Source organism: Salvelinus namaycush, chromosome 16 (genome assembly GCF_016432855.1).
Source record: "Salvelinus namaycush isolate Seneca chromosome 16, SaNama_1.0, whole genome shotgun sequence".
NCBI lineage: Eukaryota > Metazoa > Chordata > Actinopteri > Salmoniformes > Salmonidae > Salvelinus > Salvelinus namaycush.
Window position 1 is genome coordinate 16,796,881 of NC_052322.1, and position 127,807 is coordinate 16,924,687.

A 127,807-nucleotide genomic window follows, 5' to 3' on the forward strand; every position below is an offset into this window, starting at 1 on the left:
TTTCGAACACACAACCTTTGGGTCGCTAGATGTTCACATTATTTGACCCATCCACCCTGATCAACTACCCTACTTTTGTTTTTGCCTTAAGTAACCTTCTCTAATATGTAACCATACCAAACATAACATATCACACTAATTTGAGTGTCCCGGATGTACTTTTACTATGTTACGTCTAGTCTGTGATACCAGGCTATAAGCACAAGCAATCACGTTGTGGAGGAGGAAGAGGGAGAGGAGAGGAGCAGTGAGCGGTGCCAGACACAGGGGATTTATTTATCTTAGCCCAGGGAGGGAGCAATACCGGAGGGGAGTGAAACCAGAGGGGAGACCCGGAGCGGAGGGATGAGCCGACCTGAGAAAAACAAGCAGCCCACTGGTCCTAATGAGAGGCTTTTCATTACTACACACACAGACAGAGACAGAGGTAGTGGCATGGCGTGGGAGGAAGGGGGAGGGGGGGGGAGAAACAAGGGGAGGAGGTCTTTAGTATCCATATGAAGGTGTTGCCGGGTAAACTCATCTGTTGCGGTTCTTTTGAAGGGGGTTAGACTGAGGGAGGGATGGGAGAACGGGGGAACGAGGATGCACAGTTCATATTAAATTGTTGCCGAGTGAACTCATCTGTTGCGTTCCATTTGCCAGAGCTTCAGAATAAATGTGATGCAATTATTCTGTCCCTAGAATACCTGGGGGCATAAATGATAAATTAAGCCTTAGCCTACACACTCGTACACACACACTGTCCCCAACCGTAAGCCACATGTGGGCATACACTCATACATATACACACACATAATACACATACACACAAACTTGGCCAAGATCAGACATACACTCACATTTAGACATGCACATACACACTAACCTCCACACACACACACACACACACACACACACACACACACACACACACACACACACACACACACACACACACACACACACACACACACACACACACACACACACACACACACACACACACACACACACACACTCTTGAGAGACAGTACAAGACAGAACAACAAGAATCAGCCGTACGGACAGAGACAAGTCTCGTTTATCTTCTGTCTATGCCGGGCGGCTGTGTGTCCGTTTGCCTGGGTGCAGTGCTGCATGCGTTACGTGGCGTGAGTCTCCTTAGATGATCACGTTGCTGAGATACAGTGCTGAGAGACAGAGGATGCAGCTGGGAGCATGAGTCCTGACGGAGAGGAGCATGACATGTTCTGTCAGAAAGCTGTGACCCTAATTGTTGACCTCTGCCTCCAGAACCACCAGTTATTGGACCAGGACACCTGCCAGGACTTCTTGTTTCTGTTGTCCAACCAGAACTCGGACTACAAGGACCCAGGTAAGAACATTTAGAACATATTAATAGAACATTACGCATGTTCTATTATAGTGTCTATATTCCAGAATATTCCAGGCACTATGTTTCTCCACTGTGTGAGTTGGTGACTGTAATTGGTTTTCCCTGCTGTCACTACTTTTTGTTTCTGAAACAGTGAGCTCATATTTGTGACATTAGCGCTGAATGTGCCTTTCTTGAGGTAACAACTTGTATATACAGTACAGTATGATTGGGACTTCGATTTAATTACATTTTATATGTAGATGCAAGTTTCCAGAACTAATGTATTTTTTTGAAGAAAGAAATCACACATGCACGTGCACACGTTCGTGCTCACATTCGGTTTTACTTATTTTTACTTATTTTTTTACCACCCAGTCGATGGTTGCTTGGGTAGGGGTCAGGCTGTGCCTTGGACCCATCTAAGGAGTTTGTGTGACCGCAGGGCAGAGCAACCATAAGTATACAAAAATAAACTCAGAGTGACTTTTTAGTTTGTCTGGGTGAACAGAGCTCCTATAACACTAACAAATCAGCCTTTAGCTGACTAATGACTAAGCCTTTAGCTGATGCTGTCCTGATCACTCAACCTTAATATTAGCATTATAACAGTTGTGCACCCACAACTCCCTGCCGCTGAAATTAATAATATTCAGTGGTGTAAAGTACTTAAGTAAAAATACTTTAAAGTACTACTTAAGTAGGTATTTTTTTATATCTGTGCATTACTTTACTATTCATATTTTCGACAACTTTTACTTCACTATATTCCTAAAGAAAATAATATATTTTTTACTCCATACATTTTCCCTTACACCCAAAAGTACTCGTTACATTTTGAATGCTTAACGGCACAGGAAAATGGTCCAAAAGAAAACATCCCTTGTCATCTCTACTGCCTCTGATCTGGCGGACTCACTAAACACAAATGCTTTATTTGTAAATTATGTCTGAGTGTTGGAGTGTACCCCAGGCTATCCATGAATTTAAAAAACAAGAAAATGGTGCCTTCTGGTTGGCTTAATATAAGTAATAAGAAATTATTTAAGGCCTCCTGAGTGGCGCAGTGGTCGAAGGCACTGCATCGCAGTTGCTAGCTGTGCCACTAGAGATCCTGGTTTGAGTCCAGGCTCTGTCGCAGCTGACCATCACCGAGAGACCCATGGGTTGGCACACAATTGGCCCAGCGTCATCTGGGTTAGGGGAGGGTTTGGCCGGCAGGGATGTCTTTGTCCCATCGCGCTCTAGCGACTCCTGTGGTGGGCCGGGCGCATGCACGCTCACACGATCGCCAGGTGTATGGTGTTTCCTCCGACACATTGGTGTGGCTGGCTTCCGGGTTAAGCGGGCATTGTGTCATGAAGCAGTGCGGCTTAATTGGGTTGGGTTGTGTTTCGGAGGACACATGGTTCTCGACCTTTGCTTCTCCCGAATCCGTATGGGAGTTGCAGCGATGAGACAAGACTGTAACTACCAATTGGATACCATGAAATTGGGGAGAAAAATGGGTAAAAGTAATTTTAAAAAATATATATATTTTGACTTATACTTTTGATGCTTAAGTATATTTTAGTGATTACATATACTTTTGATACTTAAGTATATTTAAAACCAAATACTTGTAGAATTTTACTCAAGTAGAATTTTACTGGGTGACTCACTTTTACTTGAGTCATTTTCTATTAAGATATCTTTAATTTTACTCAAGTATGACAATTGAGTACTTTTTCCACCACTGACAATATTGATGCTTGGATGGAAATATGTAATAAAAGGACTCATGAGAATCTAGACACACTTTACTTTAGTGAAGAATCTCGCTCAATGCTATTAGTACATTTACTGCAACAAAGTTAACGCAATGTATGAGAGGTACTTTCAAAAGTTCTCAAATGTCCCACTGTGATCCGTTATAGGAGTCATCCCAATCATTAATTATATCATGTGCACACTGTCTATTTTTTCCGTTGACATTTATCATTTATCTGAGGGCCTATCATAATGAAAAAGATTACTCATCCTACATTACAGTCATCTGCATATTATTGGGTATTGAAATGGCTAGGAAGAGTTCTGCTCATACAATTAACATAAGTGTGCAAATATTAGCTTTTGATGACATAACCTGTAGGCCCATATATTGCAATCTATTCCAGAGATTTATAGAACAACATAGCCATTTATATAACAGTTCATATAGCAAGTGTACTGATTTAGTATTCATATATTTGACCATTATTTTGTATTCATGATTATAAAAGATCTTGATATATACAGTACGGATATGTCTATATGAATGGAATACGATGTTAACATTTAAATGGTTTTGTAAATGCTTATGCATAGATCAATACATCAGTGAAACATAGAGCTACATACAGTATAAGACATGATTGAAGAGCCAGCCAAATAATTTGGACTGTAGGCAGGTACACAACAAATGTCATTCAGCTATGTTTCTGCTAAGATGAGTCCCCCGGGGGTATGCGTCACACCATTCCTGACAAAATCCTGTGTCACTCCGCATTATCCTCAGCGAGGGAATCGAACATACTTCACCGTGCCATGGGCGTCCGCCACTAAGCTGTGGGGGCATTAAATGCCATTGCATGTTATTCACTCATCACTGCCAATCTCTTCTGCCACATGAAGGCTAAACTGAAGGCGTTTGTCTTTCTTATTGTGTGGGAGAGATGTAGAGGGGAGATATAGACAGAACTCAGATCAGGCGAAAGCCTGGCACTTGCTACCTGGGACTGTGTTGGGCAACTGTAGGATACTGTTTACTGTATATTCACATACCAAAGGAGAGGCGACTTAGAACGGTTTATTATAAGACATCCACTTTGTATGAGAGGCTATATGTCAAATCAAATGTATTTGTCACATGCGCCGAATACAGCAACTGTAGACTGTTTACTGTGAAATGCTTAAGGTGGCAAGGAAAAGTAGGTGAACCCTTTGGAATTACCTGGATTTCTGCATAAATTGGTAATCAATTTGATCTGATCTTCATCTAAGTCACAGTGTGCTTAAACTAATAACACACCAATTATTGCATTTTTCTTGTCTATATTGAAAACGTCATTTAAACAAATCTCGGTATGCGATTTGGAGTGGGTCCAGTTTTTCTGTGATGATGGTGTTGATGTGAGCCATGACCAGCCTTTCCAAGCATTTCATGGCAACAGATGTGAGTTCTTGAGCATGTGGACTATGGTTGTCTGCTTGAAAAATGTGGGTATTTTAGACTGGTCAGGGAGAAGTTGAAAATGCAATTGAAGATACTTGCTAGCTGGTCAGTTCATGCTCTGAGTACGCGTCCTGGTAATCTCTGGCCCTGCGGCCTTGTGAATGTTAACCTGTTTAATGGTGTTACTCACATCGGTTATGGAGAGCGTGATCACACAATCGTCCGGAACAGCTGATGCTCTCATGCATGGTTCAGTGTTGCTTGCCTCAAAGCAAGCATAGAAGGCATTTAGCTTACCTGGTAGGCTCGTGTCACTGGCCAGCCCGTGGCTGGGTTTCCCTTTGTAATCCGTGATAGTTTGCAAGCCCTGCCACGTCCGACGAGCGTCAGAGCTGGTGTAGTAGGATTCGATCTTAGTCATGTATTGGCGCTTTGCCTGTTTTATGGTTTGTCAGAGGGCGTGTCTGGATTTGTGTCCCACCCCTTGAAAGTGGCAGCTCTAGCCTTTAGCTCAGTGCAAATGTTACCTGTAATCCATGGCTTCTGGTTAGGATATGAATTTACGGTCACTGTGGGCACTGCGACGTCGATGCACTTATTAATGAAGCCGGTGACTGATGTGGTAAACTCCTCAATGACATCGGATGAATGCCGGAACATATTCCAAGCTGTGCTAACGCAACAGTCCTGTAGCTTAGCGGACGCTTCATCGGACTTCTTCCGTATTGAGCGCATCATTGGTACCTCCTGTTTGTGTTTTTGCTTGTAAGCATGAATTAAGAGAATGGAGTTATGGTCAGATTTTCCAAATGGAGGGCGAGGGAGAGTAGAGGTGACAGAGTTGTTTCGCCTCTAATTGCACAGGAGACAAGCTGGTAGAAATTAGGTAAAACAGATTTCAGTTTCCCTGCTAGAAGCGCCGCAACTGGGTGAGCATATTCTTGTTTGCATCAGTTTGTGGTGATAAATAGACAGCTACGAAAAATATAGATGAAAACTCTTGGTAAATAATGTGGTCTACAGCTTATCATGAGGTATTCTAACTCAGGCAAGCAGAACTTCGAGACTTCCTTAATATTAGAGATTGCGCAACAACTGTTGTTGACAAATAGACAAATAGAGATTTTGTGTCACTGGCCGACACGATACACTATAATGTCAAAGTGGAATTATGGTTTAGAAATTTTTACAAATGAATTACAAATAAAAAGCTGAAATGTCAATACTTATTCAAGCCCTTTTTTATGGCAAGCCTAAATAAGTTCAGTAGTAAAAATGTGCTTAACAAGCCACATAATAAGTTGCATGGACTCAGTCTGTGTGCAATAATAGTCTTTAACATGATTTATGAAAGACTACCTCATCTCTGTACCTCACACTTACAGATAATTGTAAGGTCCCTCAGGCGAGCAGTGAATTTCAAACACAGATTCAACCAATTCAAGACCAGGGAGGTTTTCTAATGCCTCGCAAAAGAAAGGCACCTATTGATAGATGGGTACAAATTTAAAAAAGCAGACACTGAATAACCCTTTGAACATGGTGAAGTTATTATTAATTACATTTTGGATGGTGTATCAATACACCCAGTCCCTACAAAGATACAGGCATCCTTCAGTTGCCAGAGAGGAAGGAAACCGCTCAGGGCTTTCACCATGAGGCCAATGGTGACATTCAACAGTTACAGAGTTTAATGGCTGTAATATGAGAAAACTGAGGATGGATCGACAATATTGTAGTTAATCTATAATATTAACCTAAATGACAGAGTGAAAAGAAGGAAGCCTGTACAGAATAACATATTCCTAAACATGCATCCTGTTTGCAAAAGGGACTAAAATAAAACTGCAAGAAAAACTCTTGAATAAAAATCATTATGTTTGGGGCAAATACAACACATCACTGAGTACCACTTCATATTTTCAAACATGGTGGTGGCTTCATCATGTTATGGGTATGCTTGTCATCAGCAAGGACTTGGAGTTTTCTTTAGGATAAAAATAAACGGAATAGGGATCAGCACAGGCAAAGCCCTAAAGGAACACCTGGTTCAGTCTGCTTTCCAACAGACACTGGGAGACAAATTCTCTTTTCAGCAGGACATTAACCTAAAACAGCTTGACATTAGAGTATTTTCTGTGGATTGTTGATAAAAAAATGACAAATACATTTTAATCCCACTTTGTAACACAACATTTGGAAAAGTCAAGGGGCGTGAATACTCTATGTCACGGCCATCGTTAAAGGAAGACCAAGGTGCAGCGTGGTAAGCGTACATTTTCCTTTTTATTTCAAAATGTCGCCAACAAAACAAACAAAAAACAACCGTGAAGCTTACAGGGCATTAGTGCCACAAACAAAGTTAACTACCCACAACCAAAGGAGGGAAAAGGGCTACCTAAGTATGGTTCCCAATCAGAGACAACGATAGACAGCTGTCCCTGATTGAGAACCATACCCGGCCAAAACATAGAACCACAAAATCATAGAAAACAAAACATAGAATGCCCACCCCAAATCACACCCTGACCAAACCAAATAGAGACATAAAAAAGGTCAGGGCGTGACATTCTGAAGGCACTGTACATACATTGAATGGTATACCTTGAGAGAGATGGCTTGAATGGGTTTATATAAGACATCCACTTAGTGTTAGAGGCTATCCTCCTCACCTTCTAGAACATGCTTTGAGGATAATTTGTAGTGGCAGAAGATTTAATCAGAAATGTAGTGACATGTACCCTCTAGAGCACATATGTCAGAGTCAAGGCCCGCGGGCCACATCCGGCCCGCGAGAAGGTTTTTTACGGCCCCTGGGATGATCTTGATTTATTATTAGAACCGGCCCGCAGACCGCAGCAAGCCGGCAGCCCGCAGATCTTTTACACGCACCAATACTACATTTCCCACAATGCAACGGTGACGCACCGAGCAGTAGGCTGCTTCATTTCAATATTTATTGGCACAGCAGTCGTCAGCATCACAGTAAAATTAACTTTCAGATACCCATCAAAAATGGCAAAACGGAAGGTGGACACTGAGAACCGGGGGTTTCAAACAAGGTGGGAGTCGGAGTATATGTTCACGGAGGTAGCTGGAAAACCTGTGTGTCTTCTGTGTGGAGAAAGTGTGGCGGTACTGAAAGAGTATAATCTGAGACGACATTATGAAACGAAACACGCGGACAAAAACAAGAATATGGACATGGAACAAAGGCTACAAAAGGCAGAGGAATCTCGACAGGCTCTGTTCAAAAAAGCCAAATCACAAGGCCAGGCTGCTGTCAAGGCCAGTTTTATTTTGGCAGAAGAGATCGCTAAATCAGCCCGGCCATTTACGGAGGGGGATTTCATCAAAAACTGCATGATTAAAGTTTGTGACGAAGTTTGCCCAGAAAAAAGGCAACTCTTTTTAAATGTGAGTCTGAGCAGAAACACCATTGCCGAGAGAGTAGACCAGTTGTCCATCAATCTAAAAGAGCAGCTTGTGAAAAAGGGAAAAGATTTCATTGCATATTCCTTGGCTGTGGATGAGAGCACCGACATTTCTGACATTGCCCAGTTGTCAATTTTCATCCGCGGAGTGGACTCCAGCCTAAGCGTGACAGAGGAGTTTTTGGCTTTACGTCCTATGCATGGCACAACTACGGGGCATGATTTGTATGAAGAGGTGTCAAGATGTGTAAATGAGATGGAGCTGCCTTGGGAAAAACTCGTGGGTTTGACAACCGACGGAGCACCTGCGATGTGTGGACACAGGAGCGGACTGGTGGCGAAGATACGGGAAAAGATGCAAGAGGAAAACGCGACAGGTGAGCTGACAGCTTATCATTGTATCATACACCAGGAAGCGTTGTGCGGTAAAGCCTTGAAAATGGAGCATGTAATGAGCATCATCACGCGCACAGTTAACTTTATCAGAGCCAAAGGTTTGAATCACCGCCAGTTCAAGGCATTTCTGACGGAGTTAGAAACGGAGCATGGTGATTTGCCTTATCACACAGAGGTGCGATGGCTAAGCCAGGGAAAGGTGCTTCAAAGATGTTTCGAGCTTCGTGAGGAGATTTGTCTGTTCTTGGACAGCAAAGGGAAAGACACAACACAACTCCGAGACGAAATGTTTCTGTGTGAAATGGCTTTTCTGTGTGACATTACGAGTCATCTGAATGCAATGAACTTGCAGCTGCAGGGTCGGGATCATGTCATCTCTGATATGTACAGTACAGTGAAGGCATTTAAAACCAAACTGACTCTGTGGGAGACGCAGATGCGGAAAGAAAATTTGAGCCACTTTCCCAGCTGCCAGACCATGAAAGAGAAGCTCTCTACCAGTGCGTTCCCGAGCGCACAGTTGGCTGATAAAATAGGTATGCTTGCCGCTGACTTTCGACGCCGATTTGCTGACTTTGAAGCACAAAAAAGCAGGTTGGAACTGCTCGGTAACCCATTTGCTGTTGACGTGGAAAGCTCACCACCAAACCTCCAAATGGAGTTGATTGACCTCCAATGCAATGATGCACTGAGGGCAAAATATGCGGCAGTGGGTGCTGCGGAGTTCGCCCGTTTCCTCCCCGACACAATGCCCCAGCTGCGCATCCAGGCTGCTCAAACGTTGTCTATGTTTGGCAGCACATACCTGTGTGAACAACTGTTTTCTTTGATGAACCTGAACAAAACATCACACAGAAGTCGACTTACTGCTGAACACCTCCACTCAATTCTGAGGATTTCCTCAGCTCAGAGCCTTACCCCGAACATTGATGAACTTGTGGAAAAGATGGGACACCACCAAGTATCACCCTCAACCTCAAACAAGTGAACATTACTGTGCAATCACATATTTAGAGTTTTTACTCAGTTCAAGTTTAAAAGTTAAAGTTTAATATTTGTTTTCACTGCATGTTACTTCTCCTTAAACAAAGTGTTGTTTTTGATTAATAGATTTTTGCACTTTATTTTATTGTATTTCAATCCAATTATATTTTAAAAATATTTCAGTTGAGTGGATGATAGAAAATTGCTATTATTGTTTTTTTCTTTGAAGTAAATTTAGCCCACTTTTGCTAAAATAGAAAATATAGGCTACTGATGGTGCCTTGAATACCGGTTTCTTTCATTTAATGTTCATGTTATGGGGATTTTTATATAAAGGAAATTTGTCTTTTGTGTCTGTTGAAAATTAAAGATTACTGACAGAGCCATAAGAAAATATTGCTTTATTTATCTGATCATATTGGAATATATTTGTTAGGTTTTCAGTAGGTTCAATTAGGTTCACTAGACTATATGCGTCATTTAAAAATTTTTCAATGAACATTCGAACAGTCCGGCCCTCGGCTTGTAGCTAAATTTTTTATTTGGCCCTCCGTCCATTTGACTTTGACACCCCTGCTCTAGAGCCATCATTGTCGTGTAGAAACTCTTTATAGTTCCAATGTCTTAAAAATGTTTGACAGTGACATGAGGATTGAAGCTGTTCAGTGAAAGGAAAATGCCAATGGGAGGTCTTGATTCAAGTCATTATTGTTATTTGTCACTCCCAGGGAATGTATTTTAAAATATCCTTATTGTGTTGTGTTTACCTTTTTGCTGCTGCCTTTGGAGAGATAGGAGGGTATGAAAAAGCTAATGCATTTTTCTGCTGCTTTTCATGGTGGTGATTGAAGTCATTTTCTTCTTTTGACAAAGCTAAAGAACTATGGCTTTGAAAACAAACAATCATATATCTTCAACTGTCAGACGGCAGACGCACAGCAGCAGTGGTAATGTACAGGCAGGGGAATTTCCCAGAGACCACTGTGGTTCTCGTGTAGGTTTTAATGTTTGTCTTTCCTCATTTATTCAAATGCTGTTAGGAGAAATTTCGAAAGGATTAGAAATCTATGTGCATTCCTTACAGAACAGGGTCTTGGTATTGTTTTAGAATATTGATCTTCGTGTATGGTATTGATGAGGATAATTTGTTGAAATTGAGTTTGGTTGTATTCCTACGAAAATGGTCATATAGAGGAACACACCTGCTGCTTCTTATGAAAAAGAAGACAACGCTGTTTAATAAGATGAATGAGAGAACAGAAAACCATCTCAGACAGATACTACTGAGATAACATTAGATTTCCCAGTTGACAACTTCCTGAACTGACATTTATTCAGTTGATGATACAGGCTAGAAATGATGCAGAATGATACAGACTAGAAAGTGTGTCACTCAAGCTGTGGCGCATTGGTCAATGAGACTAGTAGCGAGATTTTCCCATTCACTTGTGGAGCCTCGCATACACACACACACACGAAATGTTTGACTGATTTCACGTTGCATTCACGTTATTTGACAAGTCAACCAAATGTAAATCAAAACACGACGTTGAACTGACGTCTGTGCACAGTGGGTCAGGCTTATTACATATGCAGGTCTCATTACTAGGCACAGCTTCAGGTGGATGGGCTTGACAAGGCTGATGTGATCACATCATACAGTATCTCACACGCCTCTGTCATTGATAGATTGTATTACCTTTATCACTTGTGCCATTTTTACAAGTATGTGGTACATTTTCACAACTCTAAGCTCAAAAATCTAAACAGATCATCAAAATGGCTCGTGTCAAAACTCTAAGCACATTTTCAATTGACTGTACAACAAACAAATTCACAGTCACTTGTTCACTGCACCAATCAAATCACTCTTTCAATTTGGATACAACTATCTGCTTTTCAAAATGCAATATTCACTTTATGATTTGTTAACAATACATTTAACTATCAATTCATTAAAATGTGTATGTGTGCCATTCAGATGGTGAAAAGGGCAAGACAATTTAAGTGCCTTTGAACAGGGTATGGTAGTAGGTGACAGGCCAGGCGTAGGGGTTTGTGTCAAAGATTGCAACGTTGCTGAGTTTTTCACTCTCAACAGTTTCAAGAATGGTCCACCACGCAAAGGACATCCAGCAAACTTGACACAACTGTGGAAAGTACTGTATGAAAATTTGTTTACCATAGACTATTCTTTGTATTCAGCACTTCAAAAAGAACAGTTTTGAAATGTGTATATTGTATTTTTTGCTTTTGGATTAAATGTTTGTTTAGTCATTTAACTGTGAACCTATCATTAGCTGTTGTATTGGTGACTAAATTAAATGTTCATGGTATTTCACAGAAAACTCAGATGAATGCACAATCAAAGGTTCTGAACCTAAGATGGGGGCATAACAAATGTTATCAGTTTAGACTTTTGTACTTAGAGTTTTGAAAATATATCACTTACATCTGAAATGTGTGCCAAAGTGATTGAAAAAAAACTGTACCCAGGACCTGGCTGGTGCATGGCAGAGGAGATTGGCATCACTCGGTTTGCATCCCAAATGACACCCTATTCCCTATGTAGTGCACTACTTTTGACCAGGACCCTATGAGTTCTGGTCAAAAGTAGTGCAATATATAGGGAATAGGGTGCAATTTGGGACGTAACCCAGATCATTTATTTATGATGGTCTGGTCGCTCCTCAGTCATCTATTGGCAGGCCAGGAACGGATGACGCATTGCAGGTGAAATCCAAAACAACAAGACAAGAAGATCAAACTGTGGAGATTACTGTAGAACACCCCAGAAGAACTACCCTTCAATCATTTATATTCATACACTCACACTGACTCTGTGTTTTACAGAGACAACATTTCACAGTGAGTACACAAACACAAAAAAAACCTTTGGAAAGCAGTCCATTTCACTGTGTGAGACAACATAGTGATTGATGCCTATGTCTCATTATTACGACATGAGCACTGCTGTGGTAGATCTTCCGACAAATACAGAGTCTGATCGGTGACAACATCACGGGTGGATTGCAATGAAGACGATGAACTTCGCATGGAGCACTGTGTTAGCGCTAGTTTTCTTAAAAAACTTCTTAAGGCTAGGCGTCCCGCTAGAGGGACAACTTCTGGTGAAACTGGAGGGCACACAATTCTAATAAATAATCATAAAAATGGATATTAAACATTTAGGTACATACAAGTGTTTTCTATCGGTTGAAAGCTTAAATTCTTGTTAATCTAACTGCACTGTCCGATTTACAGTAGGCTTTACAGTGAAACCATGCCATGCGATTGTTTGAGGACGGCGCCCCACATCAAAATATTTTTCCACCGGCACAGGTTTCATAAATAGCGATTAAATATTCACTTACGTTTTTGAAAATCTTCCTCTGATTTGTCATCCAAAGGGTCCCAGCTACAACATGTAGTGTCGTTTTGTTTTTTTAGTTTAGTTTAGTTTATTAGACCATTTAAAAAAACAAGCACACATAAAGCCATACATGCACATGAATAAAATCATTGAGGATAACACACAATAAAGTTTGGGACTCATTTCCATTGTGGTCCTCTTGAGACAAGATTGCTAGACAAGATCAAACACAGTATGGCAGTGAAATAATAAAACAAAAACATTGAAGAAGAACATCTATCTCATCATTCCAGTTACATCATAGGGGTTATTCATATGGGCACAGAGGACATCAACATATTTTTACTTTATTTTTAAAGCTGTCCAGAGAGGACATTGTTTTTATAGGCAGAGGCAACTCATTCCATTCTGAGGCTCCAGTATACAAGAAAGTACCTTTCCCAGCATTACTCCTGAACCTGTATATACACACATCAGCAACACCTGATCTGGTGCTGTGATTGTGTGCATCCCTAACACGAGGAAAGTAATCACTTAGATATCTGGGCGCAGGACCATAAATACTCCTGTACATAAGTTTAGATAAGCCCCCAAACCAGGAAGTACTAGCATAGTCAAAATGGCATTGAATGAGGGCAGTAGCTAGCACTTTCATGGAGTCCTTATCAAGCAGCTTGGACTTTCTAGACAAAAATGTAGTCCTGGCATTAACCCTCCCTAGCACCTTATTGGCCATGCTCACACCTCCAAAGCTTCCATCAAGGATACATCCCAAGTAGCTAACAGAGGTTTTAGTAGTCAGCACCTCACCCCCTAACTCCACTCTGATTTCAGACGACCTACACAATTTAGGTCTGGATCCCAAAATAATTGCTTCAGATTTCCCTAAATGCAGAGATAGCTTATTATCTCCAAGCCATTTTCTAATGTTAGTAAGCTCTGTGCTAAGTATGCTCTCCAACATAGTTTTACTTTTGTGAGACACCAGAAGTGTAGAGTCATCCGCATAAAGAAAAAGACGGCAAGAACAAGCATCTTTCATATCGTTTATATAACAGCAAAGGCCCAAGCACGCTCCCCTGTGGAACGCCACAACTCATTGGTTTTGCATGATACAGTGAACCATTAACCTCTACTACTTGCTCCCTTCCTGATAAATAGGACTTTACGCAGCCTAGAGGGATACTGCTTAACCCCAGTGCCTCCAGTTTGGAGATTAGGAGACAGTGGTTAACTGTATCAAAGGCCTTCTGTAGGTCAAGCAGTACCATTCCACACAGATTTCCCTCATCAATCTCTTTCCTTAAATACAATCTTTCTTTATATCCCAAAAGGTCTGTTTAGTTGGCGCCATCGATTTGAGTAATCCACCCGTTCAACATGCCACGATAGGAATCCGAAAATCTACCCCTAAACTTTGTTTCAACAAGTCAAAATATATTTCTATTTAATCCTCAGATACCCTAAAATGTAATCAAACTATAATATTTAATACGGAAAGAAGTATGTTCAATAGGAAAGTGATATTAACAGGTGCGCGTTGTCTTTTCTTTGGATTTTCTCCTGCCACATCTATTGTGTTATAGTCTCCTACAGTATTTTAACATTTCTACAAACGTCAGGGTGCTTTCTTTCCAATGGTACCAATTATATGCATATCCTGGCTTCAGGGCCTGAGCAACAGGCAGTTTACTTTGGGCACGTAAGTCAAGCAGAAATTGAGAAAAAAGGACCCTAGCCTGTAGAAGTTTTTTAATTAAAGCGATACTAACAGGAGATCGTAATGGCACCAGAGAGGATGGCTGCCGTTTTATTGGCTCTTAACCAAACGTGCTATTCTGTTTGTTTTTTCACATTGTTTGTAACTTATTTTGTACATAACCTTGCTGCTACTGTCTCTTATGACTTAAAAGAGCTTCTGGACATCAGAACAGCGATTACTCACCTTGAATTGGATGAATACTTTTTTTTTCATAAGTCGGACGAGAGGGATTTACTCCAGACACACAAACTCATCCCTGTAATTTGCAGGAGAAAGAGATGGAGGTTTCGCGGAAGGAGATCAGGGTGCCACTGACGAGTGGCTAATCCGCCTTTGCCATCAATTGTCCTATTGGCCAACATACAATCGCTGGATAATAAATTGGACGAACTAAAAGCATGTATATCCTACCAACGGGACATTAAAAATGAATATCTTATGTTTCACCGAGTCGTGGCTGAACGACGACATGAATAACATACAGCTGACAGGTTATACACTGTATCGCCAGGATAGAACAGCAGCCTCTGGTAAGAGAAGGGGTGGCGGTCTATGTATATTTGTAAACAGCTGGTGCAGAAAATCTAATATTAAGGAAGACCGTTTTCCTGTTTGCCATAAGCGAACATGAAAACGCTCATCCAGAGGCGGCGCTCCTAGTGGCCGGGGACAAAACAGTACAGTACTGTTTTGCTAGCACAAACTGGAATATGTTCCGGGATTCTTCCGAGGTCATTGAGTAGACCACATCAGTCACTGACTTCATAAGTGCGTCGACGACGTTGTCCCCAAAGTGACTGTACTTACATACCCCAACCAGAAGCCATGGATTACAGGCAACATCCACACTGAGCTAAAGGGTAGAGCTGCCACTTTCAAGGAGCGGGATTCTAACTCGGAAGTTTATAAGAAATCCCGCTATGCCCTCTGACGAACCATCAAACAGGCAAAGTATCAATACATGACTAAGATCAAATCGTACTAGACCGGCTCCGACGGATGTGGCAGGGCTTGCAAACTATTACAGACTACAAAGGGAAGCACAGACAAGAGCTGTCCAGTGACAGGAGCCTAACAGACAAGCTAAATTACTTCTATGCTCGTTTCGAGGCAAGTAACACTGAAACATGCATGAAAGCATCAGCTGTTCTGGATGACTGCGTGATCACGCTCTCCGCAGCCGATGTGAGTAAGACCTTTAAACAGGTCAACATTCACAAGGCTGCAGGGCCAGACGGATTACCAGAACGTGTACTCGGGAGCATGCGCTGACCAACTGGCAAGCATCTTCACTGACATTATATTTTCAACCTCTGTCTTGTTAAAAGCAGACCACCATAGTCCCTGTGCCCAAGAACACTAAGGTAACCTGCCTAAATGACTACCGACCCGTAACACTCTTGTCTGTAGCCATGGAGTGCTTTGAAAGGCTGGTCATGGCTCACATCAACACCATTATCCCAGAAACCCTAGACCCACTATAATTTGCATACCGCCCCAACAGATCCACAGACGATGCTATCTCTATTGCACTCCACACTGCCCTTTCACACCTGGACAAAAGGAACACCTATGTGAGAATGCTATTCATTGACTACAGCTCAGTGTTCAACACCACAGTGCCCTCAAAGCTCATCACTAAGCTAAGGACCATGGGACTAAAAATCTCCCTTTGCAACTGGATCCTGGAATTCTTGATGGGCCGCCCCAAGGTGGTAAGGGTAGGCAACAACACATCCGCCACGCTGATCCTCAACATGGGGCTGGTTGAGAGAATGTCAAGAGTGTGCAAAGCTGTCAAGTCAAAGGGTGGCTACTTAGAATCTCAAATATAAATTATATTTGGATTTGTTAAACACTTCTGGTTACAACATGTTCCATATGTGTTATTTCATAGTTTTGATGTCTTCACTATTAATCTACAATGTAGAACATTGTAAAAATAAATAAAAACCTGGAATGAGTAGGTGTGTCCAAACTTTTGACTGGTACTGTAAATAGCATGAGCGCAGCATTTTTCCCCCAACTTGAATCAATGAGCCCAATCAGTCCTCCATGACAACAAAATCAGAAACAACAGAGTAGGGCTGGCTAATAAATCCTTTGTTTTGAAGTTATGCTAAGGTAAACAAATTGGCTAATCTATACTTCCATATTTCCAAGTCCTATTCTTGAAGATCAAGGTATAACATTTATTGGAATGACAGATTCTGATAGACATTGGTTTTTAATGTAAAGATATAATTTAATCATATCATTATATGTAGTAGAAAGCAATGGGTTAGAAGAAGCCTACATAACCAACCCATAAAGTAAAATATAACATCCATATATGGCCAGCTATGTAAACTTTAACATTGATTTATCCTACAATAGCTGTCGTTCAATTGGTAATTGGTCTTCTAATGCCTCTTAAGGGGAAAGTAATTTAAAATTAACTGAATGTAATCAGATTACATTACTGAGTTTGGGTAATCCAAAAATTACGTTACTGATTGCAACTTTGGACTGTCGCGGATTACATCTAGAAAGCAACCTACCCAACCCTGCTTACCAGAAATTCAACTTTCCTTTTAATCACGTGAGCCCTTCCTGTTGCATATCTTAAATGCTTCATCAGAAACAACAGTTCATTGGGCTGTATTATCTCTTGATGCAGAAAAAGCTTTATAAAGATTGGACATACAGCATCTCTGGCCTGTTTTAGAACATATGGGAATTGGCTCCAATTTCAATAATTTGATTAAAATGATATATGCCAATCCTTCAGCCATAGTTCTAACAGGCAATGACTGCTCCGCTCTGTTCAGAATCACTAGAAGCAACAGACAATGCAATCCAATTTTTCCTTTGCTATTTTTATTATCCATGGCACCCAAGGTAGTAACACTAATTTCCTTAAAATCTATTGATCACTTCACCTCATTATATGCAGACTATATTTTAGTAAATCTAGACAATGTATCTCAATCGCTTCCGAAGTTTATAAATCAATTCAAATACGTCTCAAGTTATAAAATGGATCTAACCAAATCAGCTTTACTGCCTCAAGACCCTGATGGAGGATTCCATCTCTACTTATGGAATCCCAATCGTTTCCCATTTTAAATACTTGGGATTAGATATATTTCCTTCTTTAGATAAAACCATTGGCAAAACCTTTAACAGAAAGCTCAAATCAATTCAATCCGGTCTCGTTAGATGGAATAATATCCCAGTTGCTTTAACAGGCAGAATATCTATAGTCAAAATGAATATATTGCCACAGCTGAATTTCTGTTGTTCAATACTTCCCATGGCTATTGGGATAAAATTCATAGTGCGGTTTCAAAATGAATATGGCAAGGTACATTTTTTTTTAAACAATGTAACTTGGAATCAAAATAGCATGCCCATACTCCAATATTTCTCAATAATGCTTTGCTATCCAGAGGGCGGCCTTTTAATTCCCCCGATGGTCCAAATGTGGAATCTGTACCCTTGCCGATATCATATAATGATTTGAGAACATTCCAAGATTTGAAAGATACATACAAAACGGATACAAAGCCCTCCATCACCCCCCCCCCCCCCCCCCCCCCCCCAACAAATCAGACTATGCCTCCATCTTACTTCTAACATTCAAGCAGGAAGTACACCTGGTAAGATCTGTTCAACGCTGGTCTGACCAATGAGAACTTATGCTACAAAACACCTTTGATCACATGGACTGGGAAATAATTGACAATAATGTCAATGTGTATACAGACTCAGTCACAGGGTTCATCAGGAAATGCACAGGGGATGTCCCAACAATGACTATTCACACATATCCCAACCAGAAACCTTGGGTAACTAGCAACATCAGCACAAAACTGAGAGCGTGGACCAACGCATTTTCAGTGCCTGTGTAACCGGTATGAAATGGCTAGCTAGTTAGAGGGGTGCGCGCTAATATCGTCTCAAACGGTGACATCACTCACTCTGAGACCTTGAAGTAGTTGTTTCCCTTGCACTGCAAGGGCCGCGGCTTTTGTGGAGCGATGGATAACGGTGCTTCGAGGGTTACTGTTGTCGATGTGTGCAGAGGGTCCCTGGTTTGAGACCAGGTAGGAGCGAGGAGCGGGACGGAAGGAACACTTACATTGATGCTGTTGACCCGGATCACTGGTTGCTGCGGAAAAGGAGGAGGTCAAAAGGGGGGTGAGTGAAATGGTTAGCGGGGTGCGTGCTAATAGTGTTTCAATTGGTGATGTCACTCACTCAGACCTTGAAGTAGTTGTTTCCCTTGCTCTGCAAGGGACACAGCTTTTGTGGAGCGATGGGTAACGATGCTTCGTGGGAGGCAGTTGTTGATGTGTGCAGAGGGTCCCTGGTTCGAGGCGAGGAGAGAGACGGAAGCAATGCTGTTACACTTTCAGAAAGTATTATACCCCTTGACTTATTCCACATTTTGGGGTGTTACAGCCTGAATTCTCAAATCTACACACTGGAATTGTGATACAGTGAATTATAAGTGAAATAATCTGTCTATAAACAGTTGTTGGATAAATTACTTGTGTCATGCACGAAGTAGATGTCCTAACCGACTTGCCAAAACAATAGTTTGTTAACAATACATTTGTGGAGTGGTTGAAGAAATAGTGACTCCAACCTAAGTGTATGTAAACTCCTGACTTCAACTGTAAGTCAAAACTGTAACCAGGCTGCTCAGGAACAGTCAATGTTGTCTTGTTAAGCAACTCCACTATATATTTGGCCTTGTTTTATGTTATTGTCCAGGTGATTTTGTCTGTGCTTAGCTCTATTCCATTTATTTTTATCCCTAGTCCTTGTTGATGACAAGCATACCCATAACACGATGCAGCCACCACCATGCTTGAAAATATGAAGAGTGGTACTCAGCGACGTGTTGTGTTGGATTTGCCCCAAACATAATGCTTTTCATTCAGGACATAAAGTTAATTTCTTTTCCACATTTTTAGCAGTTTTACTTTAGTGCCTTATTGCGAACAAGAATATTTGGAATATTTGTATTCTAAACAGCTTTCCTTGTTAGGTTAGTATTGTGGTGTAACTACAATGTTGTTGATCCAGCCTCAGTTTTCTCCGATCACAGCTATTAAACTCTGCCATTAAACTCTGTAACTGTTTTAAAGTCAGCGGTGGCCTCATGGTGAAATCCATGAGCGGTATTCTTCCTTTCCGGCAACTGAGTTAGGAAGGACGCCTTCATTAAGTTTGCCTATGACATGACGGACCTGATCGGCGACGAGACAGCCTACAGGAGGTTAGAGCCCTGACGGAGTTGTTCCAAGAGAATAGCCACTGTCAACGTCAGCAAAACTAAGGAGATGATAGTGGACTACAGGGGGAGCACATCCTTATTGTTATCGACAGGGCTGCAGTGGAGAGGGTCAAAAGCTTCAAGTTCCTTGACAGATGACCTGACATGGTCCAATTACACCACCATGGAGAAGAAGGTGCCACAGTGCCTCTACAACCTCAGGCAGCTGAAGAAATTCGGCATGGGCCCTCCGGTCATCAAGAAATTCTACAGCTGCACTATCGAGAGCATCTTGAGCGGCTGCATCACTGTCTGGTACAGCAGCTGCACCGCCCTCATACATGTGTGCGCATGGCCCAATACATCACTGGGAGGGAGCTCCCTGCCCTCCAGGACATCTACTCCAAATCGTTAAGCACTCCAGTCACCTGAGCCACAGACTGCTCACTCTGTTACCATCTGGCAAGCGGTATCAGAGCATCAGGTCTCGGACCAACAGGCTCCGAGACAGCTAGTACCACCAAGCCATCAGACTGCTGAACAGCTAATCCCAGCTGTCACCCTGCACCTTAGAGATTATTTGCAATGACTACCCACACATCCAACCCTTACACACAAACCTATACACAAACAGATGTGCACTCAAACACACACACACACACACATACGCTCACAGCCAACACTGCTGCCCTATTAGACAGTATATTATTTATTCCAATGCGTGACCAAGTCACTACCTACTTTATATTTGTGAATATAATGTAAATACAGTCCATTATTTCTATCCATACTGTCTCTTATTACTTCTATTACTTGTTATTTTTTTGACCTGACTCCGTTTATTGTTATTGACTGAATTACTGCACTGTTGAGGGAGCTAGCACAAAAGCATTTCACTGCACCTTTTATACCTGCTGTAAACTGTATGTGACAAATAGATTTATTTGATTTTAAGAATTATATGACCTGTATAGAAATACATGCATGTCTGTATCTCAACTAGAAGAATTGCATTATCTCCTCAATTTTCTCATTTACAACTCACATCAGTGCTTTGAGCCCAACTCATTTACCCAGAGATGTAGATTAGTCACCGCCTATGCTGCCGACAACGCCACTGAGAGAGGTTGGGATTGTTGATTTGGCTCCAAGCAGACAGAGTTTGCATCTCAAATGCCACCCTATTCACTTTATAAAACACTGACCAGTTCCCAAATAGTGCACTATATAGGGAATGGGGTCCCATTTGGGACACCAACAGTTATTCTATTCTGTTTCCCCATCATAAGGACTGCTCTATGCAGCCTGTCATGCTGAAAGCTATAGCTCCAGCTAACCCTCTGGGGGTAAAACTCCTGCAATGCTCACTGAGTTGATGTAGAAACACTTACAACCAGACGTGGGCCCCCACTTCATCAACCACATTGATGTGCGACATTAGACACTTGATTGTCTTAAAATGTTGATGTATCCAATCAACTTGGATTTGATCTTGGACTAGGCAACATTTGTGAGACTTAGTAGAGTAGATGCCTTAGCCAAATCTAGCCTCTTAGTATGTTGGTGAATCTTGAGGATGCTATAGCCAAATGTAGCCCATTCTTCTTACTTTGGTTTTGCTTGCAGTGAGGTGGTATGGTGTTATGGCTGTGGGCAGAGGGAAGTAAGAGAGCTGTTATTTACATGCACTACATTAGAGCCCTGAGGGTAATACAGTTGTATGGCAGTATAATGAAGAGGAGGTTAACATTGTCAACACCTTATTCGCTAATTGGATGAATACGTTGTATGCGTGAAAAACGTCATTAGTTACAAAATATCACAGCTTTTTCAGGGGCAAGCCAAGGGTATTGTAACGGCAGATTTCCTCCTCTTCGTCTGAAGAGGAGGTGTAGCAGGGATCGGACCAAAACGCAGCGTGGTAAGTGTCCATGTTTTAATAGAAACAACTGAACATGACACAATACAAAATAACAAAGAGAATCTAACCGAAACCAGTCCCGTGTGGCACAAACACTGACACAGGAAACAAACACCCACAAACCAGCAGTGAAAACAGGCTACCTAAATATGGTTCCCAATCAAAGAAAATGAATGACAGCTGCCTCTGATTGAGAACCATATCAGGCCAAACTAGAAAACCCCACATAGAAACAGACAACATAGATAATACCCACCCAACTCACGCCCTGACCAACAAAATAAAGACAAAACAAAGTAAATAAGGTCAGAAACGTGACAGGTATAATGTATTACATGTTGCTGGATGGTCAGTGTTGTCTATTGTTTAAGCTTTGCAGTAGAGCGCATCATGTGTTATCATCTAACATTACGGAGTGGAACTGAAAAGCAGATTAAGCATGCTTTAATTTTTTTAGCATGTTTGATAAATACTTACAAATTCTATGCAATATATATACACGTATATTACTCTTACTCAAGATATGTAATGTTCGTGCTCATTACTTTGTTGTAGGGTAAGTTCATAGAAACTGGGTTACTCAGCACACCTTCTGCATCTGTTGCCATTGGCCCTTTAATTTCCTGGAATCTTTCCTGGTTCCAATTCTGTGTTTTCCCTTATAGTCCCATTAACTGTCCCCTGAGGAAATGCTACTCCAAAAAAGTGTGTGTGTGTATTTGTGCGTGCAAAGAAGCACGTTTCTGTTTATGAGTGAGCCAGAGCATTTGAAGGGGTGGTGTTACGTTAAAGCTAATGACAATATGTTTGTCTCACTTGCACAAAGACAAAACAGAGGGGCAAATTAAGGTTTGTTGTGACATTTCATTTCTTGATTGTATTAGAACTCTGTGCAAACCGGCTACAGCATGAAGTGATGTTACCCAAGCTGACAGGAATTGATGGAATGACCTTCTAGCTTGTTAAACTCCTGATAACCTCTCCATGGGACACTGAGAAATACGTGGAAAGAGACAGTTATGCCTCTATGATGAATTTGTCACTTATGTTCTACCTACAAAACACTGAGGTTGCATGGCCACAGGAGATTTGCGAAGCATACTGAAGGAAAGGTAACTAGGGAAACAATGCATAAAGTAATGGTATTGGCTACATACATCCGGATCTTGGATTGTCATTTAGCTGTGTTGATCTTGGCTCATTTTACGTAAATGCTGGAATTATGAAAATGTGTTACCCCGTTCATTGGCTATGCCATTTATAGTAATTTTGTTTGCATATTTAACAGTCCAAAACATAAATGTAAAAATCACAGAATTGCACTTCACATTATCAGCTTCCAGAAAATATGAAAAACCAGTTAAACCAATTACGAGCTGTCAATAATGACCTGGGCTCAGTGTAGGAAATTCCTTCATGTTAATATATCACAAATGGCAATTCATTTTCAGGCAGATGATTGTCTTCTCCACAAGGTAATCTGCAATGAGGTGTGTAATTAAGAACATGATGAGGACGGTGCTAAGCGCCATCATTTGAGTGTTTTTAGTTGACTAAACAAATGGAAAACTGATGATGCTCTCAAACCCTTCAGATTATGACAAATACATTGGAAGAGGATAGTAATTAACTGCTGCACTGAATAGTTTACGAGTTCAACTTTAGATTCTCAGAATGTTTCTAGTACTCGGATGTTCCTGTAACAGATTCAAGTTGAGAATATTCTAGCAACGCTCAAAAGCCCAGGAGCATATTGAATTAGTCAGGAAATGAAGTGAAACATAATGCGTGACAAAAAATTATTCAAATCAAGCTTAAAAATGTCTCCTTTAATGTTAATATCCGTTTAGTGTGAACCCCTTTTAACTTCACCCAACACAGGATTTAATGTTCTCCAGCACACATGGGACCCACCCTTGGCCCTGCTCTAGTCTGCTAACCCCTCTAACGGACTCTACTGCTATGGGACAAAATAGGGAGGGGGAAAAGACAGACAACATATAGAAAGGGGGTGACAGTAACCAGGCCTCTCTCCCACAGAGGGGAGAGGGAGCTGCTGGATGGTTGACCGTTCACACCCGGTCGTAAATTAAAAGAGAGGGAGACTCTCTCGCTCTTTAGTATCAACCAAAGGAATGCCTTTCTCTAGAGAGGCTTCTGCCCGCCCAAAACGCTAACGTCCATAAAGTGAATAGAACAATATCTCTAATGGGAAAATGTAGAAAACTAATGTAATAAAGGTTTTTATTTTGTGATGTTATTAAAAACTGTAGGGACTAAATAGTGTAACTTGGAAAGGATACCCCCTTAATCTGTCAAGTTTTCATCCAATGTGCTTTGCATACAATGTGATTTTTTTTTAGTGTTTTTGTTGAGATAGGAATGTGATTTTAGGAGTCAGGAGAGAACTTCTAATCATATCCTTTGCACATTAAGTAGCCATGCCCAAAGTGAGGTCAGAAGAGCGTGTCAGAGGGACAGAGCCATCTCCTTTGGCCAGAGTGCATAAAAGCTTTAGTAACAAAATTAACATTAGACCAGGAAACGTGAAGCAAGAACTACATGTTTTAAATGGTTGAAACGCTGAACCTCAACATGAGGTGAAGAAATAAACTCACCTTCCTTTAGACCAGAGAGAGGAAGAGCTGCAGCTCATGTCTATCATGGTCCGAATCCTGAATAACACCACAAGGAGGAAGAGGCGAGAAGCTCACCTCAGACAATCACTGGGACAGCTGATGAGATGTCAGATATCAAGAAAATATTATCTAAACGACTATCCTACTATGCTCATCACCAATGGGAATCATTGAGGCACAAATGAGAAATTGCAATTAATGTGAGAACAGTCCTGAAAAGTATCCACGATAAGTGTCCTTTCTTTCTCTTCCCCAACCCTTTTCATTAGTTTGGTAATAGCCACAATATTTTGTCAGTCTACTAGGGACCTTTCTTCTCATGTATTATGTGTGTATGTTATCCTGTTCTCATTTTAGTTGGCTCGTCAATAAATAATTACACCAATTGGTGTGGTACTAAATAATGCTTAAGGCTGAGGTTTTTGCAGATCCAAGGTTACGAGCGTTCAGAATGAGTATTTGATAAGAGGTAATGATTAATAAGATAACTGTTTATCGATGTTATAGGTAAAGACCTTAGTTTTATTCGGGGGAGGTAACTCTAAACGACTTCTTCCGTGGTGCCCCAAATCCTAATGATTTAATTGTTACATGATCATTTAATCATGCAACAATTAAACAGTTAGTGGATTAAATAAATAGTCATCAGAAAGTGGGGATAGGCTCTCAATTTCTAGGGCCCAACGATGCCCCACAAAATAAAAGTCTGTATGGTGATATCCAGATCCGCACGGCTCCCTGTCCTGGAACTCGAACGGTCTGAGACTCTGCTTGGCTACGTCACCGATGGCCTCGCCTCAATCAATAGTGGCTTCAATAGTGGCTTTAGTGCCATCAATAGTGGCTTTCAGTACTGTGGAAAAAGATAGCCCAGAGAGAGAAGAGTAGTGTAAGGGGAACACAGGAAAAATCCCATCCCTTACTTGGTGGAGCTAAAGATCCTAGATCTGCACTGTACCAATGCCTCTCTCGGTCCTCTGCTCTTGGATCACCTCTCAACTCCACAGCCCCAGTTCGTCAACAGCGCAGCCACCCACTTTCTCACTTGAATTCACCAGGAAGACTTCTCGTCCCGCAGACACTGGTCCAGTGCAATCACAGCAAACACCCAAGACATGGACACTTGCATATGGGACCGATCCACAAAAAGAGACATTATCCACTCAACTCCCAGCCCCGAACAACACAAAACACAGGGCTTTTAAAGGAAATTACAGCCAATCCCCAGCTACCTGTCTGATTAGCTAACTCGCTGCTGGTGCGTCTGATCACACCAGCCCTGCCACCCACTTCTCCACATAACTACCAATCCATCTCGTGACATTATCATACAACCAAGTTGGACCAAACTGAAAAATAAACTTCTGCTTTCTGTTAACTGTTATTATGTTTTGTGCCTGGTTTGTTAATGCAGTTAAGCCTCCAAATGTGTTAATGTTAACACATTACAGTAATAAATAACACAATATATGAGAACAATATTTTTTGTGAACAAATTTTGGCGTTATAATAACGTTGGTAGCAACATGGAAAGTCATTGTGGAAATCAGTTGCATCTAAAGTCAAAATCCACAATGCAATGCTCTCTCTGTAGGCTGGCTGGCTAGCTAGCTAGGATTGTCTGACATTCTGCTGGGTGGGGCGTTATATGTTCCTTCATTCATTGGATTCCTATCTCCTTTCTATAATATTTCTGGTAATGGCACCATGTAATGCACGCTGGACTAAAGAGGCAGACAAATAGGAAAAATGTGCTAGACCCTCAGTTAAATTACACATTTTTCGAGGTAGGAATATCACAAAAATATGATCAATGGCTCATTCGAGAGAAGACATCCTCCCGAGTTATGACATCGGTCAGTATTGAAATCGGATAGATTTACAGTATGATAGACGTTTTTGTGATCTAAAAGTCACATTCCTATTAACTTCCAGTGTAGTGAGAGCGATTTTATCACAGTGCTAGGTCATACCGGTCGGATTTCTGCCTGCTTGAACTCCAATAACTCAGATACATGTGAAAATATGAAATGACTCAGGGAATCAATAGAACATCACTCAGAGATGCACAAAAACAATATAACATTCAAAATGGGTGAACCGTTCCTGTAATACCAAAACGACACCATTTTTCCCCAAACGAAGAGCAGTTTAGAAGCAGAGATGTTCAGTGTTTCCTCGTAATTTGCCCTTATAATGGTATTGCTGATTGAATTCAGTTTCAAGTGGCCCTCCTCTTCCCAATTTAGGTCAACAGCCGGAAATACAAATCACGCTCATCACAACAACAGGGGACTAAAACGAACAGACAATGCATGATTATGAATCTGTCGCAGTGTATACGACACAGAAAGGGTGTCCATGCAATCTGGTGTGTGGTCTATAGGGTTAGAGTGAGGTTGCTCAGTGGGTTCAGTGCTAGAGACGTCCTTAGCATTCAGAGCAGATAGAGGGAACGATGGGTCATCATGGGAGCACAGCAGTGAAAGCACCCTGCCAGATAAAGAACTTCTGGATATGAAAACTGCAATAAATGTGGTGAAGAAGTCAATGGAACGCAGTGAGGAATAGAAGAAAGACGCCGGATAGTTGCACATTCAAATTCTAATCTAACCAAGTGGAAATATGTCAAATCAGTCACTATTGATGTATAATAAGAGGCCCACAATGTGGTTACTAAAGTCAGTTGTTGATATATTTGGCTGTTTTCACTGGATAACATTTAGAAGTTGTCCTTTATCCGGTTTAGAAGAATTGACTGCTAAATGCTAACTCCCGTTTGTATAAACTGGTAGCATAGCTAGCATAGAGAAATCTGTGGCGGTAGTCAAGGTCTTTTTAAACTGTAATGCAGTTGATTGGTGACGATGGCATGAACATGTGTTGGACATCCATACAGCATTATACTCTGATTTTAACCTCAACATAGTGTGAAATACACATATAAACAACAGCCTAAATGTAAGCTAATTTTGCCTGTGGGGCAATGAGGAGATTCGTGATCTTTCACCACGGCATCATTCCCCCACGTGTTTCCATGGCATTTCCATTGTTTTGGTTGAGTTCCATTGACCTATTTTCCACATCTATTTAGCTTATCCAGTTTTTTGCTGTTGTCTGGTTTCATGGTCAATAAAGACATGAGATGACAATGTATTTATGTTGTTCCATTGTATCCCATTTTTTTGTTGGTTTCATGGTCAATTAAGACACGGCAAATTGAACAATTGAAATGTATTGATCTACTGCTTAAATCTTTTAACGACAACTGCTCTGCACTAATATATCCCCAAAATATTGTAGTCCTATTTATTTAGACAGGATGTTTTTATCAAACAGGGCTCACATGCATTGAAATAAACAAACACTGCAACAAGGTAGAATATCCTTATATTGGTCTTTTTATTTTTTGCTTTCTATGAATAAAGCCCCTTGGTAGAGAAGATGAGTCATGTTAATGTCAGGGACCGCAGCACTGCTGTAGTCACAATGTCACATATAATCTACACTGTCCGCTTCAGTGGTTTCCCTGGTAATTCATATCACAGATTACTTTCAACTGTGAGCAACACTGAATTAATTGCAGATTTGTTTGCTCGTACTACAATATTGGCTGGTGTGATACATATCACAGGGCCATTACAGCTTTCACTGATTACATTTGGAATGAATAGACCCCCCCCCCCCCGTCTATTGTCAATTGGTGTGTTTCTGAAAGTCACAGTTTGTTCCAAACACTGTTTAGAGATAAGCATTGGTTAGATACTGTAGCTCTAAATCCCCTGAAAGGAAAGGACTGTAGACATTAAAGCCACCCCCATCCTCCATTGTGTCTGAACTCCCTCTTATCATGCCCTTTTTTCGCTAATCTCTGCACCGCCTCAGCACTCAGTCCGTTTTTTACTTGCGTCTGTCCTCTACCTTCTTCTCTCCTCTCCCAAGTTAACACACTGGTCTGGCTTTGTCAACAGATCGGAAGGATTTTGAAGGAGGCTATATTAAATCTCTCGAAAGGCGTCTTTGAATAACTGAGTGGAATTCGATTTTGATTTCGATTCGTATTCTCAGAGAGCAGTTCCAAGAAGGACACATCTCAACCCTGGGCTGAGCTTTCCCTTTGAACCTCTGTTCTTTAGATTCCCGTGGTGGGGTTTCAGGTACAGAGTGATCCGCAAGCCGTTCATGCCTAAGATGACAGAGGCTGTTGATGTATGGTTCAGTAGAAAGATGAATGGTGTGGAGCTATATGCTTAGTGAGGCCTGACCCGGAGATGTGCCCGTAGTTCTACTATGTATTCAGGGCAGAGCGCCTTCCCTCTACTTGGATTGGCAGGCCCCATGCTTCCTCCATGATCAACTGACAGGTACTATGTTGAATCTCTAGCTACAGACACAATGAAAGAGGCAATTAAATCCATGCACAGGGGCAGATCATGAATCAGGAAGCACACCACTAGCACATGGCACACCCCCTCTACAAGGCAGGGATACGTAACTGTCCCTATGAGTCATTTCAAGTTGATAGGAAGTACGCTTGGAGAATGAATTATAATACCTGCCACTAAGTGAGACATTGTTAATAGGATGGCATGTCGTCAAGTTTAGTCATGGATTGGATTCAGCCAGTGAATTTGCTTCATACGGTATATGACAGTGTAAAGGGTTCAATATTAAACCCTTTTGTAGTCTATATAGAACCCTTTGGCTGTATACCTATGGTCAAAATGTAAGAACCATTTTCGGTAAAAGATTCTATATAGCCTACGAGGGTTCTACAGGTAACTGCCAAAATAAAGGCAACGCCAACATAAAGTGTCTTAATAGGGCGTTGGGCCACCACGAGCCAGAACAGCTTCAATGTGCCTGGAACTCTATTGGAGGGAAGCGACACCATTCTTCCAAGAGAAATTCCATAATTTGATAATTTGTTGATGATGGTGGAAAACGTTTTCTCAAGGATTGCTCCAGAATCTCCCATAAGTGTTCAATTCGGTTGAGATCTGGTGACTGAGACACACACAAACACATACCCTTTAACCCATAAGAGTCAAAGCCCTGTCTAAGCCGGGGGGTTCTATTAAGCAATATGGAATTGTTTTAAGAAAGTCATACCAAGGGTCATTTTACTATTTGATTTTGAATTTTAAGACCCCTTGAAGTATCAAAAAAACATTTTTTTTTTTTTTTTGATGAAACATTTTATTTGGCCTTACTGCTATTAGCCCATACAAATGACAGACGCATTGAATAACATATTCACGACATGGAACAACAGATAGTCCCAAATACATTTCAAAAGGAAGTTTGTCCTAAAATGTCTCTCCTATATCTGAGCGATATGAGAAAGGTCATGTTTATATTTATTTAACCCCATATTTTTGCCATTAAATAGTCTCCATATATACTTCCATTCACTTTTTTAACTTGTACCAAGGGCCTTCGGACGAGTCTTGTGAGGCGTCCTAGAGCAAAACAACCAACATGTACGTGTTTGTGAAAGTCTCACCTTTGCTCAGAGGGGTCATATTAGTTTGGACGCTACAGATAGAAGTTGGAAGTTCAGAAGACAGAAGTTCAGACGAGTCTCCTGACACTTGTGGAGGTCTTAAAGCAAAATGGAGAACACCATTGTGTTCGTGAGAGTCTCATCTTTCCATAATATTTTCTAGGCCAAAATGTTTGGACGCTACAGACGATTTTGTGAGAAGACCGATTTTCAGGGTCCGACAAACACTGCTCTAGCTCTGCCACCTCTCACCACAGATGCGGAAATGTGACATAGGCGAATGTGGTGGATTGAAATGCATTCAATGCAAAAATGGACATCTCTAGTTTAAACTGATGGATTTTTATGGTGATTTTTTTTATTATTCTAAATTATTTTAAACCTATGCTCATTTCAGACCCCTCTTTCAAAGTGGACATTTTTATACACTAAGCATGGTGGGATGTTAAGTGCTTTTAATTAACCTGCTTCCAAAAGACTTTGTATCCCTTATTTACTCAAGTGTTTCCTTTATTTTGTCATTTACCTGTATATAGAACCTTATAAAGTGCCATATATGAAGCAAGCGATAGAACCCTTTTTGGTTCTATATAGAACCTTTTTCTCTAAGAGTGTACTAAACCTACAATATTCTAGAATATTCTATTTTTGGACTGAGGGTTGAGGCTCTGACTCAGCTTTGTCATTGACCTATCACTTCAAATGCACAGTTGTGCCTTTACTGCCCTGTCAAGTGTCAGTCCAGCTGTTGTCAGCTCACTGTCATAAGGTCCCTGCCCTTTTGGACTTCTCTGTCATGAATAGTTTATGTAATACAATAAATAGCACATTTGACTCCATATAAATGTAATACAGTATAACATATTTCTCAGATGCTCTGTGAATTGACCTGTCTATTTTCCATTAGAGGTGCATTTTCATTACATTTTAAACATGTTTGGTGCTGCTGTAAGTAGAAAGGCAAGGACAATGTCCGTTTTTACATCTAGTAGAACAACATTTATTTGTTGTGCAGCATCCTTCAAAATTCCAAGGCCTGTGTCTCCAGTAGCCACTGCTTCTAAGAGTTGGCAATGTTGATAATGTAATCTTGTGTATTAATCAGTGTACTAGGCATTGGTGTTGGTGGACATACTGTACAGCAGACCTAAGATGGTAAATTAAACTTGCAGTTTTTCTAATCTCGGCTCTGACACCACTGAGTAATGTTCACCATAATGGTTATTACCCTGTAGTAATGTATAGTGTGTGTGTGTGTGTGTGTGTGTGTGTGTGTGTGTGTGTGTGTGTGTGTGTGTGTGTGTGTGTGTGTGTGTGTGTGTGTGTGTGTGTGTGTGTGTGTGTGTGTGTGTGTGTGTGTGTGTGTGTGTGTGTGTGTACGGCAGAGACTCCTCCAAGCAGGCCATGCAATAGTAGTTGTATTTGGCGTATCGTATATGACACTAGGTCCATTTTAATCTAAACTTTAACTCATACGTCTCCATAGGGAGACTCCACTGCAATGCTAGCAGTTAATGTAAGCAGCTAAGGGATGTTCCTCTTATCTGCTCCTGCAGTACAAAACCCTCTTCTAAGGGTCCCAGTTTGAGCACCTGCCACCGTACCATGAAATAATGCATCTGTAGATCTGATAAATCTGTGTATTTTCCAGTGTGTAGTTGGGTATTTAATTGATTTCAGGCTGCCTTCACTGTGGCTGCTGGCTGCTGGTAAGGGTGTTTCTCTCTGTGCAGAGTCGACTGCATCAAGGCTGCTCAAGGCTAAACTGATGCCAGTGGTGTAGTGAAGGGTATACATCTACAGTGGGCATTGCGTATACTCCCTTCTTAATCCCCAGGATGCGTATCCTAAGTAGTGTAGTGGAGGTATACACCGTATCAATTAATAAGGCTGATGGAACAGATCAGAATGTTTATGTTAAGACGTTCATGAACTGTTAGTTGTTCACATTTTAAGTGCAGCAATGTGCACGCGGTGGTAGGTCCAAGCATAAATGTGCACCGAACATGCAAGCGGTTTCATGGACAGAGATGGAAATATCCATTAGGAATTTAGAATGAGGGTAGATCTAAAGATTCAACAACTATCATGGGTATCTGTCACGACTTCCGCCGAGGTCGGTCCCTCTCCTTGTTCTGGTGGCGTTCGGCGGTCGACGTCACCGGTCTTCTAGCCATCGCCGATCCACCTTTCATTTTCCATTTGTTTTGTCTTGTTTTCCCGCACACCTGGTTTGCATTCTCTCATTACTCGTCTTGCATATAACCCTCTGTTTCCCCCCATGACTGTGTGCGGAATTGTTATATGTAAATGTATGCGTACTCCAGGCTGGTTTGCGCCAGGTTATTGTAACCCATGTGTGTTTAGTTTTCTTAGTACTGTGTTCTGTTCGCCTCAATAAAGGGCTCCGTTTGCTACCCATTTCTGCTCTCCTGCGCCTGACTTCCCTGCAGCCAGTTACGCACACCTTTACAATTTCTCATGTGACTAGGATCATGCCGTTGGCTGCTAGACAGTGAAAAGAAGTTTAATGCATCTGAGGAAGTCTTAATAAAATAATTGCGTCTACATTTCTATGGTGGGATTTTGTCTATAGGCTACTTTGAAGCAATGTAAGACATGCCTCATAATATCAAGTAAAATGTTCAGGTTTCAAACAATTAAGAAACAGGAAAACTATAGCGATGCTAATTACAGGCCTAACCATCTCCTTGTAGATGGAAAGCCTTTCCCAAAAACCTTCTCATTTAAATGTTAACTAGCTGTGCCTGGCAGAATGATATCATGATAATTTTTTTTACTGTCAAAAAAAGTGTGACTTTCAGAGCGAAAGCCTCTGATACCTGGGAATTTCTGACTCAGTTAACAGCCTCATTTATCTGTTTCAATAGTAGGCCTACTATTAGCTTACTGCAAAGTACAGCTTGGGTTGGCCTGACTGTGAAAGACCAATATGGGATTTATCCTTTTAGATCATTCAGCGTGTATGTCACTGTTTCTCATTTAATTTTTCACAAGGGGCACATTTCCTTTGCCGGGCGGGCCGTTGGGGAAATGTTTGGCAAAATTAGAGTATACCCACTTCTTCAGGCACCACTACACCAATGACTGGTGCTAAGCTCGTCAGAGAGAGGGGGAGGTTAGGAGGTATTGCTATCTCTCTCTCGCTCTCTCGCTCTCTCGCTCTCTGTGCTGCAATATCTTCTAATCTCAGACAGAGCTATAGCTGCAGACTGAGGCAAAATGTTTCTCAAGCGCATTCAATCGATAAAATAAAACAAACCTTTGGAGAATCTGTTATCTGGGCATCTATTCAAAAAGATGTTTGATATTCATAAGAGAACGTCTCCTTTATTGATATTCATTCCGTCTAAACTTCTGTGTGTCTTCCTCCTCCTTTTGTTACGCATATATTCTGGGCACAACATACAGAGTACTATTTACAGAGTATGTTATGTTATGTTTTGTCACCCACAATTTACAAATCCACATATATTCTCCACACACATACAGTTGTACACTTCATTTCATCACTCTGTTGTCGCAGAGAATTTACCTGCATAGCAGGACATGCTAATTGTACTGTATTCAAGGTTAACAAGGCTTCTAAAGTTTGTAATTTCCAATTTAAAATGTCCGATTTGATTTAGCCTAACAAAAAAATTATCAAACCCTACAAAAAAGTCCTGTAAAACCCTTGGCATACAATTTCCACACCTCTGCGGAAATTGAATTAACACAATCAAAAAATCCCTATCAAAATCTATTTATTTAAAATTAGAGACATCAGTTTTTTTCACCGCTGTAGCGGTGTTTGTCAACCCATGTGACATCCCGAAAATCGGTCTTCTCAGAAAAAGTCTGTAGTTTCCGAACGGTTTGGCCTACAAACTATTATGAACACGCCCACAAGCCTATAGGATGCCCACAAGCCTTACGAGACTCGTCTGAAGGTCCCTGCTACCAGTTTATTCGACAGTACATTCGGAAAATTATTCTGAACCCTTGACATTTTCCACATTTTGTTACGTTACAGTCTTATTCTTTTTTTCTTGTATTTTATCCCCCTTTTTCTCCCAAATTACGATCTTGTCTCATCGCTGCAACTCCCCAACAGGCTCAGGAGAGGCGAAGGTCAAGTCATGCGTCCTTCGAAACATGACACGCCAAGCCGCACTCCTTAACACCCGCCCGCTTTACCCGGAAGCCAGCTGCACGATGTGTCGGAGAAAACACAGTTCAACTCAGTTAGTCTGCAGGCGCCCGGGCCCCCACAAAGGAGTTGCTAGAGCGCGGTGACCCATGGAATGCCCCCCGGCCAAACCCTCCCCTAACCTGGACGACACTGGGCCAATTGTGTGCCGCCCTATGGGACTCCGGGTCACGGGCGGTTGTGATACAGCCTGGGATCGAACCAGGGTCTGCAGTGCCTTAGACCGCTGGGCCACTCGGGAGGCCCGTTACAGCCTTATTCTAAAATGGATTCAATGAAAGAACATCCTCATCAATCTACACACAATAATCCATAATATTTGCAAATGTATTACAAATAAAAACAGAAATACCTTATTTACATAATTATTCAGAGCCTTTGCTATGAGACTTGAAATTGAGCTCAGGTGCATCCTGTTTCTATTGATCATCCTTGAGATGTTTCTATAACTTGATTGGAGTCCACCTGTGGTAAATTCAATTCATTGGACATGAGTTGCAGCACTGAAGGTCCCCAAGAACACAGTGGCCTCCATCATTCTTATATGGAAGTAGTTTGGAACCACCAATACTCTTTCTAGAGCTGGATGCCCGGTCAAACTGAGCAATCTGGGGAGAAGGGCCTTGGTCAGGGAGGTGACCAAGAACCCGAAGGCACATGACAATGCTCTTAGAGTTTGCCAATAGGCACCTATATTAATCTGAACCTAGAGGAAAGTCTTTGTCCACAGGCCTGGAGCGAAGCTGAAGTAATTCCGCTACCCAAGATTGGTAAAGCGGCCTTTACTGGTTCTAACAGCAGACCTATAAGCTTGCTGCCAGCTCTTAGCAAACTTTTGGAAAAAATTGTGTTTGACCAAATACAATGCTATTTCTCTGTAAACAAATTAACAACAGACTTTCAGCATGCTTATAGAGAAGGGCACTCAACATGTACTGCACTGACACACATGACTGATGATTGGTTGAAAGAAATTGATAATAAGAAGATTGTGGGAGCTGTACTGTTAGATTTCAGTGCAGCCTTTGATATTATTGACCATAACCTGTTGTTGAAAAAACTTAAGTGCTATGGCTTTTCAACCTCTGCTATATCGTGGATTCAGAGCTATCTATCTTAGAACTCAAAGGGTTTTCTTTAATACAAGCATCTCTAATGTCAAACATGTGAAGTGTGGTGTACCACAGGGTAGCTCTCTAGGCCCTCTACTCTTTTCTATTTTTACCAATGACCTGCCACTGGCATTAAACAAAGCATGCGTGTCCATGTATGCTGATGATTCAACCATATACGCATCAGCAACCACAGCTAATGAAGTCACTGAAACCCTTAACAAAGAGTTGCAGTCTGTTTTGGAATGGAACATCTCTAAAACTAAGAACATTGTATTTGGTACAAATCATTCCTTAAGTGCTAAACCTCAGCTGAATCTGGTAATGAATGGTGTGGCTGTTGAACAAGTTAAGGAGATTAAATTACAAGGCATTACCTTAGAGTATGAACTGTCATGGTCAAAACATATAGATTCAATGGTTGCAAAGATGGGGAGAGGTCTAGCCATAATAGAGATGCTCTGCTTTTTTGACACTACACTACAAAAAGCAAGTTCCGCAGGCTCTGGTTTTGTCTAATTTTGATTATTGTCCAGTCGTGTGGTCCAGTGCTGCAAGGAAAGACCTAGTTAAGCTGCAGCTGGCCCAGAACAGAGTGGCACGTTTTGCTCTTAATTCTAATCAGAGGTCTGATATAATACTCTGCATGCCAGTCTCTCTTGGCTAAGAGAGACTGGCAATCCCCGGTTTAGACAGGGCTTGGACTCCAGAGGGTTAATTATAAACCACTAAATAAATCCTGTTGCTGTAGGGTTATTTTCCTGCTGTGGGGAACTGGTCAAATTAAGATTGTACACCTGTACACACCACTATGTGAAAGCAAACTGAAGTGGCTTGGGGGGGGGGGGGGGTTGATCACAACAGGAATTAGGTTATTTGTGAAGCGAGTGACTATAACTGCTCTGGACTGAATGAGGAGGGATCTGCCCCTAGACATTTTCTACGGTACAATATCCTGCTGACTGGCTTGCTCTCGCCTCGCAGTGCCATAGAAACGGGGTTCCTGAGTGCAGTGGAAGCTCATTCTGTCTAGGAGCTAGCGAGGGAGGGGATCGAGAGGAGAGAGAGAGAGTGAGAGAGAGAGAGGGACTGAGTGAGTAAAGAAGAGAGAGTGAAAGAGAGAGGGAACAGGGAAACATAGTGAGAGAGCCAGTCACCGGTGAGTACCATGCAAGCTGTCACTTTATATTGGATGAGTTGGTGAAAATCCTTTGCTTTGAGCTCTTTCTTTCTTTTGATCTTTGATTTCTCCAGGTGGTTTTCTCTGATGGTATGGCTGTGTGAGAAACAGGTTGTCAGTTTTTGGGGGATGAGAGGAGAGAGAGAGAGCCTAGCCCTGTCTTGTCTGTGTGATGCTTTGGTCTTCGAGGTAAGCGGATGGACGGTACACCTCTGGCTTTTGTTTGCTGATTGGCTCAAGTTCATTATTGTTGCATAATTAAATTGTGTATGCATGTGGCACAGTGTGTGTGTGTGCGTGTGTGTGTGTGTGCGTGTGTGTGCATGTATGTGTGTTTGCCTCTTCAAAGAGGGGGCTATCCTCTGATCCTTTTAAGCGGGGACAGACTGCTCTCTTCTTATTTGTTGATTATGTTTTGCCACTATTTAAATCTAACCAGTGTCAAATCAGTGTCTTCTCGGCTGTGAAACAAGTCTGACTTTCTCTTTCTAATAGTGTCTATTTCTCTTCTGTATCATTTATGAAGCACTGTGTAAATATTTGATAAGAATGATTTTCTACTGCCACAGTTTTTGGCCGCATCTTTTTTCACACCTTAGCTTCAACCTAGGGTAAATTTGCCAAAATCTGACTTATTTTCTGTCTCTTGTATCTATGTAACTTTGTATATCTCTTGTATTTACTGTATTTTGATCTATATACAGTAACTGCAGAGTCAATATCTCTTGTGTTTTCTAATGTATCTCTTGTGCATCCATAACTACGTAGTCAATGGTCCTGTACAATAGTACTGTAGCAGGGGCACATGTTTAGCTGCATAGCAGGAAATGTACAGCAGAGAGTCAGGTTAGTCACAGGTGTCTGCTATTGTTTCCTCCCATCTGGTAGTTAACCCATGTTCTCTGTGGACACATGAGCCGTGCATGGGTTTCATTATCAAGCCTCAGCAGACGGATCAGGGCTCTGTCACATTGATTAACGCTCCCGGTCTGCTGCCAAGCTAATGTGAGAGACGGACCAGGGTGTCCTTTGCTTGCTTTCATCTGTAGCTAGCACATGTACAACACGGATCGGACAGAACATCATTATGTAGTTCACTGTGTATTAGGATATAGAAGTTAGTGGGGTAAAGTACTTATAACTATACTGAACAAAAATAGGTTAGGTTAGAGTCATTAAAACTCGTTTTTCAACCACTCCACAAATTTCTTGTTAACAAACTATAGTTTTGGCAAGTCGGTTAGAACATCTACTTTGTGCATGACACAAGTAATTTTTCCAACAATTGTTTACAGACAGGCTATTTCACTTATAATTCACTGTATCACAATTCCGGTGGGTCAGAAGTTTACATACAGTAAGTTGACTGTGCCTTTAAACAGCTTGGAAAATTCCAGAAAATGATGTCATGGCTTTAGAAGCTTCTGATAGGCTAATTGACATAATTTGAGTCAATTGGAGGTGTACCTGTGGATGTATTTCAAAGCCTACCTTCAAAATCAGTGCCTCTTTGCTTGACATCATGGGAAAATCAAAAGAAATCAGCCAAGACCTCAGAAAGAAAATTGTAGACCTCCACAAGTCTGGTTCATTCTTGGAAGAAATTTCCAAACGCCTGAAGGTACCACGTTCATCTGTACAAACAATAGTACGCAAGTATAAACACCATTGGACCACGCAGCCGTCATACCGCTCAGGAAGGAGACGCCTTCTGTCTCCTAGAGATGAACATAGTTTAGTGTGAAAAGTGCAAATCAATCCCAGAACAACAGCAAAGGATGCTGGAGGAAACAGGTACAAAAGTATCTATATCCACAGTAAAACGTGCCCTATATCGACATAACCTGAAAGGCCGCTCAGCAAGGAAGAAGCCACTGCTCCAAAACCGCCATAAAAAAAGCCAGACTACGGTTTGCACCTGCACATGGGGACAAAGATCGTACTTTTTGGAGAAATGTCCTCTGGTCTGATGAAACAAAAAATAGAACTGTTTGGCCATAATGACCGTCGTTATGTTTGGAGGAAAAAGGGGGAGGCTTGCAAGCCAAAGAACACCATCCCAAACGTGAAGCACGGGGGTGGCAGCATCATGTTGTGGGGGTGCTTTACTGCAGGAGGGACTGGTGCTCTTCACAAAATAGATGGCATCATGAGGGAGGAAAATTATGTGGATATATTGAAGCAACATCTCAAGATATCAGTCAGGAAGTTTCAAGCTTTGTCGCAAATGGGTCTTCCAAATGGACAATGACCCCAAGCATACTTACAAAGTGGTGGCAAAATGGCTTAAGGACAACAAAGTCAAGGTATTGGAGTGGCCATCACAAAGCCCTGACCTCAATCTTATAGAAAATTTGTGGGCAGAACTTAAAAAGCATGTGCGAGCAAGGAGGCCTACAAATCTGACTCAGTTACACCAGCTCTGTCCGGAGGAATGGGCCAAAATTCACCCAACTTATTGTGGGAAGCTTGTGGAGGGCTACCCAAACCGTTTGACCCAAGTTAAACAATTTAAAGGCAATGCTACCAAAAACGTATTGAGTGTATGCAAACTTCTGACCCACTGGGACTGTAATGAAATAAATAAAAGCTGAAATAAATCATTCCTTCTACCATTATTCTGACATTTCACATTCTTAAAATAAAGTGGTGATCCTAACTAACCTAAAACAGGGATTTTTTACTAGGATTAAATGTCAGGAATTGTGAAAAACTGAGTTTAAATTTATTTGGCTAAGGTGTATGTAAACTTCCAACTTCAACTGTAAAAGATCCCAGAAATGTTCGATATGCACAAAAGCTTATTTTTTTCAAATTTTGTGCACACATTTGTTTACATCCCTATTAGTGAGCATTTCTCCATTGCCAATATATTCCATCCACCTTAGAGGAGTGGCATATCAAGAAGCTGATTAAACAGCATGATCATTGCATGCTTCTACACCTGCATTACTAGCTGTTTGGGGTTTTAGGCTGGGTTTCTGTACAGCACTTCGAGATATTAGCTGATGTACGAAGGGCTATATAAAATAAACTTGATTGATTGCACAGGTACACCTTGTGCTGGGGACAATAAAATGCCACTCTAAAATATGCAGTTTTGTCCAACAACACAATGTCGCAGATGTCTCACGTTTTGAGGGTGCGTGCTATTGGTATGCTGACTGCAGGAATGTCCACCAGAGCTGTTGCCAGATAATTTAATTTACATTTCTCTACCATAAGCTGCCTCCAACGTAATTTTATAGAATATGGCAATACATCCAACCGTCCTCACAACCGCAGACCACGTGCAACCATGCCAGCTCAGGACCTCCACATCCGGCTTCTTCACCAGCGGGATCGTCTGAGACCAGCCACCTAGACAGCTGATGAAACTGAAAATGATTTCTGTCTGTAATAAAGCCCTTTTGTGGGGAAAAGCTAATTCTGATTGGCTGGGCCTGGCTCCCCAGTGGGTGGGCCTTGCTCCCAAGTGTGTGGGCCTATGCCCTCCCCTGCGCCCCTGCCCAGTCATGTGAAATCCAGACATGGGCCTAATTTATCTATTTCAATATATTGATTCCTTACATGAACTGTAACTCAGTAAAATCATTGAAATAGTTATTTTAAATAAAAATGTTGGTTCAAAATAAAAACTGATATGAATTGCATTGGTATTTATAGGGATAGGATCTCTTGTTGGCAGTGGATTGTGTCTATAAAGGCTTTTTCTGCCAACCTCAAATTGCTTTAGATTGTTTGTGGATGGCTGGGCATTCAGTGAAGAATGATGATTGCATCTCTGTGGTAGGCATTGGTCCCCCATAGAGATAAGACTGTTTTATCTCTGGGTCCTCCACGTACCTTCACCTGTTCCTACGGTGCTGTTCCAGGCTGCCCGTCACTCTGTTCTCAGCGGAGTACAGCAGTAGGAGGGAGCCTAAACTAAATAAATCCTTTCCTGCCTTATCAGTTTTCCTTTGAGTCCTGCCAAAGACAGGACCCTGGTGGCATACGAGGCGGTCAAGAGGCTGGCGTCGTGTGTGCAGGCAGGCAGCAGCCGTGACATGATTGTGGTTGATTAGAATGACCGCAGGGGTCTTTCTCTCCTTTTTCTGAGGAAGAAAACAGAGGGGTGGATGGTCTTTTTTCTTCATGCTGCACATTTTACAACTTCTTGTTAAAATGTCACTTGCCAAGGGTTGCCTGTAAAAAGCCCCAGTGAGGCAGCTCAATGTGTGACTAGTGATGCACAATGGAGCAATAAACGTCACTGAGTAATGTGTGAGATGCTTGTGGTACGGTTTTCCACAGTTTCCAATGGCCTTTTGGAGATACAATCTGTGGATGCAGCGCTGACGCTGTCAAACATGCCCTTCTGGATGATACATGATGAAAGGCTAGATGGTGATGGTAGCCATTCCTCTAGTTCATTTTCACCTTTAATGCATCATGATGACGTTGCCCTCTGACTCCGACCACTGTGGCCTGTCATTGGTTCAGAGACTCATAATGATGATGCATCAACATCATCTCCGTATGCTGGCTGGAAGTTGTGTTTCATGGCAGAAGACCAAGGTCAGATTACATCAAGGCCATTGTAACAGATGTCATCGTTTACTCTCTTGCGTTGTGTAATAAAGAAAGGAATGCCTGCCAGTGGCCCCAGTTGGTCCCACCACATTAGATGTGCAATGCTTGATGTTGTTGATGGCTGTAGATAACATTACCGCTTGCATAGAATTTTCAGACTGGGATTTGCAATAATCAATGACAAAATTAAAAAAAATATGACAAAATACAACATGTGTAAGTACCTCATAATAGATAGTGACAGCACATTAGATGTGCAAAGCTCGATTTTGTTGATGGCTCGACTGCATGAATCTGTAACTCTGTATTAGCAGGGAGCTAAATAAATTTAGAGACCATTACATTTAGAGCATGCTAGCTAACTTGTTCATACAGCAATAACATATAATAAAAATAATAATAACACAAAAGCACACCACAGGAAGCCCCCAATATCTAACAGGTACCATACACATATACATCAGGAAATGTACATAGTGTACACGTTGTAAACAGAATATAGTATTTCAGACTGGGAAGAATTAGCATTCGCAATCTCCCTCTATCTGCAAGCGTAGCCAATGACAGTACAGTTATTGAACCAACCATTTGGAATACATAAACACTGAAAACATATTTCTGCAGTGGGAAGTGGAAACATAACCAACCCTTTTACACCGTCATAGAAAACAATATTTAACAGCAGTTTGGAGTAGTGGCTACTGACTAGGGAATGGCTTATTCAAAGACGTTGTGTGTTTTTCAACACAGGGTTTCAATGGACTGAAAAATGGATGTAAGCTGTGAAGGAGGAACATGAAGGTTGTCAAGCGTCAGAATCCCAAACTGACCATGACTGGTCCTGTTGAATACATTTAGAATGAACATGAAACACTCTTGATCAAAATGAATAAGTAGACTACTCGTCTCATTTTAAACTCTGCAGTGGACCTATATGTGGTGTGGGAGGTTGAAACCTAAAGAGATAGTGAGAGGAAGCAGAAAGCCCATGACCTGAACTTTGAGTAGCCTCGCCCACACCCGTTGATTGAATTGGTGTCAATCATCGCAACACTATACTGAGAGCATTTGAACAAGTCTAGTGCACCACATGCTCTCGTCTTAATGCATCCTCATGCTGTCATTTGCAACATCCCCCTGTGAGGATGTCCCTTTATCAGTGTTGTGCCTGTGCGACTTCGGGGTCCTTGTCACGCTGGCATAAAGGGTCGGGAGACAGGTGCAGGAATGCGTAATGTTTTTTTTATTATACCAAAATGACCGCGTGCCGTGTAAAAGCATGGGGACAAAGACCAAACAGACACTGAACAAAACACAGGGTTGAAAGGGCACACTTATACTAGTACTAATCACTGGGAATAGGGGACAGGTGTGCGTAATGAAAGTTCCGGAGGGATTCGTGGCTGTACCCCAACACGCTGCACCAGCAGTGCAATGACACCGGCCTCGGGGATGATCACAGGAACGCAGTCGATCAGGACCCGATGCAGCTGCCGAAGTTGCGTAGTTGTCGGAAGGGCCAGTAGCAGTGGAGTAGGACGGACCGGTTGTGGCGGCATCGGGCATCGGACGGGCCAGTTGTAGCTGCTGAAGTTGCGTCTTCGGAAGGACTCCTTGTGGCGATGTCGGATGACCCAGTTGCAGCTGCGCCGGACGGACCAGTCGCAGTGTCGTCGGACGGCTATTCCCGCTGTCTCCCTTAATGGTCCATTATTCTGTCACGTATGAAGAGATTCGGGAGACAGGTGCAAGAATGCGTAATAGTTTTTTTTATTAGTCCCAAATTACGGCGTGTCGTGTAAAGGCACGGGAACGAAGACCAAAATAACACGTAACAAAATACAGGGTAGAATACCAAAACAAAGAGCGAGGAGTACTTCAAATAAATAACACACGCGCACAGTGATTAACTCACGGGATGAGACGCGTAATCATCTGCTGAATCCACAATGGCACGAAAGCCAAAACACGCAGCACACGCAACACGCAACACGCAACACGCACCAACGGACATTGTAACAATAATCAACAGAACACCGGTAAACCAAGGGCACACTTATACAATTACTAATCACTGGGAATAGGGACCAGGTGTGCGTAATGAATGTTCCGGAGGGATCCGTAACAGTCGTCTTAAACTCCATTAAATGTTAATTTAGCTTAGCGCTTTAATAAACAATCAAGATGTGTTAATTATTTTCTTGACGCACGGATCCCTTTAGCGGGATCATTTTCGTAAACAACCGCTGAATTGCAGAGCGCCAAATTCAAAAGAAATTGCTAAAAATATTTATATTCATGAAATCACAAGTGCAATATAGCAAAACACAGCTTAGCTTGTTGTTAATCCACCTGTTGTGTCAGATTTTGAAAATATGCTTTACAGCGAAAGCAATCCAAGCGTTTGTGTGAGTTTATCGATCACTAGACAAAACATTAAGAACACCTAGCAGCAATGTACTGTATATTGGTCACGAAAGCCAGAAAAGCAATAAAATGAATCGCTTACCTTTGATGATCTTCGGATGTTTGCACTCACGAGACTCCCAGTTACACAATAAATGTTCCTTTTGTTCGATAAAGATTATTTTTATATCAAAAAACCTCCATTTGTTTGGCGCGTTATGTTCAGTATTCCACAGCCTTAGGCAGGTCATCAAGGCTTGACGAAAATTCCAAAAAGTATCCGTAAAGTTTGTAGAAACATGTCAAAAGTTTTTAATAATCAATCCTCAGGTTGTTTTTAACATCAATAATCGATAATATTTCAACACTGGAGAGAAAGAAAATGTCGAGCAACCAGTGTCGAGCGCATGAACTAATGTAAGGACATCCGTCTATCCACTGAAGCGTTTTGATAAATCTCGCTCATTTTTCAGAATAAAAGCTTGAAACTATGTCTAAATACTGTTCACACACGCCATTGGAAAAAGAATCTGGTTGATATCCCTTTAAATGGACGAAAGGCAGGCAATGGAACAGTGATTTTTCAAAATAAGAGTCACTTCCGGGTTGGATTTCCTCAGGTTTTCGCCTGCAAAATCAGTTCTGTTATACTCACAGACAATATTTTGACAGTTTTGGAAACTTTAGAGTGTTTTCTATCCTACTCTGTCAATTATATGCATATTCTAGTATCTGGACCTGAGAAATAGGCAGCTTACATTGGGAACGTTATTTTTCCAAACATAAAAATTCTGCCCCTAGCTTCAAGAGGTTTTACCTACTAATAGGAAGCAAGACTTATCTCCATTTTTATTATATTCATCCACATATCTTTTCATACCCAATCAAAGGCAATAAGAACCCATCTGCCTTTCCACTCTATGTACCAGCACTCATATCTTTATATGTGACAACTGGTAGTTAGTGATTATTCATTGCTGAGAAATGGCTTGTTTTTTGGGCAATAAAGCATTTTGTGGGAATTAAGATCTATTTAGATGGAAAATGGGCTTAATCTATTTTTATAGCAGCTCGAATGAGACCTGACAGTTTTATTGTGATACCTTTGGAAATTAAAACCTATGAAGTGGCATGGCACAGCGTTGGGCTGGGCTGCTGCAACCTGGTCTCAGAACAAAGGCTTTTATGTTTTGCTAGAATGTGTGCCACTCCATTTAGTATGATATGCTACTTTACTTTAGATTACATTACATTGTCCAACCAATGTTATAGTGGTCACATTTGACACGTTTAGGATGATATATTACGTTCAACTGCTTTAGTATGATATGCTACATTAGGTTAGGGTTTAAGGTTAGGATTAAGGTTAATGTTAGGAGTTAGGTTAAAAGGTTAAAGGGTTTTAAGGTTAAGGTTAGCGGAAGGGTTAGTTAACATACTAAGTAGTTGCAAAGTAGCTAAAAAGTAGTAAGTAGTTACGGTTTAGCTAAAGTTTTCTGTGATGAGATTTGAACATGAAACCTTTGGGTTGCTAGACGTTTGCATTGTATGCCCACCCATCCATCCAACCTGACCAATCATCCTCCTTTCGTTTTTGCCTTAAGTAACCTACTGTCCATACCAAACGTAACATACAGTATCATACTAATTTGAGTGTCCCGGATTTACATTTACTAGGTCTAGTCAATGTAATGTAGCCTAACGTAAAGTAACATATCATGCTAAATGGAGTGGCATGAGTGAGTGAGTGAGTGAGTGGTTAAAACTTCTTATGGCTGCAATCCCGGTAACGGGGTGATATGACAACAGCCAGTGAAAGTGCAGGGCTCCAAATTCAAAAAACAGAAATCTCATAATTAAAATTCCTCAGACATACATGTGTCTTATACCATTTTAAAGGTAATCTTGTTGTTAATCCCACCAAAGTGTCCGATTTCAAATATGCTTTTCAGCAAAAGCACCACAAACGATTATGTTAGGTCACACCAAACCACAATAAGCACAGCCATTTTTCCAGCGAAAGATAGCAGTCACAAAAAGCAGAAATAGAGATAAAATTAATCACTAACCTTTGATGATCTTCATCAGATGACACTCATAGGACTTCATGTTACACAATACATGTATGTTTTGTTTGATAAAGTTCATATTTATATAAAAAGATCTGAGTTTACATTGGCGCGTTACATTCACTAGTTCCAAAAACATCAAGTGATTTTGCATAGCCACATCGTTTCAACAGAAATACTCATCAAAAATGTGGATGATAATACAAGTTATACACATGGAATTATAGATATACCTCTCCTTAATGCAACCGCTGTGTCAGATTTCAAAAAAACTTTACGGAAAAAGCAAAGCATGCAATAATCTGAGATGGAGCTCAGAACAATAGCCAAATTAGCCGCCATGTTGGAGTCAACAGAAACCAGAAATTACATGATAAATATTCCCTTACCTTTTACCTTACCACTCCCAGGAATCCTAGTTCCACAATAAATCGTTGTTTTGTTCGATAATGTCCATTACTTATGTCCAAGTAGCTACTTTTGCTTGCATGTGTAGTACACGTGTCCAAACGCTCGCGCAGATGCAGGCAAACGTCGGACGAAAACTTCAAAAAGTGATATTACAAGTCGAATAAACTGGTCAAACTAAGTAGATAATCAATCTTCAGGATGTTGTTATCATATATATCCAATAACGTTCCAACTGGAGCATTCCTTCTGTCTGTAGAAGTTATGGAACGCAAGGCGATATCATGAGGAATGCGCGTGACCAGGAACTGGCAATCTGCCAGACCAGTGACTCATTCCCCTCTCATCCGGCCCCACAACACAGTATAAACTTCATTCAACGTTCTACCGACTATTGACATCTAGTTGAAGGCGTAGGAAGTGCAAACAGATCCATATATTACAGGGAATTGAATAGGCGATGAGTTTAACATCGACCAGCCTCAGAATTTCCACTTCCTGTTTGGATTTTTTTCTCAGGTTTTTGCCTGCCATATGAGTCCTGTTATACTCACAGACATAATTCAAATAGTTTTAGAAACTTCAGAGTGTTTTCTATCCAAATACTAATAATAATATGCATATATTATTAACTGGGACTGAGGAGCAGGCTGTTTACTCTGGGCACCTTTCATCCAAGCTACTCAATACTGCCCTTGCAGCCATAAGAAGTTAACATGAGGGGCTGGGTTTCAACGAGGCTAAGTCATGATACTCCAATACTGTATAATCAGTTATGATCTTCTCATATGTTGAAGTTATGCAGAGTGTGTCAGGAGTTAACATTTCCTCACAGAGGATTTAAGCAATTGTATAAAATGCATAGAAATAGAATGACTAGAACATGGCATCATTGACTTGAATGGGGACGCCCATTTTATTCATTCTATTTCTATGCTTTTAATCCTATCCGATTTCCGAAATCCGATCAGATAACTTTTAAGAAACTGGGCCTTGGAGATAAAAGTAAGGAATAAAAGCAGGGTTGGCATGCCGATTGGCACAGGCCCCCTCATTTTCTTTCCATTTGTACACTGAAAATGCACAAGATAGCCTATTATTTATAATACACATCATTATTTCAAAAACAACATATTTGCGCATCTGAATAAAAGGCATTATGAATTTAATATGAAGTAGACATGACCAGAGGGTTATCATTGTCAGTTTATTGTCCTCCTGAAAGCAGGGCGTGGAATTTACATGTACACATTTTATGTCATTTAGCAGACACTCTTATCCAGACTTATTTACAGGAGCAATTAGAGTTAAGTGCCTTTGTCACGTTCCTGACCTGTTTTCTGTTGTTTGTATGTGTTTAGTTGGTCAGGGCGTGAGTTGGGGTGGGTAGTCTATGTTATGTGTTTTCTATGTTGGGTTAATGTGTGGCCTGGTATGGTTCTCAATTAGAGGCAGGTGTTTGACGTTTCCTCTGATTGAGAACCATATTAAGGTAGGTTGTTCTCACTGTTTGTTTGTGGGTGATTGTTCCTGTGTCAGTGTTGGTGCTACACGGGACTGTGACGGTTAGTGTTTTTGTCAGTTTGTATAGTGTGTTGTTTTTTGTTTAATTAAATTCATTATGTCTAATAACCACGCTGCACATTGGTCCTCTGATCCTTCCCGCCTCTCCTCGTCTGAGGAGGAGGACGAAGTAGACTGCCGTTACAGAATCACCCACCAAACCCGGATCAAGCAGCGTGAGAACGGGCAGCAGCGACAGCAGCAGCGGTACCAGGAGGAATGGTCATGGGAGCAAATATTGAACGGAGAAGGACCCTGGGCTAAGGTTGGAGAATATCGCCGCTCTCGGGAAGAGATGGAGGCAGCTAAAGCCCAGGAGCGGTGGTATGAGGAGGCAGCACGGAAGCGTGGCTGGAAGCCCGTGAAGAAACCCCCAAAATTTCTTGGGGGGGGGCTAAAGGGTAGTGTGGCGAAGGTAGGTAGGAAACCTGCGCCCACTTCCCATGCTTACCGTGGAGAGCGGGAGTACGGGCAGACACCGTGTTATGCGGAAGAGCGCACGGTGTCTCCTGTACGGGTGCATAGCCCGGTGCGGGTTATTCCACCTCCCCGCACTGGGCGGGCTAGAGTGAGCATTGAGCAAAGTGCAATGAAGCCGGCTCTACATATCTGGCCTCCAGTACGTCTCCTCGGGCCGGTGTACATGGCACCAGCCTTACGCATGGTGTCCCCGGTTCGCCAACACAGCCCAGTGCGGGTTATTCCACCTCCCCGCACTGGACGGGCTACGGGGAGCATGCAACCAGGTAAGGTTGGGCAGGCTCAGTGCTCAAGGGAGCCAGTACGCCTGCACGGTCCGGTATATCCGGCGCTACCTTCCCGCCCCAGCCCAGTACCACCAGTGCCTACACCACGCACCAGGCTTCCAGTGCGTCTCCAGAGCCCTGTTCCTCCTCCACGCACTCTCCCTGTGGTGCGTGTCTCCAGCCCAGTACCTCCAGTTCCGGCATCATGCACCAAGCCTCCTGTGCGTCTCCAGAGCCCTGTACGCACTGTTCCTTCCCCCCGCACTCGCCCTGAGGTGCGTGCCCTCAGCCCGGTACCACCAGTGCCGGTACCACGCATCAGGCCTATAGTGCGCTTTGAGAATTCAGTGTGCCCTGTTCCTGCTTCCCGCACTAGCCTTGAGGTGCGTGTCTCCAGTCCGGTACCACCAGTTCCGGCACCACGCACCAGGCCTACTGTGCGCCTCAGCAGGTCAGAGTCGGCCGTCTGCCCAACGCCGCCTGCACTGCTCGTCTGCCCAGCACCGTCTGTACTGTCTGCCTGCCCAGCGCCGTCTGAGCCATCTGCCTGCCCAGCGCCGTCTGAGCCATCCGTCTGCCCAGCGCCGTCTGAGTCATCCGTCTGCCCAGCGCCGTCTGAGCCATCCGTCTGCCCAGCGCCGTCTGAGCCATCTGTCTGCCCAGCGCCGTCTGAGCCATCCGTCTGCCCAGCGCCGTCTGAGCCATCCGTCTGCCCAGCGCCATCTGAGCCATCCGTCTGCCACGAGCCATTAGAGCCGCCCGTCTGTCCCGAGCCATTAGAGCCGTCCGTCAGTCAGGAGCCGCTAGAGCCGTCCGTCAGTCAGGAGCTGCCAGAGCCGCCAGCCAGTCAGGAGCTGCCAGAGCCGCCAGCCAGTCAGGAGCTGCCAGAGCCGCCAGCCAGTCAGGAGCTGCCAGAGCCGCCAGACAGTCATGAGCTGCCCTCCAGTCATGAGCTGCCCTACAGTCATGAGCTGCCCTCCAGTCATGAGCTGCCCTCCAGTCATGAGCTGCCCTCCAGTCATGAGCTGCCCTCCAGTCATGAGCTGCCCTCCAGTCATGAGCTGCCACCCAGTCCGGAGCTGCCACCCAGTCCGGAGCTGCCACTCAGTCCGGAGCTGCCATTAGTCCAGAGTTGTCCCTCTGTCCTAAGCTACCTCTCTGTCCGGAGCGATTTCTCTGTCCTAAGCTACCTCTCTGTCCGGAGCCATTTCTCTGTCCTGAGCTACCTCTCTGTCCTAAGCTACCTCTCTGTCCGGAGCCATTTCTCTGTCCTGAGCTACCTCTCTGTCCTGAGCTACCTCTCTGTCCTGAGCTACCTCTCTGTCCTGAGCTACCTCTCTGTTCTGAGCTACCTCTCTGTCCTGAGCTACCTCTCTGTTCTGAGCTACCTCTCTGTCCTGAGCTACCTCCCGGTCCTGAGTTGTCTCCTCTATTTAGGAGGGGCCTTGGTGAAGGTTCCTGGACCATGGTCGGGGGCGAGGGTCGCCACTCAAAGGACGCTAAGGAGGGGGACTAAGACAGTGGTGGAGTGGTGTCCTCGTCCACCGCCGGAGCCGCCACCGCGGACAGATGCCCACCCAGACCCTCCCCTTGAGTTTTAGGGGTGCGCCCGGAGTTCGCACCTTGAGGGGGGGGTTCTGTCACGTTCCTGACCTGTTTTCTGTTGTTTGTATGTGTTTAGTTGGTCAGGGCGTGAGTTGGGGTGGGTAGTCTATGTTATGTGTTTTCTATGTTGGGTTAATGTGTGGCCTGGTATGGTTCTCAATTAGAGGCAGGTGTTTGACGTTTCCTCTGATTGAGAACCATATTAAGGTAGGTTGTTCTCACTGTTTGTTTGTGGGTGATTGTTCCTGTGTCAGTGTTGGTGCTACACGGGACTGTGACGGTTAGTGTTTTTGTCAGTTTGTATAGTGTGTTGTTTTTTGTTTAATTAAATTCATTATGTCTAATAACCACGCTGCACATTGGTCCTCTGATCCTTCCCGCCTCTCCTCGTCTGAGGAGGAGGACGAAGTAGACTGCCGTTACAGAATCACCCACCAAACCCGGATCAAGCAGCGTGAGAACGGGCAGCAGCGACAGCAGCAGCGGTACCAGGAGGAATGGTCATGGGAGCAAATATTGAACGGAGAAGGACCCTGGGCTAAGGTTGGAGAATATCGCCGCTCTCGGGAAGAGATGGAGGCAGCTAAAGCCCAGGAGCGGTGGTATGAGGAGGCAGCACGGAAGCGTGGCTGGAAGCCCGTGAAGAAACCCCCAAAATTTCTTGGGGGGGGGGGCTAAAGGGTAGTGTGGCGAAGGTAGGTAGGAAACCTGCGCCCACTTCCCATGCTTACCGTGGAGAGCGGGAGTACGGGCAGACACCGTGTTATGCGGAAGAGCGCACGGTGTCTCCTGTACGGGTGCATAGCCCGGTGCGGGTTATTCCACCTCCCCGCACTGGGCGGGCTAGAGTGAGCATTGAGCAAAGTGCAATGAAGCCGGCTCTACATATCTGGCCTCCAGTACGTCTCCTCGGGCCGGTGTACATGACACCAGCCTTACGCATGGTGTCCCCGGTTCGCCAACACAGCCCAGTGCGGGTTATTCCACCTCCCCGCACTGGACGGGCTACGGGGAGCATGCAACCAGGTAAGGTTGGGCAGGCTCAGTGCTCAAGGGAGCCAGTACGCCTGCACGGTCCGGTATATCCGGCGCTACCTTCCCGCCCCAGCCCAGTACCACCAGTGCCTACACCACGCACCAGGCTTCCAGTGCGTCTCCAGAGCCCTGTTCCTCCTCCACGCACTCTCCCTGTGGTGCGTGTCTCCAGCCCAGTACCTCCAGTTCCGGCATCATGCACCAAGCCTCCTGTGCGTCTCCAGAGCCCTGTACGCACTGTTCCTTCCCCCCGCACTCGCCCTGAGGTGCGTGCCCTCAGCCCGGTACCACCAGTGCCGGTACCACGCATCAGGCCTATAGTGCGCTTTGAGAATTCAGTGTGCCCTGTTCCTGCTTCCCGCACTAGCCTTGAGGTGCGTGTCTCCAGTCCGGTACCACCAGTTCCGGCACCACGCACCAGGCCTACTGTGCGCCTCAGCAGGTCAGAGTCGGCCGTCTGCCCAACGCCGCCTGCACTGCTCGTCTGCCCAGCACCGTCTGTACTGTCTGCCTGCCCAGCGCCGTCTGAGCCATCTGCCTGCCCAGCGCCGTCTGAGCCATCCGTCTGCCCAGCGCCGTCTGAGTCATCCGTCTGCCCAGCGCCGTCTGAGCCATCCGTCTGCCCAGCGCCGTCTGAGCCATCTGTCTGCCCAGCGCCGTCTGAGCCATCCGTCTGCCCAGCGCCGTCTGAGCCATCCGTCTGCCCAGCGCCATCTGAGCCATCCGTCTGCCACGAGCCATTAGAGCCGCCCGTCTGTCCCGAGCCATTAGAGCCGTCCGTCAGTCAGGAGCCGCTAGAGCCGTCCGTCAGTCAGGAGCTGCCAGAGCCGCCAGCCAGTCAGGAGCTGCCAGAGCCGCCAGCCAGTCAGGAGCTGCCAGAGCCGCCAGCCAGTCAGGAGCTGCCAGAGCCGCCAGCCAGTCAGGAGCTGCCAGAGCCGCCAGACAGTCATGAGCTGCCCTCCAGTCATGAGCTGCCCTACAGTCATGAGCTGCCCTCCAGTCATGAGCTGCCCTCCAGTCATGAGCTGCCCTCCAGTCATGAGCTGCCCTCCAGTCATGAGCTGCCCTCCAGTCATGAGCTGCCACCCAGTCCGGAGCTGCCACCCAGTCCGGAGCTGCCACTCAGTCCGGAGCTGCCATTAGTCCAGAGTTGTCCCTCTGTCCTAAGCTACCTCTCTGTCCGGAGCGATTTCTCTGTCCTAAGCTACCTCTCTGTCCGGAGCCATTTCTCTGTCCTGAGCTACCTCTCTGTCCTGAGCTACCTCTCTGTCCTGAGCTACCTCTCTGTCCTGAGCTACCTCTCTGTCCTGAGCTACCTCTCTGTCCTGAGCTACCTCTCTGTCCTGAGCTACCTCTCTGTTCTGAGCTACCTCTCTGTCCTGAGCTACCTCTCTGTTCTGAGCTACCTCTCTGTCCTGAGCTACCTCCCGGTCCTGAGTTGTCTCCTCTATTTAGGAGGGGCCTTGGTGAAGGTTCCTGGACCATGGTCGGGGGCGAGGGTCGCCACTCAAAGGACGCTAAGGAGGGGGACTAAGACAGTGGTGGAGTGGTGTCCTCGTCCACCGCCGGAGCCGCCACCGCGGACAGATGCCCACCCAGACCCTCCCCTTGAGTTTTAGGGGTGCGCCCGGAGTTCGCACCTTGAGGGGGGGGTTCTGTCACGTTCCTGACCTGTTTTCTGTTGTTTGTATGTGTTTAGTTGGTCAGGGCGTGAGTTGGGGTGGGTAGTCTATGTTATGTGTTTTCTATGTTGGGTTAATGTGTGGCCTGGTATGGTTCTCAATTAGAGGCAGGTGTTTGACGTTTCCTCTGATTGAGAACCATATTAAGGTAGGTTGTTCTCACTGTTTGTTTGTGGGTGATTGTTCCTGTGTCAGTGTTGGTGCTACACGGGACTGTGACGGTTAGTGTTTTTGTCAGTTTGTATAGTGTCTTGTTTTTTGTTTAATTAAATTCATTATGTCTAATTACCACGCTGCACATTGGTCCTCTGATCCTTCTCGCCTCTCCTCGTCTGAGGAGGAGGACGAAGTAGACTGCCGTTACAGCCTTGCTCAAGGACACATCAACACATTTTTCCCCTTGTCGGCTCGGGGAATCGAACCAGCTGTCCCAACGTTCTAACTGCTATAATATACCTGCCGCCCTATACATGTATTATAATACATATAATACACCATTCATTTCTATTGGGCGCAACATCATCTGAAACACAGCTAAAACAAACTGCAAATGCATTCAGCAAGTTTGCGTGCTAGGAATATGGGACCAAATACTACACTTTTGACTACTTTAATACGAGACTGGCCTCAGAGCCATACGAAACATATTCCACGTATTTCTGAGCACCTCCAAGACGTATAATATCTTCTAATAGAAATTAAAGAAGGGAGGATTGTCGGGGAGGATGGGTGGGCATAATCCGCGACCGTCTAGCAATCCAAAGGATGCATGTTGTAACGTCCTGACCAGAGTTCTTATGTGTTTTGCTTGTTTAGTGTTGGTCAGGACGTGAGCTGGGTGGGAATTCTATGTTGTGTGTCTAGTTCGTCTGTTTCTGTGTTCAGCCTAATATGGTTCTCAATCAGAGACAGCTGTCAATCGTTGTCCCTGATTGAGAATCATATATAGGTGGCTTGTTTTGTGTTGGGGATTGTGGGTGGTTGTTTCCTGTGTCAGTGTTTGTGCCACACAGGACTGTGACGGTTAGTTTGTTTGTTATTTTGTATCGTGTCTATGTCTAACGTTAGTAGCTTGTGTATTGCACTTTCGTTTGTAGCTTCACGGTCGTTTGTTGTTTTGTATTAGTTTGTCAGTATCTTGTCTTTGTGTTTATTAAATTCATGGAAAATTACCACGCTGCACATTGGTCCTCCGATCCTTCTCTCCTCTCCTCGTCCGAGGAGGAGGAAGAGCTAGACTGCCGTTACAGAACCACCCACCTAACTCGGACCAAGCAGCGTGAGTACGAGCAGCAGCGGCCCACTACACAGGAATCCTGGACATGGGAGGAAATTCTGGAGGGTAAAGGACACTGGGCTCACATTGGAGAATATCGCCGCTCTCGGGAAGAGATGGAGGCAGCTAAAGCCCAGGAGCGGTGGTATGAGGAGGCAGCACGTAAGCGAGGCTGGAAACCCGAGAGGAAATCCCCAAAAATTCTTGGGGGGGGGGGGGGCTACAAGGGTAGTGTGGCGAAGTCAGGTAGGAGACCTGCGCCCACTTCCCATGCTTACCGTGGAGAGCGGGAGTACGGGCAGACACCGTGTTATGCGGAAGAGCGCACGGTGTCTCCTGTACGTGTGCATAGCCCGGTGCGGGTTATTCCACCTCCCCGCACTGGGCGGGCTAGATTGAGCATTGAGCCAAGTGCCATGAAGCCGGCTCAACATATCTGGCCTCCAGTACGTCTCCTCGGGCCGGTGTACATGGCACCAGCCTTACGTATGGTGTCCCCGGTTCGCCAACACAGCCCAGTGCGGGTTATTCCACCTCCCCGCACTGGACGGGCTACGGGGAGCATTCAACCAGGTAAGGTTGGGCAGGCTCGGTGCTCAAGGGAGCCAGTACGCCTGCACGGTCCGGTATATCCGGCGCCACTTTCCCGCCCCAGCCCAGTACCACCAGTGCCTACACCACGCACCAGGCTTCTAGTGCGTCTCCAGAGCCCTGTTCCTCCTCCACGCACTCTCCCTGTGGTGCGTGTCTCCAGCCCAGTGCCTCTAGTTCCGGCACCACGCATCAAGCCTCCTGTGCGTCTCCAGAGCCCTGTACGCACTGTTCCTTCTCCCCGCACTAGCCTTGAGGTGCGTGCCCTCAGTCCGGTACCACCAGTTCCGGCACCACGCACCAGGCCTACTGTGTGCCTCAGCAGGTCAGAGTCGGCCGTCTGCCCAACGCCGCCTGCACTGCTCGTCTGCTCAACGCCGCCTGCACTGCTCGTCTGCCCAGCACCGTCTAAGCCATCTGTCTGCCCAGCGCCATCTGAGCCATCCGTCTGCCCAGCGCCGTCTGAGCCATCCGTCTGCCCAGCGCCATCTGAGCCATCCGTCTGCCCAGCGCCGTCTGAGCCATCCGTCTGCCCAGCGCCGTCTGAGCCATCCGTCTGCCCAGCGCCGTCTGAGCCATCCGTCTGCCCAGCGCCGTCTGAGCCATCCGTCTGCCCAGCGCCGTCTGAGCCATCTGTCTGCCCAGCGCCATTAGAGCCATCCGTCTGCCACGAGCCATTAGAGCCGCCCGTCTGTCCCGAGCCATTAGAGCCGTCCGTCAGTCAGGAGCCGCTAGAGCCGTCCGTCAGTCAGGAGCTGCCAGAGCTGCCAGCCAGTCAGGAGCTGCCAGAGCCGCCAGCCAGTCAAGAGCTGCCAGAGCCGCCAGCCAGTCAGGAGCTGCCAGAGCCGCCAGCCAGTCAGGAGCTGCCAGAGCCGCCAGCCAGTCAGGAGCTGCCAGAGCTGCCCTCCAGTCATGAGCTGCCTTCCAGTCATGAGCTGCCCTACAGTCATGAGCTGCCCTACAGTCATGAGCTGCCCTACAGTCATGAGCTGCCCTACAGTCATGAGCTGCCCTCCAGTCATGAGCTGCCCTCCAGTCATGAGCTGCCCTCCAGTCATGAGCTGCCCTCCAGTCATGAGCTGCCACTCAGTCATGAGCTGCCACTCAGTCATGAGCTGCCACTCAGTCATGAGCTGCCATTCAGTCCGGAGCTGCCATTCAGTCCGGAGCTGCCATTCAGTCCGGAGCTGCCATTCAGTCCGGAGCTGCCTCTCTGTCCGGAGTTGCCCCTCTGTCCTGAGCTACCTCTCTGTCCTGAGCTACCTCTCTGTCCTGAGCTACCTCTCTGTCCTGAGCTACCTCTCTGTCCTGAGCTACCTCTCTGTCCTGAGCTACCTCTCTGTCCTGAGCTACCTCCTAAATCATGTGGGGGCCTTGGGGAGGATTCTTAGGCCAAGGTCGTGGGCGAGGGTCGCCACTCAAAGGACGCTAAGGAGGGGGACAAAGACAGTGGTGGAGTGGTGTCCTCGTCCACCGCCGGAGCCGCCACCGCGGACAGATGCCCACCCAGACCCTCCCCTTGAGTTTTAGGGGTGCGTTCGGAGTCCGCACCTCAGGGGGGGGGGGGGTACTGTAACGTCCTGACCAGAGTTCTTATGTGTTTTGCTTGTTTAGTGTTGGTCAGGACGCGAGCTGGGTGGGAATTCTATGTTGTGTGTCTAGTTCGTCTGTTTCTGTGTTCAGCCTAATATGGTTCTCAATCAGAGACAGCTGTCAATCGTTGTCCCTGATTGAGAATCATATATAGGTGGCTTGTTTTGTGTTGGGAATTGTGGGTGGTTGTTTCCTGTGTCAGTGTTTGTGCCACACAGGACTGTGACGGTTAGTTCGTTTGTTATTTTGTATCGTGTCTATGTCTAACGTTAGTAGCTTGTGTATTGCACTTTCGTTTGTAGCTTCACGGTCGTTTGTTGTTTTGTATTAGTTTGTCAGTATCTTGTCTTTGTGTTTATTAAATTCATGGAAAATTACCACGCTGCACATTGGTCCTCCGATCCTTCTCTCCTCTCCTCGTCCGAGGAGGAGGAAGAGCTAGACTGCCGTTACACATGTTCAAGTCGAATGGGGAACAACTGTAGCATTTTAGCTAACCCCTCCCTTAACCCTTATTTTAAATTTAACCCAATTAATCTAAGCTTCTACGTACTGTAAGTTCACAGAACCTTTGTCATTTAAGTTCTCCTAACCTTTAACGTAAATTATCCTAACCTTTGTTGTTAGTTCGCTTTACCATCAACGTAAATTCTCACCGTAATTGTCCTTTGTTGTTACCACGCAACAAGCAACCTGGTCTCAGAGAAAGACATACTGAGTGTACAAAATATTAGGGTCACCTTCCTAATATTGACCTGCACCCCCTTTTGTCCTCAGAACAGCCTCAATTCGTTGGGGCATGGACTCTACAAGGTGTCGAAAGCGTTCCGCAAGGATGCTGGCCCATGTTGAATCCAATGCTTCCCACAGTTGGGTCAAGTTGACTGGAAGTTCTTTGGGAGATGGACCATTCTTGATACACATGGGAAACTGTTGAGCATGAAAAACCCAACCACGTTGAATTTCTTGATACACTCAAACCGGTTTTCCTGGCACCTACTACCATTCCTCGTTCAAAGGCCTTTATCCTTTCTCCTCCCCTTCATCTACACTGATTGAAGTGGATTTAACAGTTGACATCAATAAGGGATCATAGCTTTCACCTGGATTCACCTTGTCAGTCTATATCATGGAACGTGTTCTTAATGTTTTGTACACTCAGTGTATGTTCTCAATTTAAAATGATACTAGTAGACATTCATATGATATTGTACAACCGCTATTCCATTCATTAAGTAACCTAATGTAACGTAACATATCATACTAAATGGAGTGTCACAGATTTAAGTACAGAATAATATGAATTGCCCTGAGACAACGTTGTTAATCCACATAAGAGAATTTGTCCAAATACTTAGGACTAGATATATGAAGAGCTGTCGTTTCTAAACATTAAAACAGATATGCATGAAAATACCCTAAAATAAAAAGTGACATTCTGTACTGTCGCCTTATTTGAAACGTTTGATCTCAAATCCAAAATGCTGGTGTATAGAGCCTAATTAAAAGTTTCAGCTTCACTGTCCAAATAAATACATAGGGGAGTGTATTTAGGGCAGTCCACTCGGTGACAGGGTTGAGCACAGGGCAGGGCTGAAGGCTGTACGCAAGACAGGAAGCAGAGAGCCAGGAGGCAGGCAGGGGAGACGGCAGGGGGAAAGTCAACAGACTGCAAGGGCTGGTCAGGCGTTAAGGCTTGTAAGGGCTTGGCCTAGTGCTTCCAGAGAGGCTGAGTGGATGGTCCAAGGTCTGAGCTGGGCAGGTATGGAGTGTTCTCTGCTAGCTGGAGATGGGAAGAGTAGGGTGGTTGCTTTCAGCAGTGGAGAAATAAAAGAAGAATAAAAGAAATAGGAATATGGAATAAAAAAGAAGCCTAGTGCTGGCAGGAAGGATTGTCCAAGGTCAGGCTTATCTGGTAGCTGGAGACTGAGTAGAGTAAGGTGTAAGGGAAACATTGCACTGTAAACAAGCTTGTATCTTTTAAATACAAAACATTCATTCATGGAATGACTTCAGTGCCTTCCTCTCTGTGTGAACCTGTGAGAGAGAGCTGGGGCCTCATTCATCAAAGGTGCACCAGTTTTCACGCAAAGGTTGGTATTTATACTTTTTTAACTTGACGGGAAAGTGTGCGTATTTCTACGCACTTTTAAAACCACACGTACACACAACTTTTAGTGGTTGATCAATTGTATTGCAAATATTATTATTTTGGGGGGAAATGGAGGTGTTTGATCCACAGGAATTCTAATAATGCTAGGATAATACAAACATTAAAACATAGGCCTAATGATAAAACAGATGCATTTGCCATTTGGTAAGAAGATCGCACAGCAGCATGTAGCCTAATAAAAGTAACTGCCACAATAATGGAAACACTTGAGTAAATTAACGATACAAAGTATATTGAAAGTAGGTACTTCCACACACGTGTGGGTGCTGAGTTTATTAAGCAATTAATTAATTTAATCTCAGAGCCTATACCAAGGCAGGACATTTTCCCACCAGAGAAATGTTCAAATTGACTTGTTGCGGATAAAGGCTGCATGTGACGACGTAGTGCACAAACAAAACACTTGATAAATACAAGTTAAATGGGTATCCGTCACGTTTTGAACTTCACTGATGGTTTTCTCACATGAAATATTTGGAGTTATATAGCGAGTGTGCCCGCTCTGGTATAGGCACATGCGCTCTAGCCAACAGCTCGCAAATACAGTGTGGGTATAGCCTACATGATGCAGACATGCATCGATGATCACGTCACCAGAATAAGGCCCTTGATATTTATTGGAAAGGAGCATCAAGCTTATCACCTTGCACTTTCACCACCATGTGAAATTCATCACTAATTTCATCTGTAGCCTAATAAACTGCATGGTTTCCCGAGTCGTGGTGTGAGGAACACACAACATGTCATTTAATTCGATATGATGGTTATTACATCAATATCTGGCCTGTCATTTAAATGTTTTATCCAACATGTACTTCACTCGCTTAGAAAGGTTGGACGGAGACCTGGTTATAGAAACCAAATAATGTATTGATGAACAAAATAGTCTGTGTGGAGGAAACGGAATGGGATAATGAAAAGGAAATGTGATGATGGCCTGGAGATGGGGGGTGTGAGAATGTGGGTCTGGGCAGGTGTGATGTAGTTGATTGTTTTAAAAAATCGTACAAAAAAAGGAAAGGATTATGAGACATCCTGCCTCACAGTAACTCACTGGGTTGTGGTGAGGTGTACCGTGATGTATTTGTCAGGGGTGCATACTGGCGGCAGAGAAGTCAGACGCAGGAGAGCAAAACTGTGTTTCCAACGGCTCAGTTTAATCATCAAAACCCACCCGATACAGAACAATGAAATAAATGGGTACATAACCCGACGCACACCAGAACATACCGTGCACAAGCACTGACAACAAACAATTACGGACAAGGACATGGGGGGGAACAGAGGGTTAAATACACAACATGTAATTGATGGAATTGGAACCAGGTGTGATGGAAGACAAGACAAAACCAATGGAAAATGAAAAGTGGATCGGCGATGGCTAGAAGGTCGGTGACGTCGACCACGGAACACCGCCCGAACAAGGAGAGGGACCGACTTTGGCAGAAGTTGTGACAGTATTGATGTACTGGAGTTCTTTAAATAAGTGTCCCTGATCGTGTGTGTTTGGCAGTCATTTTAGCCACCCTTATTAAATTAATGGAGATCATGACATTTTTGTAAACTTTTTTCAAAGATGGGTGAAGCTATTATATTTCTGTGTGATTGGAGCGTAACGTATTTAGTCTCAGAGCACATACCAAGGCAGGAGAAACACAATCATCTACTGATAAACAAAATATTTAACAACAATTCATGTTTTACATAGACGTGTGGGCTGTAGCATTTACTTTTAAGTGGTTTGAATAGTCAATCAATATTGCAGAATACGCTGCCAGTGTTTGGCACTCGCTATAGGAGGCATGCATTTTTTTGTCACGGCCCAGTTCCAACTTCTCCAAATCATACAGCAAATGAGGGCGTTTTTGCTACCATAGAAGGTGGGCATTTTCCAAGTGAGGTTGTAACGCTCGTTCATGACCACATAAAAATAGTAAGGCTCTGATTTATCAATGAAAACATGTGTATATGTTGCGCGCGACAGTTTAATAAATTGCAATAATTTGTTGCTCACGCAAATCCTATAATCTCCACATATGCCAGAATTTAGTGAGAAATGTACACATAGTTGATTAATGAGGCCCCTGGAGAGGAGCTGGAGAATCCTGGCAGCCGGTTAAGAGGGCCTGGCTGGCACACCAAAAGCTGTTTGTCAGAGATAGAGGCTCCTGGTCAGCAGGCAGACTAATTGCCTGATAGGACCAGGGGCCTCATTTATCAATCGTGCGTAAATCTCACAAAATTGTTGGGGTCCTTTGTAACGGAGTTGGTAGAGCAAGGTGCTTGTAATGCCACGGTAGAGGGTTTGATTCCCAGGATCCCCCATACATAAAATGTATGCACGTATTACTATACGTCGCTTTGGATAAAAGTGTCTGCTAAATGGCATATATTGTGTACGTGGAGAATCTAGGATTTGCGTGGGCAACTATACTATACTATACTATATACTATATATATTTGTGTGCTCATGAACGAGCATTACAACTCTGCCTGCAAAACACCCTCCATTCACCTTTTATGGTAACAACCAAAACGCCCTCATTTGCTGAATGATTTGGAGATGTTGGTAGTGGGCCTTGAACATTTCTAAAATAAAATTTGATCAAATCAAATGTATTGATAAAGCCCTTTCTACATCAGCAGATGTCACAAAGTGCTATACAGAAACACATCCTAAAATCCAAAACAGCAAGCAATGCAGATGTAGAAGCACGGTGGCTAGGAAAAACTCCCTAGAAAGGCAGGAACATAGGAAGAAATCTAGAGAGGAACCAGGCTCTGAGGGGTGGCCAGTCCGCTTCTGGCTGTGCCGGGTGGAGATTGTAAGAGTACATGGCCATTAAGGCCAGATTATTCTTCAATATGTTAAAACATTCATAGATGACCAGCAGGGGCAAATAATAATCACAGTGGTTGTAGAGGGTGCAACAGGTCAGTACCTCAGGAGTAAGTGTCAGTTGGCATTTTATAGCTGAGCATTCAGAGGTCGAGACAGCAGGTGCGGTAGAGAGAGAGAGAGAGAGAGAGAGAGAGTCGAAAACAGCAGGTCCGGGACAAGGTAGCACATCCGATGAACAGGTCAGGGTTCCATAGCCACAAGCAGAACAGTTGAAACTGGAGCAGCAGCACAGCCAGGTGGACTGGGGACATTTTGTTATGTTACAGCCTTCTTCTAAAATGTATTAAATTCGTTTTTTTCCCTCCTCAATCTACAAGATTTGACCCGTAAGGACAAAGCGAAAACAGATTCTAGACATATTTTAGACAAATGTATTACAAATAAAAAACAGAAATACCTTATTTACATAAGTATTCAGACCCTTTGCTATGACACTCGAAATTGAGCTCAGGTGCGTTCTGTTCCCATTGATCAGCCTTGAGATGTTTCTACAACTTAATTGGTTGGAGTCCACCTGTGATAAACTCTATTAATTTGACATGATTTGGAAAGGCACACACCTGTCTACATAAGGTCCCACAGTTGACAGTGCATGTCAGAGCAAAAACCAAGCAATGAGGTTCAAGGAATTGTCTGTAGAGCTGTTGTTGTTTTTCAGAGGCAGGGACTGGGAGACTAGTCAGGATCGAGGGAAAGATGAACGGAGCAAAGTACAGAGAGATACTTGATGAAAACCTGCTCCAGAGTGCTCAGGACCTCAGACTGATGCAAAGGTTCACCTTCCAACAAGACAACGACCGTAAGCACACAACCAAGACAGCACAGGATTGGCTTCGGGACAAGTCTCTGAATGTCCTTGAGTGGCACAGCCAGAGCCCGGAGTTGAACCCGATCGAACATCTCTGGAGGGACCTGAAAATATCTGTGCAGCAAATTTCTCCATCCAACCTAACAGAGCTTGATAGAATCTGCAGAGAATAATGGGAGAAACTCCCCAAATACAGGTGTGCCAGGCTTGTAGCATCATACCCAAGAAGACTCGAGGCTGTAATCACTGCCAAAGGTGTTTCACCAAAGTACTGAGTAAAGGGTCTGAATACTTATGTAAATGTGTATACATTTGCAAAAAATTCTAAAAACCTGTTTTTGCTTTGTCATTATGGGGTATTGTGTGTAGATTGATGAGGGGAAAAAATAATTTAATCTATTTCAGAATAAGGCTGTAACGTAACAAATGTGGAAAAAGACAAGGGTTCTGAATACTTTCCAAATGCACTGTATGTACCGCAGGACCAAATCGGAGAGATAGTTAGGAGCAAGCCCATGTAATGCTTTGTAGGTTAGAAGTAAGACCTTTAAATCATCCCTAGCCTTAACCGGAAGCCACTGTAGAGAATTTGCTGCCATCAACTTCCTTATGTCTAAAACACAGGCTTCCAGGGTAGGCAATTTTTGGGCTTCACCATGTTTCATCGAAATGTACAGCTGTGTGTCGTCCGCATAGCAGTGAAAGTTGACTTTGTGTTTCCGAACGACATCACCAAGGAACCTAGAAGAACACCGAAACGTACAATTGATTTGACAGAGGACAAACCATCCACAGAGACGAACTGATATCTTTCCGACAGATAAGATGTAAACCAGGCAAGAAGTTGTCCGTGTAGAGCAATTAGGGTTTCCAATCTCTCCAAAACAATGTGGTGATCGGTGGTGTCAAAAGTGGCACTGAGGTCTAGGAGCACGAGGACAGATGCAGAGCCTTGGTCTGGCGCCATTAAAAGGTAATTCACCACCTTCATGAGCACAGTCTCAGTACTATGATGGGGTCTAAAACCAGACTGAAGCATTTCGTATACATTATTTGTCTTCAGGAAGGCAGTGAGTTGCAGTGAGTTGCTGTACAACTGTACATTTTTGAGAGGAACTTGGTCAAGGTTTGGCTTTTTCAAGAGAGGCTTTATTACTGCCACTTTCAGTGAGTTTGGTACACATCTGGAGGATAGTGAGCCGTTTATTATGTTCAACATAGGAGGGCCAAGCACAGGAAGTAGCTTTTTCAGTAGTTTAGTTGGAATAGGGTCCAGTATGCAGCTGGAAGGTTTAAAGGCCATGATTATTTTCGTGAATGTGTCAAGAGATACATGATAAAGCTGGTTTAGCTGGTTTTGCGACAGTATAAAAAATACATTTGGGATTGTTCCTTTTCTCCACAATTAGGTTGGAAAAATAGGCTGATCGAGCAGCAGTGATGTCTCTTCGATACTGCACGGTACTTTCTTTCCAATCTAGTCAGAAGACTTCCAGTTTGGTGAAGCGCCATTTCCGTTCCAATTTTCTGGAAGCTTGCTTCAGGGCTCGGGTATTTTCTGCATACCAGGGAGTTAATTTCTTGTGACAAATGTTTTTTGTTTTTGGGGGTGCGACTGCATCTAGGGTATTATGCAAGGTTACATTTAGATCCTCAGTTAGGTGGTTAACAGATTTTTGTACTCCGACGTCCTTGGGTAGGTGGAGGGAGTCTGGGAAAGGGAATCTAGGAATCTTTGGGTTGTCCGAGAATTTATAGCATGGCTTTTGATAATCCTTGGTTTGGAGTCTGAGCAGATTATTTGTTGCAATTGCAAACATAGTAAGATGGTGGTCCGATAGTCCAGGATTATGCGAAAAAATCCACATTTTTATTCCAAGGGACAAAACTAGATCTAGTGTATGACTGTGGCAATGCGTAGGTCTGGAGAAATGTTGGACAAAACTCACTGAGTCGATGATGGCTCCAAAAGCCTTACGGAGTGGGTCTGTGGACTTTTCTATGTGAATACTGAAGTCACCAAAATGTGAATATTATCTGCCATGACTACAAGGTCCAATAGGAATTCAGGGAACTCAGAGAGGAACGCTGTATACGGCCCAGGAGGCCTATAAACAGTAGCTATAAAAAGTGATTGAGTAGGCTGCATAGATTTCATGACTAGAAGCATAAAAGACGAAAATACAGTAAAAGAAAAAGATTATAGAAATGTTTTGTCCTAAATGTTAGCAGCACCTCCGCCTTTGCGGGATGTGTGGGGGATGTGCTCACTAGTGTAACCAGGAGGAGAGGCCTCATTTAACACAATAAATTCATCAGGCTTGGGCCATGTTTTAGTCAGGCCAATCACATCAAGGTTATGATCAGTGATTAGTTAATTGACTATGACTGCCTTGGAAGTGAGGGATCTAACAAACCTCTTCAGGATTGGTGGGTCCCCCTCAGGATGGTTGAGCTAACATAGGCTAATGCGATTAGCATGAGGTTGTAAGTAACAAGAACATTTCCCAGGACATAGACATATCTGATTTTGGCTCTTCTTGTTCTTGTTAATCTACAGTAACTGCACTGTCCAATTTACAATACCTACAGTTGAAGTCGGAAGTTTACATACACCTTAGCCAAATACATTTAAACTCAGTTTCACAATTCCTGACATTTAATCCTAGTAAAAAGTCCCTGTTTTAGATCAGTTAGGATCACCACTTTATTTTAAGAATTTGAAATGTCAAAATAATAGTAGAGAGAATGATTTATTTCAGCTTTTATTTCTTTCACCACATTCCCAGTGGGTCAGAAGTTTACATACACTCAATAAGTATTTGGTAGTATTGCTTTTAAATTGTTTAACTTGGGTCAAACGTTTCGGGTAGCCTTCCACAAGCTTCCCACAATAAGTTGGGTGAAGTTTGGCCCATTCCTCCTGACAGAGCTGGTGTAAGTGAGTTAAGTTTGAAGGCCTCCTTGCTCACACACGCTTTTTCAGTTCTGCCCACAAATGTTCTATAGGACTGAGGCCAGGGCTTTGTGATGGCCACTCCAATACCTTGACTTTGTTGTCCTTAAGCCATTTTGCCACAACTTGGAAGTATGCTTGGGGTCATTGTCCATTTGAAAGACCCATTTGCGACCAAAGCTTTAACGTCCTGACTGATGTCTTGAGATGTTGCTTCAATATATCCAAATCATTTTCCTCCTTCATGATGCCATCTATTTTGTGAAGAGCACCAGTCCCTCCTGCAGCAAAGCACACCCACAACATGATGCTGCCACCCCCATGCTTCACGTTTGGGATGGTGTTCTTTGACTTGCAAGCCTCCCCTTTTTCCTCCAAACATAACAATGGTCATTATGGCCAAACAGTTCTATTTTTGTTTCGTCAGACCAGAGGACATTTCTCCAAAAAGTACGATCTTTGTCCCCATGTGCAGTTGCAAACCGTAGTCTGGCTTTTTTATGGTGGTTTTGGAGTAGTGGCTTCTTCCTTGCTGAGCGGCCTTTCAGGTTATTTCAATATAGGACTAGTTTTACTGTGGATATAGATACTTTTGTACATATTTCCTCCAGCATCTTCACACGGGCCTTTGCTGTGGCTCTGGGATTGATTTGCACTTTCGCACCAAAGTACGTTCATCTCTAGGAGACAATACATGTCTCCTTCCTGAGCGGTATGACGGCTGCGTGGTCCCATGATGTTTTTACATGCGTACTATTGTTTGTACAGATGAACGTGGTACCTTCAGGCGTTTGGAAATTGCTCCCAAGGAAGAACAAGACTTGTGGAGGTTTACACTTTTCTTTCTGAGGTCTTGGCTGATTTCTTTTGATTCTCCCATGATGTCAAGCAAAGAGGCACTGAGTTTGAAGGTAGGCCTTGAAATACATCCACAGGTACACCTCCAATTGACTCAAATGATGTCAATTAGCCTATCAGAAGCTTCTAAAGCCATGACATCATTTTCTGGAATTTTCCAAGCTGTTTAAAGGCACAGTCAACTTACTGTATGTAAACTTCTGACCCACCGGAATTGTGATACAGTGAATTATAAGTGAAATAGCCTGTCTGTAAACAATTGTTGGAAAAATTACTTGTGTCATGCACAAAGTAGATGTCCTAACCGACTTGCCAAAACTATAGTTTATTAACAAGTAATTTGTGGAGTGGTTGAAAAACTAGTTTTAATGACTTCAACCTAAGTGTATGTAAACTTCCGACTTCAACTGTATTACAGTGAAAGAATACCATGCTATTGTTTTAGGAGAGGAGAGTGGAATGATACATTTTTAGCCAGTTAGATTTTGTTCCTGAACTACAGGCAGTTAGATTTGGGTATGTCATTTTAGGGTCGAAAATTGAAAAAAAGTGTCCGATCCTTAAGAGGTTTTTAGCCTTTATCTCTTTCAGTAATGCCAGGAATGGAAGAGGTCTTTATTCCAGTGAGGTGGCTAAGGCGAACACCACCATGTTTAGTTTTGCCCAACATAGATCGAGGCACAGACAAGGTCTCAATGGGGATAGCTGAGCAGGCTGGCTACTGGTGGCACAGACGCTGTTTCATGCTTTCCTACACTTAAATTGCCCTTGACTAATGATTGCATCTGAAGCTGGGCTTCCAACTCGGCTATCCTCACCATGAGGCGATAGTTCTCCTGTGTATTATGAGTACAGCGACTGCAATTAGATGGCATAGCGTTAATGTTACTACTTTTTGTTGTTGAGGTCCTGTAAAATCATGTTCAGCCAGATAAAGTGTCCGAGGTGAAAACGTTGAATGAAAATAGTAGAGCGCGGAAAAACCTATGATTTTGGTAAATGTGTTTAAATGCAGAGTTTTGATGAAACGGTTATTAAAAGTAAACAGACAGCAGAGCAGCACGGAGACAACGTGGTGTGGGCAGAATGTTTTTTTTAATTAACATTTATTGTGAGGGACTTTGTCTTACATTTCCTTTCCATAATCCCATCCCATTTTCTCCACACAAAATCAGGGATACTGCTACTATGGATTCCATCTAGCTCCAACCCTAAATAACAGCATTATCTAATAGTAGACCTCACCCCAGCACAGTGTGAGAATGTTACTGTGAGGGTGTAATATATTCTTTCCCATAATCCATTCCCATTTACTCCTCACACCTCTAGCAGGCAGGCAGATTTACTGGACATACACGCACACCTCTGGCAGGCAGGCAGGCAAGCAGATATGTTGGAGCCTAACCCTCGTCTTCCTTGCATGCTGTGGAGCTTAAGGATTTAGGGATGCAGAGGATTAGAGGATTTCAGATTGCGGCGGGGAAGAGAGAACAAAAAAAAGAGAAAGCCATGAAATGCAGCTATCTAAAAACGGCTCAGGGGCTGCAGCATCTAGATCAGAACCCATTATTTCACCCCCTGAGGGAGAGAAGAAAGAGAAGCCACCATTAAGAGCCCATTGTTGCATGCCTGGGAGGGCGTGCTTTAGAATACTTAGAAGTAAAGGAGATAACAGGGACATGGGAACCCTGCCTTTAATCTTCTTGTAGTTTCCTGGGTATACTACTCTTCAATTATACTAGTATACTATACAAATGCTGTGATATTTTTATCATGTTGTACTGTGTCTTAAGATATTTGCATTTCTTGTGAACATTGAAATTGTGTGAAAACCAGATTCCCCACTGGAAAATACAGAATTTTAAATTACAAGTCTTTCAAAGCCAATTTCACTTGGGGAGTTTGGAAATGCCACAGTTGCACATCTAAATAGTACATTTTAACAGTAATATTAGGGTTTCACAGCTGTCTGATACTTGTCTAAACTTCAAAGCAATGAAATGGTTGGAATCATATCCCAACATAAGAGCCATCCTACTGGGCACACACTGGTTGAATCAATGTTGTTTCCATGTCATTTCAAATCAAATCAAATTGTATTAGTCACATCCCCCGAATACAACTGAACAAAATACAACAAAATATGGATAAGAATAAGAAATAAAAGTAGCAAGTAATTAAAGTGCAGCCATAAAATAACAATAGAGAGACTTAATACAGGGGGGTACCTGTACAGAGTCAATGTGCGGGGGCACCGGTTAGTTGAGGTAATATGTAGGTAGAGTTTTTAAAGTGACTATGCATAGCTGACAACAGCAGAGAGTAGGCCATTTGGTTAGGTGTTCAGGAGTCTTATGGCTTGGTGGTAGAAGCTGTTTAGAAGCCTCTTGGACCTAGACTTGGCACGCCGGTACCGCTTGCCGTGCGGTAGCAGAGAGAACGGTCTTTGACTAGGGTGGCTGGAGTCTTTGACAATTTGTAGGATCCTTCCTCTGACACCGCCTGGTATAGAGGTCCTGGATGGCAGGAAGCTTGGCCCCAGTGATGTACTGGGCCGTTCACACTACCCTCTGTTGTGCCTTGCGGTCGGAGGCCGAGCAGTTACCATACCAGGCAGTGATGCAACCAGTCAGGAAGCTCTCGATGGTGCAGCTGTAGAACCTTTTGAGGATCTGAGAACCCATGCCAAATCTTTTCAGTCTTCTGAGGGGGAATAGATTTTGTCGTGCATTCTTCACAATGAGATTACATTGAAACAACATGGAATAGACGTTAAATTGACGTCTGTGCTAGTGGTGCACTGGTCAGCTGTTTGTTCATCCGCACCCAACCGCAATTACTAATAACCCATCCGCAACGGTATGTGATAAAGTGAAAATCTTTAGCAGATACTTTTTCTAAACCTGAAAAGGGACAACTTCTAAATGTTATTCAGCGAAAAAAGGCAAATATCCAAATCGGATCTTAGTAACCACATTGTGGGCCTGTACGTCAATCATGATGGATTTGACAAATATCCACTTTGTTACATCAGATTTGTTGAATGTGCAACAATCAAGCATCCTTCTGTCCCCCACGGTCTGCATTCCATTGACCTCTTTACCACATCCCCATTACCTTCCCGATGTCTTTCCAGGAGTTCAAACTCATTTTCGTGTCTTTTGAAATCCAGACACAAGGTTTCATAAAGGTGTTTTTTGTTCTTGTTCTGATAGCCTTTTGTTAAAGTTATCCATGTTTGTTGTCAAGGAAGTTGTTAAGGAAGTGAGTTTGTGTTTAAACAGGATGTACTGCCCCCCTACCGTCAACCAATCATGTCAATGTGGAGCTATGCAGATTCCTCTGCAATGTTACAAACTTCGGGCGGTGCTCGGCATCGCTGGGATACTCCGGACTGCTAGTATAGACAATGTGCTGTAGGCTACAGCTAGAGACTGCTGAACAATGTTTTAACGGGGTGCAGGATATTGTTTTTGCCTGATGTAGATTGCTTCTGCTTGTAATTTCTAGGCTATTTGTCAGTCAACTTGTCTATAATTAGATAGGCCTACGTACAGCTTATCTTCTGTTGTTATACTGTACAATGCCCAAGAACAGAGTTTCTGTTTTGGTTTTAGCCCTAGCACTACACAGCTGATTTAAATAATCAAAGCTTGATGATGAGTTGGTTATTTGAATCAGCTGTGTAGTGTTAGTGCAAAAAACAAAACATGCAACATGTAAAGTGTTGGTCCCATGTTTCATGAGCTGAAATAAAAGATCCCAGAAATCTTCAGATGCAAAAAGCACATTTCTCTTGAATTTTGGGCACAAATTTGTTTATATCCCTGTTAGTAAGCATTTCTCCTTTGCCAAGATAATCCATCCACCTGATAAGTGTGGCATACCAAGAAGCTGATTAAACAGCATGATCATTACACAGGTGCACCTTGTGCTGGAGACAATAAAAGGCCACTCTAAAATGTGCAGTTTTGTCACACAACACAATGCAACAAATGTCTCAAGTTTTGAGGGAGCATGCAATTGGCATGCTGACTGCAGGAATGTCCACCAGAACTGTTGCCAGAGAATGTTATGTTAATTTATCCACCATAAGCCGCCTCCAATGTAATTTTATAGGCCTGCATACTCACCAGACATGTCACCCATTGAGCAAGTTTGGGTTTCTCTGGATCAATGTGTACGACAGCGTGTTCCAGTTCCCGAAAATATCCAGCAACTTTGCACAGCCATTGAAGAGGAGTGGGACAAGATTCCACAGGCCACAACCAACAGTCGAATCAACTCTATGTAAAGGAGATGTGTCGCGCTGCATGAGACAAATTGTGGTCACACCAGGTTACTGGCTGGTTTTCTGATCTACTCCCCTAACTTTTTTTAATGGTATCTGTGACCAACAGATGCATATCTGTATTCCCAGTCATGGAAAATCCATAGATTAGGGCCTAATTTATTTATTTAAATTTACCGATTTCCTAATATGAACTGTAACTCAGTAAAATCTTTGAAATGGTTGCATGTTGCATTCATATTTTTGTTCAGTGTAAACTGACATTGGTAAAGTTTTCTCTGTCATCTCTGCTTCTTTCGCAGAGAAAATATGTCAAGGTACCGGGGATAAAATGCAATAAAGGAAAAAAGGGAAATATTTTCTTGTAACGGCGTTCCTCCTCCTCTTCATCCGAAGAGGAGGAGCAGGGATTGAACCAAACTGCAGCGTTGTGAAATGACATATTTATTCAAACAAGACGAAAAACGAACTATACTTGATAATAAACAAAATAACAAAACGAATGTAGACAAACCTGAACATACGAACTTACATAAAACACGAAGAACGCACAACAGGAAAAATGACTACATAAAACGATGAACGAACGAAACAGTCCCGTATGGTGCAACAAACACTGACACAGGAAACAACCACCCACCACAAACAGTGTGAAAACACCTACCTTAATATGACTCTCAATCAGAGGAAATGAAAACCACCTGCCTCTAATTGAGAGCCATATTAGGTACCCATTAACCAACATAGAAACAGAAAACATAGACTGCCCACCCAAACTCACGTCCTGACCAACTAACACATACAAAAACTAACAGAAAACAGGTCAGGAACGTGACATTTCTCTGCAAAATTTCAAAATGACATCAGTTTGACTGGTTGTAAGGAAATACAAAGCTGTGCAAACTACCCAACATGTTTCTGATAAGATTTCTGTTCGGCTTGGATGTATATTTTATGTGTTTGAAATACTATCAGCTTTTAATATGCTGGTAAAGACAGCACCTCCACAGATGGTATCTAACTGGGCATTAGCATTCTCTCAAGATGCTGAAAGAAATCATTCATATTTCTCCACTCCTGTTCCAGAGTCAAAAGTTTGCCTACATTTGGTGTAGGCCTATCATTTCACTACAAGAAATGCTTAATTCTGCAGGAGTTAATATTAATACTGTGAGAGGTTATAGACTTACAATCAGTGTCTAGATTTCAGTTTCCATTTAGCCCACCTGAACAGTAGGCTACAGTTCGCCTGGCGCGTCATAAGCCTATTTGAAGTACCCATCTTGTGACTGTCGAATTTGTATAGCGCCTCATGATCATCACACATGACATAGCCGGCACTGCTATCATCCTCTTTCACCACTTCACCAAATCTTTCCCAAACATTAGGCTACTTTTCTGTCCCTCTCCACTCTTTATTTTCAACTACATTTTTTCTCTTACTGAATTAAACTCCATAGTCCTTTTTGCCTCTTTGGATCAACATGAACCTTTTCTGCCCTGAAAGCATTTGGGGATTGGCGTGTAGGCTATTTGGCGCGCTTGGTGCACTTACAGTTAGGCCCTAAGATTTAGGCTTATGCACCAATGCCAGATTGCCTAAAACAATTAAAGAAAATCCTCAGTGTAGCCTATAGATATAAATTGCCCAAGAATTATATATTTATGGATTTGTTAAGGTATTGTTTTTCTCTTTATTCAACCCGCCCGCCACCCACCCATCCTTCATCCACGCAATATTTCATGAAGGGTTATGAGTCATCCCGTGCATCACTAGTCTGTGCCTAGTGGGATGTCTAGGAGATGTGATATTATAGCACAACTGAATTCCCCTGTCTTTGATAGCAGCGTGACTCTGAGCCACTCTCCATTGCTGTGGCTCCCCTCTCCTTCACAGGGAAATATCAGCTGTCTTGGCGATGTGTTGTTGGAGGGAGAGCCTTGAGTTGTAATTGAGGGGCACAGGGCAGGGATAGCACCGCTGCTCCCACCTTCCTCAGAGATTTCCCTTTCCAGAAAATGAGCGAAGCAATACACGCCAAAGATTTTAATTCATTTGATCACCACGGATACTTAAGGATCTTGAAAGATTTAAATCCAAAAGGTTGACCTTGGCTTATCATTAAACACTCTCCCTGTTGCATTGTGGTCTGCAACATGTGTAATACAAGTTCTAATGCATCATTACTAATGCAATACAACTCATGTTGTGCACTGCAAGCAGTGTATTTGGTATCTCTTGCATCGTGTCGTTAGGTCTTTGCAAAGATGGACTGGACAGTGTTGTTTTTGCTGGAGAGCTGAGTCGATTCATAACAGCCAGGAGAGAGAGTGCATACATCTGTCTAATGACTAGGTTTCTATGGAAACCAGGTTATATTTTGAAGGCACTTGAGGTGAAAAACCCCAGGGCTTCCGTTTTCTCTTTGACTCTGCTTCAAAACAATGCTTAATTAAATTAGTGGGCCATTCTGAAAGGCTGCATATGCTCCAGCCAAGGCCTAGCTTGGTAGCACTTTATATTGGCTGAGGTCTCAGCCAGCCCTTTTTATCTTCCATTATCCTTATATTGAAATAGGCTACTTTACAGTAGAGCTTTTTACTGGGCCTACTGGCGCCAGCGTTGAGCTTGATGTTGATATAAATGTATGTTGGAGCTTCAGAGCTTTCAAGACAAAACAATACAAATACATTTAAATTATGAATCCTTTTTTTCAATTATAAGTCCAGAAACATAACATATTCTTTCACGTGGTCTTTTGATACAAGGCCTTTGTAGGCTCAAACACATGGATTGATGTTGTGGAAATATAAGGGTTGAATCACAGCTACAGTGGCTTGCGAAATTATTCACCCCCCTTGGCATTTTTCCTATTTTGTTGCCTTGCAACCTGGAATTAAAATAGATTTTTTGGGGGTTTGTATCATTTGATTTACACAACATGCCTACCACTTTGTTGATGCAAAATATTTTTTATTGTGAAACAAACAAGAAATAAGACAAAAAATCTGAAAACTTGAGCATGCATAACTATTCACCGCCCCAAAGTCAATACTTTGTAGAGCCACCTTTTGCAGCAATTACAATTGCAAGTCTCTTGGTGTATGTCTCTACAAGCTTGGCACATCTAGCCACTAGGATTTTTCCCATTCTTCACGGAAAAACTGCTCCAGCTCCTTCAAGTTGGATGGGTTCCGCTGGTGTACCGCAATCTTTAAGTCATACCACAGATTCTCAATTGGATTGAGGTCTGGGCTTTGACTAGGCCATTCCAAGACATTTAAATGTTTCCCCTTAAATCACTTGAGTGTTGCTTTAGCAGTATGCTTAGGGTCATTGTCCCGCTGGAAGGTGAACATCTGTCCCAGTCTCAAATCTCTGGAAGACTGAAACAGGTTTCCTCAAGAATTTCCCTGAATTTAGCGCCATCCATCATTCCTTTAATTCTGATCAGTTTCCCAGTCCCTGCCGATGAAAAACAAACAGGAAAACGCTATGTCTGGCGCAAACCCAACACCTCTCATCACCCCAAGAACACCATCCCCACAGTAAAGCATGGTGGTGGCAGCATCATGCTGTGGGGATGGTGTTCTCGGGGTGATGAGAGGTGTTGGGTTTGCGCCAGACATAGCGTTTTCCTTGATGGCCAAAAAGCTCAATTTTAGTCTCATCTGACCAGAGTATCTTCTTCCATATGTTTGGGGAGTCTCCGACATGCCTTTTGGCAAACACCAAACGTGTTTGCTTATTTTTTTCTTTAAGCAATGGCTTTTTTCTGACCACTCTTCCGTAAAGCCCAGCTCTGTGGAGTGTACGGCTTGAAGTGGTCCTATGGACAGATACTCCAATCTCCGCTGTGGAGCTTTGCAGCTCCTTCAGGGTTATCTTTGGTCTCTTTGTTGCCTCTCTGATTAATGCCCTCCTTGCCTGGTCTGTGAGTGTTGGTGGGTGGCCCTCTCTTGGCAGGTTTGTTGTGTTGACATATTTTTTCAATTTTGTAATAATGGATTTAATGGTGCTCCATGGGATGTTCAAAGTTTCAGATATTTTTTTTTAACCCAACCCTGATCTGTACTTCTCCACAACTTTGTTCCTGACCTGTTTGGAGAGCTCCTTGGTCTTCATGGTGTCGCTTGCTTGGTGGTGCTCCTTGCTTAGTGGTGTTGCAGACTCTGGGGCCTTTCAGAACAGGTGTATATATACTGAGATCATGTGACAGATCATGTGACACTTAGATTGAACACAGATGGACTTTATTTAACTAGTTATGTGACTTCTGAAGGTAATTGGTTGCAAAATATCTTATTTAGGGGCTTCATAGCAAAGGGGGTGAATACATATGCACACACCACTTTTCAGTTTTTTTTAAAACAACTTATTTTTTTCATTTCACTTTACTAATTTGGACTATTTTGTGTATGTCCATTACATGAAATCCAAATAAAAATCAATTTAAATTACAGGTTGTAATGCAACAAAATAGGAAAAACGCCAAGGGGATGAACACTTTTGCAAGTGTTCATTTGCAAGTGTTTACTGCACTAGCTGTCATTAGCATTTACTGTGGTTGAACCTTTCTCATTTACATCATGGTGTAATGTAATGAATCAAAAAATATTGGCCCAGGGAGAGCCAATAATGCAAGACACCATATTGATGTTTAAACCATTGGGAGTACTCCAGCTGGCTTAGAGATAAAGCACAGATGCTATGTCTGTGCTATTAAAATAGCAGTAGTCAATCATCTATCACTGCATCATACCTCAATATTTTCTTCCTCACCTTTCTAAATCCACACCTGAAGGAGTATCGATTGAGTAGCCTAAGCTGACTGGTTCTGTCATGAGAAGGCGTCCTGAACAATTCCTTTTGATTGATTGTAAAGCTGATCCGTCTTGGGGGGATGTGATCATCAATAGCGTTTTAAATCCTGAGGTCAGTCCATTCCCACGCTGTCTGTCTATCTATCTGTCTGTCTGTCTCAGTGTGGTTGGGCCCAGCACCCCACTTGGAGTAACGGCCTCACACTGTTCTGCTTCATTACCCTATACTATTTGTCTGTCGGTTTGGGAAGGAACACACACCCTTGCACCATGACCAATACTCTGTGTACCTCCCAAAATGGCACCCTAATCCCTATATAGTGTACTACTTTTGACCAGAGTCCATAGGTCTGGTTAAAAGTATGGCACTGTATTGGGAATAGGATGCCATTTGGGATGCAGCCCCTGCCTGTATGTCTGTTTGTCACCACCAGTCTGTCTGTCTGTCTGTCTGGGAAGGAACACAAAAGACTGCACCGTGATCAGCCCCCAGTGGGCTTTGGCCTCGCTGCCCAGTATCTACAGCTGCAGCACTGTCTAGTGTGTACATTACATCACACAGAGAGAAAATAGAACTTCACTGCCCACTGTCTAGAGCTGTGGGCGTACATCACTGTCTCTAGTGTGGACACCACTATATGTAGAGCAAATAGAGCTCTGATAACTGTATGTCAACGATCTAATGTGCGGAAGTGTCTTGTGACAGACTGTCAGTGCACGTAATATTTGGTTCCGTGTTCCGATGATTCAATGTCCGGTTATGCTGTCATATTGGGAAATAAATATGTGCGTAGGATAATTAAACGGATACTAACAAGTGTTAGCGCAATGACTGGAAGACTGAAGTATCCCTTTAACAACCAATTGGTAATGTGTTTAATGTTATCGGTGGTTACATATCTTGGGAAAATTCTTCTCAGCCATCGTAGACCATTTCAGCGACATAAAATATCCATTCTATGCTCCCTTCAGATAGTCTACATAAACCATCAATCTACTGTATCTTCTCATTTTTCATCACAGCAAATGAAAAATGTGCCAGTGATAGGTTGGTCAACACTGTCCTTTGTGCAGAACTGTGAGGAATGGTAGTTGACAAGGAGAAGTCATGGCCGGGGATAATGTTGAAATCCCCTAGGAGCAGAGGCACAAATCCCCCAGTCTTGGAAATCTAGTCTCCATCTTGGATAAGCCTAAAGTGCTCCGTACTGGACACACAATTTATAAAATTATTTGATGGATAGTTCTGAACATGAGAGTTTTCATCTGAGTAAAAATGTACCGTTTTTTATCTGTGGACATTTGAAAGTTATAACTGCACTCGAAACCATAAGACATGCATGAAGATATCTAATAATTATAATACAAGATCAGGTAAAGTGTGAAAGGATTCTGAAAGGATCAAATGTAGAAAAAGAAGAATCCATGCTGATATTCCATCCATGTTTCATTTGAACCACTTGCAAATCTTCCTGTCTAAATATTATGTCATAGGCTATAATGTAACTGTTGAACGAACAAATATCCTGCAGTAAAAATGTTTAACATATGCTCATATTTGTCCATTAAACTGAGAAACAGTTGAGCCAGCTGAATTTCTAAAAGGAACTAATTGAATCTGCCTCGGAGCAGGTCGTCTTATCTATCTAACAGTTGGGAATTATGTTGAGATTGGAGTCAGAATACACTTAGAAAGCCCCAAGATGCTCAGGGACTGTTCAGTGTGAATTATTGCAGACAATTCAGAGTAATCAAGACTGCAGCAGCAAAGAACGAATGCTGCAGCAAAACCGAAGAAATAAAAGTCAATTTTCCACTGTGGAAGTATGGAAACGTTGGCAAGTATCAGGTGGAGAAAAATAATTACATTGCATCAAGAATATATTTACTGAATAACACTGGGCCAAGCCAACAATGTGGTGTTTTTTCTATGCCTTCTCAATTCATATTAATGTTTGCTTGGTGCTGCCTGTCAGCATTTTCGTTGGCTCTCCAGGTCTTTGGATCCCATTTGTTCTTCCAGAAAGCATATTCATAATATTGAAATGTAAATGACTTGGGTTGTTCCAAGCACACCCCACCCCCGTCTCGTCTTAACACCCACACACGTACAGATAGGCTAGAAACACACCCCATTCATTGATGCAACTATCTCTGCGGCAGTTATCCCAAGAGTCTTTGTTGCTATTGAAATAGATGATATGCCTATTTATAATTTATCAGAGTTAACTGTAATTACTTTTTAACTCAGTTGCAACAAAGTGTGTGCTACTGCGATAACAACTGTGTGTGTGTGTGTGTGTGTGTGTGTGTGTGTGTGTGTGTGTGTGTGTGTGTGTGTGTGTGTGTGTGTGTGTGTGTGTGTGTGTGTGTGTGTGTGTGTGTGTGTGTTACTTATCTTTTTACTGCTTTAAAGTTGTAATCCTTAATGGGGGAACTGCCACATCTGTTTGGGATATTACAACAACAAAGAAGTTACTGCAAACAACCAACACTGTTTTTTCCCTCGGACATCATTGCACACGTGATAGAACAACAAAATACGTACTGCAATTTTTTGGACCACACTGCTCGACGCACCTCACCTCTGTTTCGTTCACGGAACAAAAACAATAAGAAAGGTGCTGGGGTGAACAGTGGCGCTTTACTCCCTCGTGCAGAGTCCATTTCTAAGGATGAGCGTTTATGTATTTATCACACACATCCATACAGCAATGAAGACAAATGTATAATATGATCATCAATCTTCCGAAAACAGGTTGGATAGTAAACATTTGGCTGACTTACCGCCAGTATTTCATTGCCACTGATACAGCAATACCAATCTATGGTGTTAACGTGATGCTGCACCCACTGTGCCATACTAATCTACTGTTCCATATTTTGTGTTTCAATCTAATTGATTCTGATTTTCTTCTCACTGTCTCCTCCATCTGTTTGTCCATATTGTGTGATCCTGCGTTTGGTCCCTGCGGATCTGCTCCAGATGTCACTTTTGGCCTCCTCCTCAGCGTGTTTGTGGTGTGCGGACTTGTCCTGTTGACTCTTTGTGCCTTCGCCTCCTGGAAGCTGTGCTGGGTGCCTTACTGGCAGAACAAGGCAGCAGCAGCCCTTTCCTCCAGCTCTGCAGCCCTGACCCCGGCCTGCGGTCCCCCAGACGACTGCCCCCCCTTCCACCTCCACATCCACCCTCCTCAGCCCCAGCACCAGTTCCTCCCAAGCCCCAACCAGCAGAAGTCACCGGTCACCATGGCAACGGAGAAAGTGAAGGACCCGATGGGTTCCGTGGGTTTCCTGGAGGCTGCTGTGAAGATAAGCCACACGTCACCTGATATCCCAGCGGAGGTGCAGCTCTCAATGAGGGAACACTTTATGAGGCGTACTCAACGCATGCAGCGGCAGGCCACTGAGCCTGCTTCCTCCTCCAGGTTAGCACACACCCGCGCCATCGACATGAATACATAAACACACAAACACACGCACACACAGAGGCGTGGTCAGAAAACTAAAAGGCTCAGTTAGTTAGCAGAAATATCGATAGTCAGTTCTAAAGAATCACAGGAATTGGCAACCCTCATAGGAACCTGACAGTACAGGCCAAATATCCACATAATGGCAACAAAGATAGAAAATGTACTTTTAATCTACCTGAATCCACTTGAGTATTCCACAGCCGCACACACATACACACGCGCACGCACACACACACACACACACACACACACACACACACACACACACACACACACACACACACACACACACACACACACACACACACACACACACACACACACACACACACACACACACACACACACACACATATGCACACACTAACATAGACACACAAATACATACAGAAAACTGAATGGGTCTGGTAGTCAGCAGAAATATCAATCGTCAGTTATAAAGAATCCTCATAGGGACCTCACAAATCTCATAAGAACTGCACAAAGAAAGTTAGTCATTCATTTTTTATCTGAATCCAATTTGTTATTCCGCAGCCATTTAAAAATACAGTTTCTGCATGATTATCACAGTGCAAAAAGGCAATTAAGTTTCCTTTTGTTTTGGTCCTCCCAAGCCCATATACTTTCTGCCTGTGAGCCATTTGGTGCTGTTAATTTAAAATATGGTAATTAATATATCCAGATCACTTCATGAGAAGTAATGGAATACACTTAAAAGCGTGGGGGGAAACACCAGTAAAACAATCCCACAGCTATTATTCCACATAGCCACAACTCCAACGGGGGGTCTGATTATTGGATGTATCTCAAATTGTTTTTCAATGACATAATCTTTATGTTCTGTTGTCTTGAAAGACCCCATACCCGTATTGAATAACAGACCCTAAGATGAGGACTATTTGTACTACTGAGTAAAATAAATTGAATCGAGGACCATACGGTTCTAGGTTGCAGAAACACTATTAAGATTCAAAAACCACTTGGAATTGAATTCACCTGCTGGGCAATCAAGCACAATTCTTCAAACACTGACTTCTCCAGGCATCATAATGAAGCTGTTTATATTTCCCCCTCTCTCTCCTCTGTCTCTGCCTTTGTATACACTGCCCTTTGCTACTACCGATTGCATGGTTTTATAAGGTTCTCGTATTTTTCCCCCCTCTCTCTCCTCCGTCTCTGCAGACACAGCTCATTCAAAAGGCACCTGCCCAGACAGATGCAGTCGATCAGCCTGGACCTTGGCAATGACTACTTGGACGAGGACGAGCAGCCCACCAGCATCGGACGCATCAAACCCGAGCTCTACAGACAGAAGACCCTGGACACTGACGAGTCCGCCAAGAACAGCAACGCCAAGAACTGTGGGAAGATCAACTTCTCCTTGAAGTACGATTATGAAAATGAGGCCCTCCTGGTCAACATCCTCAAAGCCTTCGACCTGCCCGCCAAGGACCTGTGCGGCAGCTCAGACCCCTACGTCAAAATCTATCTTCTCCCTGATCGCAAGAAGTTCCAGACGCGCGTCCACCGGAAGACGCTCAACCCCACGTTCGACGAGTCCTTCCAGTTCCCCGTGCCTTATGATGAGCTGGCTGTTAGGAAGCTCCACATGAGTGTGTTTGACTTTGACAGGTTCTCCAGACATGATATGATCGGGGAGGTGGTGGTGGATAACCTCGTTGAGACGTCAGACCTCTCCAGAGAGACGGACATTTGGAGGGACATTCAGTACACCACAACTGTAAGAACATATGTCTGTTAATCTCTCACTTAAAGCAGAGTTGACATAGTCTGGTCCCAGATCTGTTTGTGCTGTCTTGCCAACTCCTATGGCCATTGTTTGGCATGACAAAGCCCATAGGAGTTGGCAAGAGAGCACAAACAGATCTGGGACCAGCCTAGAGTTAACATTGTTTACATGTGTAACCAGTTAGAATAATAACCTCATTCAAATCATTATGCCCCCCAGAAAAAAATATGCATTTTTTTTCAGTGTGTCATAAATACTTTTCTAAAGTAAGATGTTATTCTCATCATATGAAATGACAGTAGTTATAAGCTAAAGGCATAACAAGTACTTGTAATCATTACAAAGGTCATGAAACTGTCTGGGCAAAAAAAAATGTGATCCTTCCAACGACATACTGAAGTGGTCATTAATTTTTATACTAATCTATTTTTGATGGTGTCCTGAGGATGTCTTGTTGTGCTAAGTGCAGTAGTGCACTATGTTGTTGGCGTCCGTTTGGAATCTATTTGATGCTTCTCTTCACTGGAAGGCACTTCAGTCAGAGTATTATCTGTGGCCCGTATTGTTGAACTTCAGCTGCCTTTGGAGGCACCGCTCAATAATCTAGTAGTTATTGCTAAAGTGGCAGAAAGCAGTTGCCTCGTTGCTCAGCACACACATTTTATTGAACAAGGAATGACTCACTGCCAAAACTCCCTAGCTCACCATCTTGTAGGCAATTGCAAAGTTAAGTACGCAGTATGCAGACAAGGGGGGTTCTAAATGTCTCATGAATTGTTTCATTAAGGATGCAGTAGATTAAACAATATGGGGTTTAGGAGCATGTACCTGTAACATGAGCTTGAGCCTTGGGCTGGATGAAAGTACTGCATCAATGGGCTGGATCAAGGGAATGCATCAATAATACCAACCCACAGGCATTAGGAAGATAAAGAGTCTAGAGGGGGCGGGCTGGGAGAAGGACGGAGAGAAAGAATTATTGACATCAGGCAGTGTTTGATCCATACAAACTGTTTTGGGAGGGTTTGCTTACTAATCATTGGCCGGTTAGAGGGTGATTAATCAATATCTGTAATACATAATAGAAATGTGTAGGTAGGCCCACTGTTTCCACTGCTTCATCCTGTGGTGATATAGTGCTAAATGATAGTGGCTGACTAGAAACTCAGAGGAATTGAAGGGGTGTGGTTGTATTGCTTCAGAACTCAAAAAACGATCTCACCTGAGACATATCTTAAATTTGAACACTAATCCTGGCTCAAACCCCGATTTTTGCATTTTCCCAAATAACATTGACACTTGCAGCCCATGCCTTCAGCCACACCCAACCACCGCTTTAATCCTTGCCCTTTGGCTACAACGCTGCACTAATACCCTGAAAAGTAATACTTTTTTACTGAGAGGAGGCATTAATAACAGGTCATATTGCCTTCAGACGGAGAGGGCAAAGGGGCAATGCCTAAACTAACTGATTTGAAAACATTACTGCAGTCTCCACATTGTTCCTTAGCTTCGTTTCCTGTAACCCACTGTAACTTTCTATGTTGTATGTCTTTAGATGCGTAATTCCACAGAAGGGCCATAGAGTGCCCATTTGTCACTGTCCTGCTGATTTTTCATTATAACTTCTTGAGCGTGAGCCTGATAGTCAGTTCTGTGTGCGATGGCAGGTTTCACACAAATACAGCTCTTGAGGGATATTGGAATGACTTTGGCTTTACAATCCATTTCCATCCTAGTGTTTTTGCCCGTGCGTCAGTGGGGCCTGAAGGAATCCTTCCAGTGCTGTGTGTGTGTAACTTAAATTTTTTTCTGTTTGTTCCCACAGGAGAGCGTGGACCTGGGAGAGATCATGTTCTCACTATGCTACCTTCCCACTGCTGGACGACTCACTCTCACCGTCATCAAGTGCAGGAACCTCAAGGCCATGGATATCACGGGATACTCAGGTAGGTATGCGTGCGCGCATGTGTGTGTGTGTGTGTGTGTGTGTGTGTGTGCGTGTGTGTGTGTCCATGTCTACGTGCATATGTGTGACTCATTGTTTGTCGTAATGACTCAAAGTAGAAATACACCCTACCCTGACTGTTACATATGAAATTATAGATACAGTCACATAAAATGTCAAATTAAAACAGCAAACTAAGGGAAGTCCTCTCTACTGCTTCTAGTTCTGTGGGAATCTATTAATATTCATCAGTGGCAATATGAAGATGTCATCTCCAGCAGCTTATTTCTATGAGGTTTCAGGCGGTGTTCATTGTTATGTACGTTTGCATCCCAAATGGCAGCCTATTCTCTATATACTGTAGAGGGCTCTGGGCAAAAGTAGTGCACGATGTAGGGAATGGGGTGCCATTTGGGACACAGACTAAAAGTCTGCTGTTCCATATTCCATTTATATTATCAATAACCAGATACCATTACAGGAAATATGTTTGCTTTGGAATTAAAGTGACATTCACTGTGAGTTAAATGTCACGAATCGGGTTGTATTCATTCAACCCAAAATAAGACATGTTATTATTTACCTCTCATCTTTATTTACATTTTACAAGTTATACATCCCTCCTCAGAGGATTTACATGTCTCCCAGTTGTTGCTGAATTGAACTGGATCTGTGTGCAGTAAACCATGGCTAATCAACGGTACCCTGAAGCATATTTGGTTGCAAAGCCAGCCCTCCTTATATTTTGTTTATGAATCGAGGGCAGCTTACATCTGACTATTATACTGGTATAATGTATCATAGGAGCTGACAGATGAAGATTGAAATCAGTATTCACCACAACACTGTTTCACTTTATCCCGTTAAAGCACTCTGTCAAATGCCTTCACTTCCTCCGCTTTCAACACTTGAGGTGTTGACTCATCAATGTAATGTAATTTAATGTAGAGCGAATTATTCCAGACATTTTCAAGGATGTTATTGCTATATTTAGGTTTAAGTAGAGCAGGAGTGGAATACACAATACACATGGGAAATACATATGGGAAATGAAATTGATCGCCGCAGCTGCTGTATCAAAACTGATGTGTTTGAGTTAAGGTGAGGTCACTGTAGATCTACACTATCTCTATCGAAAAATCACACTAACAGAGACTAACATCCAAGCATTGAAAGACAAACTTGTCATCTCATTCTCTCAGGATGTCTCTCGTGACAAACTGTTTGCAGGAAATTTGATTCGAGGTTCGAGGATTAATCTCAAGATAATGTAGCTATAGAATATAGAATTTAGATTCGTTATAAGCACCTCATACCTTTCCTTTCTCTCACTGGCAGATCCCTACGTCAAAGTGTCTCTCGTCTGTGACGGGAGGCGTTTGAAAAAGAAGAAGACAACAATCAAGAAGAACACTCTGAACCCCACGTACAACGAGGCCATCATCTTCGACATCCCCCCAGACAGCATGGACCACGTCAGCCTGCACATCTCAGTCATGGACTATGACTTGTACGTACAGTTTCAAATATATATATTGGCACCTACAGTTGAAGTCGGAAGTTTAGATACACCTTAGCCAAATATAAAATATTAAATATTAAACTCAGTTTTTCACAATTCCTGACATTTAGTCCTTGTAAGAATTCCCTGTCAGTTAGGATCACCACTTTATTTTAAGAATGTGAAATGTCCGAATAAAGTAGAGAGAATGATTTATTTCAGCTTTTATTTCTTTCATCACATTCCCAGTGGGTCAGAAGTTTAAATACACTCAATTAGTATTTGGTAGCATTGCCTTTAAATTGTTTAACTTGGGTCAAACGTTTCGGGTAGCCTTCCACAAGCTTCCCACAATAAGTTGGGTGAATTTTGGCCCATTCCTCCTGACAGAGCTGGTGTAAGTGAGTTAAGTTTGAAGGCCTCCATGCTCACACACGCTTTTTCAGTTCTGCCCACAAATGTTCTATAGGACTGAGGTCAGGGCTTTGTGATGGCCACTCCAATACCTTGACTTTGTTGTCCTTAAGCCATTTTGCCACAACTTGGAAGTATGCTTGGGGTCATTGTCCATTTGGAAGACCCATTTGCGACCAAAGCTTTAACTTCCTGACTGATGTCTTGAGATGTTGCTTCAATATATCCAAATCATTTTCCTCCTTCATGATGCCATCTATTTTGTGAAGAGCACCAGTCCCTCCTGCAGCAAAGCACCCCCACAACATGATGCTGCCACCCCTGTGCTTCACGTTTGGGATGGTGTTCTTTGACTTGCAAGCCTCCCCCTTTTTCCTCCAAACATAACGATGGTCATTATGGCCAGACAGTTCTATTTTTTGTTTCGTCAGACCAGAGGACATTTCTCCAAAAAGTACGATCTTTGTCCCCATGTGCAGTTGCAAACCGTAGTCTGGCTTTTTATGGTGGTTTTGGAGCAGTGGCTTCTTCCTTGCTGAGCGGCCTTTCAGGTTATTTCGATATAGGACTAGTTTTACTGTGGATATATATACTTTTGTACATATTTCCTCCAGCATCTTCACACGGGCCTTTGCTGTGGCTCTGGGATTGATTTGCACTTTCGCACCAAAGTACGTTCATCTCTAGGAGACAATACATGTCTCCTTCCTGAGCGGTATGACGGCTGCGTGGTCCCATGATGTTTTTACATGCGTACTATTGTTTGTACAGATGAACGTGGTACCTTCAGGCATTTGGAAATTGCTCCCAAGGATGAACCAGACTTGTGGAGGTCTACAATTATTTTCTGAGGTCTTAGCTGATTTCTATTTTGTTTTCCCATGATGTCAAGCAAAGAGGCACTGAGTTTGAAGGTAGGCCTTGAAATACATCCACAGGTACACCTCCAATTGACTCAAATGGTGTCATTTAGCCTATCAGAAGCTTCTAAAGCCATGACATAATTTTCTGGAATTTTCAAAGGTGTTTAAAGGCACAGTCAACTTAGTGTATGTAAACTTCTGACCCACTGGAATTGTGATACAGTGAATTATAAGTGAAATAATCTGTCTGTAAACAATTGTTGGAAAAATTACTTGTGTCATGCACAAAGTAGATGTCCTAACCGACTTGCCAAAACTATAGTTTGTTAACAAGAAATGTGTGGAGTGGCTGAAAAACTAGTTTTAATGACTCCAACCTAAGTGTATGTAAACTTCCGACTTCAACTGTAAATACAAATCTGCCGTGCACACTTTCCAGCCACTTGGTGGGAGTCTGTCAAGAGAGACTATGTTTGATTGAACTCAGTTTTACGTCTGCTGAAACATTGTCAAAACATTTAACTCAGATGCTTCTCTCAGAGGACTATTCTGTATCTTTGCAGTTTGCACGATACGCCTCCTCGAATAGAGCACTCTGCGTGTTGTCTATTTTTTTTAAACAAACTGGACAACAAAGAGAAAGAAAAGGTCAGGAGTCAGGACATTCACTTTGCTGGCTGAAGGGATGCTCTGAGGGTAGTCTTTATCAACAAACATGGCTGGTTAAATGGGTGCAGGTGTGCTAGTTTATTAACACACGTGTGTGTTGCTAACTGGCAAACCGAGTCTACTGTGGTTATCAAATTGTCCTTGTTTTGTTTACTAGTCAGTCCCTTCGATCTCGGATTATATTGTGGGTGTAGGGATTATGATGAGGGAGAACAAACATCCCCATTGGTCTGAGCCAATCCAGAGAGGAGTTTGTTGGTGCCATTATCGTTTGTAGTTGTTGAGCACAAACCCTTTCTTCATCGCATTTACATTTCAGACATAATCTCTCAAAGAGATATGGAAATGTCTCCTTTTAACCACCCAGATGACTCAGCTCTATTCACATGAATTACAAACGCGACATGATCACCTCACCTCTCCCTTTCACTTCTTGCAACTGTTTCCTCTGATAACAACATGTATGTAATACGAGTTGGAGATGCCAAATTAGTTTATTTAAGGTGAATTCCACGATTTTACATTGGTGGGTTTACAGAATATAATTTTTTCTCCATTTACACTGCTGCATGTAATACAAATTCAGCTATAGAATCAACCCTGCATTTTGTAATGTAGTGTGTCTGAAGAGCAGGATTAGCTGTAATGTTGTGTTGACGTTGTGTGATTTTGTGTGTGTTGTCTGGCCCCTGCAGGGTTGGTCACAATGAGATCATTGGTGTGAACCGTGTGGGGTGCAGTGCTGAGGGGCTTGGCAAGGGCCACTGGAACGAGATGCTGGCGTACCCACGCAAGCCCATTGCACACTGGCACCCCCTACTGGAGGCCAAGAAATCAGAGAAAGAGGTTAGTTCATACAGCACGTTGCAGCGTGTGAGGAATAATGTGTAGACTATATTTACTATACGTACTATATTGTATATAGTTAAAATTATTGTTTTTTTCAACGATCACATGTAGGATAAAATCAATGTCCGCTATTGTAACAGTGTAATATCTATGTTCTAAATGAAGTGTGTGTGTGTGTGTGTGTGTGTGTGTGTGTGTGTGTGTGTGTGTGTGTGTGTGTGTGTGTGTGTGTGTGTGTGTGTGTGTGTGTGTGTGTGTGTGTGTGTGTGTGTGTGTGTGTGTGTGTGTGTGTGTGTGTGTGTGTTTCTGTGTCTGTCTGTGTGTGTCTGTCTGTGTACTGCAGTGGAAAACGCGGACGGCCAGTTTTGACAGCCAGGGCTCCTGCCCCTCCCCCAGGCGTCCTGCTAGCCCCTGAGCAGAACCACATGTGACCCTAGCGGAATGGCCCAGGTTTGGTTTGGGTCTCTTCTATCTCTCCTACTGATCCTACTTCCTGTCTGTTCTGTCTGCCTGAGCCTAAGGAGAAACATAACCCCACTGAGACTCTCTCTCAGTCTTCACTTTCCCTCAAGTGTAGCCATAGAGTGCTCCCAGTCCTAAGACCAGATCCTGGATCAGCATCGTCAGTTATTTGTGAAAGTAACGTTGTTTAAAAAAAATCAACATTAGAATTACTGATCTGGAGTCAGACCTAGTACTTGGGAGGCTTTGGTTTTTATCCTGAGCTGATCTTCTCAAGTGAGTCCCCAAAGGGGAAGATTGTTGTCTGAGTGGAACAGCAGACTGCCGTTTTCCAGTTTATCTATCTTTGGGTTGAGGCTAATGGAATGTGATCACTGCGCTCTCACAGGGACTTGGTCTAAACACACTGAAGTTTCTGCTCAGCACTGCAGAGCTCTTTGATGAGAGGCTCCACATGGAAATCACACTTTGAATGCAGTTGAAGTTTCCCAGCGAGACAGAGAAAGAGAACTGAAGGATATGGGGTAAGATAGGAACTGAAGGACAGTGGACGGAACTAAGGAATATCTAAAGCCGTCTGCCCTTACTTTCTCCTTTTGTGCGGCAGTAACAAAAAAACATTGTGACACAATCAAATGTGTAGTTCTTTCACCAAACATTAACTGTCATAGTAACCAATCCAAACAAGGCAACAAACTCATTTGAAAATAGTAGCTATGTTGTATATCTTCTCGACATAAACCATTACATTTTCAGGAGTAATGAACAGAACTGGGTGGTTTTAACCAGTCAAATAGTGTTCATCGAGTTTATAGCAGTTCATTGAATCAACAAATATGATCAGCACATAATACGAGCACCTTGCAACAATGTTGGAGCATAGCACTTCCTGAGTGTCTTTCTATGGAACAACAAAGAGTTAAATAGCACACAGACTCCGAACCACCCTTACCTCTCTCTTTGTTTTCTCCTAGTTAGTCTTGGTTCTCTTACCTCTTCCATCGAAGTGTATTCTCATTACTCCTGTTCCCATAGTTTCCCTCTCTCAGCTGAACGTACTGCACTTCTTCAGCACCTTCTTATCGTGTTCTGTTCTCTGGGGTTTGTTTGAACTGTACAGCACAGTCCTATATCTGCTAATGTAAAGTTTGTATTTCCCACCAGAATACAAATTAGGTATAGAACTAGTATTGTTGTGTTTTGGGAGTTTTCCTTATCCTGCAGCGTCCAGACCTCTTCTCCAGAATAGAAGAATTTGACCCTCGGTGGACCAATAATCAACTATTCATTTCATATTTTCTTGTCTATCATAAGCCAGAGGTACACTGGAGCAATTTGTAATGGGGTGACTTTCAATCTGCTCTTTATACACGGATTAGTTTATTGAATATTGTTGAGGAGTTTGATCTAAATCCAAACATATGATTTGCATTATTGAACATTATTCAACGAAATCCAAAAAGTCAGCGTTTACGGTAAGGGTAGGCAGTCATGTAGCTACTTCTTCTACTGTTTTTCTAACGGTTGTACTGCTGGATATTGGACAGATATACAGTACCAGTCAAAAGTTTGGACACACATACTCATTCAAGGGTTTTTCTTTATATTTTACTATTTTCGACATTGTAGAATAATAGTGAAGACATCAAAACTATGAAATAACACATATGGAATCATGTAGTAACCAAAAAGGTGTTAACAAATCACTGTTTGCCTTGATGACAGTTATTGCACAGTCTTGGCATTCTCTCAACCAGCTTCATGTGGAATGCTTTTCCAAAAGTATTGAGGGAGTTCCCACATATGCTGAGCACTTGTTAGCTGCTTTTTCTTCACTCTGCAGTCCAACTCAGTCCAAGAAATCTCAATTGGGTTGAGGTTGGTTGATTGTGGAGGCCAGGTCATCTGATGCAGCACTCCATCACTCTCCTTCATGGTCAAATAGCCCTTACACAACCTGGAGGTGTGTTTTGGGTCATTGTCCTGTTGAAAAACAAATATATGCGGATATCATCTGTTCACCTACTCTGCGTCTCACAAAGACACGGCGGATGGAACCAAAAATCTCTCAAATTTAGACTCATCAGACCGAAGGACAGATTTCTACCAGTCTAATATCCATTGCTGGTGTTTCTTGGCCCAAGCAAGTCTCTTCTTCTTATTGGTGTCCTTTAGTAGTGTTTTTTTTGTTGCAGCAATTCGACCATGAAGGCCTGATTCACACAGTCTCCTCTGAACAGTTGATGTTGAGATGTGTCTGTTACTTGAACTCTGTGAAGCATTTATTTGGGCTGCAAACTGAGGTGCAGTTAACTCTGATGAATTTATCCTCTGCAGCAAAGGTAACTTTAGGTCTATGGCGGTCCTCACGAGAGCCAGTTTCATCATAGCGCTTGATGGTTTTTGCGACAGACCTTCATGTCTTAAAGTAATGATGGACTGTTGTTTCTCTTTGCTTATTTGAGATGTTCTTGCCATGATATGGACTTAGTCTTTTACCAGATAGGGTTATCTTCTGTATACCACCCCTACCTTGTCACAGCACAACTGATTGACTCAAACGCATTAAGAAGGAAAGAAATTCCACAAATTAACTTTTAACAAGGCACACCTGTTAATTGAAATGCATTCCAGGTGACTACCACATGAAGCTGGTTGAGAGAATACCAATAGTGTGCAAAGCTATCATCAAGGCAAAGGGTGGATTTCTTGAACACTTTTTTGGTTACTACATGATTCCATATGTGTTATTTCATAGTTTTGATGTCTTTACTATTATTCTGCAATGTAGAAAATAGTAAAAATAAAGAAAAACCCTAGAATGAGTAGGTGTGTCCAAACTTTTGACTGTATAAAAAGGTAAAAAATAATATTGGTTTGATTATAATGGTTATTTAGTATATTTCTACATTGTGGTACTATGAGTACAATCTAATAATTGATGTCATCTCAATAACTTAATGTGTATCAAACAGACAAAAGAAAACAACCCGATTGGTGTATAGTTTTTTGGTGCCAAACGTGTTTGTAGCAAAGGGAGACTATAATTTGTTCTGTCACAAAAATGATTAAAGTAATGTCAGTCATTGAAATTCCCAACCCACCCATTCGGAAAATGTCTGGATAAAAGCGTCTGCTAAATGGCATTTGTTATACATTATTAACTCATGTTTTCTTTCCAGTGAGACTCATTATATTCTGCGCTATGTAGTAAATGTATTGTTTCAATTATTAGAGAAAATACAGCAGGGATTACAAATAGTTTTTGATAATAACTTGTGCAACCAAACATGGGCTACCAATTTATTTATTTATTTTCCATCAATGTAATTGTCTGCATCATTTCCAATCCACCATATATATTTTTTTGTAGATATATATAAATATATATTTAAAAAATATATATTTTCCTTTATTATTTTCCCTAACCCTACCACCTCTCCCCTAATTGGAGTAAACTAATGGACAACAACACTGAGGCTTCTACTTCCAGCTTATACTGTACATACGATATACATTTTATGAACACAGTATATTTTACAATAGCTTTCTTTTGTTTTTAGTCCCATTCTTCAGATACCCTCAACCCCTCCCATCTAGCTCTGAAGACCATCCAGTTTTGATTTCTATTTGCCATATATTTTTAACTGTGCAGTTTCAATAAAGTTCTGAACCTAAATACATTTTACGGACACAGTATATTGGACATGAGTTATCTTGTTATTTTTAGTCCCACCCTTCAGCTCCACTCAACCCCTCCCATCTATCTCTGAACATCTATTTGCCATATATTTTTCATAGTTTCTACAGATTGTAAATTAAAGATACCAATTTGATTAGAAGGGTTCTTGTTTGACCCAGTTGGGTTATGTAAGATGTAATAGAAATCAGGAATCTTCCTTAATGTTATTTTATGTTGACCATGACAGTGTTTTGATTATTTTACTAATTGACAAGCACATGTTTGAAAGCACATACAGAAACAGGTTGGTATAGTGGGTATCAGGAAGTGGGTGTTGTTTACAGAATGTAAGGAGCGGTTTTAAGAGGCACCTTCTCTAATTTAAGCTCTTGAGTGCCCTAAACCAAAGCCTCTACATTAATGTATCCTGTCAACACAACTTTGGCACTGTGGTTATGTAGAAGTAGTTGTTTGAATTCTTTCTCCATGCATTCTATCTACATAACTTTGGAATTGAGATTTTGTAGAAGTAGGTGTTTGAACTCTTTCTCCATGCATTCTATCTACACAATTTTGGCACTGAGATTTGGTAGTAGTAGTTGTTTTTTAAACCAGGAGGTTATAGTGACTTAATGATAGTACTGGAATGGCCATCCAGATGACAATGTGGCTTCCGCCTGACTACAGCTATGCAGCAAAAGCATGTTTGAAGATGGTATAAATCAAACAGAGAGGATGCAGAAGAAGCATGGTGAAAGTGAACAAATGTACTTAACATATACACATTAGATCACTGTTTTAGCCATTTCCTTCCTCTAGAGAGAGCAGGCGTTTACCTCATTTCGTCTGGGAGACAGACAAAACAGACAGACAGAGATACAGACAGATAGTGTGGGGGAAACTAGCCTAGCGATAGTCGCAGGCCAATGTCTTGCAGTGAGTCAGTGACCTTTCTCTAATTAGCAGTTGGTAGGTCTATGAGACACAATACAATGAGTCACTTGATGGATTCCCTAAACACCATTATTGTGTCTTTCTTCACAATAGGATTGTTCAGGTTTCCTCACATACTATATTTACTGGTTACAATCCTGATAAGATCCTTCCTTCCATTACTGGTAGACTCCTCATATCTGACTCACTCCAGTTTGTTAAAAAAAGTATGGTTTTATGTTTTTTCACATATATACAGTAGGTATACACTTGTTGATTACATTTCTGATTACATATTTGACTCCAAGTTTGTTTCTATTTGACAAAAATGTATGAAATAACTGACTGTAGTTTTATTCTTCCTCTGTTTCAGTGGTGTGTTTAATAATGATGATGATCTTCTGTTCTGACAATATGGACTAGTGTGTTTGTTTCCATAGTATGTAATAATATCATGTTATATAAATTTTGCCTCAGTTGATGTACTGTTTTAAAGACCTTTGTCTGTTATTATTGTTGTTGTGTTTCTCAATATGATCTTGTATCCTTTCCATTTGTCATGGAGAGCACTGACTTTCCAATTTTTTATTGAAGATTTGTACTTGTAATATAACTGTTTTGACAACTGTTCTTGTAATTGAAGCCTGCTAGGGTTTATTTATTTTTGTTTCCTTTTAAATCCTGAATTGTTAATGACTCATAATATGAGTGTGTAATAAATTGAACAAAAACGAATTATCTGTTGCGTATTTACATTTTATTTAATTTCAATTTATTTTGCAAGAACGAAAGACAGAAGTTATGAATTATGGTGGTGCAAAGTTACATTTAAAGATTGTTTAAATCTTGTTTGGGGTCACTTGGAAATATCCTTGTTTTTGTCCATTAAAATAACATCAAATTGATCAGAAATACAGTATAGACATTGTTAATGTTGTAAATGACTATTGTAGCTGAAAACGGCTGATTTTTTATGGAATATCTACATAGGCGTACAGAGGCCCATTATCACCAACCATCACTCCTGTGTTCCAATGACACGTTGTTAGCTAATCCAAGTTCATCATTTTAAAAGGCTAATTGATCATTAGTAAACCCTTTTGCAATTATGTTAGCACAACTGAAAACTGTTGTCCTAATTAAAGAAGCAATAAAACTGGCCTTTAGACTAGTTGAGTATCTGGAGCATCAGCATTTCTGGGTTCGATTACAGGCTCAAAATGGCCAGAAACAAAGACCTTTCTTCTGAAACTCGTCAGTCTATTCTTGTGATGATAAATGAAGGCTATTCCATGCGTGAAATTGCCAAGATACTGAAGATCTTGTACAACGCTGTTACTACTCCCTTCACAGAACAGCGCAAACTGGCTCTAACCAGAATAGAAAGAGGAGTGTGAGGCCCCTGTGCACAACTGAGCAAGAGGACAAGTACATTTGAGTGTCTAGTTTGAGAAACAGATGCCTCACAAGTCCACAAATGGCAGCTTCATTAAATAGCATCCGCAAAACACCAGTGTCAACGTCAGCAGTGAAGAGGCGACTCTGGGATGCTGGCCTTCTAGGCAGAGTTTCCCTGTCCAGTGTCTGTGTTCTTTTGCCCATCTTAATCTTTACTTTTTATTGGCCAGTCTGAGATATTACTTTTTCTTTGCAACTCTGCCTAGAAGGCCAGCATCCCGGAGTCGCCTCTTCACTGTTGACGTTGAGACTGGTGTTTTGCGGGTACTATTTAATGAAGCTGCCAGTTTACAGCTGTGCTAACATAATTGCAAAAGGGTTTTCTAACTTGGATTAGCTAACACAACGTGACATTGGAACACAGGAGTGATGGTTGTGGATAATGGGCCTCTGTACGCCTATGTAGATATTCCATAAAAAATCTGCCGTTTCCAGCTACAATAGTCATTTACAACATTAACAATGTCTACACTGTATTTCTGATCAATTTGATGTTATTGTAATGGACAAAAAATTTGCTTTTCTTTCCAAAACAAGGACATTTCTAAGTGACCCCAAACTTTTGAACGGTAGTGTATGATGAATTATGGTGGCACACGTAATATTTGTTTTGTATTTATGTAAGATTTCTCCTCTGTAAAGTTTTTGTGACATTATATTTTTCTCTGATTGTGCAGATGAACTTAGAATTTAGCCGGAGACTGTCAATTTCACGACTACTTATGTCAAAGTGAACAACAAAGGGAGGATGAATGAAATTGGATGAACTAAAACAAGTGGAATGCAAATAGCCAAATTAAATCTTGAGGAGAGCTGGGGCATACATTCCATCAAGGCATTCAATTATACACAGTTTCTGATCTCTGCCCTGAATAAATCCAGTTGTTGCAGACATATTACGATTCCAATCTAATTCAGAGCTCCATTCAACATAAACTTTATATCAAACTGGGGTAGCAATATGTTTGATGACGGGCACCTACAGTACAGTAATTCAATGCATTATTTCAAGTAAAAAATACAGAGGTACATTTTCCTGTAGAGACAATGTATACAGTATGGACAGTGGGGTGAGTGGTATCAAAAAACAAATATATGTCTCCAGTGATAGTCTTCATATTAGAATGTTTTCCGGCCATTTCTCTGACTAAAATGTTATTTGACTAAAATGCCCACTAGTCCATCCACTTAAACCATTAGCTTCCTCTTCATGGAGAGTTTGTAAAGGATCAGGTAGCCGTCGTCCCAGGCATAGATCTGTTTCTCCTGAGGGTTGTACTTAAGGCTGGCGTGGACTCCATACCTCCTGGGGAAATACAGTAGCGGAGCCTCCTCATTGGTCACCATATCGTTTACGTCAAACACACACTGAACACGAGAGCGACTAGGCTCCCTAGTGTTGTAGACCACATAGACCGTCCCACAGACCACGAAGGCTGCCTCCGCGTTCTCCTGGGGACACTGTGTATCCCACATCTGCTCGATATCCAGGCTGTCTGGGTCCATCTTAGCCAGGTTGATGGACTCACTCTCCCTGGTGGTGTAAAGGGCCCAGAGGCCTTCCTCATCGGCAGCCAGGTCCACAGCAGTCTCTGGGTTGAGGCTGTAGACGGGTCTATGGTCTGCCACCTCCACTGGGAACACAGCACTGTCTGTCAATGTGCCATTCGCCAGGTCATACTTAATCACCTGGAGCTCGCCGGCCCCCTCCGTCACGTAGTAGGCATAACCGTTATAGACGGCACCTCCGGTGCCACTCCACAGAGAGGGCAGTCTTATAGGCCTGCTGTGGGCCACTCCTGGGGAGGATGAGAAGTCGAGAACAGAGCTGAACTGGTACACGGTGTCCTCTGCCGTGCCGTTGAAGACATAGACCTTAGAGGTCCTGGCATCTTTAGTCCACATGCCCTTGGGGCTGCTCATCCTCTTCAGGATTTTCATGGCTCTGATGCTGGAGATGATGTCTATACAATCTGTTGATAGAGAAATGGAGATGGTATCGTGAAAAGCCGTTTTCATGAGTGGTCTTAATAACATTGTCAGATGTAATGAAAAATCTGGTAATTATGAAGACGTTTGTGGACAGTATACTGTATAAAATGACAACAGATAATTATTATAACATATAAAATATTACTATTATAAATGTTAATGGTCTATTGTAGTTTTTAAAATCAAAGATGAGTTCCGGCTGATCAGCCTGGTCTCATAGCCTAGACGTAACATAGTAATTGTAAATCCGGGACACTCAAATTAGTATGATATGTTACGTTTAGTATGGTTACATAGGAAAGATGTTTACTTATAATGCAAATGTCTATCAGCCCAAAGGTTGCAAGTTTGAATCTCATCCTGGAAATTTTAGCAACTTTTCAACTGCTTACTACTTTTTAGCTACTTCGCAAGTACTTAGAATATTAGCCAACCCTTCCCCTAACCCTAACCCTAACTTTAACCCTTTAACATAATTCCTAAACTTAACCCTAATCTTAACTTGAACCCATAACCCTAACCCCTAGCCTAGCTAACATTAGCCATCCTGCTAACATTAGCCACCTAGCTAGAATTCGTCAAATATCATGCATTTTGCAAATTCGTAACATGCGGTATTGTACGTTTTGCAAATTCGTAACATATAATACAAATTGTAATTCGTAACGTATCATTGTCAGATGTGATGGACATCCACAGATGAATACATACCATACGAAACATTACATATCATACTAAATGGAGTGTCTCGGATTTACTTACAGAATACTACTAAATGCTCTGAGACCAGGTTGGTTGGCATCCAGGTATCCAGTTCACATTTCCTTCTTGTGTTGCGTTAGCATGCCTCTGCTGTGTCCTTGCCCACCTGAAACATGTTTTGATGTCTACTTCAACATGCAGGGCACATAATGTACCCCGCAGGCTGCAGCAGGCTATTTCAATGCAGTCCAAATTAAAATGAACTCAACACAATCAAAGGGAAGTGGAAGAAACAGCTACATTGTGCTTTGGAAAATGGGAAAGATGAGTGACACACAGATATGCTGAAGTATAGCAAAGTGGTCTTTTCTTCCAAGAGCCTTTTGCTTATAAAAAGTAAATTTTAGCTCTCAAGACAACAGAGAGACTTCCTCTCAATCAGGATAGAGTGTGTCTAAATCATTGACAATGGGGGGGTGCTGTTCCGTATGCATGGAACACTCCTTGTGTAACAGTATAACTTTAGTACGTCCCCTCGCCCCGACCCGGGCGCGAACCAGGGACCCTCTGCACACATCAACAACGGTCGCCCACGAAGCATCGTTACCCATCGCGCCACAAAGGCCACGGCCCTTGCAGAGCAAGGTGCAACACTACTTCTAGGTTTCAGAGCAAGTGACGTAACTGATTGAAACGCTAGTAGCGCGTACCCGCTAACTAGCTAGCCATTTCACATCCGTTACACTTGAATATGGACTTTCAAAGTATTGCCACTGACCTGAGGTCAGCATCTGGTTCCCCCTTCAGGTAGAGTAAGAGCTCCTGGTAAACACTTTACATTAATGGTATAACTGTTTATTTGAGATTTATACACAAATAATTAACAGTTTATAAACTACTTCTAAACCTTTTATAAACCTTTTTTTATGTTAATGTGTTACCGAAACCCCTGATCACTGAGGAGGGTTATGCAGATGTTGAAATTCTTAGTGAGACGTCTGTTTGCTCTGTGTTTTACATGAGGTTATACAGTTGACTAAATGAACCTACTGTCTGTGAAATAGAACTTTGAATTGCAACATTATTTGTACCAACCCGCTGTGAGTCACGTTGTAGGTAGTAAAGCCAGACTACCCGTGTCCATGAAGTACAAATAGGAGACTGGTTCCCCCCCTGAAATAAATGACTCAAAGCCAACTAGCGATAAATCTATAGGAAAATAAAATTAATGACTAGCCTACCCACTGATTAAAAATGTAGCACTAAATTGCAAAAAAAAATAACTTGAAACAAATCTTTGTTTCCTGCCTCTTTTCCTGTGGAATGGGTTTTCAGGGGAGGACACCAACTGCCAAGAGTGGTAAAGAGCTTACTGTAAGCCTAAAAATACTGTAACCATGCTCCATAAGCCAACAGGTCTCCCTTAGCCAAGTCTCTTTCAGGCAGGGAAATGAAGGCACTAGATCAAAGGCAGTCATCCTGTACAGGACGTCAGAGTTCTACGCCTCACGCTCCCCCCAACTCCCCATACACTGCTCCTCTCTCTACTCACCCAAGACTCTGGAGTACCCATCTTCCTCTCCCCCTTTCTTCCTCTCCTTCACCCGCTCCTTCACCTCCAGGTCCACATCCACCATTCTGTCTGCCTGGTTCACACAGGGCCTAGCGGGGTTTTGGGTTTCGATGTAGTCCATCTCTCTCTCGACGCGGTCCACTCGTACCCCTGTCCCCTCCAGGTCTTGTCGCAGGGTACCGTGGTCCTGGTTTAGTCCCTTTATAAACTCAGCAGTCTGCTTCTTGAAGTGCCGCAGCTCTGTGTTGTAGCGGTTCGACTGCTCGTGCCATATGAGCATACGATCCTGGGGGAGCATAATGTGTTATCGAGGACGTTGATTTGGTGTGTGGCCGATGATTGAGGATTACTGTAATGTTGGGTGAATGTAATTGTCCTAGTATCAGACTCTAGTTCGTTCCAATCGCACAGGTCTTAGGCACAAGGACAACACTATGGACAGAGTTCTGAGAAAACTGTATCAGGTGTTGGTGTTTGAACGTGTGTCAAACCAGGGTCATCGTGATCATTTATCGTGGCAGCACCCATCACCCATCACCCATCAGCACCCATCAACATCAATTCCACCATCAAAACCTCACAAGAAGAAACAAGTGTGTTGTTTATCCTCACAATGTTGTTCAGTGATCTGGTTCAGTGACAGTGAACCACAGAGGTTGACTCATACTAAGATTGACAAAAGGTCAAATAGCGGGTGCTTATATATACGTAGCTTATACTGTGTATTTATATATATATATAAGTGTGTAACCTGGACAAGTGTGTGGAAAGGAGACACCCTCGTAAACTGTGGTTACGCCAATGGATCATGTCATCGAGAGAGGTTGAGAATGAAAAGGAATAACAACTGATTATTTCTCCTCTGTCTAAGACCCACAGTTTAATTTTCTCTCTTTTACTTGAGTGAGTCCTTGGTTGAATTGGAATAAAAATACTAAACGAAAATAACTTTCTGAATTGACTTATTCTAATTAGTAAGAGTCGAGCCAGCGGCACCATGGGAGGGATATTTTTTAAAAGATCAAAAGAACAGGAGGGAGCAGGAAGATTTGAATGATAAACCAATTATTCATTTCAGTCAAGTAAATGTTATTTGTATTCTCACACTATTTCCAACATTTTTGGGGTGCTATATTCGAAAATGCCTCGAAAGAGGAAACTGATGACATGGTCATAATGAATGGATAGATTGGTGCATATAAATGACTGCATTCTGGACTCTTGATTACTGTAGCTAATAATACTGTAGGATCTAAAACAGACAGAACGGAGCTGCATTCCACTACTTGGACACCTCATCACACTCAACATATACTGTAAGCAAACTTGGCATAATCAGTATAGAATAGCTGCAATATAGGAGGAGTAGAATACACTCCCACAAACCTGGCATATTATATTTGACTAAATGAATATTGTACAGTGCCTCAGACAGCATTTTCATTTGGCCAAGAGAAATTGCAAGGCACACTTGTTCTTGCTTATTCTAAAGAATATGATTTTGCCATTATCGTTTTTTTGTCAGTAAGTGCTGTAAATGTTCCTATTGTTTTCATTATCAATGTGTTGTTATCTTTGCGCCTCATGAAGAGTTTCACACTGCTTGGTGTGTATTCTGAGAAGGGAAAAGAGAATAGGAGAAGTACTCAGGCATAGATACGACAGCTCACGGCCACTGATATTCTCTAAGGGCCTTAGCCAGAGAAGTTGATGAGTCGAACAGAGATTGTATTAATTGGATTGCTTTAGTCAACACATAAAAATATAGAAATAAATAGAAACCTTGCAGGCAGACACTGAGCGCGAACTAAAGTTTTGCAGAATGTCAGAGATAAAGCCTGACACATGGCCTTGATTTTCTGTCCTTGATTTCACAGTAACTGCTGTTTGCTGTTCTTTCAGAAGGATGTTGTCTCACTAGCATTCAAAAAGAAAACTTGATTCACCATAGTTGCATCATTGATTTGATTCTTGTTCCTTGCCTATAACTTTTCCTACACCACTTTAGGTGGAGTTGTGCGATGTAAAACGGTTGTTTAGGAGTTTGTCTCTTACCTCAATGGCAAGGAATCTGTTCTCCAGATAATCCATGAGACCCTGGTAGTAATACTGACCGTTGGTGAGGACTAGGACTAAGGAGAGGAGGAAGGGGACAGCCGTTGTCATGGTTGATAGATCCAAGGGACAGTCTGGGCGTCCTGTACGTAAGTCCAGGTAGCAGAAATACTTCCTCCTGTCTGGTCCGGTCTCCTTGTGGTCTACTTATGGTTGGTTTCCTACAGAGTGTGAGTGTGAGTGAATAACTGTGTGTTGAAGTGTGTGTGTGTGTGTGTGTGTCCCTGTATGTGGGAGAGTGTGTGTGTGGAGGTGAGAGAGAGAGAGAGAGAGAGAGAGAGAGAGAGAGAGAGAGAGAGAGAAGGGCCAGGTTCTTGGGTTTCAAACTCTTTGGCTCGCTCACGTAGCTGGAATGTTTTCACGAACTCCCAGGGAGGAGCCTTGTCCTCTAGCCCCTTTCTGTCCTCAAAAAGTGAATGCACTGTTGTACTGGACACTGAGCAACACTGTGTATGTGTGTGTACATGTGCGTGTGTACGCGAGTGTGTACGTGCGTGAGTGTGTACGTATGTGGGTGGGTGCGCCCGTGCATGACTGTTGACCGAGAGATAGACAGTTGTTTATGGATTTGCAGCTGGAGTACAACCAAATCCCTTTCACGTAGTCTCAGAGTATATAGTATATATTCTGTCTTTGTCTTTGTCTATGTTTTAGCTCACAATCTCAATCACTTCCACAACTTCTCTTTAAACATTCCTTTGCAAAAGAAAATCCTGCCAATGTAACGATGTTCGTCTGAGGAAGGAGTAAACCAAAGCGCAGCGTGGTACGTGTTCATGATGTTTATTATCACCTGAACACTGAAACAAAAACAAAAGTGGAACAAAACGCAACAGTTCTGTCAGGTACTCATACAAAACAGAAAACAACTACCCACAAACCATAGGTGGGAAAAGGCTACCTAAGTATGGTTCTCAATCAGAGACAACGATAGACAGCTGCCTCTGATTGAGAACCACACCCGGCCAAACACACAGAAAAAGAAAACATAGAACACACAACATAGAATGCCCACCCCAACTCACGCCCTGACCAAACCAAAAATAGAGACATAAAAAGGATCTCTAAGGTCAGGGCGTGACAGTACCCCCCCCCCCCCCCCAAAGGTGCGGACTCCGGCCGCAAAACTTAAAGCTATAGGGGAGGGTCTGGGTGGGCATCTATCCGCGGTGGCGGCTCTGGCGCGGGACGTGGACCCCGCTCCACCTTAGGCTTGGCCCACTTAGGTGGCGCCTCTGGCAGCTCCGGACAGGAGGGCGACTCTGGCAGCTCCGGACAGCAGGGCGACTCTGGCAGCTCCGGACAGGAGGGCGACTCTGGCAGCTCCGGACAGCAGGGCGACTCTGGCAGCTCCGGACAGGAGGGCGACTCTGGCAGCTCCGGACAGGAGGGCGACTCCGGCAGCTCCGGGCTGGAGGGCAACTCCGACAGCTCCGGGCTGGAGGGCGACTCCGGCGGCTCCGGACAGGAGGGAGACTCTGGCGGCTCCGGACAGGAGGGAGACTCTGGAGGCTCCGGACAGGAGGGAGACTCTGGAGGCTCCGGACTGGGGATCGTCGCTGGAGGCTCCGAACTGGGGATCGTCGCTGGAGGCTCCGTACTGGGGATCGATGCTGGAGGCTCCGGACTGGGGATCGTCGCTGGTGGCTCCGGACTGGGGATCGTCGCTGGAGGCTCCGGACTGAAGGGCGTCACTGGAGTGGAGAGACACACAGGAGGCTTCGTGCCATGGATAATCACTGGAGGCTTCTTGCCATGGATCATCACTGGAGGCTTCGTGCCATGGATCATCACTGGAGGCTTCTTGCCATGGATCATCACTGGAGGCTTCTTGCCATGGATCATCACTGGAGGTGTATTGCCATGGATCATCACTGGAGGCTTCGTGCCATGGATCATCACTGGAGGCTTCGTGCCATGGATCATCACTGGAGGCTTCTTACCATGGATCATCACTGGAGGCTTCGTGCCATGGATCATCACTGGAGGCTTCTTGCCATGGATCATCACTGGAGGCTTCGTGCCATGGATCATCACTGGAGGCTTCTTGCCATGGATCATCACTGGAGGCTTCGTGCCATGGATCACCACTGGAGGCTTCTTGCCATGGATCACGACTTGAGTGGAGAGACACACAGGAGGCCTGGCTCTGGGAGAAGGCACAGGATACACCAGGCTGGGGAGACATGCAGGAGGGTTAGGGCTTAGCACAGGCACAGGACTCACCAGGCTGGGGAGACATGCAGGAGGCCTCTTCCTTGGCTGAGGCACCGGATACACTGGGCCGTGGAGGCGCACTGGCGGTCTCGAGCGCAGAGCTAGCACAACTCGTCCTGGCTGGATACCCCTTGTAGACCGGCAAGTGCGGGGAGCTGGAACAGGCCGCACTGGGCTGTGCTGGCGAACTGGGGACACCGTGCGTAGGGCTGGTGCAGGATAACCTGGGCCGAGGAGACGCACTGGAGGCCAGATGCGCTGAGCCGGCACCATCCCCGGCACATCCCTGAACCCTCTGCTCCTCCATACCACACTGCTTGGTCCGTTGGTGGTGGGTAGTTCTGTAACGATCTTCTTCGTCTGATGAAGAGTAGTCAGGATCGGACCAATACGCAACAGTTCTGTCAGGTACTCATACAAAACAGAAAACAACTACCCACAAACCACAGGTGGGAAAAGGCTACCTAAGTATGGTTCTCAATCAGAGACAACGATAGACAGCTGCCTCTGATTGAGAACCACACCCGGCCAAACACACAGAAAAAGAAAACATAGAACACACAACATAGAATGCCCACCCCAACTCACGCCCTGACCAAACCAAAAATAGAGACATAAAAATGATCTCTAAGGTCAGGGAGTGACAGCCAAACTCTATGGTCAAAGGTCATGAAGCAATACTTGACTGTGGTGTACATCATCCAATCTAATACATTTCAAACACAGATACAGTAAATGCTTCACATGCAAATCTTTATAAATCCAAGGTATTTCATCATCCTCATCATATTCAAAAGCAATATTCCAAACCTGTGTTAATAATGTGCTTATCTCTATAGATCCTTAAATAACAGCAGGGAGTCTAAAGATAAGCCCACTGCAAACCAGGACACAGGAAAATTAAATAAAACACTTGTTATTTCAAAGCTTAAACAAAATGTAATTCACTTACAGTATATCGCCATCATACGAAGCCTCAACTCTGGTGGGCCCACACATGCTGGCTTATGAAATCAAATCAAATGTTATTTGTCACATGAACCGAATACAACAGGTCAGAACCTTACAGTGAAATGCTTACTTACAAGCCCTTAATTTAACCGACAAAATAAGTGTTAAGAAAGTATTTACTAAATATACTGAAGTAAACAATAAATAAATAAAAATAGTAACAAGGCTATATACAGGGGGTACCGGTACAGAGTCAATGTGCGGGGGCACCGGTTAGTCGAGGTAACTGAGGTAATATGTACATGTAGGTAGAGGTAAAGTGACTATGCATAGATAATAAACAGAGAGTAGCAGCAGTGTAAAAATGGGGCAGGGGGTGGTCAATGCAAATAGTCCGGGTAGCCATTTGGTTAGCTGTTCAGGAGTCTAATGGCTTGGGGGAAGAAGCTCTTAAGAAGACTTTTGGACCTAGACTTGATGCTCCGGTACCGCTTGCCATGCGGTAGCAGAGAGAACAGGCTATGACTAGGGTGGCTGGAGTCTTTGACAATTTTTAGGGCCTTCCTCTGTCACCGCCTGGTATAGAGGTCCTGGATGGCAGGAAGCTTATCCCCAGTGATGTACTGGACCGTACACACTACCCTCTGTAGTGCCTGGAGGTCAGAGGCCGAGCAGTTGCCATACCAGGCAGTAATGCAACCAGTTAGGATGCTCTCGATGGTGCAGTTATAGAACTTTTTGAGGATCTGAGGACCCATGCCAAATCTTTTCAGCCTCCTGAGGGGGCGTTGTCGTGCCCTGTTCATGACTGTCTTGGTGTGTTTGGACCAAGACAGCTGGTTGGTGATGTGAACACCAAGGAACTTGAAGCTCTCAACCTGCTCCACTACAGCCCTGTCGATGAGAATGGGGGCGTGCTCGGCCCTCCTTTTCCTGTAGTCCACAATCATCTCATTTGTCTTGATCACATTGAGGGAGAGGTTGTTATCCTCGCACCACAAGGCCATGTCTCTGACCTCCTCCCTATAGGCTGTCTCGTTGTTGTCGGTGATCAGGCCTACCACTGTTGTGTCGTTGGCAAACTTACTGATGGTGTTGGAGTTGTGCTTGGCCATGCAGTCATGGGTGACAAGGGAGTACAGAAGGGGACTGAGCACACACCCCTGCGGGGCCCTCGTTGTTGAGGATCAGCGTGGCATATGTGTTGTTACCTACCCTTACCACCTGGTGGTGGCCCGTCAGAAAGTCCAGGATCCAGTTGCAGAGGGAGGTGTTTAGTCCCAGGGTCCTTAGCTTAGTGATGAGCTTTGAGGGCACTATGGTGTTGAACGCTGAGCTGTAGTCAATGAATAGCATTCTCACGTAGGTGTTCCTTTTGTCCAGGTGGGAAAGGGCAGTGTGGAGTGCAATAGATATTGCATCATCTGTGGATCTGTTGGAGCGGTCTAGGGTTTCTGGGATAATGGTGTTGATGTGAGCCATGACCAACCTTTCAAAGCACTTCATGTCTACATACGTGAGTGCTACGGGTCGGTAGTCATTTAGGCAGGTTACCTTGGTATTCTTGGGCACAAGGACTATGGTGGTCTGCTTGAAACATGTTGGTATTACAGACTCGGTCAGGGACAGGTTGAAAATGTCAGTGAAGACACTTGCCAGTTGGTCAGCGCATGCTCGGAATACACGTCCTGGTAATCCATCTGGCCCTGCAGCCTTGTGAATGTTAACCTGTTTAAAGGTCTTACTCACATCAGCTACGGAGAGCGTGATCACACAGTCGTACGGAACAGCTGGTGCTCTCATGCTTGCTTCAGTGTTGCTTGCCTCAAAGCGCGTATATGAGTCATTTAGCTCATCTGGTAGGCTTGTGTCACTGGGCAGCTCACGGCTGTGCTTCACTTTGTGGCCCGTAATAGTTTGCAAGCCCTGCCACATCCGACGAGCGTCGGAACCGGTGTAGTAGGATTTAATCTTAGTCCTGTATTGACACTTTGCCTGTTTGATGGTTCGTCTGAGGGCATAGCGGGATTTCTTAAAAGAGTCCAGGTTACAGCTCTACCCTTTAGCTCAGTGCGGATGTTGCATGTAATCCATGGCTTCTGGTTGGGTTATGTACGTACAGTCACTGTGGGAACGACGTCATCGATGCACTTATTGATGAAGCCAGTGACTGGTGTGGTGTACTCCTCAATGCCATCGGAAGAATTAGGAAAATATTCCAGTCTGTGCTAGCAAAACAGTTCTGTAGTTTAGCATCTGTATCATCTGACCACTTCCATATTTTGTGAGTCACTGGTACTTCCTGCATTAGTTTTTGCTTGTAAGCAGGAAGCAGGAGGATAGAGTTATGGTCAGATTTGCCAAATGGAGGACGAGGGAGAGCTTTGTACGCGTCTCTCTGTGTGGAGTAAAGGTGGTCTAGAGTTTTTTTCCCTCTGGTTGCACATGTAACATGCTGAAATGAGGTAAAAACGGATTTAAGTTTCCCTGTATTAAAGTCCCCGGCCACTATGAGCACCGCCTCTGGATGAGCATTTTCTTGTTTGCTTATGGCCTTATACAGCTCGTTGAGGGCGGTCTTAGTGCCAGCATCGGTTTGTGGTGGTAAATAGATGAAAACTCTCTTGGTAAATAGTGTGGTCTAAAGCTTATCATGAGATACTCTCTCAAATGAGCAAAACGTAGAGACTTAATATTAGATTTCGTGCACCAGCTTTTATTTACAAATATACACAGACCGCCACCCCTTGTCTTACTGGAGGCAGTTGTTCTATCTTGCAGATGCACGGAATGTTGACAGCATATTGTTCCCTTCCACACCGTTAATGAGATTACCCAACACCTCTCTCCCACTTAAAGGTGATTACATTGCTCTGATTTTAGAGAGACGAGCAGGTACAATACACTTTGAGTCACTGGTCACATGCTGTATTTCATCGCACAGATAAGTATGGAGGGATAAGTACATATCAGGCCTCAATGGAGCAGGGATGGAGTGTGGATGGATGGACAGATGGAAGGGTGGAGAGATGGAGGGATAAAGAGATGCATGTGTAACATGAGCCAACTTTGTGATAATTTTGTGGTAATTTTCTCAAGCAGGAGTGACCCCTTCTGGAAACATCTGGATATAGCTATGAGGCACACCTGAATGTACCTGCATAGAATGTTGTATTTATGTCTTCAATCCCAGTTGCATATCACATGCAGCTCTCCCCCAAGCTACCTTTAACACTGCTAACAACTACATCTAACAGACCCTCTATACCAGCCCAACCTGGTCTCAGAGCATTTCATATTATTCTGTAAGTAAATCCAAGACACTCCATTTTGTTTGATATGTTACATCTCGTATGGTACTGTATGTATCAGTGGCCGTTGGTGCCGTTTAAGATGAGGGAGGATGATAAAAAGATGTGTGAGCATGGCCTTATTTCTATTATAGCATATTGGATGACTGTCACTCATATTCCATTCACCCAGCTCAATGTAACATTGATAGGTTTAGGCTACTACGTGATACGGCAATTTTCCCTGTACCCATCATGAGGTTGCTAGAACCTAGCCTATGAATGAAAGTTTACAACGCAAGTGCACCTGTTGAGAGAATTTTGAGTAATCAAGGTGACAGACAGTTACACATTCAATACTGCCTTGCACACGGTTGCCTGCATCTAGCTAATCTAGGGTGTAATCATTCCTGTCCTCCGGCTACATCATGGTGCTACCCTACAGAGTGCTGCTAAGACTACTGTAGACCATTGCAAAACATAGTGTTTTAATCTATTACTTGGTGCATGTGAATATATTTTGTATAGTTGTATCTAAAAAGGAAAACTTTTTTCATGTTTCACTATTTTTATTTTAATGAAATTCACTGAGGAGGATGGTCCGTCCCTTCCTCCTCTGAGCAGCCTCCACTGGTATGTATTAATTTGTGGATGTAAATCACTCATTTTGTATGATATGTTACGATTTTACAATCCGTATTAGGAAAGGGGGATACCTAGTCAGTTGTACAACTGAATGCATTCAACTGTAATGTGTCCAACCCCTCTGTAAATCTCAATTTGCAATACGCATGATATGTCATGAATTCTAGCTAGGCTAGGGGTTAGGGTTAAGATTAGGGTTAAATTTAGGATTTAGGTTAAAAGTTTAAGGTTAAGGTTAGTTAAAGGGTTAAGTTTAGGGTTAGGGGAAGTGTTAGTTAAAGGGTTAACCCTTTAACTAACACTTCCCCTAACACTTCCCCTAACCTTAACCCTTTAACTAACACTTCCCCTAACCCTAACCTTAACCCTTTAACTAACACTTCCCCTAACCTTAACCCTTTAACTAACACTTCTCCTAACCCTAACCTTAACCCTTTAACTAACACTTCCAGCTATCAGGAAGTGTTAAGGTTAGGGTTAGGGGAAGTGTTAGTTAAAGGGTTAAGTTTAGGGTTAGGGTTAGGGTTAGCTAACATGCCGAGTAGTTGCAAAGTAGCTAGAAAGTAGTAAGTAGTTGAAAAGTTGCTAATTAGCTCAAATGCTAAAGTTGTCCATGATGAGATTTGAACGCGTTATATGCCCACCCATCCACCCTGACCAACTACCTTACTTTCATTGTTGCCTTAAGTAACCATCTGTCTTATGTACCATACCAAATGTAACTTATCATACTCATTAGAGTGTCCCAGATTTACGTTTACTATGTTACTTCTAGGGTAGCCCACTGTTATTTGAGGACACACATCTGGCTGATTGTCTGGCTAGTTTACACACTGTGTCTGAAATGGCACCCTATTCACTATATACTGTATACACAGTAGTATTACTTTACTTGAGGGTGGCAGGTAGCCTAGCGGTTAGATTGAGACACCCCCACTCTCTCTGAGGGTGTCTCAGTGGGAATTGGGATGTGCAAAAAACCCATTGAAACACATGAAACAGGACAAATATAAGCATCCACCAAATTATTATTATAAACTTGCGTACCAAATAGGGAACAGGGTCCTATTTTGGATGCATCCACTGTGTTTATCCCCCTGGGTTGTATGTGGCTCTGTTTAATTATAGCATATGATTGATGTGAATCATTCGATTGTAATATCGTTTTTGTGTGTGTGTGTGTGTGTGTGTGTGTGTGTGTGTGTGTGTGTGTGTGTGTGTGTGTGTGTGTGTGTGTGTGTGTGTGTGTGTGTGTGTGTGTGTGTGTGTGTGTGTATCTGTGTGTCTGTGTGTGTGTCTGGGGTCTATTTTGATATTTTATTCATAATCTGCATAGTTGAGTCATTGATTGGTTTGATGTGATCATAGGGCAACCATTAATAATTCATTAGAGTCTGTTTAGTAGAGGCATATTACAAGAACCTATTACCCCCTGGCTGGGTGCAGATGTGTGCTGAATACAGGAGATTTAGTACCAGCTGAGAAGTGGTTTGTATACCCAAGTGCTTCAGTATATTCTGATCTGGATTGTTTGCCCCTTCTGTGCATGAATGGGTTCTACTAAGGGGACATGACTGGCCCTAACCCTAGTTAGCGCGCACCACCGCTAACTAGATAGCCATTTCACATCGGTTACACTAGCTCCATGTCCACACCCCGTCTGATAACCCTACCCATAACCCTTACCCTAGCTCCATGTCCACACACCGTCTGATAACCCTACCCATAACCCTTACCCTAGCTCCATGTCCACACCCCGTCTGATAACCCTACCCATAACCCTTACCCTAGCTCCATGTCCACACACCGTCTGATAACCCTACCCATAACCCTTACCCTAGCTCCATGTCCACACACCGTCTGATAACCCTACCCATAACCCTTACCCTAGCTCCATGTCCACACCCCGTCTGATAACCCTACCCATAACCCTTACCCTAGCTCCATGTCCACACCCCGTCTGATAACCCTACCCATAACTCTTACCCTAGCTCCATGTCCACACACCGTCTGATAACCCTACCCATAACCCTTACCCTAGCTCCATGTCCACACCCCGTCTGATAACCCTACCCATAACCCTTACCCTAGCTCCATGTCCACACCCCGTCTGATAACCCTACCCATAACCCTTACCCTAGCTCCATGTCCACACACCGTCTGATAACCCTACCCATAACCTTTACCCTAGCTCCATGTCCACACCCCATCTGATAACCCTACCCATAACCTTTACCCTAGCTCCATGTCCACACCCCGTCTGATAACCCTACCCATAACCCTTACCCTAGCTCCATGTCCACACCCCGTCTGATAACCCTACCCATAACCCTTACCCTAGCTCCATGTCCACACCCCGTCTGATAACCCTACCCATAATCCTTACCCTAGCTCCATGTCCACACCCCATCTGATAACCCTACCCATAACCCTTACCCTAGCTCCATGTCCACACACCGTCTGATAACCCTACCCATAACCCTTACCCTAGCTCCATGTCCACACACCGTCTGATAACCCTACCCATAACCTTTACCCTAGCTCCATGTCCACACCCCATCTGATAACCCTACCCATAACCTTTACCCTAGCTCCATGTCCACAGCCCATCTGATAACCCTACCCATAACCTTTACCCTAGCTCCATGTCCACACCCCATCTGATAACCCTACCCATAACCTTTACCCTAGCTCCATGTCCACACCCCATCTGATAACCCTACCCATAACCTTTACCCTAGCTCCATGTCCACACCCCATCTGATAACCCTACCCATAACCTTTACCCTAGCTCCATGTCCACACCCCATCTGATAACCCTACCCATAACCTTTACCCTAGCTCCATGTCCACACCCCATCTGATAACCCTACCCATAACCTTTACCCTAGCTCCATGTCCACACCCCGTCTGATAACCCTACCCATAACCTTTACCCTAGCTCCATGTCCACACCCCATCTGATAACCCCAGCCATAACCCTAACTTTATGTCCACATCCCTATATAACCCTATCCATAACCCTAACCTTAGCCTTAGCCATAACCCTAACCCTAGCCATCTCCCCGTGCATGAATGTGGTAGATTAGATTTATCTCCATGCACCTTACACTGCTCTCCACTAGATGACAGTAAAGGTTTGACTGAGTATTGGTTGACCTGATGTGTGACAAGGCAAGAAGACAGGACTTCAGTGTCACGTTCTGACCTTAGTTCCCTTTGTATGTCTTTATTTAGTTTGGTCAGGGCGTGAGTTGGGGTGGGCATTCTATGTTGTTTTTCTATGTTTTGTTCTAGTCGTTATATTTCTATGTGTTTGGCCTAGTATGGTTCTCAATCAGAGGCAGGTGTCGTTCGTTGTCTCTGATTGAGAATCATACTTAGGTAGCCTGTTTTCCCACTATGGGTTGTGGGTAGTTATTTTCTGTTTAGTGTTTTTGTTGGCACCTTACAGAACTGTTCGTTTGTCGGTTTGTTGTTTTTGTTCAGTATTCATTCTTTATTAAATTATTAGGAATACGTACCACGCTGCACTTTGGTCCTCTTCTCCTTCCACCAACGACAACCGTTACATTCAGTGTAAAAATAATCTGGTGTTTTGGCTGTTGAACAATAATTGTTCTAATCAGATGAAATAGAAAGATTAAAGTTGGAGTTTAAGAAATGCTCTGTGATTGGGTAGACCTATGTCTTCAGACCGCGTTTGCAGCCTTGACTGTAACCATACCAAAAGTCACAAAATGTTTTGTTATATACACCATTTCCTTCTACTACCCCAACTACGATCACTTGCGCACCATATTGAATAAGCTACTGTTAAGAGTAGGCATACTATTGGAGAATAACAAGAGAATGTGTGTGCATTATTTATTTTTTACCTTTATTTAACTAGTCAATTAAGAACAAATTCTTATTTACAATGACGGCCTACACCGGCCAACGCTGGGCCAATTGTGCACCGCTCTATGGGACTCCCAATCACAGCCGGTTGTGATACAGCCTGGATTCAAACCAGGGCGTCTGTAGCGACACCTCTAGCACTGAGATGCAGTGCCTTAGAAAGCTGCGCCACTCAGGAGCCAGGTATGAGAGAGAGTTATATACAATTGGTCATGTGTATGCATGTTGATCGATGCACTTACCCTCGCACAAGGCCCTAGGAGCCACTAATAAAAAGACAACCCTCTCTCCCACAACACAACCAAAACCAAACACAACACACTGACAAACATTAAGGAAACATTCTTTATTGGCCTTACATATTGATTGAGTGGATCAGAAAACACGACCACCTAGTGCCAGGTCGTATAATATAGCAGGCCGTTACGAGGAGCAGCCGTAAATCCTTTGGACTCTTGTAAATAGCTTTAATACACCCAAGGCGCCAAATCACTTGACCTGCGTTAGCCCCGCAGTTTGGGAGCTTTCTGGCTGACTGAGTGCTCTGGAGCCAGCCCCTCTCCTCCCATTCTCTGGCTGTCAGTCCAGGTAATAGTCAAGGCCTTATTAGTAACATGCTCTCTCTGGGCTTATTTTCCCTGGCTCCAACCTCAGGGGCACTCGTGCATTTAATCAGTCACTGAGAGGCAAGGAGAGAGGCAAGGCGGCTGCTTCTCTGACCCCTGGTGCCCCTGTCTCTCGCTCTCTCGCTCTCTCTCTCTCTGAGTCTCTCTCTCTTTCCCTCACTCTGTATCTCCAGTCTGGCCTCAGAGCCATACTAAACATACTTTACGTATTTTGTGGGTTTTGGGTCACGTCGGGGACAACTGTAGAATTTTAGCTAACCCAATTCCCCTAACTGGCTATGTAAATGATCCTAACCTTTGTCTTTAGTTCATCTTATCACCAACGTAATTCTCCTTTGTTGTTACGATGCATATTTTGCTGGGTGGCCTATGCCCATATTAGAAATGCTGGTATGTCTATTTTGTGTATATTTTTCCAAATGGTAAAAGAAAACCAGTCTAAACATTCACCTTCGTTTTGGTGTTACTACTACTGTGAGCCATTGCATGTGCTTAGCTTGCTGAGCCGTTGAAGCCTATAAGACTAAGAGGCTGTGGACAGGACAGCTGCTCAGAGCAGAGGGGAAAAACACTGACAAAGCAGCATTTATCCACGACGCGCGCCGAGTGCTGCGCACGGATCCAGCAACAGCAGCTTGACCACTGGAAATAAAGACACAGTATGTGAGAATATCCAAGGAAATGCCGTCAGAGCCAGTTGTCCCGAGACAGGAGCACACAGCTGTTAGCCATACCCTCTCTCTCGCTCTCTCTCGCTCCCACTTTCTCTCTCTCTCTCCCTGTCTCTCGTTCTCTCTCTCTCTCTCTCTCTCTCTCTCTCTCTCTCTCTCTCTCTCTCTCTCTCTCTCTCTCTCTCTCTCTCTCTCTCTCTCTCTCTCTCTCTCTCTCTCTCTCTCACTCTCTAACTCTATGCTCTACTGTACTGCATGTTACAGCCTTTGGCATGGCTGGGAATCAAAAACAACATCAGTATCAAAGCCAACTGTGTCTGTTGAACCTCACAGATGTTTTCTAGGGTAATTCATATTAGGGGGAAGCAGAGTGGTGTGAATTACTGTACAAGAAGCATTTACAGTCAGTCTAAACAGCTGTAAACTACACTGAATTGCTACATGATAGGTTTACTACAAGTGCATGGGCAAGATGAATAGATGTAACAGAGGTGATTCTGTAAATCAAACTCATATGACTAGTAACCTTACCTGACACCTGAAGTGTGTTAGTGCTCCAAGATAATGCCTAGGCTTTAACTCAGCAGGCTAACACAGTCTTGTGATGCGCAGGAGACCTTGGCCACATAGACATTGACCTTAATGAAGTTATCACATCAATACGGTTTTGTGATGCATCTATGTGATGCATCTATGTGCAACACAATGCAGCTTTAAATGAGAGTGTTCCCAGGTCTCCCTCTCACCCTCTTACAAGTCTACTTGACATGTTTCAGCATTGTTCTTGTTGCTGTTTCTCCCCTGGGAGCTGAGTGAGTGGGGAAACATGAGCAGGGGGCGGACCTAGCTGTCCATACCATTATATCACACAAAGCACTCATTACAGGAGAACTCCCATCTCCTCCTATACCAGCAGAACATGTCACCTCACGTTCCCCTCCGCCTGTTCCAAGCATCTCACCGCAGCTCGTCCCCACAGCGCTCATCCTCAGGACCTCCTTGGCACGGCTCTCTGTTCCTTACTATGATTCACCTGAGTGAAATGCCTCAAACTCTGATTAATGACGGCTTTATGGGTGCCAGGTAGGTTGTGAAATTAACAGGGTTGTATATTTATGGGCAAGGCTGCCTCTTCCTGTAAGCAGAATGAGACGTGCAGAAAGGTCTTGAGAGGTCCAAATCCTGAGAGAGGTTAGTCTTGCTTGCCAGACTGCATGTTCTCAATGTCTTTCTCCTGAGCTACGGCTGGGCCTAGGTAGGAATCTCTTATCTGAACACCAGTGTCACAACAACAGCATCCCTGTAGACTGGTCTGGAGTAGAAGACGCGGGGAGAGAGAGACTTGTCAGCAGCTGCTTTAGCCTGTTGGACGGTGTGGAATACCTCTGTCATAGCCTACCTAATGGTAATTGCCAGGAGCGCTAAGAGCCCAGTGTCTTGTCTGTCTTGTCTGTTTATAGGGGACAGATCATCTCTATAGGGGACACATCATCCTTAAAGGGGACACATATTTATAGGGGACACATCATCTCTATAGGGGACACATCATCCTTAAAGGGGACACATATTTATAGGGGACACATCATCTCAACGATGGGTGTGATTGTGGAGAGACAGACAGAAGCTTGGTTTCTCCTGCTAGGGTTCAGACTGCTTTAGCATATGGGAGCTACGTAGATCAGAGTGCTGCAAACTAAGTGAGCAAAAAAGAGAGAGAGAGAGAGACTGGGAAAGAGAGAGAGAGTCAGGGAGAAAGAGAGAGAGAGAAAGTGTTAGGGAGAGATGCCGCCCGCCCGCCACAGCCAGTCAGACTGTCTGGCTGCACAAGGATCTCCAGCACTCAGCGTCATATGATTCCCGGGTCAAAGGTTATCCCTACTGATGAATATCGGTCTGAAGCCAGTCTCTTGCTCCTCGCACACAAAAGAAAGGGAGTTGTTTTCACTCCCAGGGTCTGGAAAGTTTATTTCAGGAATTCATTCTGCCAGCATGAGACTGTAAACCTGTCTGAAGCCAGGAGAGTTATGTCCACAAATATTATATTATTTTCTAAAGTTTTATCATCCTGCCAAGAGATCTAGACAGTCTTTTTCATATAAATACATCGATTTATATCCAAAAGGACTCATCCCACACCCTATCGCACTAGAGTTCATGTCTTAGCCAGCCTCGCTGAGATACTGTATGTAAACCGCTACGAACAGAATAATCACAAGGGTATTTAAAAAACACTGTCAATAGGATTTCAACTAAAAGCTTCTGAAAGATTACAGCGTCTCCGCAAGTGACTTCTGATGTATGGGATAAGACATGTAAAAATGGATGGTAGAGCAGCTAGGGCATTTATGGGGCTAGATCAGACTCAGGTTGAACATACAGTATATACAATCACGACAACTTTGATTTTTAGGACTGAAATACTATTGCTGATTCATTACCCCCTCTGGACTAGAGTGAAAATGGTGGTATTCATTTGGGCAAACGTATCAACATTTTGTGCAACGGAAAACAAGTGTTTCTTATTGGACAAGTTCAGATAGTACCTCCATGTTTCAGCCCATTTTCTTCTGTTTCGTGCCTAGTGAACACAACCCTGTTCTTGTCCGACTCTAGGCCCAGGATGATGGGAGCTCCCTATGGACTAGTTTCAGATTCCCCCATCTCCATCTTTCCATTCCTTCTCCCATCCCATTAGAGGCAGAAGCATCGCCATCACATAGCATAGGTTAGCCTTTCCCCCCGGCCCAAAATCAAACCTGAGAAGGAATGAATGGTGCTCACAAATTTTAACGAGGCAGAGTGTTGCCAGGTTTAACGTTTGCAGTTTATTAACACGGTAACAAGGAGAGGAGTGAGTGATGGCGGGTTGAGGGAGATGGCAGGAAGGCTGTACAAATCCACGCCAAGCCCAGTCCACATTCCATCACCATCCGGAGAAGGAGAACTCTAGTTGGATTGTTGACAGTGAACTTTCTGGAAGAGTGTAGTGGCAACATATCAACCAGCTCATATAACTTTCACTCACGTTTGCCCTCTTTCCTGTAGCTGCTCAGTGATTCTGTAAGTCATTTACACCAAAATATAATAGGAAATCGGCCCAATATAGGTACTATCTAACACATTATGGGATGCAAGACAAATACAGAAAGCCATAACAGACCAATGACTGGCAATGAGTCACAAGGACAAGGACCGTTCGTCACCTATAGTTATGGTTTTGTCTAGTTCCCAGTTTGTTCCAGAGACATTCCCCACGTACTGGGCACAGACGTCAATTCATTGTCTATTCCACATTGGTTCAATATAATTTCATTGAAATTACATTGATTCAACCAGTGGGCAAGGACTCCTTGTTACTGAGCCCATCAAGGCCCTGAATGGTGAACCACTGATCCATTCACTGCTCTTTGTCATGTTGGCACGGTTAGGGACACCCATACACAGCTCTTAACATAGTGTTTTCAACTTACATATTTGACATACAGTGCATTCAGAAGTATTCAGACTCCTTGACTTCTTCCCCATTTTGTTACGTTACAGCCTTATTCTAAAATTGATTACATGTATTTTTTCCCTCATCAATCTACACACAATACCCCATAACGACAAAGCGAAAAACAAGTTTTCAGAAATGTTTGCAAATGTATTATAGGTATAGAACAGAAATACCTTATTTACATAAGTATTCAGATTTTCGAACTTGAGCTCAGGTGCATCCTGTTTCCATTGATCATCCTTGAGATGTTTTCAAAAACTTGATTGGAGTCCACCTGTGGTAAATTCAATTGATTGGACAGGATTTGGAAAGGCACACACCTGTCTATATAAGGTCCCATAATTGACAGTGCATGTCAGAGGAAAAACCAAGCCACGAGGTCAAAGGAATTGTCCGTAAAGCTCTGAGACAGGATTGTGTCGAGGCACAAATCTGGAGAAGGGTCCGAAAAAAAGTCTGCAGAATTGAAGGTCCCCAAGAACACAGTGGCCTCCATCGTTCTTAATTGGAAGAAGTTTGAGAGCTGGCCGCCCGCCCAAACTGAGGGAGGTGACCAAGAACCCGATGGTCACTCTGAAAGAGCTCCAGAGTTCCTCTGTGGAGATGAGGGAACCTTCCAAAAGGAAAACCATCTATCTCTGCAGCACACCACCAATCAGGCCTTTATGGTAGACTGTCCAGATGGAAGCCACTCCTCAGTAAAAGGCACATAACAGCCTACTTGGAGTTTCTCCTAGTCTGAGAGCACCTAAAGGACTCTCAGACCAGGAGAAACAAGAGTCTCTGGTCTGATGAAACAAAGATTGAACTATTTGGCCTGAATGCCAAGTGTCACATCTGGAGGAAACCTGGCACCATCCCTATGCTGAAGCATGCTGGTGGCATCATCATGCTGTGGGGATGTTTTTCAGTGGCAGGGACTGGCAGACTAGATGAACAGAGAAAAGTACAGCGATATCCTTGATGAAAACCTTCTCCAGAGCGCTCAGGACCTAAGACTGGGGCGGAGGTTCACTTTCCAACAGGACAACGACACTAAGCACACAGCCAAGACAATACAGGAGTGTCTTCAGGACAAGTCTCTGAATGTCCTTGACTAGCCCAGCCAGAGCCCAGACTTGAATCCGATCGAACAAATAGCTGTGCAGCAACGCTCCCCATCCAACCTGATAGAGCTTGAGAGGATCTGCAGAGAAGAATGGAAGATACTCCCCAAATACAGGTGTGCCAAGCTTGTAGTGTCATACCCAAGAAGACTTGAGTCTGTAATCGCTGCCAAAGGTGCTTCAACAAAGTACTGAGTAAAGGGTCTGAATACTTACTTTTTAATTTAATACATTTGCAAACATTTCTAAAAACCAGTTTTTGCTTTGTCATTATAGGGTATTGTGTGTATATTGCTGAGGGTAAAAAACAATTTAATCCATTTTCGAAGAAGGCTGTAAAGTAACAAAATGTGGAAAAAGTCAAGGGGTCTGAATACTTTCCAAATGCACTGTACATGATTACATTGTGCATGTTCATTTGTACAGTACTTATTATTCAACATGTTCTCACCTTTGATTTGAACTCACAGCCTCTTGGTTCATGGTTGCAATCTTCCTGCTACACCACCAGGCCCGTGTCAATGCCTGAGCGCACCTGTACTGCTACACTTTGGAATTTAACTCAGTTCTGTTACAAATACACCCAAGAAAAACAATGTTATTGATCATAGTGATTAAGGAGTAACATAAAAACAGAGTAAAATGCCCCACCAACGTTAGACAACTATACAGAAAAGCCTCAAATTGCTGTGATAATGATGAGAGAATAGTCAGATTAACTGATAAATAGAATAGCAGTACCGACAGCACTATTTTTCTAAGGGCAGATATATATTCTCGGTAATAAATGTGTTGGGGACTTCTGAGAACGCTACAGACTATGTGGCACTGCAGAACGATCAGCATTCAGTTCAAAGCCCATGTGAGGGTCATATTAAAAAGTCAGTATTAAAAAAGTGTCATTGTCCCACTTACCTAAAACCCCCAATTCCATTCCATTACTTATAAAACAAATGTCCCGAGAATGTCTTAAAAATGTCCTGACATTGTCCTCAACGACGTCCTGGAAACGTACAGGGAACTAGACAAAGCTCCCCCAGAGAATCTTCCCAGAGGACCATCATGCGATGTCCTGATGACTGGTAAAACAAATGTCATGAAAACGGCTTAAAGATGTCCTCACATGGTCTTCATCAACATCCTGGTAACTTACAGGGAAGTAGACAAAGGTACCCCAGAGAACGTTCCCTTGGGACTAGAAACATTTATGTCCTGAGAGTTCCCCTTGAGAATCATGACAGAACATCCTGGCTAAAGCAAACTAGGACATGTCTGGAACATCCTTTTGTGCTCGTTGAATGACATGAGGAGAACGTCCTGTCAAAGCCAAACAGTGTCTTGGCCTCCAGAGTGGTGCAGTGGTCTAAGGCACTGCATTGCAGTGCTAGCTGTGCCACTAGAGATTCTGGGTTCGAGTCCAGGCTCTGTTGCAGCTGGCCGCGACCGGGAGACCATTGCAGCGGCGCACAATTGCAGCGTTGTCCTGGTTAGGTGAGGGTTTGGCCGGCAGGGATGTTCTTGTCCAATCGTGCACTATTGACTCCTGTGGGCGTGTACGGGAGTGTACGCTGACACGGTCGCCAGGTGTACCGTGTTTCCTCCGACACATTGGTGCTGCTGGCTTCCGGGTTAAGTGGGCTTTGTTTCAAGAAGCAGTGCGCCTGGTTGGGTTGTGTTTCTGAGGACGCACGGCTCTTGACCTTCGCCTCTCCCGAGTCTATACGGGAGTTGCAACGATGAGACAAGATTGCAACTACCAATTGGATACCATGAAATTGGGGAGAAAAAAGAGGTAAAAAAAAGTTAAACAGGGTCGTTCCCTAACGGTCATTCAAAAACCTTATTGTACCATACTGCCAGTAGTAAACCAGGACCTGTACTGGTAGTCCCCTTGTGTTTGCTGAATGTCCTGTCTAAAACATCTCCTTGTGGTCAATGAGGACAACTTTATGTCAAATCTACCAAGTTTCAATACCAGGAATAATTTGTATTTGTCCAGAGAGTACCAGGAAATAGAGCAAAAATTGGCAGCTCTCTAGGCCCTCTAATCTTTTATTAGGGATCCTAATAAATCAAAATCAAATTAAAGTGTTTCAAACCAAGATATGGTCACTCTGCCAGGGTTCTCCCTAAATAAGAAGCCGCTGCGCCACTATGTAAAGATTTCAGAGCAAATTAAACTGATACTTAGTAATAATAAAGTAACTATCTTCGAAAAAAGACATATTTATCAAAAACGACTGCTTTCAGCACCTAAAGAATAGTAGGCCACAATTACACAGAACAATGTCGTATTTTTTATAAACGTCATTTTATCTGACGTCGGAGCTCCAGTCTGCCCACACTCGTTGCCGCTCAACTCCATCGTAAATCGTGGAGTATAGCGTTGTCGAATCATACAAACTTTGTAAACGCAGTTAAAGAAAAGTCAAGTGACCAAAGTCGCTAAGCTTGCTAGATAACCTCCTTCAACGAATGACAGAATATGTCCTATATTTGGCTAAATTGAATGGATGATTATAGGCCTATAGATAGCAGACCAGCGCATGGATAACATTCAGGGAGATGAAGAGTATAAATAGTTTAAATATCAAAGTATCTTAACTGGGACCAACACTGTTAAAAATATCCATATCTATTCTCATACCGTTTGTTAATCACACATTCTCTAATGAAGCTCTCATATGGGCAGCAAGTACAAGACAGCACAGAGAAGCAGAGGAAATGGTATAGCGGTATTTTGACATGCATAAGATGTGCTTTGATAATGCAATCTATGGATCACAGAATTTTCATGCGAGACAGGAGTTGGGATTTTGGGTTTCAGTGGGATTGGGACTGGATAGGAAAATAACCTAGGCTCTAGGACAGGAGAAAATCGATTTTTCCCTCATGCATCTCTGAATTGTTAACAGACTTCATGTCTGTGACAGACATGCCTATGTAGTGAATTTTGCATTGGCCTATCAAATTACAGCTCAAAGAGGCACAAGTTATTTTATAGGCTAAACTTTATGGGTTTCCTGTAGGGTTTATTAACTGCATTCGGGTCGCGTGTGCAGTCCGGCAGTGTCAATTATGCGTGTGCTTTGAATTCATGGCGACTTTGTGTGCAGTAAATAGGCTAGGCTAGAGGCTTCCATCCGACAACCTGTTTGGATTTTTTGCTAATCTGCTGCTGTGCATGTTGTGTATTTTGTGGAATTGCATTAGTGCGTCAATGGGAATTTTGTTTGTAATTTTCAGTGTCTTCTCATTTTATTTTTAACATTCACTAGTGAACATCAAAATACTTTATCATAGCATTTTACTGCGACTAAACCGGGACCTGTACTGAACGTTCCTTTATGGTCCTGAGGTGAACGTGTTATTTTAATTATCCTAGAACATTCTCAGAACAGTGGGATAACATATTGCCACAACCATAAAAGGGACCTAATGGGAATGTTGCCTAATGTTCTTAGGACATCCCCTGTTTGCTGGGGGAGCACCTATGCTTCCATGTCTGTTTTTCATGGCCAGGGATTATCACTGAGTCTGTAAACTCATCTTGGTCCAGACGAGTTCCAGACCAGGACACTTCCATCCACACCAGCCCAGCCCCTCTCTAGCGCTACCCCAGTCCCACTCCCTATTCCCAGCCCCCCAGCCCCCCAGCCCCCCTACCACATAACATAATCCCAACCCCCTACCCAAGTCTCAGTCCCAGCCTCTCTACCCCCAGCCCCTCTACATCCCTTATCAGTCAGGGGAGACATAATGAGGGGGAGATTTAGCCTTTTTAGTGCCATTAGTTCTATTCCCTGTCTAGTCATAATCAGACCAGTGAAGATGCTTGACATGTTTTTCATTACGACATAGCTTAGTGGCGCTGTCGAATTAGGTAATCAGCTGGTGCCAGGCACACAGGTACACCACACATGCACGCATGCACATACTGTATAAACACACACACACACTGAGCGAGGGTGAACAAAAACTCAGCCCAGCCAGGTTCCAAACAGGGCACATTGTCTCATGTCTGTGTGCTGCGTCTGCAATTGTCTCTAATTCAGAAATTCTGACATTGATTCAAGGAACTCTACATTCCATTGGCTCTTATGGTTTTTCCCGCTATGTGTCTTGGAGCCTTGGCCCCCATTAACACGATACCAATCTCACCAATGGCTCCAGTCAGTACGGGTCTCTAGCTCTCCCATGGGCTCCTCAATGCAACCTTTCCAACTCCAGTCTAGGAGGATCCACATCCCCCACCATCCCCTTCCACTCCCCAAGGAGGTGGGCATCAGGACAAACAATCAATGTCAGTGACAGATCCACGTCAGACAGATGAGATGGAGGGTAGGAGGATAATTATGGGAATGTTCTGAAAGACACTCTCTGTGTCATTATGACCTCCAGCATGCACATTTGTGGCCTGCTGGAGGTCATTTTGCAGGGCTCTGGCAGTGCACCTCCTTGCACAAAGGCGGAGGTAGCGGTCCTGCTGCTGGGTTGTTGCCCTCCTACGGCCTCCTCCACGTCTCCTGATGTACTGGCCTGTCTCCTGGTAGCGCCTCCATGCTCTGGACACTACGCTGACAGACACAGCAAACCTTTTTGCCACAGCTCGCATTGATGTGCCATCCTGGATGAACTGCACTACCTGAGCCACTTGTGTGGGTTGTAGACTCCGTCTCATGCTACCACTAGAGTGAGAGCACCGCCAGCATTCAAAAGTGACCAAAACATCAGCCAAGAAGCATAGGAACTGAGAAGTGGTCTGCGGTCACCACCTGCAGAATCACTCCTTTTTTGGGGGTGTCTTGCTAATTGCCTATAATTTCCACCTTTTGTCTATTCCATTTGCACAACAGCATGTGAAATTGATTGTCAATCAGTGTTGCTTCCTAAGTGGACAGTTTGATTTCACAGAAGTGTGATTGACTTGGAGTTACATTGTGTTGTTTAAGTGTTCCCTTTATTTTTTTGAGCAGTGTATAATGAACTTATCCTCTGCAGCAGAGGTAACTCTGCTTCTTCCTTTCCTGTAGCGGTCCTCATGAGAGCCCATTTCATCATAGCGCTTGATGGTTTATGCGACTGCACTTGAATAAACTTTCCAAGTTCCTGAAACTTTACTGATTGACTGACCTTCGTGTCTTAAAGTAATGATGGACTGTCGTTTCTCTTTGCTTATTTGAGCTGTTCTTACCATAATATGGACTTAGTATTTTACCAAATAGGGATATCTTCTGTATAAAACCCCTACCTTGTCACAACACAACTGTTTGGCTCAAACGCATTTGGAAGGAAAGAAATACCACAAATTGACTTTTAACAAGGCACACCTGTTAATTGAAATGCCTTCCAGGTGACTACCTCGTGAAGCTGGTTGAGAGAATGCCAAGAGTGTGCAAAGCTGTCATCAAGGCAAAGGGTGGCTACTTTGAAGAATCTCAAATAAAATGTATTTTGATTTGTTTTACACTTTTTGGTTACTACATGATTCCATATGTGTTATTTCATAGTTTGATGTCTTCACTATTATTCTACAATGTAGAAAATAGTAAAAATAAAGAAAAACCCTTGAATCAGTAGGTGTGTCCAAACTTTTGATTGGTACTGTATATTACTGTAAATACTGATCACATTCCTTGTGTATAATCATATATTTTGATACACTGAATGTCAAATAATATTGTTAATATTATTTGTACCTCCTGTTTCAGGAAGTGATGTCACTGAGTACTGCCCCTATATACAGTGGCTTGCAAAAGTATTCACCCCCCTTGGCATTTTTCCTATTTTGTTGCCTTACAACCTGGAATTAAAATAGATTTTTGGGGGGTTTGTATCATTTGATTTACACAACATGCCTACCACTTTAAAGATGCAAAATATTTTTTATTGTGAAACAAACAGGAAATAAGACAAAAAAACAGAAAACATGAGCGTGCATAACTATTCAACATAACCCCCCCCCCCCCAAAAAAAGTCAATATTTTGTAGAGCCACCTTTTGCAGAATTTACAGCTGCACGTCTCTTGGATGCCTCTATAAGCTTGGCACATCTAGCCACTGGGATTTTTGCCCATTCTTCAAGGCAAATCTGCTCCAGCTCCTTCAAGTTGGATGGGTTCCGTTGGTGTACAGCAATCTTTAAGTCATACCACAGATTCTCAATTGGATTGAGGTCTGGGCTTTGACTAGGCCATTCCAAGACATTTAAATGTTTCCCCTTAAACCACTCGAGTGTTGTTTAGCAGTATGCTTAGGGTCATTGTCCTGCTGGAAGGGGAACCTCTGTCCCAGTCTCAAATCTCTGGAAGACTGAAACAGGTTTCCCTCAAGAATTTCCCTGTATTTAGTGTCATCCATCATTCCTTCAATTCTGACCAGTTTCCCAGTCCCTGCCGATGAAAAACATCCCCACAACATGAAGCTACCACCACCATGCTTCACTGTGGTGTTCCCGGGGTGATGAGAGGTGTTGGGTTTGCGCCAGACATAGCGTTTTCCTTGATGGCCAAAAAGCTCAATTTTAGTCTCATCTGACCAGAGTACCTTCTTCCATATGTTTGGGGAGTCTCCCACATGCCTTTTGGCGAACACTAAACGTGTTTGCTTATTTTTTTTCTTTAAGCAATAGCTTTTTTTTCTGGCCACTCTTACGTAAAGCCCAGCTTTGTGGAGTGTACGGCTTAAAGTGGTCTTATGGACAGATACTCCAATCTCCGCGGTGGAGCTTTGCAGCTCGTTCAGGCTGGATTTAATGGTGCTCCGTGGGATGTTCAAAGTTTCAGATATTTTTTTAGAACCCAACCCTGATCTGTACTTCTCCACAACTTTGTCCCTGACCTGTTTGGAGAGCTCCTTGGTCTGCATGATGGCGCTTGCTTGGTGGTGCCTCTTGCTTAGTGGTGTTGCAGACTCTGGGGCCTTTCAGAACAGGTGAATATATACTGAGATCATGCGACAGATCATGTGACACTTAGATTGCACACAGGTGGACTTTATTTAACTAATTATATGACTCCTGAAGGTAATTGGTTGCACCAGATCTTATTTAGGGGCTTCATAGCAAAGGGGGTGAATACATATACACACACCACTTTTCCATTTTTTTTTTTTATTTTTTTAAAGAAGTTCTTTTCTTCATTTCACTTGTCCAATTTGGACTATTTTGTGTATGTCCATCCAAATAAAAATCCATTTAAATTGCAGGTTGTAATGCAATAAAATATGAAAAACGCCAAGGGGGATGAATACTTTTGCAAGGCACTGTATAGGACCTTCCACCCCCATCTGGGATATGGATGCCGTTGTTATGAATAAAATCCCCTCGGAGCATGAGTAACAGTGTGCAGCGTTTTCCTTTCTGTTTTCCATCAAATACATCAAACTCATGGTTTCCTTGTGTTTGATGCCATCCCATTTGCACCGTTCTGGACATTATTATGAGCCGTCCTCCCCTCAGCAGCCTCCTGTAGTTTAGAGTACCCTGCCTAGGTATCAGTGGGTCTTGGGCTGAGTAACTGTTTGGAAAAACTTGGGTTGCTGTGAAAAAAATCAAAGCATGCGCAAAACATAATATACAGGAGCTTGGCGTGCTTCTCCAAGGGAGAGACAGTCTCTCTGACTGTGTCCCAAATGGAACCCTATGCCCTTTATATATGTAGAGAAGTGGGTGACATTTAGGACACAGGCTCTGTCTGCTCTGCTCTCTGCAGGTAGCCTTGTTTGGAAGTGCTGACAAATAGGAGAGCGAGACAGAAAGCCACCTCTCATCCAAACAACGTCCCCTCTTTATTGTTCAGCTGCAATCTAGTTTTTGAAAAATTCCTATCTGTATTGTATGATTGGGAGAAAAAAGGTTTTACTGCATTGCTTGTTACAATGAAGGGAGAACAGAGGAAGCACCCTGTCTAAAAAGCAGGTTGGCTTTTATTGGGATGATTCATGTACTAGGGGCAGCTCTGCAGAGTAGTCCCTTCCCTAGCTTGCACAGTCAAGAAATCATAAAATTGTATTTTAAACCTGACCCTAACCTAAACCCTAACTTTAACCACACTGCTAACATTATGCCTAACCCTAACCCTAACCCTCACCTTAAAATAAGACCAAAAGCAATGGTTTGTTGTCAAGAATTTTTACGATATATAGGGGGCTCCCAAGTGAACGGGGCTCCCGAGTGGCACAGGTCTAAGGTACTGCATCTCAGTGCTAGAGGCGTCACTACAGGCCCTGGTTCGATTCCAGGCTGTATCACAACCGACTGTGATTGGGAGTCCCATAGGGCGGGGCACAGTTGGTCCAGCATCGTCCGGGGTTTGGCCGGGGTAGGCCATTAGTAAAATAAGAATTTGTTCTTAACCTCTTGGCGCACGGATCCCTTTAACGGAATCATTTTCGTAAACAACCGCTGAATTGCAGAGCGCCAAATTTAAAGAAAATACTAAAAATATTTATTTTCATGAAATCACAAGTGAAATATACCAAAACACAGCTTAGCTTGTTGTTAATCCACCTATCGTGTCAGATTTTGAAAATATGCTTTACAGCGAAAGCAATCCAAGCGTTTGTGAGTTTATCGATCACTGGACAAAACATTACGAACAGCTAGCAGCAATGTAGATTGGTCACGAAAGTCCGAAAAGCAATAAAATTAATCGCTTACCTTTGATGATCTTCGGATGATTGCACTCACGAGACTCCCAGTTACACAATAAATGTTCCTTTTGTTCGATAAATATTATTTTTATATCCAAAAACCTCCATTTGGTTGGTGCGTTATGTTCAGAAATCAACAGGATCCAGCAGTCATGAAGGGAAGACGAAAATTCCAAATAGTATCCGTAAAGTTCGTAGAAACATGTCAAATGTTTTTTATAATCAATCCTCAGGTTGTTTTTAACATAACTAATCAATCATATTTCAACCGGACGGTAAACTATCAATACTAGAGAGAAAGAAAATGTTGAGCAACAACTTTCGCGCGCATGAAGTAATCAAAGGACACCTGGCCATCCACTGACGCGTTTTGATAAATCTCGCTCATTGTTCAAAATAAAAGCTTGAAACTATGTATAAAGCCTGTTCACAACCTGTGGAAGCCACTGGAAAAGGAATCTGGTTGATATCCCTTTAAATGGAGGATAGGCAGGCAATAGAACAGGGATTTTTCAAAATAAGAGCCACTTCCGGGTTGGTTTTCCTCAGGTTTTCGCCTACAAAATCAGTTCTGTTATACTCACAGACAATATTTTGACAGTTTTGGAAACTTTAGAGTGTTTTATATCCTAATCTGTCAATTATATGCATATTCTAGCATCTGGGCCTGAGAAATAGGCCGTTTACATTGGGAACATTATTTTTCCAAACATAAAAATTCTGCCTCCTAGCGTCAAGAAGTTAACTGACTTGCCTAGTTAAATAACTCTGCCTCCAGGACAGGATTCATCCCAATAAACATCAACCTGTGTTTTAAAAAGGCAAGCTACTTCACCAGATAAGACACAACCCATTAGTGCTTCGCTTCTACAAAACCTGTCTTGATTTATTCCTTGCAGAGACAATAATGCACAACACTGATAATGTTGCATTTGTACTTGGCACAAGAGTAGGTAACCATTGTCACGAGCTGCCATAGCCTTCTGGTGGGAATCATTGCCCACCATGGGAGGTACTCTGCTAAAGCCGTCACACCATCACCCCACAGACCCCAGTAAGTTTCTAAACAGGGAGGAATCGTGCTAGCTAACTAAAGCCTCATTAAAGCTATACAGGCTTGTTTACATAACCCTGAACCAGTCAGACAGCCAGACAGAAAGACAGAAACCTCACAATTTCACAATGGGCCCATTCATAAACTCAACCTCTCCTCTCTGGGATAGGATAGGAGGTGGAAAAGGAGGAAAAACGGTTGCTCTTAGCATTTGGGCAGATTAATAATTGCGATCACTCAGCTCGTCTGATGCTGATAATGGGGCGATGGGAAATTCCTGTCAGGGAGTCTCAGTCGAAGACGTGGTTTTGCAACCGCTTTGGCAGGCAGGCTCTTTCGGGGGGGGGGGGGGGGGTGTTTGTGTGTGTGTGTGTGTGTGTGTGTGTGTGTGTGCGCGTGCGTATGTTAGATGCCAGGACAGAGAATGAGTCGCGGCATGCTCACAAAGCTGTCATTAAACACATTTTAGGGAAACATAAGACAATCAAAACTCTCAAGTATGTGCCTGGCATGGCCTTCAACTCTCAAGCAATAAGGAGGAAATGTATTGTTGAAATAGAGTGCCTTTCTCTTGCCCCATTTCTTGGAACCCTATGGTATGGTAGTTAAAAGATGTATGAGTTTTGGGAATTGTCCCTCCCTCTCATGACATCATTTTAAATACGGTAAGTCATTTGTATACCGATCCAGTCTTCATTCCTGTCCCAAACACACTAAAAGTAATGTCTGATTCACCTGTATAAGAAATGACAGGTTAGTGGTTAGTCTAACACAATTAACACAGGCAGTATAAATACTGGTAGAAGGGTCTGATACAGTCCAAATCCAGGCTTTAGATGCAGCCGAAATGGAATTTAAAGGGCTTTCCCTTGGATCAGCAGATTACTGTTGTAGTTTGACTGGTGTAGATAAAGTCTTTGTGTTTGGTGTGTGTGGGTACAGTGTATGGCACTTTGGGCTCAACAATGCTTCCATGAGCAGAACTCTCTTATTAAGGCATTCATGACTTGATGCTAACAAGCTCGTACAAGTGGCTGGACTGACATTTGTGCAATGGAGGCTAAAAGCTGCTTATTAGGGCCTTGTGATACACAGACCACCCAAGATATTTATATTTTAAAGAATTATTCATACCCCCATTATAACTCCATTATATGACTGGTCGAGGCGGTAAAAAGGCTCGCAATCCTCTGTAAAATGCATTGATTATTGATACTTTTAGTCTTCGCCAATATACACTGAGTGTACAAAACTTTAGGAACACCTGCTCTTTCCATGACATAGACTGACAATGTGAATCCAGGTGAAACCTATGATCCTTTATTGATGTCACTTCAATCAGTGTAGATGAAGGGGAGGAGACAGGTTAAAGAAAGATTTTGAAGCCTTGAGACAATTGAGACATGGAATGTGTATGTGTGCCATTCAGAGGGTGAATGGGCAAGACAAAATATTTAAGTGCCTTTGAACAGGGTATGGTAGTAGGTGCCAGGCGAACTGGTTTGAGTTTGTTAAGAACTGTAACACTGCTGGGTTTTTCCCTCTCAACAGTTTCCTGTGTGTATCAAGAATGGTCCACCACCCAAAGGATATCCAGCCAACTTGACACAACTGTGGAGAGCATTGGAGTCAACATGGGCCCCCCATCCCTGTGGAACGCTTTAGACACATTGTAGAGTCCATCCCCCTGGCGAATTGAGGCGGTTCTGAGGGCAAAACGGGATGCAACTCAATATCTGGAAGATCTTTACACTCAGTGTAAATGTTAAGCTTTTTTCAGCACTAATATGTATTTAGTAAAGACAGAAATAACATAATATTTGACCATAGTTTAATTTTGATCTCATTACAATATATCATACTGTATTAGTTATTAAAAAGCAAATCAGTATAAAACATAATGGTACTCCAATCTGTGCTAGTCTTGAAACTTTATATAAGGGTGAGAAAAAATATGAATATCCATTTGTGGTTACATTTGAACATAAACTCCATGTACGTCCAAATTCAATTCTTAACAATGTGTATTAATTAAATATTATAATAATTTACAGAAAACTTAATCAGCTATATGGCGAAAAAAACGTATAGATATACACAACACAAATCTATATGTGA

At 43.2% G+C, this 127,807-nt stretch overlaps 2 protein-coding genes across 2 annotated transcripts; one reads left to right on the forward strand and one right to left on the reverse strand.

Moving 5' to 3' along the window:
* The first annotated feature begins 1,200 nt into the window (after positions 1 to 1,200).
* On the forward strand, positions 1,201 to 86,579 carry syt6a (synaptotagmin VIa). Its single transcript, XM_039010723.1, has 8 exons — positions 1,201 to 1,357; positions 77,684 to 77,823; positions 77,896 to 78,125; positions 79,353 to 79,911; positions 81,749 to 81,869; positions 83,207 to 83,378; positions 86,011 to 86,161; positions 86,508 to 86,579. Exons 1-8 carry the CDS (start codon positions 1,201 to 1,203, stop codon positions 86,577 to 86,579), a joined length of 1,602 nt encoding a protein of 533 aa, XP_038866651.1.
* A 6,648-nt stretch (positions 86,580 to 93,227) lies between these two features.
* On the reverse strand, positions 93,228 to 99,289 carry olfml3a (olfactomedin-like 3a). Its single transcript, XM_039010053.1, has 3 exons — positions 99,022 to 99,289; positions 96,946 to 97,252; positions 93,228 to 94,672 (listed from the first exon to the last, which is right to left on the reverse strand). Exons 1-3 carry the CDS (start codon positions 99,130 to 99,132, stop codon positions 93,888 to 93,890), a joined length of 1,203 nt encoding a protein of 400 aa, XP_038865981.1. The 5' UTR covers positions 99,133 to 99,289; the 3' UTR covers positions 93,228 to 93,887.
* Positions 99,290 to 127,807: the final 28,518 nt, after the last annotated feature.

What these genes read in the sequence shown, in the direction of transcription:
- syt6a (XM_039010723.1), top strand. Translation starts at nt 1,201, where the DNA reads ATGAGTCCTGACGGAGAGGAGCATGACATGTTCTGTCAGAAAGCTGTG. An exon ending in CTCGGACTACAAGGACCCAG is followed by an intron (nt 1,358 to 77,683) that starts GTAAGAACATTT and finishes GATCTGCTCCAG; the next exon opens with ATGTCACTTTTGGCCTCCTC. An exon ending in GGATATCACGGGATACTCAG is followed by an intron (nt 81,870 to 83,206) that starts GTAGGTATGCGT and finishes TCTCACTGGCAG; the next exon opens with ATCCCTACGTCAAAGTGTCT.
- olfml3a (XM_039010053.1), bottom strand. Translation starts at nt 99,132, where the DNA reads ATGACAACGGCTGTCCCCTTCCTCCTCTCCTTAGTCCTAGTCCTCACC. An exon ending in ACAGATTCCTTGCCATTGAG is followed by an intron (nt 97,253 to 99,021) that starts GTAAGAGACAAA and finishes ATGCTCCCCCAG; the next exon opens with GATCGTATGCTCATATGGCA. An exon ending in TGGGTACTCCAGAGTCTTGG is followed by an intron (nt 94,673 to 96,945) that starts GTGAGTAGAGAG and finishes CTCTATCAACAG; the next exon opens with ATTGTATAGACATCATCTCC.